At 33.7% G+C, this 144,179-nt stretch overlaps 6 protein-coding genes and 1 long non-coding RNA gene across 9 annotated transcripts in view; 5 read left to right on the plus strand and 2 right to left on the minus strand.

The window, feature by feature from the left end:
• Positions 1–1,441: 1,441 nt before the first annotated feature.
• On the plus strand, positions 1,442–6,578 carry Gpat4 (Glycerol-3-phosphate acyltransferase 4). 3 transcript variants are annotated; one of them, XM_075311356.1, is made up of 7 exons: positions 1,442–1,736; positions 1,829–2,113; positions 3,699–3,941; positions 4,064–4,300; positions 4,617–4,850; positions 5,352–5,608; positions 6,102–6,531. In XM_075311356.1, the coding sequence occupies exons 1-7, from the start codon at positions 1,584–1,586 to the stop codon at positions 6,397–6,399; spliced, it is 1,707 nt and encodes a 568-aa protein (XP_075167471.1). In that variant the 5' UTR covers positions 1,442–1,583; the 3' UTR covers positions 6,400–6,531. The 3 variants fall into 3 exon arrangements, with proteins under 3 accessions (XP_075167471.1, XP_075167469.1, XP_075167470.1); XM_075311354.1 differs by lacking the exon at positions 4,617–4,850 and having other exon boundaries at positions 6,102–6,578; XM_075311355.1 differs by lacking the exon at positions 4,064–4,300 and having other exon boundaries at positions 6,102–6,578.
• Positions 6,579–7,423: 845 nt separating this feature from the next.
• On the minus strand, positions 7,424–11,057 carry TER94 (Transitional endoplasmic reticulum ATPase TER94). The gene is made up of 6 exons (XM_075311357.1): positions 10,884–11,057; positions 10,260–10,362; positions 9,749–10,195; positions 8,057–9,646; positions 7,835–7,989; positions 7,424–7,775 (listed from the first exon to the last, which is right to left on the minus strand). Exons 1-6 carry the CDS (start codon positions 10,898–10,900, stop codon positions 7,682–7,684), a joined length of 2,406 nt encoding a protein of 801 aa, XP_075167472.1. The 5' UTR covers positions 10,901–11,057; the 3' UTR covers positions 7,424–7,681.
• Positions 11,058–15,236: 4,179 nt separating this feature from the next.
• LOC142239563 (uncharacterized) lies at positions 15,237–16,337 on the minus strand. Its single transcript, XR_012723075.1, has 2 exons — positions 16,059–16,337; positions 15,237–15,993 (listed from the first exon to the last, which is right to left on the minus strand). It is a non-coding gene; the product is annotated as an uncharacterized LOC142239563 (long non-coding RNA).
• Positions 16,338–35,696: 19,359 nt separating this feature from the next.
• Positions 35,697–37,960, plus strand: LOC142240181 (uncharacterized). Its single transcript, XM_075311881.1, has 2 exons — positions 35,697–37,374; positions 37,815–37,960. Exons 1-2 carry the CDS (start codon positions 35,697–35,699, stop codon positions 37,958–37,960), a joined length of 1,824 nt encoding a protein of 607 aa, XP_075167996.1.
• Positions 37,961–56,910: 18,950 nt separating this feature from the next.
• Positions 56,911–102,229, plus strand: LOC142239252 (uncharacterized). Its single transcript, XM_075311031.1, has 5 exons — positions 56,911–57,094; positions 57,704–57,836; positions 98,159–98,492; positions 98,553–101,439; positions 101,499–102,229. Exons 2-5 carry the CDS (start codon positions 57,813–57,815, stop codon positions 101,695–101,697), a joined length of 3,444 nt encoding a protein of 1,147 aa, XP_075167146.1. The 5' UTR covers positions 56,911–57,094; positions 57,704–57,812; the 3' UTR covers positions 101,698–102,229.
• A 3,552-nt stretch (positions 102,230–105,781) lies between these two features.
• LOC142239601 (putative gustatory receptor 2a) lies at positions 105,782–107,873 on the plus strand. Its single transcript, XM_075311394.1, has 4 exons — positions 105,782–106,016; positions 106,519–107,345; positions 107,405–107,566; positions 107,644–107,873. The coding sequence occupies exons 1-4, from the start codon at positions 105,785–105,787 to the stop codon at positions 107,731–107,733; spliced, it is 1,311 nt and encodes a 436-aa protein (XP_075167509.1). The 5' UTR covers positions 105,782–105,784; the 3' UTR covers positions 107,734–107,873.
• A 7,704-nt stretch (positions 107,874–115,577) lies between these two features.
• The window catches only part of LOC142238293 (uncharacterized), a 29,885-nt gene continuing 1,283 nt past the window's right edge, over positions 115,578–144,179 (plus strand). The window contains exons 1-5 of the mRNA XM_075309900.1: positions 115,578–116,564; positions 139,698–140,113; positions 141,990–142,210; positions 142,907–143,454; positions 143,694–144,179. The exon at positions 143,694–144,179 is cut by the window's right edge and continues 1,283 nt beyond it. Of these exons, the coding sequence (XP_075166015.1) occupies positions 116,369–116,564; positions 139,698–140,113; positions 141,990–142,210; positions 142,907–143,454; positions 143,694–144,025 (1,713 nt within the window). The 5' untranslated portion in view covers positions 115,578–116,368 and the 3' untranslated portion in view covers positions 144,026–144,179. The remainder of the gene's footprint in view (positions 116,565–139,697; positions 140,114–141,989; positions 142,211–142,906; positions 143,455–143,693) is intronic.

A 144,179-nucleotide genomic window follows, 5' to 3' on the forward strand; every position in this document is an offset into this window, starting at 1 on the left:
AAGCATGTTTTGGGGTTTGAAATGTTTTCCCTTTATAAGCACTTCAAAACGATTCGTTTTCGCCATAAAGCCTAGTACTAAGATCACGTTTTCGCACGAAAAACTGTTATACTCCATATAAACGTTAGTGCGGAATAAATGCGAAATCTTTGTTTTGAGCATTTTCCAACAAATATTTAAACAACCCTGGATTTTTCGCACGAAAAAATAGGCAGGCATATTATTTCGCATAAATAAGTTACCACCCCTGGGTTTGAGACCCTAGTTACGGAGATAGAAGAAGATATTCGATTTTCGCATAAACGAACTTAGTACTAAGCATAAGGCCGGTATGCACCTCTAGCGAAATTTTCGGTAGCAAAAATTTATTTAAGTCTACAAAAAAAAAAAAAAAAAACAGGGCTCTGTACACAAATTTTAAACCAGGTAATCGCTTTTAAAAATTGTTAATATATGTTCCAAATATTCCTCAAATAAATTGTTTATTATTTACAGACCTTTTAAAACTTTTACGCACACAATGATTGTAATAAATTAAATGTTTGCTGCCAAAATATGCTTTTGACAACCCTGTTATTTTCATTAGAGGTGCGTACCAGCTTACGAAATTGAACGCTACCGAAAATTTCGTTAGCAATGCATTTCTTATGGGAATGAAATTTTTCGCTAGAGGTACATACCGGCCTATACTAAAAAACAAGTTCAATACACAAGTTTTCCTCCAAAACACGTCAATTTTAGAATGTGAACCCACCTAATTTGGACCCCCGACCCCGACCCTATTCAAAATATATGTCAAAATATTAAAATAAGTTTCATAGAAAAAAGGAATTAACAAAGGCTTTAACAACATGGACATGTGAAAATAACGTAAAATGTTTTTCCCTTTGCGCTCGCGGTAATTATTTGGACATACGCTGCATATATGTGAATTTCTAGTTTCCATGGTAACTGTCAAAGGAAAACATCTCAACCCGGTGTGAACGGTGATATGTTTTGGAAAAACGAATGAGGAAAACGAGTCGGTGGGAACATAGCACAATGCGCTTTACAGACTATCAGTTATTCCGGACGGAATGTCGGAGTTGGTAAAGAATCTTACAGTGTGTCGGATCGATACGACTTGTCGCCGATGACTAAATAATCGGTAAATGTGTTATCGATCCCATAAACATGCAGCAGTATCGATTATGCCTCCGGACTTAACTTATAATGTGCACAATATATGGGATATGTTCGACACGAGCACTGTCGTCCGGAATAACTGATAGTCTGTAAAGCGCATTATGAACAATGCATGACGATAACGTGTAAAGTGTTGGAAGCGTTATTGAAGCGATTGTCAACACATTTATGACACGCAATTCTACCTTGCTAGCAAATACTGTTTACCAACACTGTTTTGTTGCGGTGGAAATATGGCATCCGTCTTTTTTGCATCATATGTTGGATCAAGCTCGGAAACATTTCATTCTAGACATGCCATTATTTGCAACAAGAGTGATTGTTAATTTGGGATCTGTTAAAATCTAAACAATAAAAAGAAGCAAAGATTAGTCGATTTGTATACAAAATATTGGAATATGTTTGGTTTCCCGGTTCAACTCCCATCGCTTGTTGACATTTTCTGGATTACTCCTTCATTGTTTGTTTTATTTCTAATATTACTTTCAGCTATAAATAAGAACATTGGAGTTCGAAGGTCATATGTACAACTATTGCTCAGGATATTCGAGGTAAGTAACAATACAATAGAGTTTAGCCGCATGTACGCTAGATGATGTGGATCATTAACACTTTTTGTCGCATTGCGTTTTGTTTTTGCTAGTATGGACGTGTTAGCATAGAAATTGCTCATAAAGAGCGCCATGGGTCATCGAAAATTGACGAAACCAAATCCAAAAATAATGTTAAGCCCATTATACAAAGAAATGAGGAATCTAGTCCCACTAACGAAACCACAGAAAAGTACGGAGATGGCGACTTGACCAACGCGGTGAAAGTCAATAGCAATGGCAACGGGAACACTCTCATCAACCGCGATAATGTTTTATTACCAACACCAAATGAAACGAATTTTAATAAGGAGAAGCTTACCGAGACCATAAAAGATGTAAGTAAATCACAGATATAACCTTCATATCTCAACTACATGATAATTGCAAGCTTTAGATATGGGATCAAAAGTTCATCAATTACATACGTTTCAAAGTTATGTTTATTCACTTTGTTTTTTTCCTATTGATGCATTACTAAAATGACTAATTTTGTGCGCAATTTTTAAATGCAAATGAAGAACCAGATAAGTACATTTTCGATACAACTTTGGACGGGTCTCATAAAATGTCCAATGATATCTTGAAGTATTTCAGTTATTGGTAAATTAGGTGTTTTGTTAAATTTTAGATAGATCGTTACCTTGCACTACTACTAAGGGGCAACAAACATACACATCACATATTAGTGACTATTGTCAGCAAGCTATTATTGCTGCTATCATCATTAACTGATAAAAAAAACAGTAAACCGTTATAGCCAAGACCAAATACCAGCCTTTGCGTTGGTTTGTTTCGAACATTTCGATATTTATAACACCGATCAATGGTCAAAAATAATTATGTATCTTTATCAAATTCAAACAACAACCACATTGTAGAAATGCTACGATATAAAGCGTTATCTTTCCTTGAAAAAAAAAAACTACCAAATAATAACAGAACCGTGTATTAGACCTCACGTAAGATTACTCTTTAATTACTAATTAAAAAAAATAAATGATTAATTTAGATAATCTGATTTTATTCGATCTTATTTGTATCAAATAGAAAATAAGTTTTCAAATTATTTGTTGAGAGTATCGTATCGTGAAATTTATCTTAAATATACTTTTTTTTTGCTTTGTTCATATGCAATCATGTTCTGCCTCTATAAATGAATTTTTGATTTTATATAATTCCGATGTATCGTACTTCTCTCAAATAAATGAGTGCAGTTGGATTATATTTCCATTTCAATGAGAGTTTCATAATCGAAACCGAATGAAGTTCATAACAATATAAATAATAATAATATTTTTATTACATGACTGTAATGCTCTGATATTAACAAATACTTTGATGTTTCCTAAGATTATGGACCCCACGCATTTTTAGACGTTCTTGAAATCATCTATTTTTACAAAATGCTTTGAGCCAAACATCAAAATTCTTTTAGAGTGGCGGTGATTCTGATTTCAGTTTTCATAACTAGATGAAAGAATAATGCCCTCAAGTTTCACTGAATTTGAATTCATTCAGAGATTTATGCGAACATGGATTAAAACAATTTTATGCCATCCTTCTTTTATATTAATCAATTTTCCCCATTCTTAATATTGTTCCATACGTCGTAAGCCATTATTTATAAAGAAGTTTTATTAGCCAACATATTGTATTTAACATCTAGAAAATCGTTTCTTTTTAACAATGTTGTAAGTTTTAAAATGCTTTTAACTATCTATCAAAAATGTCTGAGTTTAGTAGAAGATAACATGTACAATGTAGATCTCCGTCTTGGTTTTTATCTATATTACAAATAATATGTAAATTTGCACTCTTATGAGTATATTTTCATGTTTTTCCATATATCTGTACTTAAGCTTAAGTCATGTAACAAATCGAAGTGAACTTAAACTGAAATGCTTTTCATTACTATTTTAGGAGAATATCAGTTTTCACTTTGAAGGGTGCTTGGATTACATCAAAGCTGGCGTAGAAGCTATAATTGAAGATGAAGTTACATCCCGATTCGAGGCCGAACAATTGAAAAGCTGGAACTTGTTAACACGAACAAATCGTCAATATGAATTCATAAATTGGAAAATAACTTTAATATGGGTACTTGGGTTTGCTGTCCGGTATACAATTTTAATGCCTCTGCGAGTACTTGTTTGTTTCATAGGCGTAAGTATTAAAGGTCTTGAAGTCAACATGAAATGCCCCAAGTTGTTGCACACGTTTTAAATTTAGATACATCTTATTCTACGAATCGTAATTAATACAATTCTGTTACTATTACGAAATAGGTGGTATTTGCAGTCGTTTCAAACAGTATAGTCGCAATGATTCCTTTCAGAATAGTGCGCCGCTATTTTGCGGATATTGCCTTCAAAGTAACGTTCCGTTTGATTTGCTGCTCTTTGTCGGCAGTGATCAATTTCCATAATACACAATATAAACCAAAAACTACTGGTTTCTGTGTAGCGAATCACACCTCGCCACTTGACGTGGGCATAATGTCTACAGATTGCACATTTTCATTGGTGAGAAAATAGAAAGTTTGAAGTTTGATATGGGGTTTAAAATATGTGTTCACTTTGAATGTGGGAAATTAAAGTACATGTCCTGTACCGTAAATATAAGTTGTGCTTAGATCATATAATTGGTTGGTGTCTCTAGGACACCTAAATGCCAGAGGATCGATGTGTTTATTATTTCTAAAGCCTTTCGTTGTGTCTGTTTTTGTTACGATTACTTACGAAATGTTATTGTCCTCAATGTATTCATTAACGTGCTCATTTTGCATTTTCGTTTGTTGTTTCTCTGCATATCTCTTCCATTATCATTTGTTATAATCAGGTAGTATGGCTTACTATATGTACAGCGGTTGTGGGCTACATGCCAGAAGGTGAACGCAAACGGCGTGTGGTTGATGAAATATTAAGGCATTGCTTTTCAGTGTTGTCCAGCGCCATCTCAGCTGTTATTAACTATCATAATGAAGAAAACCGTCCCACCACTGGGATTTGTGTAGCAAACCACACCAGTCCCATAGATGTATTGGTATTAATGTGCGACAGCACCTATTCCTTGGTAAGTATGTGCATGTTCTTGCTTGCTTCTTCGTGTTCTCATAAAAAAATTGATTTAACTAACTGTATTTGGATATAGTATGTACGAAGTATTTTATTAGTAGAGTTGGATCAAATGTAATAACCAGTATATTCAGAATTAAAATCCTGTTTTTAATCATTGGTATACAAAATTTAAAACATTTTTAATATAAAAATAAATTAATTGATTTTAAAGTAGATTCGCGACTACCTTTAATTTAACTCTTCTAGTTACATGTGGTATGTTGGTCCCTGTGAAATTTTTTTGATATTTATAAAAACACAACAAGATGGTTCCTGTACTAGTGCGTGCAAGAAGTCATAAACAAAACAAAAATCGCAGGGACATTAGAAAAGTTTAGATTCCTATTGGCATGACAAAATCCATTTTATTTCCAAGTGTTTCGATCCAGCTCTATTTGCTTTTTCTACAAACGATTTTTGGTCAATTAATATAAACAACTCATATTCATTTAAATAGATTGGCCAACGTCATGGCGGATTCTTAGGTATACTCCAGCGGGCCTTAGCCAGGGCTTCCCCACATATATGGTTTGAAAGAGGCGAAGCTAAAGATAGACATGCTGTAGCGGAAAGACTAAAACAACACGTTTCAGATCCAAACAATCCTCCAATTCTTATATTCCCTGAGGGAACCTGTATCAACAATACTTCCGTAATGCAGTTTAAGAAGGGCAGCTTTGAAGTTGGTGGCGTTATCTATCCCGTAGCTATAAAGTAAGTATCCGTCCATGAACTTTGTTTTTTATCGTAATATAAGTAGAAGTTTTTTTTAATTTATTTAATGTTTCTGTAATCGTGACTGGAAGTCTTAATATTACACAATTATTTAGTTCCTTGTAACATATTTAAATATCCTGTAACAATTATGTAAACAATTACCAAACTGAAGGACCTATTACGCATTGGCGAAGAAATTTTAAATTATTAGAAAACGTATTACTATTGCCAAAATATCGAAATTTCACTTTAAGATTATGGTCCTGATCTGACATGAAAAACTGTTCTTAAAACAAATTTTTGAGCCTCGATTATTTTTGTTTTGATTTGTAGCGACACGATTAACTTCGGTTTTCATGGATATACTAGAATATACCAACTATATGTGTATGCAAAACGTTTCAGTATTTTATGAAAACAATTAATACAATTCTAGAATATTTAACGTTTTCTTACAATATTATACTAATATTTTAATTTCTTCGCATAGATATGATCCCAGATTTGGAGATGCATTCTGGAACAGCTCCAAATATTCCATGATCCAATACTTGTATATGATGATGACATCGTGGGCTATAGTATGTGACGTTTGGTATTTACCTCCTATGTATCGCCAACAAGGTGAATCGGCTATCGACTTTGCAAATCGGGTGAAAAGCGTAATTGCCAAACAAGGTGGTCTCGTAGATTTAGTTTGGGATGGACAATTGAAGAGAATGAAACCGAAGAAAGAATGGAAAGAAATGCAGCAAGTTGAATTTATAAAACGTCTGAAAGGAGATTAATTCCAGCAAACACGTATTTTTAGGAATATGGTTAGAATATGTTTCTAAAACACAACCCATAAACCAACCAACCAACTAAATAATTGTAATTTATTACGACATATACATACATTTTTCGAAGTAAATATTTAAGTGAAACAAAATAAATTAAAAACAAGTGAATTTTTAAGCGAAACAAAGTGTTTTTTTTTACAATTTTTTAATCATAATAAACGACTAGTATAGCCTGATTTATACATACATAATAGAAAACTTTTTTCTGTGCAATTTTTAGATTCTAATGCTCAATCTTCTCCCACTGTGCTGTTATCTCATGGTTCAGTTTCTTGTGATTCATAATATATTATCAATCATGAACGCAAACTAATCTAATGATAAACAATTTATAAGCCAACAAAATTTTAAATCGTATTTTCAAGTATTTCTATTGGAATATAACATTATCTAAGATCCATAAGTTAAATATCCATCCCTTTTTTTTGATATGCACCCCGATGCCACCGGGACATTGGAATACTTTTTTGCAGCAGTTTGTGTAAAACATGAAGACCATGGGGGATACATTAGGGGAAATCGAGTTATTTATGGCGAATGAAGCCATCGAGTTAACCCGCAACTGACCAATTTTGGTCAGCCGAAGCCGCCGCTTATTACATCGGCAGCGAACGACTGAAATGTAACCGCCAATTAACTAAAATGTCAATATTTGCGAATGCAAAATTGATAATTGTAATTAGCTGTGCAAATAATCTTAGTGAATATTAACGAGTAGATATAATCGCTCCACATCCGCCTAATCTAAGACAGACTTCAGATAAAAATCTAACAAAACTACTCCGAATAAAAATGAAATCTATACCATGTAAACGTAAATAATACTAGCGTTGTGCTGAAATATATTTTGAATTTATAAATCTTCTGCCCTACTGCGGTTCATTTGTAAACAGAACAATTTTTTTTTGTTTTGGAATGGGCTACGATGAAACTATACCAAAAACATTTTGAAGAAAAGAAACAAAATCGGTTTATTTAAAATGTTTATTTTATTTAGTTATCTTCATATATAATTATATTAAGAAGTTCTTTATAGAAATATCTTATGTGGGAGAATATGTTCTTATGAATTTCCACATACACAATGGGTGGAGCGACATCATTTCACCATGTGTGATTCTGGTATTATTGTTCAAATGATGTTTATATTGAATGTGGTTTGGATGTTTATTTTCTCTTGTTTGTAATAAATGTTTGCGTTTTATAAAAAAGAATTAAAACTAAAAATCTAACTGTATAAATCATCATCCCCATTGTCTCCTGGGGGATTCGCCGGTGCACTTGGTCCGGATCCTTGCGTATTACTGGAACCTCCAGGGAATCTGAAAACGAGAAATCGGTTTATTTCGAGAATAATAATTTGTAGATTCAATTATGCTACCTAAAGTTTTGTCCGAATCCTCTGGATTGTTGTAATGTTTGGGCAAACATTTCGTATTTTCGGATATCATTGTCTGATACGGAACGACGAGCAAAACGCATAGCCTCTTCGAAGTGAGCGCGAATAATTTCTGGAACTGGATCTTCCTCATCCATCTGGAAAATAAGATTATAAAGGCTAGTTATATTCTATTAAGGGATCTCCTAGAGATTATAAACTCACGTCCATGGCTGAAGTTTGGTTTTCACCACGTTCTTTTTCACGTTTAATCTCGGCTTCGATGGCTTGACGAATTGCCAATTTGCATGCACGTTGGCAAATTTCTGTTAAATCTGCACCTGAGAATCCCTGTGTGACTTTAGCAATATAAGATAGGTCGACATCCTTAGCCAAAGGTGATTTTCTAAGGTTAGCTTTGAGAATTGCTTCACGAGATTTATCATCGGGAAGTGGAATATAAATGAGTTGATCTAAGCGGCCAGGACGCAAGATTGCTGGATCAATAATGTCGGGACGATTCGTAGCACCAATAATGAAGACATTCTTTTTGGCACCCATGCCATCCATTTCAGTCAAAATTTGATTGATTACACGATCGGCTGCGCCACCTGCGTCACCGACGTTTCCACCACGGGCTTTGGCAATTGAATCCAATTCATCGAAGAACAAAACGCAAGGCGCAGCCGAGCGAGCTTTATCAAAAATGTCACGGACATTAGCTTCGGATTCGCCGAACCACATGGTCAAGAGTTCTGGGCCCTTAACGGATATGAAATTGGCTTGGCATTCATTGGCAATAGCCTTTGCCAAAAGAGTCTTACCGCAACCAGGAGGACCATAGAAGAGAACACCACGACTTGGTTGCATGCCAAATTTCAAGAATTTGTCAGGATGCTCAACTGGATATTGCACCAATTCTTGCAATTCCTTTTTAACATTCTCCAAGCCACCGATATCGGTCCATGTTGTATTGGGAATTTCCACAACAGTTTCACGCAGAGCCGATGGGCTCGACTTGGTCATAGCGTAGCGGAAGTTTTCCATTGTAACAGCTAAGGAGGCCAACACTTCAGCATCGATTTTGTCATCCTCCAGATCGATGAGATCCATCTTCTCACGAATTTGTTGCATGGCAGCCTCGGAACAGAGAGATGCCAAATCAGCTCCAACATGACCGTGAGTCTCAGAAGCGATCTGTTCCAGATCCACATCATCGGCCAATTTCATATTTTTTGTGTGAATGCGTAAAACTTCCAAACGACCTGTGGCATCAGGAATGCCAATATCAATTTCCCGATCGAAACGACCAAAACGTCTAAGGGCTGGATCGATTGAGTTTGGACGATTAGTTGCGGCCATAACAATTAGATGAGAACTTTTTTTCATGCCGTCCATAAGTGTTAGCAATTGGGAGACGATACGCCGTTCCACTTCGCCATGAGTTTTGTCACGTTTTGGCGCGATAGCATCGATTTCGTCAATGAAAATTATAGCTGGAGAATTCTTTTCTGCCTCTTCAAAGGCCTTGCGTAAATTTGACTCGGATTCACCGGCCAATTTCGACATAATTTCAGGTCCATTAATCAAAAAGAAGAAAGCCCCGGTTTCATTAGCAACTGCTCGCGCAATCAATGTCTTGCCAGTACCTGGTGGACCGTACATGAGAATACCACGTGGAGGCTTTACGCCAATAGCCTTGAAAAGAGAAGGATGGCGCAATGGAAGCTCCACCATTTCTTTAATCTGAGCCAACTGCTTCCTGCATCCACCAATATCGTCGTATCCGACAGTATTGAGGGATTCTTCCTCTTCCTTTTAAATAAAGAGGAACAAATTTAGTTATTGTAAGTATATCGATCAGCTCCGAAATTATTTGTAATAGTATGGACTAAAAACTATAGCATTTGCTTTTACCTCTCTTTTGATTGGATCACCATCACAAAATATAACCGTTTCTGGTGCGACAATACAGTATGGTTCTGGGTCAGTCAAAACCACCTTGAACTCAATAGGTCTCAAAGCAGCTCGTACAATAAATATGTCACCCATGTGAATGGGCCTATAAGCTTCCAAGAAGTATGGTTTCAAATAGATCTCAAATAGATTTCCGGTAATACCCTCGGTGGTATCATCGATTGGTAAAATACGAACTCGTTTGCCGTATTTCACTTCGGGACAAGGGTGAATCGAAACAACGTCCGAAAGATGAACACATAAATTGTTACGTACTACACGGTTCATTCGGATTTTACTGTCGGGACAGCTGTCATCCGAAAGCACAATGCACACAGTTTCCTTGCGGCGTTTTCCTTTCAATATGACCGTGTCTCCCCTAAACAATTGCAATTCGTCCATTTTTGCCTAATTAATAATTTTAATATCGGTCATTAGGGCAAACAATTGCAAATAGAGATCAATTACCAACCTGCGAAAGAGACACAACCGAGTTGTCATCGTTGGTAGCTTCATCGACAATTAAACGGTTTGGGCGATCCTTGCGCTTTAGGATAGCGGTAGCTAAATCCTCACTGCAAATAAAAAAATAATAATGTATTCAAGTATATCTCGCTTTAAATAATCCATTTCCCCAATTGTTTCATCATGGCGTTCCACTATTTCCACCACCACTAACATTCGCCATCTTTTTTCTCTTCAATAGTTATTACTACCTTTTTAACTTGGAAAACAACAAAAAAGTTCAGACATCGAACTAAAGTTTAATAAGATAAATTTTTCCAATTATGCTCGTTTTATTATATACATATATTCAGATTTGACCCATTTTTTAATTTAAGCAGTTCAATCAATTTGTGTCACTGCAATTAATTTAAGAATTGCTTAAGGTAACCTTGGAAATCATGTTTTTTAAAATTATTTTACATACACCGTAAAATTTTCTATCCATTACATTATCTTTTGTGTGCAATGACAACGCGAAAATTGAACCATTTTTGATGTCGCAGTCGCCTCGCACTCTAACCCCAGCTGCATTTAGTGAGTCGGCATTTTCTTTCGATTTTTATGTCTGAATTTCACTGCATTTACTAACCTCTTAGAATCAGCCATCGTTTACTTTAAGTTGTTAGTAGTTTCTACTTAATTTAATTAATGATTTTCTCCCGAATTATATTGCTTAAACAACACCAACAAATTTTTTTCAAGATTTCGCACTGCAACACTCGTATGAAAAGCTGACTCGATCTGACAGTGGTACCAACGTACAGCGACAAATATTTTGCGAATTTGACATTGTCATTACAGAGTTGAAAATATGTGGAACTAGAGTAAAACAACCCTGATAAAAACAACGAAATACAACTCGGCATGGATAGGTAGGTACATATTGTGCACTTTCAAAAGATAGAAGCACAAACCAAACATACCAATCCAAGGAACTGATTTGATATATTCCCTGCCAACATTTTTTGAATTTCACGGCACTTCAGAAAATCCCCACCACGTAGAAAACAGTCATATAAGAAAACTCTTCGCAAAAGCGCCGTCATTATTGAGAAGTTGTACCACGCCAAGTTACTACAAAAAAGTATCGCATGATTAGGTGCCTTTTTAGACAAATTTATAACGACGCCATTAAGAGCCCCTTCAAACTATCAGAAAAAGTGCATTTAAAGATAGTTGTAAAAGAATCATTGTGGTCAAGTAAAACACGATTGTTTAGATGTTTATTAATTTTATTAAATATTTATAAATTCTTACAAATATAACATTTACACGACTATCACATCACATTTAACATAATTTGTTGCATTAAACCGTATTCTCCCGAGTTATAAAATAATCATCCGATTATAATAATGTTTGATTCACTGCATATATACTAAAGGTAGCCTAACCTTTAGTATATATATGAAAAAAAAAAATTGTCATATCGGGTTTCCGGAAAATGGGTGTCGCAATTAAAGGCCGGTATGCACCTCAAGCGAAATTTTGGGTAGCAAAAATTTATTTAAGTCCACAACAAAAAAACAGGGCTGTGTACACAAATTTTAAACCAGCTAATCGCTTTTAAGAATTGTTAATATATGTTCCAAATATTCCTCAAAAAAATTGTTTATTATTTACAGACCTTTTAAAACTTTTACGCACACAATGATTGTAATAAATTAAATGTTTGCTGCCAAAATATGCTTTTGACAACCCTGTTATTTTCATTAGAGGTGCGTACCAGCTTACGAAATTGAACGCTACCGAAAATTTCGTTAGCATAAATAGCAATGCATTTCTTATGGGAATGATATTTTTCGCTAGAGGTGCATACCGGCCTTAACAAAGAATACCCCTGCCAACATTTTTTGAATTTGGGGGCGCTTCTGAGAATCCCCAATATGTCGAAAACAGTCGTATACGATATCCAAAACTCGGAAAAGCACCGTCACTATTGAGAAGTTGTACCACTCCAAGTTACTACAAAAAATTATCGCATGAGTGCACCTTCAAACAATCAGACAAAGTGCATTTTAAGGTAGTTGTAAAATAATCATTGTGGTCAAGTAAAACACGATTGTTTAGATGTTTTTTAATTTTATTAAACATTTATAAAATATAACATATATACCACTATCATATCACATTTAACATATTTTTATGCATTAATAAAAGATTGATGTTGAGTTACAAGTTGCAAGTTACATGTTGTAGCGTCTATCAGCCAGAGCTTTTATTCCCAATGGAGGCAGCGTGTCTGGAAAAATATTTGAATAACTATCACTTTATTCCATTTGGAAAGTCAAAAATTGTTCACCAATATACCTTTCACAATTCTAAGCGAAATAACTATGTTTTCAGCACTTCATTATCGTTTTTATTTAAATAAATTATAATGAGCTAGTTGCGCTTGGTGTTTCACGAAATATAAAATGGCTCTTATAACAATAGTGATGGCAAAATACTTTCATGTACATTTCATACTTTTTGATACGCTGGTCCCATCACAAGTTTTTTTCGGGTTTTTTGGGATCCCGAAATTTTCGGGATTCTTTAAATATTTTAAGTAATAACAATCTAAACTCCAACAAATTGACTAAACCAATCTACAGCGCCAAAAAATTGATTCGATTTTTGATGAAATTGTGCTTTTTATAACACCTCATGTACACTCATAGAAAAAAGTCTGCTAAAAACAGCAGTCGATGTTTGCTGTTATATTTTTGTACTGCAGGGCCTAATGAACAACAATTTATAAAATATTTAGGTTATAAATGTTTCCTCAAATCATTTTTAAGAACCAAAAGTAATTTTTGGTATATTTTTGCACAGTAAAGGCCGGTACTCTGTTCGGTTTTCGCGTTGAAACTCCATACAAAATTAAAAAATGCGAAAAACTAGCGAAATTTTTCCATTTGTGGTACTTTGTTTTTTTTTGAGTTGAAAAACTGACGTTTATAGCATGGCGCAATTTGCAATGTGAATTAAGAAATAATTTATTTATTAAAACTATTTGTGTGGGTTTATAACACAAACACGGATTATATTTTTGTTCCGAAACTATACAAAGGATCAAAGGAGTAGCAGATCAATTGCCTAAGGAAAATAAAATGTTTATTTTGTAATAACAAGCAGCAACCACCAACTTAATTCAATATCGCTCCTAATAAAATATCGCTCCAAGTTACCTAGGTTAGGTTAGGTTATGTGGCAGCCCGATATATCAGGCTCACTTAGACTATTCAGTCCATTGTGATACCACAGTGGTGAACTTCTCTCTTATCACTGAGTGCTGCCCGATTCCATGTTAAGCTCAATGACAAGGGACCTCCTTTTTATAGCCGAGTCCGAACGGCGTTCCACATTCTAGTGAAACCACTTAGAGAAGCTTTGAAACCCTCAGAAATGTCACCAGCATTACTGAGGTGGGATAATCCACCGCTGAAAAACTTTTTGGTGTTCGGTCGTAGTAGGAATCGAACCCACGACCTTGTGTATGCAAGGCGGGCATGCTAACCATTGCACCACGGTGGCTCCCTCTCCAAGTTACCTAAATAAACACCGCTTTCTATGTGCGAAATAATGGTTTCAATAAAAATTTTTCGCAAGAATGAACATAGTACCGGCCTTAATATACTTACAAGCTCCTAAATACGATCGGCAAACATTTTGTTTGCTGTTAGCCTCAATCCGATAAATATTCAGATTTTTGGTCTAATACTATAGATATTCATAAAATATTGTTTTAATTATGTTAGGATAGCTCCTAAGTTGAATTTTTTATTTGTTTTAGCCAAAATAAAACATGTTTTAGTGTAATCGAGCTTAAAAAATAGCAGGAAATGTTTGCTATTTCAGCAAACAGTGACTGTTGTCCCTTTTTCAGCAGACTTTCTGCTGTTTTAGCAGACTTTTCTGCTGTCCCTACTAACAAATTTCTTTGGGTGTATAATAAATTCTTACTCAAGGTATACCATAAATGCAAGGCATATTAATCCAGGTAAAGTCATGCAATCAGGTGACTAATATCGACATTCATCTTGTCAAAGGCTTTCTTTACGTTTAGTAGATTTGTTTATATTCTTTGTTTACATATATATTGCTTTTATTTACATTAAACTGAAACACTATGGTTCGAGTGTACGAATTGAGGCATGAAGGAATCTAAGAGATGCAATAGCAATAAATCATGGGTTCCCTATGAAGTTCAAAGAGCTTATTTGGAAAAGTCATCATATGTCTACGAGATGGATCAAATGGTTTTCTGGAATCCCAAACGGGTATAAAATAATGTATAACAATGTAACCACCAATAAAACAAAAACTTTCTCATAGGAACCGGTAAAACCTTATGTTCATCTTTGGAATGGCCGCAATCCCGAAAAGAAATGAAGATGCAAATACAACAAACAGCACCGCCACCAATTATTTTAAAAACAATCCTATTTAGGCGGAGCACCTGTAAATGATTGCTCGTGCAAAGCCCAAGGGTGGTAGCTAGGGTCTTCCTAAAATAATATATATATAATGGGTACTTGAGGTACCCATTCACAACTAACGCAAGCTATGTAAGAATTAAAGCGGACTTCTTACTCATTTACGAGAGCGGTGGTTTTGGGATCCAGAGATCAATTGTGTATATATCCCGAGGTATTGCGAGAACAGGGCAATTCAAATAAAACACAGATCGATTTGTCGATTGCGAGTCCAAAAAAGAACTTGTGCCTTTCATCATCGTGTGGAATCGCGCAAAGATGATCTGGATTTAATGGACATTGAAGACTTGGTTAAAGTACGTAAAAACTCAAAATGTGTCCATATTATGGAGCCAAAGAATTGATTGAAGATGCAGACAATGTATTTATGTCCTATAACTATTTATTGGACACATCTGCACGGAAAGCAAATAGAATTGAATTGAGCAATACCTCATAATATCGGAAAGATAAATAATAAATAATTTTTATGATTTTTTATAATTTTTAATGGATTCTAACGCTTGTCTGAAACGTTTGACCTCATATATTTTCAAAAATTCATAACTTTTTCAGATTGAATTTAGCATTTTTTTGACAAAATTTTAATAATTTGTACCATTTTATGAATTCTTAAACAGTTTTTAACCAATTTGAAACAAAAAATTTAACATTACCAATTAAAAATATGAAAAAAACATGTTATAAAAAATTGAATGAAAAGAACTTCCTGTGTAGTTAAAATGAAGAACATCATTGGGAGTACATCTTCTGGAAGATCTTTTAAAGTTGTGCCTTTGGAAGAACTTCCAAATTTTTTGATGGGTAACTCTGCACTTCTGCCACATAGGATCAGCAATAATTTTTTATGAAATAGCGTAATGCCTCATGCAAACGATCCATAAATTCTGTTCCTGGTGTAATACAATTGCTACCGAATCGTTCGTGTTCTCTCACTTCACCTAGGCTCTGCGCTAATCGTTCCAAAGTTCAGCTTCCTTGGCTGAACGAAAACGTCTACTACGCTGTTGATTCATTTTTGCACGAGGGGTCACGCCGTCAATGGCCATAAAGAATAATTTCTGTGGTTTAATTAGAAATTACAACTTGTCAATATAGTTGAATATGTCCTTCAACATATCCTCCTGTTATGTTGAGATGGATGTTTGTATCATCGGAATGGGAGCAATTGTGAATAATGCCATTCATATCCAAATAAAGATTATCAAAATCGGGAACCTAAATAGAATACACAAGAAGCTCATAATTATTTCCTCCAACTTGTTACATGTCACCACACTTACGCATTGTTCCCAGGCCAATTCACTGAGACAAGGATACCGTTCGCTTATGTAGCGGAAAAATTTCGCCCCATTTTTTGTTGTTGTTTTGTATTGATGTCTGCCTTAGGCATATATTTAACTTCAAATGCCTTTTTGTTCTTTGTTATAAACAATTGTTGGCTGAAAACAACACTACACATACACAAAATGTCAAGTTAAGTCATCTGCCATTTTAGTTTGACATTATAATTATCATGGGGGGTACACACGTTTGCTCGTGACTTTACCTTTAATTAATATGCCTTGCCATAAATGTTTATTAACTCAATTTGTCGGGTATGAAATCTAAGGGCCGTTTGCACTGAATGCAGACTCCAATTTATTAATAAATAAAGGCCGGTACTCTGTTCGGTTTTCGCGTTGAAACTCCATAAAAAACCAAAACATGCGAAAAACTAGCGAAATTTTTTCCATTTGTGGTACTTTGTTTTTTTTTCGAGTTGAAAAACTGACGTAACTCGCGTAGTCAATATTTTCATAACATGGCGCCATTTGCAATGTGAATTAAGAAATAATTTATTTATTAAACTGATTTTTGTGAATTTATAACACAAAAGTGGATCTGATTATTATTTAAAAATGTAATCTGATGATTGATAAAACAAAGTATAACATGGAGTTGTATTTCCATAATAAACTAGCAACAATATCTAGCCGCTCCCTACTATATGGTAGAATATAAATAATGTACATATATAACATGAAATGTAAACACAAATGTTAACAAAATAAAAGCTTTATTTGGTGAATTATAATTTACAATCGTTTCATTTGTACTGGGCATCGGGATAATAAACACAAAACATAATTTAAACAAAAGGAGGCACAGCAATTGATGTTCCAAAACAAGCATTAGCACTTCAACCAACATGTATAGTACCGAGGTAGCAATGAATGGAATCACAAGAATTAATTGCTATGTTCCAAAAAATAAAATGCAGCACTGTAAAATTAGTTGTTTAATTCCAAAGATATTTGTAAAATAACTTCGCCTGCTTCTTCTTTTTCAAATTATTTATTTTGTATGCGTGTGTGTGTAACACGAGCCACTAGTTGCGTATGTATATGTAATCATTTCGTGACAGTCTGCGATGTTGTCAATACATTTCGACGAAACAAACGCAAAAAAGTCCCAAAATGGCTGTTTTTTCCCTCAAAATATATTGTCAACACTATCATTTTTCAACGCGAAACAATGATTGAGTGGAACTTTTTTCGCACCAGCAAACAGAGTACCGGCCTTAAGTTAAAAAGCCAACAATTTAACAAATTGGAACAATTAACAACGGGAATTGGAACATTTAACAACGGGACCAACAATTCCCGGGATTTGGGATTAATCCCGGGTGACAGCCCTAGTTTCAATATATAGCATTTTCAATTCAAATGAAACCTTTTCCACATCAACTGAATCCTTTTTCAAATCAAAAGAAAACGAACAGTGTTTTTGGCGAACTTCTGACTACTTTGTAGCAATAAAAAGGTTTGGATCTTCAGGATCACAAAACTGGCGATGGGATACACCTTCATCGCATAAATAGACAGTGAGCATAAACATGCTTTTTTTTTAGAAAATTGATTTTTTTGTCAAGTCTATTCGTGTAGAAATTAAATGGAAATATTAACTTTATTCTAAAACTGTTCAGCAGTTTTTGGGATATTTCTAATAACGTTTTCTGTGGGTTTTGCTTTCATCGCCAATATGTTAAACCGGTAACAAACAGGTCCTTGGGAAGCTAACACAAACATATTGAGGAACGCTAAACGCAATATTTTACGCTACAACAGCATATAATAATCTTGTCGGCAAATGTCACCTCTTTTCATTTGCGCCGGTATGTGTTTAATAGCCCAAAATTTGTACTCACTAAAGCGATAGGCTTCTGTCGCGGATGTTGCTAAATGAATAAGACTACTCCTACCGAGGGTTTAATTGCCGGATCCCTACAGACTAGTCATATATAAAAGGTAAGTATAGCAATACGCGTATTTTTATCCACGATACTCTTTGCTATTGGGAAAATCGTAGATGACCACCATTTAATTGCTATTTCATTAATGTCTTTTTAATTTCATCGTCATATCAAACTTCAAAAGTCGCGTTTGAATTAGCCAAAATATACCACTTTCAAATAACTCCACTTTAAATGAGACTCTCCAATTTGCTTTACTCGCACACATTATTTTTCTCAAAACAAAAAGATGTACATCCATATATAATAATTATTGTTATTACTGCATTCATTTGCAAGAAAGTATACTTTCGATATTTATCTCTTTCCGACGTCAAAACTTTTCCATAATGGAACAGTGATACAAGTGAAGAGCCATTGCCACGATTGGACACCATTATTGTCAGCTACACATGCCGTGCACAGGTCACAGAGTCTCGGCTAGAGAAGATCATTAAGAATCACTTAGTGGATGATATTATTTTGGACACAAGCAATAAATGCCCATGTCGAACAACAAAAGAGAAGGTGGGTGGAAACGATTGGGTCACCAACCACTGTTTGAAGAGAAAATCGGTGTGAGTGTAGAAAATTGAAGAAAATAAAAATATTTATGTAATACATGGTATGACCATAAAATGACTCAAATGAGGGGAGTAGAATTAATGCCTATTCCGTTAATAGCTCAACAATTGTACAGGAGACTACAATTCGGCAATAAATCCGAGCATGATGAATTATTACAGAAAATAAAATCCAATATACACCCAAAAAAAGTGACTCCTTCTTTAAGTTAAAACAAGTAAGAAAAGTCGGGCGGGGCCGACTATATTATACCCTGCACCACTTTGTAGATCTAAATTTTCGATACCATATCACATCCGTCAAATGTGTTGGGGCTATATATGAAGGTTTGTCCCAAATACATACATTTAAATATCACTCGATCTGGAAGAATTTGATAGACTTCTACAAAATCTATAGACTCAAAATTTAAGTCGGCAAATGCACTAGGGTGGAACACAATGTTAGTAAAAAAATATGGGAAACGTTTAAATCTGAAGCAATTTTAAGGAAACTTCGAAAAAGTTTATTTATGATTTATCGCTCGATATATATGTATTAGAAGTTTAGGAAAATTAGAGTCATTTGTACAACTTTTCGACTAAGCAGTGGCTATTTTACAAGGAAAATGTTGGTATTTTTACCATTTTTGTCGAAATCAGAAAAACATATATATGGGAGCTATATCTAAATCTGAACCGATTTCAACCAAATTTGGCACGCATAGAAACAATGCAAATTCTACTCCCTGTGCAAAATTTCAACTAAATCGGAGTTCAAAATTGGCCTCTGTGGTCATATGAGTTTAAATCGGCCGAAAGCTATATATTGGAGCTATATCTAAATCTGAACCGATTTCAACCAAATTTGGCACGCATAGCTATAATGCTAATTCTACTCCCTGTGCAAAATTTCAACTAAATCGGAGCAAAAAATTAGCCTCTGTGGTCATATGAGTGTAAATCGGGCGAAAGCTATATATGGGAGCTATATCTAAATCTGAACCGATTTCAACAAAATTTGGCACGCATAGCTACAATGCTAATTCTACTCCCAGTGCAAAATTTCAACCAAATTGGGGTAAAACTCTGGCTTCTGGGGCCATATAAGTCCATATCGGGCGAAATATATAAAGGGTGATTCTTTTGAGGTTAGGATTTTCATGCATTAGTATTTGACAGATCACGTGGGATTTCAGACATGGTGTCAAAGAGAAAGATGCTCAGTATGCTTTGACATTTCATCATGAATAGACTTACTAACGAGCCACAACGTCGAATTTTCAGTGAATGGGCCCTAGAAAAGTTGGCAGAAATCCGCTTTTTTATCGACAAATTTTGTTCAGCGATGAGGCTCATTTCTGGTTGAATGGCTACGTAAATAAGCAAAATTGCCGCATTTGGAGTGAAGAGCAACCAGAAGCCGTTCAAGAACTGCCCATGCATCCCGAAAAATGCACTGTTTGGTGTGGTTTGTACGCTGGTGGAATCATTGGACCGTATTTTTTCAAAGATGCTGTTGGACGCAACGTTACGGTGAATGGCGATCGCTATCGTTCGATGCTAACAAACTTTTTGTTGCCAAAAATGGAAGAACTGAACTTGGTTGACATGTGGTTTCAACAAGATGGCGCTACATGCCACACAGCTCGTGATTCTATGGCCATTTTGAGGGAAAACTTCGGAGAACAATTCATCTCAAGAAATGGACCGGTAAGTTGGCCACCAAGATCATGCGATTTGACGCCTTTAGACTATTTTTTGTGGGGCTACGTCAAGTCTAAAGTCTACAGAAATAAGCCAGCAACTATTCCAGCTTTGGAAGACAACATTTCCGAAGAAATTCGGGCTATTCCGGCCGAAATGCTCGAAAAAGTTGCCCAAAATTGGACTTTCCGAATGGACCACCTAAGACGCAGCCGCGGTCAACATTTAAATGAAATTATCTTCAAAAAGTAAATGTCATGGACCAATCTAACGTTTCAAATAAAGAACCGATGAGATTATGCAAATTTTATGCGTTTTTTTTTTTTAAAAAAAGTTATCAAGCTCTTAACAAATCACCCTATATGGGAGCTATATCTAAATCTGAACCGATTTCTTCCAAAATCAATAGGGATCTATTCTGAGCCAAAACACATACTTGTGCCAAATTTGAAGTCGATTGGACTAAAACTGCGACCTAGACTTTGATTACAAAAATGTGTTCACGGACAGACGGACAGACGGACATCGCTATATCGACTCAGGAGCCCACCCTTAGCATTTTTGCCAAAGACACCATGTGTCTATCTCGTCTCCTTCTGGGTGTTGCAAACATATGCACTAACTTATAATACCCTGTTCCACAGTGTGGAGCAGGGTATAATGAACTAATTGTGAAGAAAATTGAACTTCGTATAGCGCCAAAGACATTTTTATTTTTTTGAACGATGTGATTTTCGTTGAAATTAGGTAGAATGCATTCCATATATTAGTTAACATTTTCCTATATTTATGTACCACTTTACTACAGAATGAAAAAAATTTAACTGAATTGAATTCATATATGGAATGATTTTATTGAACTTTTTTCGTTCATTGGGACAAATCTTAGATATTTATGGTAAACCTTTATACTTCAAACTTAGAACTGCTTACCTTCGTTTTTAAATACAATTTTATTTATTTATATAGTCAAAATTTATTTATATAGTCAAAATATATATATTCTAACAAGTATGTTTCCTTAAGTTTTGAAAGGATTGAATACTTCTTAGTACGAATTAACTAAAATATTTTTCTATGCCAAGTGTTATTCGTATGTATGATAAGCTTTCTATAATAAAGGAAGCCAGAATTATCATTTTGTAAGAAATTTTACTAAATTTGAGGAAACTTGGTTTTAGTTCATATTTTGTTTATTTTTACGAATGCTTTGTTGTCAGTGAATACAATTTTCTTGTTCAATAGTAAATTCTTATACCCAGCAAAGAAAACAGTATTAGTAAAATTCCATGCCTTATTCTAGTTAATGAACTATTCCTAATTGCTTTAAGTTTAGGATTTTTTTACTGAAGCAAGTAAATTTTATTATTTTAAACAAAAATTTAGCTTCATGGAAATAAATTGGCTAAACTAAATTGATGAACATTTTTTCCTTTAGTTCCGAAGGCACTTTTTTCTTGGTGTATAATAGCAGTTCGATGTACTAGAATTTTTGACTATGTCCTCAATAACTGAATTGTAAGCATAATTAAATAATTAACAAAACAGATTTGGGACTGAGTGTTGGGCAAGGCTTTTTGTGATTGTTGGTGAATTTCTCATTTATCGATAAGTAAATACCCAATTCTAGTCAACTGAGAGAAACACTGTGTTTTATGATGTGAGAAAATTGCAATGCTAAAATAACAACGTATGGGCAAAATAGTACGCCCAAAGAAATTTGTTAGTAGCGACAATAGTAAAGTCAGCTAAAACAGCAAGAAGCCTGCTGAAAAAGCGAACACAGTCACTGTTTGCTGAAATAGTAAACATTGTCTGCTATTTATTTACACACCCAAAAAAAGTGAACCCACCATGGAAGAAAATGTAGGTTTATTTTAGAAAATTTTAACTAAAATAGTTTTCTAATTGCAACATGTTACAAATAAGTTTATAATTTTTGTCAAATTGAAGAAAATTTATTAAAAATAATAATTTTTTTCTGGTATGTAAGAAAATTTCATATGTTGAAGGAAAAAATTGGATTTAAAAATTGTTAAAATGTCTTTAGCGCTGTACGAAGTTCAAGACAGGTAAAATTTTAGTAAAATTTACTCATTTGAGAGGCTTATGAACTCAATTTAAGCAAACTTCTGCCATTTTAGGAAAATATGAACTTATTTATTTTTTAGTAAAATTGTGCACTATATTTGTATACAACTTTTTTCTTATTTTTAGTTCACATCATTTAAGTTAGCAAAATATTATTCAAATAAGAAATATTTGCTCATATTGTGCAAAATCTAACTAAAATCAACTAATCTTCATGAACTAAAATAAAGTTCAGTTGGCATTAGAGCCCCTTTTTTCTGGGTGCACTTAAACGCGATTTAGATTGTACAGTAAAACTTCCCGGGGGTTACCACCAATTCACCACGGTCGCCTATATTTTGTCCAGTTATGGGAGGCTAATTTCGATGTATTAATATAGTTAAACGTCTCACGACAGTTACCCAAGACAGTTGAGAGGTGCCCTGTTATGGGTGCACCCGGAAGTATTCATAATACGAAAGTTATTGACGTTTGGAGAATAAAAATATTATTTTTGTAGGACTGACACTACCCGTCTTATTTATCAAATATTAACTCACTCCTCGCGACATTTGACTAATATGGCTAAGAATTGCTGCCCCATTTACCAGTGTATAGCCTAACATATTGAAAATCCAAAATATTAGTTCTTTGTTTTGTAGGTCAAGTACTTATCAGACAATTTTCTTATAGTTGACTCCGGACTTAAGCTTTTTCTTACTAGTAGTTCTTACCTCCTCTCTCCCTATACGTATGGGTGGAAGGAGTATATTCAAAGCGGTACCATTTGAAATTCTCATGGCAGTCTTTGTCTTTGTCATTGTATAATTGTCTTAATTGAGAGTCAACACTTATCTCAAGAAAAACTCCAAAATGTTTTGGAAACGTTTACACTTCACAAGGTTCGTATGCATCTATTGTGTTGTGCATTTGGTATGGGGCTATGGTACGCGATTGGACTGTTATTGTCGTATTCGCTTATTTATTGTGTAGGAAGGAAATGTATTTTGATTTAGTTTAGGGAAGTATTTGTATCGGTATGGTGGATGCATCATATGAACGTTCACATTGCATTTCATATCGAAAATGGTTTCGGTACTGTTGTAATTTACCAGGTGACAGCGATGTTGATACGCTTCCTTGGGTGACTAAATAATGACACATGCACACAATTTGTCTTAAATTTTTTTTGTAATTCATTTGTACCTTGTTGTCTGAGCATAATATATAATTCACATTTCTATTTTATGAGTAATGAAAATATGCCAAAAAATTGGAACACACTTAAATGTAGATCCCAGTTTTTGTAGATTTTTGTTATGAGATCGGATATTATGTGTGCAATATGAGATTGTGCCCCTGCTTGAACCAAATGGGTTTTGGGATGTTAAAAGAATTCCAAGGGCGCTATCACTGGGAGGGTAGTAAAAAATGGAGGCAATGTAGACGGGAGAACAGACAGGACAGGAGCTATTTAGCGGGTGACGGATCGATCGGTACATATAAAATGCGGTCGAACTGAATATTTATTTTATACAATTTTCGATTTTGTATGAGAATATTCTATTGAAAGAAAAAGTCCGCTGTTAAGTCTAGTACTGAGACCATATATGTATATGGGAACATAAACCTTTATATATAGCTCCCAACTCATTTGACGGATTTGATATGATATCGAAAATGTAGATCTACAAAGTGGTGCAGGGTATAATATAGTCGGCCCGCCCGACTTCACTCTTTCCTTACTTGTTTTCTGAATGCAGAAAACGTTCTGTTTGCGTACTTTTTGCATCTTGACTACAAAGCAAAAAAATCGTTCAAATATAGGACATGTTTTTCAACGCTTTATTTTAAAGACGTTTTTTACTTGAAACATTGCATAATTTCTACTGGAAAGTCGAGTATTAATTTGGAAAATAAAGATGTCGTTAACTCGTTTTTAAAGGACTATGATAGCATAAGCTGAATTTCTCAATTTTAATTAAAATTAATATTGTAGTAGTACGTTTGGGAGAAAATTATTTTTCTTTGCGTGTATTATTTAAAATAATTAAAATAGGATGTGTGCAGTATAGAATATAAGCGATAATAAAACTAAATTCGCAATTTAATTTAGCCAAGTATTAATGTGAATGAGGAAAACGATTCGTAGTTTGACCATAACTGATGGTTAATTTTAATATGGAATGTTGTAAAACGTTACCATTAACCATTTTAACACCCACTATAGGTTTTTACGACTAATTTGCAAATATTTTCGTAATTAAAGATGCTTTGTGAAGACTTAGGAACTAAAGTTAAAGCACATATTTTATGGGCTCATTCATTTAGTGGAAGGTCACAATGTGGTCAAACTTAATTTTTGGTATTTTTTTATGGCCACATAAAAACTCTAAGAAATGCGTTGACAGAAGTCATACTCTTTTTGGAATTTCTGTATCGCAGTCATCATCATGTGACGCATATGCAAATCAGAGGCAGGGATTGCTTAGCCCGCCCCAAGATTTCTTAACGGATTTCGAATTAGTTGTCATTGTGGTTCAATTGTGACCTAATAGACATAATTGCCAAACTAACCACTCTAACATCTCCGGATGGATAGATGGTGCAAATGTTCAGGCTATTATACAATGATCGCTGGACACCAGTTTTGGAAAACCATTGTAAGAAATGTTTAAATTTGTAAGTAAACAAAAATTCCACAATGCTAGGGACAAAAACAAATAAACAAAATTATTAATAACGGAGACATTAACCAACAATAGAGACCAATAAACGAAATTGAATTGTCTCATACGAGACTTTTGTTGCTTATAAAGCCATGTTTCCATAGATCGAACGCTCAATAGATAGGGATTTAGATTTCGTTGTCATATCCACTAAGTCATCAGCCAGACCATTGTTTTCGGCACCTGCTTCGGAGCACTGAGGGGGCCAAATCTTAATTATGCAAATGCCTCCTAATCCATGGTTGCATAATAGGCCCATCGAGCCAATGACAATCAGATCGATGGTGGGGTTTTATTGTTATTTTTATCTGTGACCTCCTCCCACCATTCACCACTAATGCTTAGTGCTGAAGCCAATAGAGCACTCAAAAGCGGAATTGCCCGCTGATGCCAAAGTATGATTAAGTTTGTTTTGTATATTTTCCGACACATCAATATTGACCAATTAAAAACTGAAACCATCACTCCGAACTCTAGGTCATTTTGATTAGAATAAAATAAATGGATTGGGTGCCATGTTTAAACACTTGTGCGAAAACATACATTAACATTAAATTATTAGGTTCTGCCGCGAATTTTGGGAAGTTGTTTTTTAATTTATACTCTATGGAGAGAAGTCTATAGAGAGAAGTTCACCACTGGGTGAGACACCGTGCTATAAAAGGGTGCTGTAAAAAGGAAGTCCCTTGTGACTCAGCACCAGTGTTGCCAGTATTTTTCTGGCTCTTGTCCCAAAATTATGATATTTTCGTCCCCAAAAATCCCCAATTTAAACTTAAATTCCTCACAAAAATCCCCAATACACTTTTGACAAGTTTTTTGAAAAAAAAAAACAAATAAAGCAAATGGCCCTGTTGTAGAAAATCAGCAATACTTTAAAAATTTTGTCAAATCCAGCAAGCTGCAATAAGATCAAGATTTCGAACCACAACACCAAGAGACTGATGATCGTCTTCCAAATGCTGGAGATATGAAAGTGGGATTTCGGTCACCTTGTATTTATGAACGAAAATTTACTTCTAAATATTCAAGTGGTAAAATTGGGCGGTAACACCCCAGCAAAAAAATTTGGAAGTTCTTCCAAAGGCACAACTTTAAAAGCACTCCCAATGATGTTCTTTATTCTAACTACACAGGAAGTTCTTTTAATTCAATTTTTTTAGAACTTGGGTTTTTCATACTTTTAATGGATAATTTTAAACTTTTTTGTTTCAAATAGGTGAAAAACAGAGAAAGAATTCATAAAATGGTACAAATCATTTAAATTTTGTCGACCAAAATGCTAAATCCAACTAAAAAAATTGTGCATTTTTTTAAATATTTGAGGTCAAACGTTTCCGACAAGCGTTAGAATCCATTAAAAATTGTAAAAAATTATAAAAATTATTTATTTGATAAACTATCACAGAATTTTTTAATTTACATCTAAAACATTGAATTCGGATCACACCTAAAGAAGTGATGTAAAGGCTGTTGAAATGGAGGACTTCCGTCCTATGACAAGCCCATGTTAAATTCATCGCTTCTGCGTCAATTTTGCACCACTTCCGGATCCAAAAAGAACATTTTCATTACTTTTTTTGCGACGCTTGCCAAAGTTGGTAGAATTCTACCACAAATGGTCGATTTTTTATTGTTTGATAGATTGGTAGTATTTTTGATGTTTTGGTACATTTTGTAAAGTGGTATTACATACATTTTCTAAAGAAATAAACTTCTGACAAAATTTTCTATATAGAAATACAATTTGACATACACATACATACTACACACAAATAAAATGTTGACAAAATTCCCTATAGAAATAAAATTTTGACAAAATATTCTATGGCAATAAAATTTTGAAAAAATTTTCTATAGAAATAAATTTTGACAAAATTTTCTATAGAAATAAAATTTTAACAAAATTTTCTATAGAAATAAAATTTTGAGAAAATTTTCTATAGAAATTAAATTTTGACAAAAATTTCCACATAGGAATAAAATTTTGACAAAATTTTCTAGATAGGAATAAAATTTTCTATAGAAATAAAAATTTGTTAAAAAAGATTATATCGATTTCTCGAAAAAATCCCCAAATTTATGGAAATTCCCCAACAAATCCCCAAGTCCCCAACTCAGAAATTTCGTCATCATTCACGAAAAAATATCCCCAATTTGGAGAAAAAAACCCAATAATGGCAACAACTTAATCACGCAAGAGTTTTGATTTTCATTTGAAAGTTACATTTTGAGTGTGTGTAAGAGTGAATAAAATAAGTAAAAAATGGAGAAAATGGTTAAATTTGGGTGGAATATGTCTCGTATGTAATTTCCATAAGAATTTGACTTATAAGACCCAAAGTGAATCATCTCCCCCCGCCAGATCGATACTAACGACTATGGAAATTCGAATCAGTCAGCGATGAAACATGTGTATGGTCAGGCTTGTGTAGATTGGTTTCTGACATTTTCTTTTCAATAACTTAATAGTATCAATTCTCTTCATCTTCTCGAAAAAATATTATAATAATAAAATATATAATTTGGACCTTAAACAGCCTGCATTTATATCAGACTAACATAAAAATAAAAAAATCCTTCGTCATTTACATTAATTGAATTGTTTGCGTAAACGAAATAGGGAGCGTGATCTATGTGATTCATGTGAATGCGATTAAAATCTTGGACATGCTTAACACAATTTCATTTTCAAACCACCATCAATTTTACTAATATTTCTATCGGAAATCTTTTTCAGTACAACCTAATAACTTATCTTCTCATCCATGTATCATTTAAAACATTCATATCCATTTACTTTTTGTCTATAGCCCCTAAGTGATTGATTATTAAATATTTTTCATCTTGTTTATTGAAATAAATTTGTACACTGATGTTTGAATTGAATCAATATCTAGCATCGAATGTCATTTGATACGCTCAATATTATTTTGTCACTTTTTTGTCAAACCGTATAATTTCATAAATCAATGTGAATCACTTCAGATGAATTCAGTTCAACAAAAGAACTATTTTATATGTATGATAAAATAATTAATTGAATATTTTATTCTTTTTATGGGGGAAATGTCAAGGATATATTATAGGTTTATATAAAAAGTTTAATTTTACCCTACATGAGTTTTTAATTGCATTTGCTTCAATCGCGGAAATTACAATATCAATAACTGATGTTTAATTGGTTTAACAAACATAATCGTCTTTTATTGCCAGGTTATATATCACACAAAAGTAAGGAAGAAAACAAAACCGATACTGTAAAACCCAGTACATTCTGTGAAGTCTCTTTTACAGGGAAATGGATCAGCCCCAGGACCGATACATGACTAGTCCCTAGTGTGTATGGACCAGTCCCAGTTCTGGTCAAAACGCCCTAGCAAAAAAATTGGAAGTTGTTCCACAAACATTTCTTTTAAAGTGCATCCCAGAATTCCCCATCGATTTTTTTCAACTTCCGATGCAGTCCTTTTGGACAAGTCCACAAACATTTCTTCATAATCGCATCTTGGGATCCCCCAACAATTTTTTTCTACTTCCGATGCAGTCCTTTTGGACAAGTATTAGAAAGTACACAATTAGGCTATTTTAAGTGCAAATTATTGTTTTGGGCAATTAAATTTCACAAAAAAAAAAGAAAATTAATAAAAAGTAAAAAAAAAGAAAATTAATAAAAAATTACAAAAATCGAATATTAATAAAAAAGTTAAAAAAAAATAAATTTCATCCCCGGAGCCGTTTGACTTTCTCGCTTCCATTGAAGTTCTTTTGAGAAGGGTTTGCAAATTACGAGAATTTTTAATTTTTTTTTGTTGATTTTCAATGGAAAAAATATATTTATACGAACATATATGCCGAAAATAACAAATATGAAGACGAATATAACATAAAATAATAATTTTTTTGAAAAATATTTGATAAAAAATTGCCGCTGGTGAGATTTGAACCTGCGTTTCTTATTTTTTCTTTCATATTAATAATGAACATCTCGAGAAGCAGTTATAATGTTATTCCTTGGTGTCGTATTAGGATCATATCACAAACATTTGAATTGACGTTTCGACGCTTTGTGTTCAATGGCGTTTATGGCTGAGTGCGCTAAGACGTTCGGTTATGGTGCCAACAAACCCAGGTTCAACCCTTGGTCGGAGCGAAAAAGTTTTCAAATTGCAAAATTTAGATAATAAGAAAATAACAGCGTAATAAAAAATATGGATGAAAAAAAGTGAAATTGGGTGAAAAAGATTTTTTTTCGCTTTTTAAATTTCTTCATTCAAATGAACTTCCAGGACACAACTTCCAACGCAATGCAAAGGATCCAAAAAGGGAGTACTTCCGTTCTATGAAAAACCCATGTAAAATTAATTGGAGATGATCCAAATTTGCACTACTTCCGGATCACAGATTGGGGATCCAAACTATTTTTTTTTCGAAGCTCTGTCTTTGTTGGGGTATGGAAGGGACCGGTCACTTTAATATGGGTTTTTCATTGGCTCATTCCAAAGGACACGTCCTGGGACGACTTAGTGGGGTTGCCTCATAGACTAGTCTGGGACAAACTATACACCAGAAAGGAAAACATTTGGAATACATCAAACAATAGATTATTCTGATAATTCTTTTTCAGAAAATATGTAGATTCAATAAAATTTTAAAATCAAAAGTGTATACAAACTGAAGCACTGGTACCAGTCCGGTGATAGGTCCGTTAGTAGCAATTTGCACAAATTTCCTGTTGGGAAGTTTTGTGTTACTAAATCTTCTTCCCTTCTAATGGACATTAATGGGTTAATTGATTAATGCTTGTTTAACAAATTAATTGCATAAATTTACTTAATCCTATGGGTGACATTTTTTGTTGCTGGTTAATATAAAAATTTCAAAGTTAAAAAAAACTCCATCGACAAGATTTTTGGATTGTATGTTAGACTACAACATTCTAATTCATGAACAATTTGTATTCTTAGAATGCAAATATTAAAAATAAATTGAAGATCCAATGAATTCAAGCTTACGCACTGCAAAATTAAAAAAAAAATGTTTCTCAACGTTGCCGTTATGCTGCAATGTTTTTGTTTTGACGGTGGATGGCAGTCATTGATGTGAACTCTGCCACACTGTGGTAAATTTCCCATTACCAGTGGGTTAATATTGAAATGCAGTCACATGTCGAAAGAATAAGACACATCAAGGTTACCACAACAGTTCAGTGGACCAGACACATCTTCATCAATATGTACAAGGCAAGTGTCTTCTTGACTGGTAAAATAGATGAAGTTTTGCTCTAGCCGTTGAGCATTTGATAAAAGAGAAAGGAAACCCATAGACAATCGAGAGTCTACGATGAGTTCATAAACTGGGGGGTATAGCAACTACAGGCAATCGAAATATAAATTACCGATCATCTAGATGGTGATGCTGCATATTTGAATGTTGTCTCATCTTGAATGTGCTGTCTATGAGTTTTGGCTTGCAACATATTTGTAATTGCAACATTTGTTATTCCAATTCCAAACATCCATGAATGTTACATTCGCTCTGGTGGTTAGATAAAAATGAATGAATGTCATAAGATAGAAAAGTATTTGATGCTTTTGATGTGTTCTAAATAGAATAGCGTGAAACTATTATAAATGCCCTTGGAAGTTGTAGGCTGATATATTCGAATTGAACAGAGTTTTTTTTGCAAAGTGTAAGCAGAACAACAAATAAGTATGAGCTAAACAAAGAATGAATTATAGAGAGGTACCCTAATTGTAAACTTATATACTCATCAATATGCACCTAATTCCAAAGAATCGGGCATCATTGATTCCAAGCCAAAAAAGCGGAGAATTAAAGACAGCATAAATCTAGGACACAGTTCTCTTTAATATTGAGTTTTGCGTACTTGTACGCTCACAAAAAATCGCTTCTGTAACATATACTCCCAAACATATTTTGCTTCAAGCATATACATTTTTGGGTATTGCCCAAACATTTATATGTTTGATCTCTTGCCCAAACATTTATATGTTTGATCTCTTCCAATATATAATATGTTTGAAAGCATATTGGTCTAATCAATATATGTTTGGGTAGTCTAAGTTCCAAACATTTTGTATTTTTGCATCCAAATTCAATAATGTTGTCTTCCAAAAAACAATATGTTATTATGTGACCATATAATATGCTTGGAAGCATTTTGCACCCAAAAATATTATATGCTTAAAAAAAATTCTCCAAAACAATATTGTGCTCAAAATTTTATTTATTTATTTATATATTTACAATCATAATGAATTATGAAAATAAACAGGTAATATAGGTGCTAACAACATAGGTTTTCGACCTGAATGCTCAAAATTTTGTTTCTGCCCAATTGTATATTCCCCGACATCTTTCTCACTTCCACGAGATTTTTTAGTTCTTAGCACCTTTTTCTGTAATACAAACATTGTAGAAGAAATTAATCAATTTTATGATTTTTTTTATTTTAATTTTACCTTTTGCCGGACGGGGACTCGAACAGCGGACCACACAGTTTGTAAGGATCAAAGAAGTAGCTGATCAATTGCCCAAGGAAAAATAAAATGTTAATTTTGTAATAACAAGCAACAACCACCAACGTAATTCAATATCGCTCCCTGTTAAATAGCGCTCCAAGCTACTAAACACATATATGTTAATAGGCTATTTCTAAATTAATATATGTTTGCATTCAAGCATATTATATTTACAAACATTTTATGTCCCAAACATAATATGTTCTAACATATTAACATATATGTCCCAAACATGTTATGCTAGTTTATGAACATTATATGCTTGCACTCAAAAATATTGTGTTTAAAAATTTGTGTTCCAAACATATAATGTTTATAGCCAAACATATGAAAAACAGTCTTTTTCAACCGTGTGATTATGGGAAACAAATTTATTTGTTTTTTCTTTTCAGTTTTTTTTTAATCTGATATCAATGTCCTTTAAATCGTGCTAACAACAATTTTGATTTCAAAATCCAGACTCGATTTCAAGTAGAAATTATCCTATGTTTCAAGTAAAAACGTCTTCAAAACAAAGTTTTAAAAAATATCTCTTTCTTTTAACGTTTTTTATTGTAGTCCAGATGAAAAAAGTTTTCAGAAGTATTAAAGCCAAGTTGACCTTAGTAAAACGAACATTTCTTTCATGTTCAGGTAACCAATTTTAAGTCGAATCAATTAACTGTAAGGACAAACCGACTTCATTACAAAGTTTATTGACAAAATTCGTATTCGTATTTTAAGGCCTTGGAATCTTTGGCCTCATGACAATATTTTTTTAGTGTGGATTTAAATTGTAGGGTAAGGTTTTGGGTGGGTATATGAAAAGCTTTGTACAATGAGGCGATTGGGATAAAATCAAATTACACTCAAAAAAAGTGAACCCTCTATTTCACTATAGCCAATTTAACATTATTTTAGTTAATGGAATTATTATGTTTGGAGAAAGTTTCCGTTTGCGTACTTTAGTTAAATGAACTAAAAAACGGGAAAAAGATTATATACAAATTTATATATAATGAATTCGTACTTCTCACAAAATATTTAATTATATCTTTAAATTTGTACATTTTACAATAAATGCGCCCATCTTGAACTTCGTATGGCACTAAAGAAATTCAACTTCAATTTTTTTGTTCAAACTACAAAATTTTCTTTAACAAGTGAAAAAATTAATTATGTGTAATACATTTTCTTGAATTTGTTGAAAAATATTTACTTATTTTTGTGATATTGGTGTGAGGTTAGGGCTTGTAATACTGTTTAGCAAAAATTCTATAAAAATAATCTAAATTTTCTAAAATTAATCAAAAATTTTCTTAATGGTGGGTTCAATGTATTTTCAGTGTAATATGATTTTATAAGTTTTACTATTTTAAAGGATAAACAAATGGCAAGAAAACATAATCCCCATGTTCCGATATTCGAAGTCGCAAGAATTTATTTTTTTATTTTTCTTATAACCAAACGTTCGAGATACACTGGCAACTCTTTACAGTAATAGGATCTTATCAGGATGGTTTTTAGCACATGGGTGGGTAAATTTGAAGAAAACCTCAATTCTTAAACGAAGTTTATCTTCAAAGTTGAATATATTCTGAATACCGTGTTATTTCGGTTTCAGTTTATCTTGGATGTTGGGTAAGCTCTACCAATTGATCTTGAAGTTCACTGGCCGAGCCTATTGATAGGTGATTGCATTTGAAAACGTTGCATAATTTTGTATAACGTTTTAACTGTGCCTCGGATGCTCACATTAAAGAGATCACCTTTGATGTTCGGGTAAGTGAGGCAATGTAACATTCGATGTGCAAATCATCTAAGGTAACTCACAGCAAGATACATTCAATCGATAATACACAATTATTTTGTTTTTCAGGTGAAATAAATGGAAATAAAACTCTGACTTACAGCTGACCTCCACTTCATTCGGAGGATGATAGTAAGAAGCGTTTGCATGGATGGATAGATGATGTCAGTCATATGAAATAGAAGTAATAGTCTCTGCTTTTCCATGAAATGTAATTATCGATAGCAATCATCTGTTGTCGTTAAACTCCTAGTATTGGGGGCATGGGTTAAGGCCATTGGAGGAGACGTTGATAATTTGAACTTTTGATATGAACATGATTTTCAAATGAAATGTGTCTGCTGTTGTTTTTTGAATTTAACTAAATGGACCAAAGTGTTTTAATGAAGGAAGTTTTGATTTATGTTTAATGGAAACGATCGGGAAATACACACCATGAGGCATTATTCGAACAATTGATGTAACCGAAGAGGAAGATATGAACACCCATTGCATTGACGAGTGAAGATTAAAAATGATTCACAAGTTGTATTGTCGTCAACACCATTAAAATTGCTCAATTACTCAAAAAGAGGAAAAATAATACCTTTGGCTAGCACATCTTTAATAGGTGATAGTTGCCTTGGCAAGCACCATCAGTCATTGCTTTTAATTGTTTTCCAACATTTGTCAACATTATATTGTCAACCATTTGGTTATCTGTCATGTGCCAGAGGTGAGGTTTTATTATCGACTATCAGTCACTCAATCACAAATACAAAATAAAATCGGTGATGATCCCAAAAAAAGATGTATATTGCCTCCAGAAAAGTGTACAATTTGTCTGGATCTGGGGCATTCGTAAACAATTGCCAATGGAGTCTTTTTTGCCAAAAATAATAAACTGATGTAAATGAAATTATCTGTTAACATCTACTAAATATTTTAATTAGAAATTGTATCTTTTGGATGAAGTAACTTAATGGGATGGAATATGGAGAATGACTTTTATTACTCTTTAAAATGTAAATGGTTTAATATTCCAAGGACTTTTTTGCTACCGCAACTCTCAAAGGTTTGGTGGGTATTGATATAATACTTTAGTATACCCAGATAAGGAATATGATCTCCTCAAATATGTTTCAAGAGCAAAATGTTATTTTTGGACCAAAATTTGAACATGTTACATACATGTTTGTCGCAACCATGTTATTTTCTCGGAAATTTATGTATCTGATTTTGGCAACCATGTATATGATTGGGGAGAAAACAACATTTTTGTGACAAATATGTTCCATGTTCCCTGTCCAAAAATAACATTTTGCTCTTGTAATATGTTTGGGATGATTATATTCCTTCTCTACCTGTATTCAATATTTTGACCACTTATCTGTTTGGTAGCTATTTGCTTGTATTTTACTAATAAAAGGACTTCTCGTCAAAAAATATGACTATTGTTATTTCGAATTTTTTATATACTCTCGGATTATATGCGTGCGAGACATACATAAGCTTACCAAATCTCACAACAAACAACTTTACTGCATGCTTCAGTGTCTGCGATAGGACATAGAATTTTGAGGATAACTTTGCATGAAAAAATGATGAGGAATATGTATGTATTTTATGTATTAAATACATAAAAGAAAAAGGTCTTTGTTGCGTGTGTTTCATTAAATTAAAATGAATTAATAAATTGTATTAAACTCAATATCGTTTTCGTATTATTTCGTAGTACCCCACTGTTTGTACATCAATACCTTTAATACCTCTTAAGTATTATTTTCAATACCATATTGGTATTTTAATAATACCGTATGGTACTTTCATGCTTTGCGTACCGTCTGCACCGTTCGGTATTGATATTGTACCATACGGGGTTGGCTAACTATCAATAACGTACGGTATATTTGATCCCGTAATAATTTTTCTATGGGTAATACAAAAAAATACAAAAAGAAAATAGGGCTAATTAAGCCTTCTTGAAAAGCGAAACATTTTACAATTGTTCTTCCATTATCGGCAATAGTTTGAATGCATTTGCTCACCAGATAATCTCAATTATATGGTCTCCATGTATTGTGGTATAGGAATCATTGAATGGGGTAAACACATGTTTTACAAGTGGTAAACTGTTCGACATCTTGTTTTGGTTAATTTTTAATGAGGGGCAATGAAATGAGGTAGGATAACTGTAGCTATACTTGGCTAGTTGAATCAGAATTTAAAGTCTAGTGTAGGACGAAGTACATTTATAGTAGAGCAATGGAAAACTCAAAGACTTCTCGGATGGTACTGGTATTGATCGCATATCTTTTGGTGGATATTGGAATGGGAGATATTAACGAGAATATAAAAAGCAACGAACTTACTCGATTACAGGGGGATATTTTGAAGCAGATGAGGAACATCAAGACTCTATTAAATTATGAATATATTATCATATGGCGGAATAAAGAATCTACTATGTCCAAAATTGGTTGTTGCTTCATAGATGATTTTATCCAAAGGATTGAATATCTACCTTTTATGATATTTGATAATGAAAGATCTGATGGAGATGAAATAATGAGTACCATACATTCCAAGAATGCGATTATGTTAAGCAGTTGGGCCAATGGGGCCAGTGTGTCTACCATCAAATTGACTGAGGTCGTACTGGGTCATTTAATTTGGGTCGATAACGATATGGAAGCGGCCAATGTTTGCCATCATTTTAAAGATGATATACAATTGAATAAGTTCATTATTGGAAGGAGTTTCATAAGCAACGATACACTTTACACTTGCAACATGACCAAGCTTATGACCATAGATTCTTCCACAATTAGGAAGCTACATCGTTATGGAATCAAAGATTTGCAAGGGTCGCAGATAGTGACGGAATCTGACCAATTGTTGCCACGTTCCATGTTGTATTATGATAAAGAGGGCAATCTACAGCTTGAAGGTTTGATGGGTAATTGTGTTGCAACTTTTGCTAAGAGATATAAGGCTACGCTATTTATAATCCCACCTCTGAAATTGGGACACACGCTGTACTATCAAGAGTTGGTGAATAAAACATCTGAAGGCCTTCTTGATATTTCAGCTAGCTTAGCTCCATATGAAAATAGCACAGAAAAATTGAGAAATGTTCATTATTCGTATCCTTTGGAGCTATTGGACTTGTGTTTTATGATACCATTGCCACGTCTAATGGCTGCCAATAAAATTTTCATGTATATCATCGATAAATATGTCATTGTGGTCATTCCAATACTGGTCTTTGCATACGGCTTGCTATTCACAATAGCAACACATCGGACAGCGAAAGGTCTCTCATTGGTCAATATACTGCTGAATGATAAGAGTATTCGAGTTCTTTTGGGTCAATCATTCGTTATGCCCAGGAAACCCAGCCTTTTTATGCAGTACATATCATTCCTCTTCTGTTACACCAGCATGATTATGTACACCACTTATGAGGCTTATCTACAGTCAAATCTAATACATCCACCTTTGGAACAAAGAGTCCAAACCTATAATGATATGAGGAAAGTAGGTTTAAAAGTAGCCACCAGTGTCCTCGGGCGGGACATGATCGAGTCTTCTCTTTATATCGAATACAGAGATCTTTTGGTTCCTCAAATATCTTATGATGCATTTATGAAATTACGCGATTCCATGGATACACGTTATGCCTACCCTGTGACTCATTCTCGGTGGAAAGTGTTTAGTGAGCAACAGCGTTTATTTCGTAGAAAATTATTTTACTATTCCGAAAACCAATGCATAAGAAGACAAACATTATTTGGAATTCCAATGCAACAAAAACTACCTTACAAAACGCTATTCGATCAGCACATAATGAACCTATGGGAAACGGGATTTATTCAATACTGGGTAGAAAATAGTTTCTACACCATGGTTCGCCTGAACTATTCCAAATTTGAGGATCTAAGTACCCCAGAGATATATGCTGACGCCATTGAACTGAATGATTTGAAATTGATATGGACTTGTTTTGCATGTCTTATGACGCTGTCATCATTGGTGTTTTTGGGGGAATTGTTGGTATTCTACAGAATTTCTAATAGATATTTTGATTTTCATTCCTAATATATTTATATGTGTTCTGTGATTACATGGGATGAACAAAATTAAGAGATACAAGCTATTACCAGGAGAAACGAGGAGAAATTATTGACTATGATGAAATTGAACTACAACTTTGTTCAATAAGAAATTCACATATTAAATTTATTCCCTTTTGGTTTGTATTATATATGTACGTAAATAATTGAACAATAGTATTACCTTATTGCGTTATAACTGTCTCTCTCATTCTCTTTTTCTCTTTCTTTTTGTTATTACTATTGTATTATAACATTTATTGCTTAGTAGTAACAACAAAAATACACAAGTTGGATGTTCTCATTTACATAGTGTATTTTATTACAACAACAACATCTATGAGAGCTATTTTATTTGTACTCTTTATCACTACCGTTAATTATGTTAAAAAATCAATTGCCTTGAATTTGTAGTGATGAAATGTGATTATTCTGTTCTGCTCGTTTGATCAATAAAGGTATTCAAACTTATGCCTCTTCTTGTTACTGGGGGGAAATACCGACGGGGAAATATATATAACATAAAACAATACAGATTTTTAACATAAAGTAGAGCACGGATCCCTCTTTACAGTTTATACACTGAAAGAAGTGTTTTCATTTCGGAGGAACGAAATTTTAGTCAAGTTTTTTTCGATTTTAAAAAAGTTTACTTAATCGTAAATAAAAAAATAGAGACGTTCGTTGAATCGCTTGTCACTTATTTTTGCTGTTAAAGAAAACACTTTTCAACAAAAGGAAATTTCATTACTCAAAAATTTTGTTTTGGAGGAAAATGTATTTTCTTTGGGTTTACGATATTTAAATATTGAATAATGAAAATTGATATTGATGCATTGTAAAATGGTTTATATTTTCATATTTGACATCGGAAAATACCTGCTATATGATCTAAATCGAAGGGTAAAATAATATGATTGTGAACTTTTTCACGGCAATCATACAATTTTTCATATAAGATTGTTGTTGTTTTTTTATTAATTGATGCTTTATATTTTCATATAATATTGTAATATCCGTTAGAGTAGTACATTGTAATTCGTTAAATTGGTCCTTTAAAGGCTTTGAATTGCTTATTAAATAAATAAAATTAAAAAAATATATATTTATTATGATAACGTCTGTAGTATGATCATTACCGAAGGTTGTATGATATCAAGGAGTTTTATAAAAAAAAAAAACAAACAAAAATAAATTTGTGTTGTTTTTGTATTGGAAATTCGTTAATATGGAAGCCCCAGTATAAACTGGGTGTTTATCTTTTCTGATTTGTACTATAAAATGGCTTCTCATGGGCCTAAACTGCAGAACATTTTAACTAAAAATGAAAAAAAAAAAATCATCTTCATCTTCTTGGTTTTCAAAATAGCCAACTACATGCAAAGAAACAAAAAAAAAAAACGTTTGGTAAACGTGTACCGAAAACTTTTTTCTTTTGTTGGAGTTTTTTTTAATTTCTTCGAAAATTTTAAACTTTTATCACCAAAAAATTCGTTTGTTACAAAAATTTTTTTTTTTCAATAAAAAAAAACTATCTTTGAACCAACAACACAGCCCATTTCGTTTATATCAAGCACTGTCTTTTCTGACTTTAAGTCTTTAATAAGACACATTTTACAGTTCATAGTAAAAATTTATGTATGTGATGTTGAACTTTTTTTTGGGAATCTTCCTAACATATCTGGAATATATGTGAAAAAAATTTTTGGTGTTCGGTCGAAGCAGGGATCGAACCCACGACCCTTGGCATGTAAGGCGGACGTAGCAACCACTGCTCTACGGTGGATAATTGTCTATTGATGGCAATACATGGATAATTATCTATTGATGACAATAACAGCTGCATAGCTCAGTTGATAGTGTGTTGGCTTGCATGGTCCGTGGTTTCATTTTCCGTCCAGGCGAAAGGTAATATTTAAAAAATTTATAAAATCGAATATGTATTACAGAAAAAGGTGCTAAGAACTAAAAAACCTCGTGGAAGTGAGAAAGATGTGAGGGAAAATGCAATTAGCCAAAAAAGATTGTTTTTTTTTTTTGAGTTAGTCTTTATGAAATAGTTTTTACATTCTGGAAATGAATAAACGTTTATCACAAAAAGTATATACTTTTTTTTCCAAAGAAACTTCCTTACAGCGAAAAGCAAATGAGAAACAAACTTTGTTTGTCTACAATTTCGTTTGGGAGGAAAGAATTATTTTTTGCGTGTAAGAGATCGGACTATATAACTGCTTGTGATTCTATAGGATTTACGGATTCAAGTTGGTTTCTATAGGCTCGAGAAATAACATTTTTCAGTCAGCGAAGCTCTATCATAGTGTATCAGCGTGGTCCAGTAAAGCTAAAGACAAAAAAAGGACGACGGGGGATCATTAAATATGGAATTTATAGGAATCACAGAATCGTAGCTTCTGTTGGGCATATATCAAACCCAGAACCGATATAGGTTCTAAGCAAAATGTACTCGTCGCCAGAAATGATTAGTCCATTTTTGAGGACTGTAGCGTGCTTACAACAGACAGAAATGTATCTGCATATTATCTTATATGATCCATAATGTTTCGATGCACCACAACTAAAATTGAAAAATACTATTAAACCTATTTTACAACGGATAAAGGCGGTGTGAAAGTATTTCAGAGAAATATAGAGGACGGACAGATAAGATCCAACCCTGACGTCATAGTGAATCAATTTTATATATATATATATATATATATATATATATATATATATATATATATATATATATATATATATATATATATATACATATATATATATATATATATATATATATATATATATATATATATATATATATATATATATATATATATATATATATATATATATATATATATATATATATATATATATATATATATATATATATATATATATATATATATATATATATATATATATATATATATATATATATATATATATATATATATATATATATATATATATATATATATATATATATATATATATATATATATATATATATATATATATATATATATATATATATATATATATATATATATATATATATATATATATATATATATATAGGTATGTATAATGTGAAATATACGACCGATAATTGAAGAAGGTACATATTGATGCAGAAAACTTGTTTTAGATTAAGGGCCTCTTCCGAAACTTTTTAACCCTTTCACTACGGATGTCCACTCAGGAGGACATTCGGAAACGACTCCAAACTCTATTTCCCTCTTAGTCTCGATTTATTTCTCGATGTTATTTTAAAGTAGAGGTTTTAATCTAAATCAGCTATAAATATTTTCCATATTGGCGAGCACTAAAATGCATTTTTGTAAACCTCTTTAACAATAAACGAAAAATACGAAATTTTGAGACCATTTTTCTACTGTATGTCTCCAGCAAAAGGACGTTCATACAAAAACTAGGTTTATTTCGGTAATGAAAGGGTTAGTATGGTGAAATATCAATTTACTAGGGTAAGAAAAAATTGCTAGTTTGGTGTATTCATTTTTTTATACCCTGCGCCACACTGTGGAACAGGGTATTATAAGGTAGTGCATATGTTTGCAACACCCAGAAGGAGACGAGATAGACACATGGTGTCTTTGGCAAAACTGTTCAGGGTGGGTTCTTGAGTCGATATAGCGATGTCCGTCTGTCCGTGAACACATTTTTGTAATCAAAGTCTAGGTCGCAATAGTCCAATCGACTTCAAATTTGGCACAAGTATGTGTTTTGGCTCAGAATAGATCCCTATTGATTTTGGAAGAAATCGGTTCAGATTTAGAAAGAGCTCCCATATATACATTTCGCCCGATATGGCCCCAGAAGCCAGAGTTTTACCCCAATTTGGTTGAAATTTTGCACAGAGAGTAGAATTAGTATTGTAGCTATGCGTGCCAAATTTGGTTGAAATCGGTTCAGATTTAGATATAGCTCCCATATATATGTTTTTCTGATTTCGACAAAAATGGTCAAAATTCCTACATTTTCCTTGTAAAATCGCCGCTGCTTAGTCGAAAAGTTGTAAAAATTACTTTAATTTTCCTCAACTTCTAATACATATATATCGTGCGATAAATCATACATAAACTTTTGCGAAGTTTCCTTAACATTGCTTCAGATTTAAATGTTTCCCATATTTTTTACTAACATTGTGTTCCACCCTAGTGCATTAGCCGACTTAAATTTTGAGTCTATAGATTTTGTAGAAGTCTATCAAAATCTGTCCAGATCGAGTGATATTTAAATGTATGCATTTGGGACAAACCTTTATATATAGCCCCCAACACATTTGACGGATGTGATATGGTATCGAAAATTTAGATCTACAAAGTGGTGCAGGGTATAATATAGTCGGCCCCGCCCGACTTTAGACTTTCCTTACTTGTTTAACAAATAAAAAGCAGTTTGAGATAATCAAACTGCTTGACAATGTTCTACCGAATACTGAAATGATGTCGAATTTCAAAGTTTGGTCCAAGCCGAGTACTTCGCCGGGGTCTAGTTCTAATTTATACCCAGCAAAAACTAGGTAACCACATCTCATTACAATTGACATTACCAGGAGTAAAGCTGTCATTACACGTTGCATTACATTGCGGCGAGTTATAATGACTAACTTGTAATGACAAAAATAAATACTTCTCGGTAATTTTCGAATTGTTATTCTCAAATTTTTAGGCAGTTGTAGTTAACGAATTAATAAAATAGAATAAATGATGGTACCATTAGGTATAATTATTCACATAATCCAGCACTTACATAAAAAATCAAAAAGAATATGTAATGTAACGGTAATTCTGAAAATTTTTTCTTAAGAAATTTTTGTCACAAATATTTCATAATAATTGTGTTTAATGACATTATCATATTATGTTTTAAATAAATGCTTTTTTATACCTCATTCACATTACACTTCCAAAATGCGCTTAAACTAAATTTCAAATGAAAAAGAGACTTAAAATCCACTTTTAGTAGATTTCGAACCTTATGTGAATTGGCTATTGCATATTTATAACGTAATTCACGAATCCAACTCCCTTAAACAACCTACATTTATTTCTATTTTAAGTGTGAAATTAATTTGCATCTTATTTAGATTATTTATTCGATTTTTTGTTTATACAATATTCGTTTCTAGTCAAGTAGTTCTTCTATTACAGCATCACTCGCCATATTTTGATCCATTGTAATCGGCGATAGAAATCAATATTTTCGAGATTTGGTTGCCTGAGACAATAAGTGGCTATTTTGCTAGCTTTGGTGTATCTACGAATAAGTCATTACATATTAGGGGATTATATGCTTTAAATGCACTACTTATTTTATGGCCTAAAGTATGCCTGGGGAGAAGTACTTTCCTTCTAGGACATGCCTATGTAAATGTAATCTGAAGCGATGCCAATTAATAAGTGGTTATTAATTTTTAAATAGGCTTACCTACAAGATTACCAGGTAATGAGAGTTTTTGCTGGGTAGATATGTAAAAAAATTACTAAGAAAAATATAGGCAATAAAAGTAAAGAAAATAAATAAAAAACAAAAATGAATAATAAAACTATATTCAGTTGAATGCAAATACTAAAAATAATTTCAGCAATTAAAAACACAATTAGAAACAATTAAAACGTCGGCATTCCGAGTTTTAAATTAAGCCTAATAATGAAGTGATCAAACGAACTATGGAAGTGTTGGCTTCTCATTCCATGAAAATATCTGTACTATGTCCGTCTACCTCTCCATTTGCGCTCAACTGCAAATTTGAAGATATTACTCATATTATATTACCGTGTCTTAGATATCTTAACAATCTACTTCCAATGTCGATCACCCCGTCAGTGGTAATACAATGATGATGCTGCACATCATCCGCTCATGTAAATGTTAAACAGATACTTTCAAGGATACTAAACCAATAATTGATCATTGTTAGGAGTTATTAACAAATTACTCCAATTTATCATTTTGCTGGTGGTATTGGCTGCTGCTCTTCGGGCTGATAATCGCCTAATTGGGGTTTATTTTATGTGGCCTTGTTCGATTTTTGTAGCACATACAGTGAAGAAGTTTTGCTTTTAATGATTTTCGTAATGCCGAAAATTCCATCCATCCAATGGAGATCATTAAGATCACCTATGCTATGCTAGTCAGTACTTTTAGACAGCAGATAGTAATAGACCCAGCAAAAACTCTCATTACCCGGTAATCTTGTATGTAAGCCTGTTTAAAAATTAATAACCACTTATTAATTGTCATCGCTACGGATTACATTTACATACGCATGTCCTAGGAGGAAAGTACTTCTCCCCAGGCATACCTTTGACCATGAAATAATTAGTGCTTTTAAAGCATATAATCACCTAATATGTAATCACTTATTCGTTGATATACCAAAGTTTACAAAATAACCTCTTATTATCTCAGGCAACCAAATCTCGAAAATATTGACTTCTCTAGCCGATTACAATGAATCAAAATATGGCGAGTAATGCTGTAATATGAACATTACTTGAATAGAAACGAATATTGTAGAAATAAACAAGTATATACGGCCGTAAGTTCGGCCAAGCCGAATCTTATGTACCCTCCACGATGGATTGCGTAGAAACTTCTACGAAAGACTGTCATCCACAATCGAATTACTTGGGTTGTGGTATCGTAAAACTTCTTAACATCGTTTTCTAAATTGTGAATTAGTCCATACGTGGTAGAGAGCCAGAATTGAAATATGGGGGTCGCTTATATGGGGGCTATATACAATTATGAACTTTATATGGACCAATTTTTTGTGATTGGGGATCGATTTATCTGAGGACCGATATGGACCGATATGGCATGGTTGTTAACGGCCATATACTAGCACAATGTACCAAATTTCATCTGACTCGGATGCAATTTGCTCCTCCATGAGGCTCCAAAACCCAATCTCGGGATCGAGGCTATATATGATTATGGACTGATATGGACCACTTTTGGCATACTACCACCACGTACCAAATTTCAACCAGATCGGATGAATTTTGTTTCTCCAAAAGGCACCGGAGGTCAAATCTGGGGATCGGTTTATATGGGGACTATATCTAATTATGGACTGATATGAACCAATTCCTGCATGGTTGTTGGATAACATATACTAACATCACGTACCAAATTTCAACCGAATCGGATGAATTTTGGTCTTCCAAGAGCCTCCGGAGGTCAAATCTGGTAACCGGTTTATATGGTTATATATATAATTATGGACCGATTTCGACCAATTTTTGCATGGTTATTAGAGACCATACACTAACACCATGTACCAAATTTCAGCCGGATCGGATGAAATTTGCTTCTCTTAGAGGCTCCGCAAGCCAATCTGAGGATCGGTTTATATGGAACTATATATAATTATGGACCGATGTGGACCAATTTTTACATGGTTGTTAGGTCATATGCTGACACCATGTACCAAATTTCAGCCGGATCGGATGAAATTTCCTTCTCTTAGAGTCCCCGCAAACCAAATTTGGGGGTTCGTTTATATGGGGGCTATACGTACTGAATAACAACACAACAACGTTTATATGGGGGCTATACGTAAAAGTGGGCCGATATGGCCCATTTACAATACCATCCGACCTACATATATATACTTTATGGGGTCTTAGAGCAATATTTCGATGTGTTACAAACAAAAGTTAATATACCCCCATCCTATGGTGGAGGGTATAATAAAAATGTAACAAATCATCTAAATAAGATTACAGGCAAATTATTTTCACAGTTAAAATATAAATAAATGTTGTCGTTTAAGGGAGTTAGATTCACATTATGTTCGAAATCTACTAAAAGTGAATTTTATATATCCTTTTTATAAGGCAAATGGCAGTTGAAGTCGATTTTGAAAGTGTGAAGTCGATTTTGAAAGTGTAATGTGAATGAGGTATAATAAAGCATTTATTTAAAATGGTAATATCATTAATTTAAAACACAATTATTATGAAATATTCGTGAAGAATATTCCTTAACGGAAAAAATCTTCAGAATTACCGTTACATAACATATTCTTTTTGAATTTTTTTTTTATTTTATTTATTTATAGTTGATACTTTTTTTAAGTAAATGCTCAATTATGTGAATAATTATACCTAATGGCACCGTCATTTATTATATTTTATTAAGTCATTAACGGCCAAATGCATTACATTTTGAGAATATCAATTCAAAAATTACCGAGAAGTATTTATTATTGCCATTACAAGTTAGTCATTATAACTCACCGCAATGTAATGCAATGTGTAATGACAGCTTTACTCCTGGTAATATAACTTGTAATGAGATGTGGTTACCTAGTTTTTGCTGGGGAGTGTCACGCCGGGCCTACAGTGTTGGTGGTGGTGGCGTTTAAACTCCCATGGAACTAGATAGGGATTGCGTGTATGCGGTCTCCAATTATCTTTTCACGTGCTTGCCCATCAACAAGCCGGCGTTAGCTGAGTCCATTGAGTAGCGGCTCGTTTGAAACCTGTGTTGATCGTGCAGTAAGTAGGGTTTCAAACATATTCATAATGCAATCGTTATAAGGTGACTTCGATTTGTGTTTCTCCGCTTTGAATTCCAAAAGGTTGAAGTGGAAAAATCGAGGAAACCTGCAGTGAATGTCATAATGTCGAAACATCTAAATAAATAATTGTAGATGAATTTGCTATGATACATATTTGACCGCAGGAGGAAGCACTTGTAATTATCTTTAAGGAATGATGGATTATGTAATGCAATTCTCAATACTTCCATACATCCATAATGGGAATCTTATTGTCGTTTGCTTTGAAAATATTTTAAAGGTAGTGATGTTGAATTGCTTATAATTTTTAAAGTTTTGGTAATGCTGAGTGTAATAAGAGTTTTGTTGGTAAAGCAATGGTGTCTGTCTATATATGTAATTTTTTATTTTTAAAATACCGGTAATGGTGTGACTAATGCTGGAAGAATGAAATGCACAATTAACTAGAAAAAATTCGAATTACCAAATTTAATTAAAAATCGGTGAACATGTACTATTCAATGGAAACCTTGTTTATTTTCCCAAGAATAACAGGTTGGCTGATAAGTCCCCGGTCTGATACCAGAGTTGGCCTGTCACAAACTGTGACTTTTGCGACATACATTTGCGACGGTATAATACGTATGTCGCAAAAGTCGTAAACCTACTGTAGAAAACCTAATTTTGAATAGAAGAAATCCTGAACATTTTTTAATTTAGTTTGACAGCATTCGCCGTGAGTTTCTGCAGAAATTTTTGAAAGTTTTCCCACGGTCAAGCCTATTTTCGTAGGTGGTATCGAAATTCCCGTTGGTGGGTGTGCAAAATACTTTGGGGTTATATTGGACAGGAGACTGAACTTAAAGCTAAGAAAGGACTGTACTCGTGCAAAATGCAATAGGGGAAATGTGGGGACTAAAACCGAAAATTGTGAACATTCCTAAGAATTGAAACTTCTTCGCACATACCATCATCTTGGATATCATCGAATTCGCTGCCTAGCTGATGCGACTAAAGTATTTTGAGTTTGCGACTTTTGTTACTTTTTCTACATTTACGATGCGTATGTGACGTTTACGACGTTTACAACTTTGCGACAGTCGCAAACCTAAAAAAACTTTGATACAGACCATCTCTGTCTGATACATAGATGACGTCGCTAGTATTAAATGCATATTATTTTTATAGTACCAACCTTCAAATGATTCGTGTCAAAATTTGGCGTCTGTAAATCAATTAGTTTGTGCGATAGAGCGTCTTTTGTGAAGCAACTTTTGTTATTGTGAAAAAAAAAAAATGGAAAAAAAGGAATTTCGTGTTTTGATAAAATACTGTTTTCTGAAGAGAAAAAATACGATGAAAGCAAAAACTTGGCTTGGTAATGAGTTTCCGGACTTTGCCCCAGGGAAATCAACAATAATTGATTGGTATGCAAAATTCAAGCGTGGTGAAATGAGCACGGAGGACGGTGAACGCAGTGGACGCCCGAAAGAGGTGGTTATCAACGAAAACATCAAAATGATTTTGAATGACCGTCAAATGAAGTTGATCGAGTAGCAGAGGCCTTAAAGATATCAAAGGAACGTGTTGGTCATATCATTCATCAATATTTTGATATGCGGAAGCTCTGTGCAAAATGGGTGTCGCGCGAGCTCACATTTGACCAAAAACAACAACGTGTTGATGATTCTGAGCGGTGTTTGCAGCTGTTAACTCGTAATACACCAGAGTTTTTCCGTCGATATGTGACAATGGATGAAACATGGCTCGATCACTACATTCCTGAGTCCAATCGAACTATGTTGAATAATAAAAACGATTTTTGACAAAAAAAATGTGTTTTTCTTTGTTAGACCGGGGACTTATCAGCCAACCTGTTATGGTACAGTACTTCTCTGCTGCAAAAACTAAATTTTAAACAAGTAGCAAACAATGTAGTAGATGTATATGGTGCGTGTTAGTATTCATCAAATTCTAATGTATGGAATCGAATCCGTCCGATGATGGTAAGTCGTTATTACCAAGCATATAATTTTTTGCCTCAACTACCCCCAGTTTTGGTGGGGGTAATCATCATATCGTCCTGAGTAATCACATTTGTTCTCCACACAAACGTAGGAATATCTTACAACACTATAATGCCTCTGAGGCAGTGACCATTTAAGATGATTGGAAAACGAAAGTAATTTTTATACCCAAAATTATATCCCGGGTGTCATCATTCGCGCTTAACATAATAATTTCAGAAATTGTGCAAATTACTTTTGACCAATTGGCATTGGTATCGAGCCCATCGCTAACAAGTTTAGTTTCGTTCACTTTTGTACTGGACACTTGAACTGCACCAGGCGAAAGAGATGCATTTGCGGTTACTGTTTCCCACAAAAATCTTTCCAAAGAAATGGCCTTAAAAATCGTGACTTTGCTTACAATTGCAAACACCCCAAAGACAATTTGAATGCAGATCACATTGTGGCCACTCAACTCCATAAAAACAAAAGCTTGAACAAAACAAAACAGACGCACTGCATAGAGCTCAATAAGCGCTTTTGAGACAGTAATAATGACAAACTCCATGCTGATGCAGGCCAACTAGTCATCCAGTAATTCATCCAAAAGGCCCAGAGTAATGCCAGCGACGTAGAGTGGAAGACTAGAGTCTGCAGATGATGCTAATAACGCTTTTAGCGAAAGTATTTTTTTCTTCTGCTCCATCTGAACTATTTGACTTATGCGATATGTTACGTTACTTTGTGCTTTTCCCCTCCCCACAGTTTTGAATTGGTTTCATCTATGGCCAATGTGATGATGGTTTTTGTGGTCAATCTTGTTTAGGCCCAAACTCGATTGATTTACTTCGGTGGCCAGATTCATGGATGATACCAATAACCGGGCGATGTCCATGGCAAGACGTACGCCGAAATTTGAATCAGGTTTGAGGCGGAACAATAAATTTTTCGCTACATTTCGTAGTCACACAAGCATTACCATCGCTGATCATAAACTGTCATAAGGTGCTTTAATTTCATTTGGACACTTTGAAATGCCAGATGTGTGCATTGATAGAGGAGGTACCTCTGTATGCGATTACATTATTAATGCAATATGGAAATTCCATAAATATCGCCAGTTCATTTTCGAATTTCATATGAAAAGTAAAATAAATGTATTTTAAGGGAATCGTTCACACTTGGATAATGCAGTTGGAAAGAATTTTCTAATATACGTACATTGTAACTAATGGTAGTGATAGTGGCCAAAAGTGTATAAGATCACTTTAATCTGTTATATTGTCACAAAACTAATTTATCTCTTTTCCGTGACTCTTTACTTTTGGGACAACAGAAAATCTCTTTCTCATTTAATTATTGTAATAAAATTATGCAGGGTCATAGTGTTTGAAATTTCCAATATCACCATTTGAATATTAGTTATGCGTTTTTTTAAGTTCATGAAAATATATGTACATGCTAACTGTAGAGATTATTACATGGTCATGAAGATCATTAGATTTGTTTCTTGTACCCATGTTAAGTGTATGACTAGACAGACGTGGCATGGGTACACTAATTTACTAACCTTTCAAATGTGGTCTTTGATGTTATGAAAAATAAAACTGAAGTGTAATATGTTGAGAAGTTTGACATCTTCATCAGATCTTTGTAGTACACAAACTACTTCGTCCAAGACATCACTAATTATTAGGACCAAGTTAAAAAAAATCTAAAAGTTTAAAAATACGTGAAAACATATTTGTTTGTACCTCTTCGGCGAATTATCTTAATATTTCTTTGTCATTTTGGTATTCTCCAACTATATATCCTTATCCTTATAGCTATTTTCCTGACAAAAAAATGCATGTTTATTTGAATTGAATGCCATGTTCGATTCACTCTGTAATTTGTGGTCACATGTCAGTATCATTGTAATTGCTTGAGTTATAATTACCCTTAACGTTTCTTTTTTAACAAACCTTTGCAATTATGGTTTGCGAAAACTATGGGGGAGTGGTATTGCGTTGACCGTGGTAAAACTCATATACATTCTAAATATGTGTATATTTATTGTGTATGTTTACTCTGAAAATACTTAGCCTTATTCGAAAATTCTTTTTTTTTTATTTTAATGACTTTGATATTGATTCCGAGCCAAGAATGTAAGGATACTTTTAATACACACAAAAAATTTGCTTCTGATTCAATCACGAAATTAATTCATCCAATTATTTTTTTAATTGAAATGTGTTCACTTACAGAAATTATAGTATCAATTAAAAAAAGGAATTGATCCAATTAAAAAATTTGTGATTGATTATTGTTTCAGTTAAAAAATTTGTTGAATTTTTTTTCTGTGTAGTTGATTCTCATTCACATTTTGGTTTAGTGTATTTGGTACAAAGAAACAGGGTTGATACAGTTGACACATTTGTAAATTTTTGATACTATTCGAGTAAAATGAGTACCGTGGTATACCCATGGCACATTTCGTACCTTTTTCAACCTTCTTCATTTGTACATTTTTGATACTATTCGAGTAAAATGAGTACCGTGGTATACCCATGGCACATTTCGTACCTTTTTCAACCTTCTGCAAGATCAGTTTAACCACACAGTCAATTGGAACATTTCTTTCATATCAAATAGAATATATGTGGTGGATGATTGTATATTCATTGAATGTAAAATAGAACAGTGAAAAGTACGTCTAAATGCGAATGAGACAGATTCTATGCCACGAATTGGTAGACATGGCCATCATGAGCTGAGTTAGCCAAGTCTTGAATGGCATAGTTCCATATTGAACTTTAGTTCTAACCTTCATGAAATTTGTTTTTTTTATGGTACAATTTTAGTTCTTTTTCATACGTAACACTCGATAAGCTTATTGGATCGCTTGAGCAATTTATAAATTACAGCATTATTTCAGGATGTACCCTAATATATCCATGACAAACTTTATGGCAAGCGGGCATGACAACCATTATAATGAATGAGAATGAATAAACACATTCAGTACAATTTCAAGAATGTGTTTATCCTCCCGAAGTTTTTAACTACAAAGTACCAAAACATATTGAAGTAAGAAGAAGTGCGTACATAAGCTAACTCAGCCAACTGTATTAAAAAAACACAATTCCTCGTCTTTGGAAAATAAAAAAGTTTGTATGAGTTGATGAAGGCAGAGTTTACTATGGAAAACCTCTTTTTCGGGAGGTTAGAGTTAATTCTCAGTGGGTTTGGTGAATTCACCGAATATATTCTGATAATTGGTTGATGGCTTCGTTGCAAATAGAGCCTGTCTTATTCAATTTGATAAATATACTTTTCATCTTTTGATTAAGCAGTTTGGTCAACATATGTTTTTAAGATGAAAATCTTGAAGAATAAAACAACAATTACAAAAGAAAAATACTGAATACCAAAACCTTTCAAAAACATATTAACCTTTATCTAAAATTGTAATTCTACGTCTGCATTTAGAGGAGGCAACACAAACTTTTTAATGTGCCATAATATTTCATATTTGGCATTTTTTGGAGTAAAGTAATTACAATATTGTGAAACTAAATAGCTACTTTAAACAAAATTCTATTGTAATGTTTTTTAACTTGAAGTTTTAGTTTATGTTTAAGGGATTTACGGCCATTTTCATGCAGCTCCGCTAGGTTTTAACTGGCAGTTAAAAGAAAGTAAATTGCAAATATCTTTCCTCCGGTTAACTTTAACTGAAAAAATTTCAGCAGATAAATTCCTAACTGACATATGGAATATATAAACTTGATGACAGATAGTTCCATAGAAGGGTTTAAAAGTTCGTTAGCTAACTTAGCACTAACGGAGATTCATGAAAATGGGGATTAATGCTATTGAAAATTATATTTAAGACAATTGGAGTTGAGTTCAACAGCATTTTTTTGGTCATTTAAATGGAACAAAATCTTTTCTATGATGCTTCGTCAAATAAAAAAATCTCCATATCGTAGAAATAAAAAATCTAGTATTGGAATGACTCAATACATTCTATATTAACATACTAATGTGCTCCAAATATTTCATATTGAAGATTATTTTGTATATCGACTTAATGTTTAAAATTCCACACTGGAGGACCAATTTTTATAACATATTTGAACACATTCTGTCCGTATGCTATAAAAACAAGTTTCAATCATTGCAAAAATGATACACCCTCCCTTAGCAATATTTAAAATTTCGAAATATTGATTTCATTATTCACAATATTTTTATGATTTTTGTTTATGACCAACACGTAATAAATATTGAATAAACGAACTATTGTGGCCCACATAAAATATATATAATTCAATTTTCGAATAAAAAAAATTAGAATAACGTAGCCATCAATTTCGCAATGTCGATATTTTATTGCGATTGATTTAAGATTAAGATGATGTTTTTCATATCTAAATTTTAGTCAGTTTGCACAAATTACAGTTTTTGATGGTCAAGTATTCAAGCCGTGATGTGCCTAAGTTGAGCTCCATGACTTAAATAACTCAAATAAAAATGAAATTGGAGTAATTTAAAAAATGTTAAGATTTGGGTTGATTGACAACTATAAGAGTAGATATTAATATTTTACAAAAGAGTTTTACAATTGGAAATATATTTATTTTGAAATTATATGAAGGTGGGTCTTTGCGTTACAGGTCTATATGCGTAGGATAAATTATTGTGAACAGAGTTCATAGCGTTGACCATAACGTACGATAAGCATATATTAACATAAGTCATTTTACTAAAACGTCATTGATGCTATATTGATGTGTAAAATAAAATTAAAAAATTATATTAGCTTTCAAAATATTTATATTCTTTAAAATTGTGTAAAAAAATGTTAAATGTAAATATTTTTATACTCTATTAAAAGAACAAACGTTTTCTACAACATTCGTGAAATTAACTAAAAATGTGTAATATTTGCGATCTTATTAGTACACTGAAAAAATCTTACCTACACTGAAAAAAATGTTGTCCTAATTTTTACATTTTAGATCGCGCAATTTACACAATATTAAGGACAAATTTCTTTAAATAAAGAAATTTTAATTAAAAGAAAGTTTATAATCATTGCTTTAATATTTTTCTTCTTTAATACCCTGTTTCTGTATGTCGAACAAGAGTATTTCAAATGAAAACAAGTATATACGGCCGTAAGTTCGGCCAGGCCGAAGCTTATGTACCCTCCATCATGGATTGCGTAGAAACTTCTTCTAAACACTGTCATCCACAATCGAATTACTTAAGTTGCGGTAACGCTTGCCGATGGCAAGGTATCTTAAAACCTTCTAACACCATCTTCTAAATTGTATGTAAGTCCATACGTGGTATATATTAAATCAAACAAGTATATACGGCCGTAAGTTCGGCCAGGCCGAAGCTTATGTACCCTCCATCATGGATTGCGTAGAAACTTCTTCCAAACACTGTCATCCACAATCGAATTACTTAAGTTGCGGTAACGCTTGCCGATGGCAAGGTATCTTAAAACCTTCTAACACCATCTTCTAAATTGTATGTAAGTCCATACGTGGTATATATTAAATCAAAAAAGATCGATCCAATACGTATATAATTCAGTTTGACTAAGTAGACATAAAATTTGACAAAATTTTCTACAGAAATAAAATTTTAACAAAATTTTCTATAGAAATAAAATTTTCACTAAATTTTCTATAGAAATAAAAATGTTGACAAAATTTTCTATAGAAAGAAAATTTTGACAAAAATTTCTACAGAAATAAAATTTTAACAACATTTTCTATAGAAATAAACATTTGACAAAATTTTCTATAGAAATAAAATCTTGGTAGATTATTTTTGGCTCGAGTGGCAACCATGATTATGAACCGAATAAAATTTGAACAAAATTTTCTATAGAAATAAAATTTTGACAAAATTTTCTATAGAAATAAAATTTTAACAATGATGAAAATTTTATTATGAACCGAATAAAATTTTAACAAAATTTTCTCTAGAAATAAAATGTTGAAAAAATTTTCTATAGAAATAAAATTTTGACAAAATTTTCTTTAGAAATAAAATTTTGACAAAATTTTCTATAGAAATAAAATTTTGATAGATTATTTTTGGCTCTAGTGGCAACCATGATTATGAACCGATATGGACCAATTTTTGTGTGATTGGACCAATTTTGGTATGGTTGTTAGCGACCATATACTAACACCACGTTCCAAATTTTAACCGGATCGGATGATTTTGCTCCTCCAAGAGGCTCCGGAGGTCAAATCTGGAGAACGTTTTATATGGGGGCTATATATAATTATAGACCGATATGGACCAATTGTGACACGGTTGTTAAAGATCACATACTAACACCGTGTTCCAAATTACAACCGGATTGGATGAAATTTGCTTCTCTTGGAGACTTCCCAAGCCAAATCTGGGGATCGGTTTATATGGGCGCCATATATAATTATGGACCGATGTGGACCAATTTTTGCATGGTTGTTAGAGACCATATACCAATACCATGTACCAAATTTCAGCCGGATCGGATGCAATGTGCTTCTCTTTGAGGCTTCGCAAGCCAAATCTGGAGATCGGTTTATATGGGGGCTATATATAATTATGGACCGATGTGGACCAATTTTTGCATGGTTGTTAGAGACCATATACCAAATTTCAGCCGGATCGGATGAAATTTGCTTCTCTTTGAGGCTCCGCAAGCCAAATCTGGGGATCGGTTTATATGTGGGCTATATATAATTATGGACCGATGTGGACCAATTTTTGTATGATTGTTAGAGACCATATACCAACATCATGTACCAAATTTCAGCCGGATCGGATGAAATTTTCTTCTCTTTGAGGCTCCGCAAGCCAAACCTGGGGATCGGTTTATATGGGGGCTATATATAATTATGGAACGATGTGGACCAATTTTTGCATGGTTGTTAGAGACCATATACCAACACCATGTATCAAATTTCAGGCGGATCGGATGAAATTTGCTCCTCTTTTAGACTCCGCAAACCAAATCTGGGGATCGGTTTATTGGGGGCTATATATAATTATGGACCGATGTGAACCAATTTTCGCATGATTGTTAGAGACCATATACAAACACCATATACCAAATTTCAGCCTGATCGGATGTAATATGCCTCTGTTAGAGGCTCCACAAGCCAAATCTGAGGGTCCCTTTATATGGGGGCTATACGTAAAAGTGGACCGATATGGCCCATTTTCAATACCATCCGACCTACATCAATAACAACTACTTGTGCCAAGTTTCAAGTCGATAGCTTGTTTCGTTCGGAAGTTAGCGTGATTTCAACAGACGGACGGACGGACGGACGGACATGCTTAGATCGATTCAGAATTTCACCACGACCCAGAATATATATACTTTATGGGGTCTTACAGCAATATTTCGATGTGTTACAAACGGAATGACAAAGTTAATATACCCCCATCCTATGATGGAGGGTATAAAATATATATATATATATATATATATATATATATATATATATATATATATATATATATATATATATTTGGGTTTCTCTATGTCGACAGGCAAGTCACTTCATATTTTGTTGTCGAGTAACAAACGAACATATACAATAAGTGTCAAGAAAAAAGTAAAATAATTTTGGAATTCGAATCAATTCTCAAGCCAAAAATTTGAAAATACTCATTTTTGATAATCAATGTACTCTCATACAAACGATATGAACTTTCAAAAATAGAGAAACTCAAATTGATTCGAATTCGAGTGACTGCTTTTCAGTCGACTGGGTTGTCGTTCGACATACAGCAACAGGGTATAAATTAAAAATTTTTGAAATTTGCGTCTTTCTGCTAAAGTTGAAGTAAGGAAGATTTTCCTTAAAATAAAGAAAAAACATTTTTGATTTAAAGAAATAATCTTTAAATTAACTGAGATATTGCAACTTTACATTGAAGATAAAATAGCTTCAAATATAGGCTAAGACTTAATTTAATTTATTTATATTAAAAATTCTGCATATTTGGTTTAAAGTTTTTTTTTTTGAAATTGTGAAAATCTTTATTACAGTAAAGTATGTGTTATAATTTGGATTTTTTAACTGATATTTATTTGGACATGAATAGCAAAAAGAATATAAAAATTCGATAAATCAGATTATTACCAAAAGTTTAATTTTATATAGCCTAGATTTAAAGACACATAACTCTCTAAAACTGTTGTGAAGTCAAGACGATATCATTAATTTTTAAGACCTTTTTCGGAAAATATTAGAGCCAAGTTTATTTTAGTTCAACGAAATTTTCTTTGATGTAATGGTACCCATTTGAAAGTCAAATCACCTAACTCTAAAGACAAAACACCTTCAATGAAAAGTTTATCGACTTTTGAACAAGTAAAAACTCTTCGTATTAGAGAAATGCGTCTTCTTTCATACGCAAAAAATGGCATGCGTAGTTTAAGAAAATTAAATTTTTTCTGTGTAGAAAGGAGTTGACAAAGATGTTGTTCAGAACAAAGGATAAACAAATAAATCCTCTTGCTTTTCACACTGGGGTGGTGAGTATGTTTTATGGCTGTGGATTTTGCAATAAAACAATAGGCCCATCACAACCAACCATCGAACCAAGCAAGTTGTTGCTTTTGTCGCCTCAAACAAGTTGTTGCTTCTTCAAATCTGATATTTTCTTGTTTTTTAGTTTTGTTGTCAACACCACACCAAACCACTCCAAGACTATCACTCTACTCTACAACATAGCCAACAACCTGGGCCAGTCAGTCCATCAGCCAGCCAGCCAGCCAGCTTTTGCATTTCCATTTCGATTTTTGTTTTTTCGTTTCGTTTCAAGTCGTCTGCCTTAGTGTACTGCTGTGTGATAACTCTTGGCCGGTTGCTCTTGGCTTAAATGTTGGCTTGACGGAAATTTTGGTTTTAATAAATTTAGTTTGAATTCAGCTTCACTATCATACGGTCGCGTTTCTTCCTTTCCGATATCACCCAGACGAGAAAGGTGTGCAAAACATAAAATATCTTTGTACCTCTTGTGGTACTTTTGAATTAGCGAACAATTGGAAGTGGGCGCGAAAGTTACTTTCAATCGAGTGAGAGAGTGTGTTTGTGTGTGTTTTTGATTTTTTTGTTGAAATTTTTACAAAAATTTTATATGCCACCATCATTTGATAGTTGGTTTGTCATTCGCCGCACTACATCTTAAATGAGATATTTACAATTTACATACAATTGAAAAAAAAAACTACGAAAAATAAGAAAAAGCGAATACATAGAAAAGAAAAAATATACACAATAATATTTAAAAAAAAGAGAAATTAAAAACAAAACAACTTTGAAGGATACTGGTAGCTGTTGTCGTTATTGGTGACTTCTGTATTAGCAAGTGAATATCGAAGTATTGGCAACACCAGCAGGAACTACATGCAATACTCGTTGCACATGCGCAACTGAATAGTGTTCGATCTCTAAACACACACTCCTCACTTCTTTTATTCCTGTCTGTGTAGCCAGTCTGGTCGCCAAAATTGGCCCCGGTTTTGGCCAAGTGTCTGTCCAATTCATAAAAATAATCGATTTTGAAATTTGTTTTTCTTGTTGTTATTCTTAGCTGTGAAAGGAAATAAATTAACGTGAAAGGAGTGCATTGCAGTTGAGTTGTCACATTTTAAGATAGTTAGCATACGGACGCGGAAGTGAGTCTTGGATCAAGATACACAATGAGGATTATACATTTGTTGTTGGTAAGTATTAACAAAAAAAAAAAGACAAAGCTAATTTATATGAACGGGGGAGGGCATTTTCAGTAGATTTGGCAAATAAACTTAAACAATGCCTAACTATTTTGGAAACTTGATGCTAGCTATGTGGTGTAGGTGGATGGTAGCCAATATAATTTGGCGTTGGGTCTCTTGGTTAGTAGGCTCGGGATATTCTCATGCTGAGAGATGGGCAATTAAGATACCATATCCGAACCATTCCATTTCTTTCATTCATTCATTTATTTTAAGAGTGTTTGAATTCAATAGTCAAGTTGTTGGTGGAGAGAGTTTCAACCATTAGTAATTTAAATTGGCTACCATTACCTGATATTAGGAATATACGAACAAATAGCAAAGGGCTTTTAGGAATATATTACTCTTCATATCATTACTGTTGAATTTTCTTTTGTATCTTCAATTGAAACATTGAAAAAAAACATCAAGTTTACAAATTTCGTCAGTGTGTTATATATTTGGCAAAATGATTTCGAACCAGCAGTAAATCTGTTTCATTTGTTAGAATTTCTTTCCTGAGAAAAATTCAATGGTAAAGTAACATCAAAATACTTAAATAAATTACACAAAAAAAATCTTTTTCAGAATCGAAATTATTTTAACAAGTCTCATGGCATTGCAATCTACTACACAGAAAAAATTCCATTTTTAAATTGATGCTAAAACTAGCTGCTGTATATTACAAACAATTGTTTTATTTTAGAGCGTTTTGAAATTTTTTACGGAATTTTCCCCAGCCTTAAGAAATTTTCTTTATTCCAAGCATGTCTTACAAATTTTATGAACTAAACAGGAGCATAAATTTCGAAGACCTTACAAAAACTTTTTGTCCATATAAATCTCAAAAATAGTAAGAAAGAAACATAGCGGGGTTAATATGGTACTAATTTGGATGCAATGATTTTTTCTTTAATTTTGGTTCATTTATACTTTTATGAGAAAGAAGAATCTCGTAATTAGTAGTTCATAAATATTACAAACAATTGTTTTATTTTAGAGCGTTTTGAAAATTTTTACGGAATTTTCCCCAGCCTTAAGAAATTTTCTTTATTCCAAGCATGTCTTACAAATTTTATGAACTAAACAGGAGCATAAATTTCGAAGACCTTACAAAAACTTTTTGTCCATATAAATCTCAAAAATAGTAAGAAAGAAACATAGCGGGGTTAATATGGTACTAATTTGGATGCAATGATTTTTTCTTTAATTTTGGTTCATTTATACTTTTATGAGAAAGAAGAATCTCGTAATTAGTAGTTCATAAATAAAACAAGTATATACGGCCGTAAGTTCGGCCAGGCCGAAGCTTATGTACCCTCCATCATGGATTGCGTAGAAACTTCATCTAAACACTGCCATCCACAATCGAATTACTTAAGTTGCGGTAACGCTTGCCCATGGCAAGGTATCTTAAAACCTCCTAACACCATCTTCTAAATTGTATGTAAGTCCATACGTGGTATATATTAAATCAAAAAAGATCGATCCAATACGTATATAATTCGGTTTGACAAAGTAGACATAAAATTTTGAAAAAATTTTCTACAGAAATAAAATTTTAACAAAATTTTCTATAGAAAAAAAATTTTCACAAAATTTTCTACAGAAATAAACATTTTGACAAAATTTTCTATAGAAAGAAAATTTTGACAAAAATTTCTAGAGAAGTAAAATTTTAACAAAATTTTCTATAGAAATAAACTTTTGACAAAATTTTCTATAGAAACAAAATCTTGGTAGATTATTTTTGGCTCGAGTGGCAACCATGATTATGAACCGAATAAAATTTGAACAAAATTTTCTATAGAAATAAAATTTTGACAATGATGAAAATTTTATTATGAACCGAATATAATTTTAACAAAATTTTCTCTAGAAATAAAATTTTGACAAAATTTTCTATATAAAAAAAATTTCGGTAGATTATTTTTGGCTCTAGTGGCAACCATGATTATGAACCGATATATGGGGGCTATATATAATTATGGACCGATATGGACCAATTCTGGCACGGTTGTTAAAGATCACATACTAACACCGTGTTCCAAATTACAACCGGATTGGATGAAATTTGCTTCTCTTGGAGACTTCCCAAGCCAAATCTGGGGATCGGTTTATATGGGCGCCATATATAATTATGGACCGATGTGGACCAATTTTTGCGCGGTTGTTAGAGACCATATACCAATACCATGTACCAAATTTCAGCCGGATCGGATGCAATTTGCTCCTCTTTGAGGCTTCGCAAGCCAAATCTGGAGATCGGTTTATATGGGGTCTATATATAATTATGGACCGATGTGGACCAATTTTTGCACGGTTGTTAGAGACCATATACCAACATCATGTACCAAATTTCAGCCGGATCGGATGAAATTTGCTTCTCTTTTAGGCTCCGCAAGCCAAATCTGGGGATCGGTTTATATGGGGGCTATATATAATTATGGACCGATGTGAACCAATTTTTGCATGGTTGTTAGAGACCATATACCAACATCATGTACCAAATTTCAGCCGGATCGGATGAAATTTGCTTCTCTTTTAGGCTCCGCAAGCCAAATCTGGGGATCGGTTTATATGGGGGCTATATATAATTATGGACCGATGTGAACCAATTTTTGCATGGTTGTTAGAGACCATATACCAACACTATGTACCAAATTTCAGCCGGATCGGATGAAATTTGATTCTCTTTTAGGGTCCGCAAGCCAAATCTGGAGATCGGTTTATATGGGGGCTATATATAATTATGGACCGATGTGGACCAATTTTTGCATGGTTGTTAGACACCATATACCAACACCATATACCAAATTTCAGCCGGATCGGATGAAATATGCTTCTGTTAGAGGCTCCACAAGCCAAATCTGAGGGTCCCTTTATATGGGGGATATACGTAAAAGTGGACCGATATGGCCCATTTTCAATACCATCTGACCTACATCGATAACAACTACTTGTGCCAAGTTTCAAGTCGATAGCTTGTTTCGTTCGGAAGTTAGCGTGATTTTAACAGACGGACGGACGGACGGACATGCTTAGATCGACTCAGAATTTCACCACGACCCAGAATATATATACTTTATGGGGTCTTAGAGCAATATTTCGATGTGTTACAAACGGAATGACAACGTTAATATACCCCCATCCTATGATGGAGGGTATAAAAATGAGATTTCCATAATATGGAAAATAGGAATTCAATTTAGTTAAATTTTCTCACACTGTAAAACAGTTTACTTTTTTTTGTACATTAGATCTATTTTGGAGTATAGCTATAAGCCTGGAGCCATTTTTTCAGCTGTACAAAATGGTACAAAATATTAATTTTTAGTTGAAAAAAGTGCTAAATCTATTCTAGAGAAATTTCGGTTTTTAGTGTATTTGAGCTTAAAACATGGCAGACTAGAATGTATTGAAAATCATAAAAAATACAACAATTATTTATTTGCTTAATTATCACAGACATTTTCAATTCACATTCAAAACACTTAATTAGCGTCACACCTTTATAATGAATTGGTTGGTGAAATGGGGGACATCCGTCATATGGCAAATCCATGTTAAACTCATCGCTTCTGTGCCATGATCCACATCGGATCCAAAAAGAACATTTTCGATACTTTTTTGGCGACGCTTTTTTGCTGGGTATATAGTCCCATACACGCAAAAAATAATTCTTTCCTCCCAAACGAAATTTTAGACAAACAAAGTTCGTTTCTCATTTGCTTTTCGCTGTAAGGAAGTGTATTTGGAAGAAAAGTATATACTTTTTGTGATAAAGGTTTATTCTTTTCCAGGATGTAAAAACAATTTCATAAAGACTAACTCAAAAAAAAACATTGTTTTCTTGCTAATTGCATTTTCCCTCACATCTTTCTCACATCCACGAGGTTTTTAAGTTCTTAACATCTTTTCCTGTAATACCAACAATGTAGAAGAAATTATACGATTTTATAAATTTTTAAATTTTTTTTTACCTTTCGCCTGGACGGAGAATCGAACCGCGGACCATGTACTTGTACCTGTTATGGTCATCAATAGATAATTATCCATATAAGTTATATTTATATAGCATAGCTTGCGGCGCCCAAGAACCGAATAAACAAAGTTTATTTAACAGAAACAAACATTTAGTTCGGCACCGTGGAGCAGCGGTTGCTACGTCCGACTTGCATGCCAAGGGTCGTGGGTTCGATCCCTGCTTCGACCAACGTTTTTTTTTACATATATTCCAGATATGTTCGGAAGATTCCGAAAAAATGTTCAACATTACATTGTACTATATTAAATTTTGAACTGTCAAATGTGTCTTATTAAAGACCTAAAGTCAGAAAAGAAAAGTGTTTGATATAAGCGAAATGGACTGTGCTGTTGTTTCAAAAATAACTTTTTTTATTGAAAAAATAAAAATTTTGTAACAAACGAATTTTTTTTGGTGATAAAAGTTTAAAATTTTCGAAGCAAAACTCTAACAAAAGAAAACCGTTTTCGGTACACGTTTTCCAAACGTTTTTTGTTTCTTTGCGTGTACAACACTTTGAATATTATTTGACAATTTTATTCAATTCGTTAAATTTTAACACTATAGTAACTAGAGGTCTGCATCGAATAACTTTTCACTACATGTATGCAATTCGCTGTCGAATATAGTACATACACTGTCTTTCTCTCAGAGCGCAAGTAGTGAAGTGAAGATAACACTTGCTTGTCAAATACCACCAAGTACTTATCCGAAACACTATGTGTTCCGAAAAAAAGGAACAATAAAAATGTAAGTACTTGAGAAAAAGTACAACATGGATTCTCTTCACTTCACGTGGTACCACAAGTATTTCTCAGTTATGTGCGAAGCAAAACTTTCCATTATTATTAATCATAGATATGTATGTATGTCACATATTTCATATATTTATGTATGTCACACACTTACCTTAACGTTTGCCGTTCTTTATATCAATCCGAAAACATATATTATGGAGAGTAACTGTTTTCTTGTATTTCTGAAACTGCACGTGGTACATGGAGTACTCTATGAAGTTTTGTTCTCGCAACATACTCGACGTGATCACTCTGAGTACACTTCAATAAGATAGAAAGAGGAATATGTGTTTGTTGGTAGTGAAGACATCAGAGCAGCAACAAGAAGTTACTCGTGGCTTTTGGTGTTCATTAAAATGTGTACCAATGTTTTGCGACTCTCTCAAATAGATGTACTCATTTAGCAAGTACACGTGTACTCTGCATTTACAAATGGAATTGTGCAGACCTCTATTAGTAACATTATGCTCTAGAAACATGTTTGAGGTTATCACATTCCTTCTCTAGATGTAAGAAAATTTGTATTTTAGCTAATTTTAAATTTATTACAGAGATTCATAAAAAATTATCACTAGAGAATTTCTAAAGAAAAAACTAATGGAGGGGGGGTCTCATTAAGATCGACAGTTTTTCATCAAGAGTAGTAAATGTGTTTGCTACACTGAAAAAGGGTTTTCTTTATTGAGGATCGACATTTTAGACGAACAATGTTTTATTTTGGTGCAAAACAATATCAAAACAAATAAATAATATTTAGGACAATCCTTAAATCATTTATCGTGGCTAGTTGGGCTCTAAGAAGATTCTAAAAAAAATAATAAAGGGGAATTCCCCTTATTTAAAATTTCGTTCTATTTCTATTTTATTTTAAATTTTTCCTTATCTTCATCTTTACAACTCAACTTACGATATATTTATTTCAAAGTTTTACTGAAAGAAGAGATTTCTTTTCTTTTTTTTCAGAAAAACAAAGTTTTTTAGTCCGTAATCAATTTTTGTTAAAAACAACTAAAAGAGATTAGAATAAATCGTTTGTTATAAGTTCGAAAAAGAAAATGTTCGTTTTTCCATAATTTCGCTTTAGAAAAAAAGAAGTTTTTCTTTGTGTGCAGTGTGTTTGTTCTTTTTTCGCGGTTAAAAATTTGCATTAATAAGTGTCACACAAATTACGACGAAACCCTGTACTCCTGCGAAATTTCGACAACAATATAGGGAAGTATTAATTGAAATACAAAAACCAAGTTCATTAAAAAAATATAATACTTGGATAAAAACATTCTTCGAACAAAATTGTGAAAATTAAAATTATGCAATATTATATTTGATTTGTTTTTTTTTTTCTATATCTTTTCTTTCCAAGGTTTCGGTGATGACACCTTTTTATTAATTATATCAAATATCAAGGTACAAAATACGAAATTTCTTTAAATTAAATTTGACCATATACGATTGAATTTGTGAACCAATTATCAATGATGCACTTTAATAAAATGGCAATCGAACATCTGTCTGATATTAATTGAGTTTCTATTATGGTGTTTTCTTCAGAAGAAAAAAAAAATAAAACCGCCAACTCACATCAAAATGTTGTGAACAATAAGTTAGCATATTTCGATTTTGAATTTGTTTTTAACCTTGGTGTTGTAACAAATTAGTTAAAAACTTCATTAATTTAATTCATTAGGAAAAATTTCGTGATAGGGAATCTTTGAGGCTTGCTAAATAAAAATTCCTTGACGTTTCTTAAAAGAGCATATTGAAATGATGACTGCAACATCATCAAAGACATACTAGTGAAGGTTATTTATTTTATACGGCTCAAGTGTTGAGATAAATATTTGCACAGAGAGCCAGACGTCAATCAGGTTGATATCAAAATCATCGTATCTGTTTTTTTTGTTTGTTTGTTGGTTGGTTGGCTCTTCATTTTTCTTTGGGCAATTTAATTGGTCTATATAATGGCTTAGTTGTTTGTTTATTTGTTCCCCAATAGATATCAATTCAAAGTTTTAACAAAAGATAATGATGATGGTCCATATGGAATCGATGTACTTTCAATTAACCTTCAATTTCTAGCGATTAGTTTGATATTTTGATAATTTTTCTTCCAATCCAATTTTGTTTATTTTTATTGTGTTTCTGGCCATTTTTTGCGATTTAGACCAATCACTTGCCACAAAAAAAATCAGAAAGTAATAAATACAAAATCAAAATATACTACATACAATGTTAACAACTCAATGGACAAAGTGTCCATTGAAATCTTCACATAAGCCTGTGAAGAGACAAAAGATGATGATCACAGAATTTTTTGTTACATTGACATTTGGAAAAAAGGCAAAAGTCAATGGTTTGAAGGCATTGTCGCATGAGCATACGAGTGAATGGAGTTTGACATTACATTCAAATAGTGGACACACAAAAGCGTGAGATACAAAGCTATTGGAACATAAATTGTTTCATTACAAATTAATAGTTAATGGCAAAAATTAATAGATGCGAATATTGATCGAAAAAGGCATGGGTGACTTTAAGTTATTATCTGGTATTGGAGATATTCTCTTAGATTAAATGACTTCTAGCCTTAAAAAATATTTTGAAAATCTATAATATTCATTTAGAATCAAATGTTACTTACAGTTGAAATTTTTAGAAAAAATTCATGGGAAAAATATTACTGCAAACTTTAATTTCGATTTGTTTTAATTGTAATTTATTACAAAAAGAAGAGCACTGAAAACTCACAGTTTTCTCGCTGTGCATCATCCATATTGCTGACGCATACACTTTCATTATCAATAAAAGTGCATTATAGCACCCAAACAAAGCAACAATATATTATGAAGTTGCTAAGGATGTCCTTTCATTACACTGAAAAAAATTAACATAAGCACTAAGATTTCATGTCCCTACACTGAGAAAAAAGCATGCCCGGTTCCAAAGATTTTGTCTTTACTTTAAAAATTTTGATATTGATTCCGAGCCAAAGAAGCAAAGAATACAAGTAAGGATACTTTTAAGACACAATTCTCTTTTAAATTTGGGTTTTGTGTACTTGCTTCTAGGAAGCAAATTTTAATTTTTCACTTTCTGAGCTATTTTTCTTCATATGCTATCAAAGTCCTTTAAAAACGAGCTAACGACAACTTTATTTTCTAATTTAAGACTCAACTTCCAGTAGAAATTATGCTATGTTTCAAGTAAAAAACGTCTTTAAAATAAAGTGTTTAAAAACATGTCCTATATTTGAACGAATTTTTGTTTTGTAGTCAAGATGCAAAAAGACAACAAATTTAAAGACAATTTCATTAAATTTAAAGAATTTTTCTTATTTATTAAAGTCAAGTTGACCTTAGCCCAAACATTTTTTCTTTCATATTATGATACAAATTTTTAAGTGAAATCACTTAATTGTAAGGACAATACGACTTCATTGAAAAGTTTAACGACTTTTGGACAAGGAAAAAAACTTTACATTAGAGAAATGCGTCTTCTATGCTAAGCAAAATTTGCATTCGTATTTTAAAGACATGAAATCTTTGACCTCACGACAATATTTTTTTCAGTGTAGTATATTAATGCCATTTTTGCGTAGCATAGAGAAAAAGTCCATAACACTGAACGGGTTTTGTCCTTAGAGTTAGGCTTCGATTTTAAAATCGTTATTATTACGTAAAATAATATTCCGTTGAACGTGTAGTATTATATATATCGTCCTCAAATTTCAAGTACTCGAAATCTAAATTCAAAAGGGAATTGCAACTTAAAGGTATCGTTAGTTTAATTCCTCGCTTCTTTGCCTTGCTGTCCATACGAAAATAATGAATATAAAGACAAAATCTTTGGATCTGGGTAAGGCTTTTTTTCTGTGTAGGTTTTGTAATGAGAAAAGTTGATATTTCAACACAGTGGTGAATTTCTCTCTTATGACTTAGTGATGCCCGATTCTATGTTGTTTAAGGTCATTACTGAAGTCGATTAAATAGATCAACCTCAAAAGTCGATTTGAATCGATTTTAGAAAAACCCCAACATCGATTTGACTCGATTTCCACACAAATAAAATAACGTGCTCCTGGGAAGGAATATGATCACCCCAAACATGTTTCAAGATATTATTTTTGGGTGATGATGAATGTTTGTAGCAAACATGCTATTTTCTTGAAAATGATATATCTTAGTTGCCGAGTAAACAACATTTTTGCGACAAAATATAATTGTAATATATAAATATATATAATAATTGTATAATAATATAATAATTGTATAATTAGACAAAATGGTACATGTAACATTATACATCTTTGGGGTGATCACATTCCTTCTCTATGTGTGGGCAGTGTCCGGTTGCAGGATCTAACGACGATGCAGAACGGAGATGGAATAACAGGCATCCAAGTGAAAATAAATAAATTTTACTCTACACGCAAAAAAATAATTCTTTCTTCCCAAACGAAATTTTAGACAAACAAAGATCGTTTCTCATATGCATTTCGCTGTAAGGAAGTTTATTTGGAAGAAAAGTGTATACTTTTTGTGATAAACGTTTATTCTTTTCCAGGACAATTTCATAAAGAAAAAAAAAAACAATATATTCTAGCTAATTGCATTTTCCCTCACATCTTTCTCACTTCTACGAGGTTTTTTATTTCTTAGCACCTTTTTCTGCAATACAAACAAATTATTCAAGTTTTAAATTTTTTAAATGCTACATTTCGCCTGGACGGAGAATCGAACCGAGGACCATACAGTTTGTAATCCAACACACTATCCACTGGGCTACGTAGCTGTTATAGTCATCAATAGAAAATTATCGTTATAAGTTATATTTATATAGCATAGCTTGCGGCGCCCACGAGTCGATTAAACAAATTTTATTTAACAGAAACATACATTTATATCGGCACCTTGGGGCAGTGGTTTGTACGTCTGTCTTCCATACCAAGGGTCCTGGGTTCGACCCCTGCTTCGATCGAACACCAAAAAGTTTTTTTTTTTTACATATATTGCAGATATGTTCGGACGATTCCGAAAAAGTGTTCAGCATTACATACTACTGTATTAAATTTTTACTATGAAACTGTAAAGTGCGACTTATTAAAGACTTTTTTATTGCAAAAATTTGTAACAAACGAATTTTTTTGGTGATAAAAGTTTTAAATTTTCGAAGAAATTCAAAAAAAGAGTACTACTCTGATACATAAATTATTTTTTAATCAGACAGTGAGGCCAAATATTTGTAGGACAACCGACGTATACCTAGATGACAATTTTATGTTTTTCGAATGCGTAAACCATTTTTATTTTATCAAATTTTTTTGCAATTTCTCAAGGTCGCCTTTAGGTAACATAAAATTCTCATTCATTGGTATATATTAATTACGTATAAACAAATTCCCATACATATTTTATTTTCTTTCTCCATATGTATAGGTAGTTTATTTATTAACTTGTAGTAGTACATGAAAAGTGCTCAACTGCATTGACTATGTGAAGAAATGTAGCCCCAATATGTTGATAAATAAACCGCATGAAGGGTATGCAAAAGGTGTGCCTACCTCAAACTGAATTTCTATTTTGATTCATTTATTTTTATTTTTACTTTTTTGTTTGTCCGATGTATTAATCCAACAGAATTAATATTCTTGTCACATGCAAACTGCCCATTTGTAAAGTGCGAGCATACGTGTAAGCCATGTTTCTTTACGTATTCACATAGCCTTCAAAGGCAATGAGTAGAAAGTTGGGAATATCAAAATAAAACCGATTTCAAACTAGGCAAAGAAACGATGGGCTTGTGCCATTTTTCCGCATTTCGCCGTATAAAATGCGACTAACACAGGAAATACAATGGGACGAACACAAGAAAATTTCCCAATTTCTCTATACAAAATAGAAATTTATTTTTAATTATACTTTACTACAAACACAAATGATTAAAAGAAATTCTTGTAATGAGATAATGGACAAATCAGTGTATTAATAGGGATGTCGTTGTTCTATTTGAAGAAAAATAAATACATATATATTTAGAAAGCCGGTATGGACTTTGATTTTACCAAGCATTAGCTAAAAATAAGGAAGTCGTGTAGTAGTTCTATTAAACCAAGTGTATAATTAAGTCATTAAAAATAAATTTTAATTTGATTTTTATATCTAATTTATACAAATTGGATGCAATAAGAACGCGATAGATTTTATATTAAGCGAATCTATGAAATATTTCATACTCTTGTATGCTGTAGGTTTCGCAAATAATAAAAATGAATTTCTTCGCCATTAAATGATTTATGTGTCATGCACTTCCATGATTTATTTGCATACCACACCATAATTTTACACTTGCATGCGATAGGCTTCACCATTTTGTATTTAAATATTGACTTACTACCTCCTTTTCACATGAGAGTCATGGTTTCGGTTTGCATTCACTACTCGTTAAACGTACATATTTGCCAAAATCTACCATCACGAAATCCCAATAAATTAACAATTGCCATTTTCTTGAAATTAGCGATGATTCAAGTTAATGAACAAGTGTTTGTGGTAAACAGCAAAATGAAGTACGTATAAACCAGGGGGAATGTTGATTTTATGTTCATTGTGTCAGAGGCTAATGCATCTATGTTTTCACATAAAGCGTTGACATTTGCCCTATTTAAGTTTAATTTTGATTTTGTTGTATGATGGATTTCCGTTACATGGTATTAAACAATAATGCTTTAAAGCGATACGTGTCAAAAATCATGATTGGTAAGATGCAAATTCGTCCACAAACCAAGGAGTACGAAATAGTAGAATTTCGTCAAGCTGATTTTAGTACCAGATATTATGGGAAATTTTTCAATAAATAGTGTAATAGCAATGATAATCATCCGGCTTGTGATCATCGTTGACTCCTTTTTAGAATGTGAAAACAATTTATTAAAGACTATTTTTTCTGACTAATTATATCTTTCTCACTTGTACCTGATTTATTAAGTTTTCAGCACTTTTTTGTAATACAAACAATGAAGGGCAAATATTCGATTTTTAAAAAATGTAGTTTTCGTTCAGAGAGAGAGAGAGAGAATTGATCGTGTTTGTAAGTAGGTAAACACAATATCCACCATGTAGCCACGGTTGCCACAGTTGGTACAATTCTACCAAAAATGGTAGATCTCTTGATGTTTTGGTAGATTTTGCAATATATTCCTTTCCAACTAAGAGGTACTTCAATTTTATATACAAATACAATTTTGACGAAATTTTCAATAGGAATACAATTTTGACAATAAAAAAATTAAAAATAAGATTTCTAAATTTGGTATATATTTTTTTTTCAAATTTTGTTAGATTATTTTTGTCATGAGTGGCATGCCATGTAGCTCTTATTGTCATCAGCACATAAACTTCGATATAGCCATCAGCGCACAAGCAACCCATACTGTCAAACAGTTATATTTATAGAGCAGATAGTTAGAGTCACATAAGTCGATTTAAAGCCACTTTATTTAAAGAAAACACACATACAAAGTACAACTTTTGGAAACAGAACTAATGTAATTTTAAGCATATTCCAAATATGTTCGCAAGAGGATGTCTGGCATTGCATCAAGGGCCGATGTTGATTTTGAATAAAACACAAACTATTTATGAAATTATTGTAATTTTATTTTATTATGATATATTGGTATTACTCAATTATGTATGGAACAAAATATCGGCCAAATGGGCGCCGCGACCTCGGTGGCACACCTTCATCCGATGGTCCAAATTTTCGATGACGCTGAGGCATAATGGAGGTTCTATGCTGTTAATGTGCCGAATTATCTCATCCTTTAGCTCTTGAATTGTTGCTGGCTTATCGACGTACACCTTTTCTTTCAAATAACCCCAAAGAAAAAAGTCCAACGGTGTCAAATCACATGATCTTGGCGGCCAATTGACATCGGCATTACGTGAGATAACACACGCAAAAAAATAATTCTTTCCTCCCAAACGAAATTTTAGACAAACAAAGTTCGTTTCTCATTTGCTTTTCGCTGTAAGGAAGTGTATTTGGAAGAAAAGTAAAGGGTGATTTGTTAAGAGCTTGATAACTTTTTTTAAAAAAAAAACGCATAAAATTTGCAAAATCTCATCGGTTCTTTATTTGAAACGTTAGATTGGTCCATGACATTTACTTTTTGAAGATAATTTCATTTAAATGTTGACCGCGGCTGCGTCTTAGGTGGTCCATTCGGAAAGTCCAATTTTGGGCAACTTTTTCGAGCATTTCGGCCGGAATAGCCCGAATTTCTTCGGAAATGTTGTCTTCCAAAGCTGGAATAGTTGCTGGCTTATTTCTGTAGACTTTAGACTTGACGTAGCCCCACAAAAAATAGTCTAAAGGCGTCAAATCGCATGATCTTGGTGGCCAACTTACCGGTCCATTTCTTGAGATGAATTGTTCTCCGAAGTTTTCCCTCAAAATGGCCATGAATCGCGAGCTGTGTGGCATGTAGCGCCATCTTGTTGAAACCACATGTCAACCAAGTTCAGTTCTTCCATTTTTGGCAACAAAAAGTTTGTTAGCATCGAACGATAGCGATCGCCATTCACCGTAACGTTGCGTCCAACAGCATCTTTGAAAAAATACGGTCCAATGATTCCACCAGCGTACAAACCACACCAAACAGTGCATTTTTCGGGATGCATGGGCAGTTCTTGAACGGCTTCTGGTTGCTCTTCACTCCAAATGCGGCAATTTTGCTTATTTACGTAGCCATTCAACCAGAAATGAGCCTCATCGCTGAACAAAATTTGTCGATAAAAAAGCGGATTTTCTGCCAACTTTTCTAGGGCCCATTCACTGAAAATTCGACGTTGTGGCAGATCGTTCGGCTTCAGTTCTTGCACGAGCTGTATTTTATACGGTTTTACACCAAGATCTTTGCGTAAAATCTTCCATGTGGTCGAATAACACAAACCCAATTGCTGCGAACGGCGACGAATCGACATTTCACGGTCTTCAGCAACACTCTCAGAAACAGACGCAATATTCTCTTCTGTACGCATTCGTGTGGTTGGTTTAATGTCCAATAAAGTAAACTGAGTGCGAAACTTGGTCACAATCGCATTAATTGTTTGCTCACTTGGTCGATTATGTAGACCATAAATCGGACGTAAAGCGCGAAACACATTTCGAACCGAACACTGATTTTGGTAATAAAATTCAATGATTTGCAAGCGTTGCTCGTTAGTAAGTCTATTCATGATGAAATGTCAAAGCATACTGAGCATCTTTCTCTTTGACACCATGTCTGAAATCCCACGTGATCTGTCAAATACTAATGCATGAAAATCCTAACCTCAAAAGAATCACCCTTTATATACTTTTTGTGATAAACGTTTATTCTTTTCCAGAATGTAAAAACAATTTCATAAAGACAAACTCAAAAAAAAAAAAAACATTGTTTTCTTGCTAATTGCATTTTCCCTCACATCTTTTCCACATCCACGAGGTTTTTTAGTTCTTAACACCTTTTTCTGCAATACCAACAATGTAGAAGAAATTATACGATTTTATAAATTTATTTTTTTTTACCTTTCGCCTGGACGGAGAATCGAACCGCGGACCATGCACTTTGTATGCCAACACACTAACCTCTGAGCTATGTACCTGTTATGGTCATCGATAAATAATTATCCATATACGTTATATTTATATAGCATAACTTGCGGCGCCCACGAACCGAATAAACAAAGTTTATTTAACAGAAACAAACATTTAGTTTGGCACCGTGGAGCAGTGGTTGCCACGTCCGACTTGCATGCCAAGGGTCGTGGGTTCGATCCCTGCTTCGACCAAAGTTTTTTTTTTTTTACATATATTTCAGATACGTTCGGAAGATTCCGAAAAAATGTTCAACATTACATTGTAGTATATTAAATTTTGAACTGTAAAATGTGTATTATTAAAGACCTAAAGTCAGAAAAGAACAGTGTTTGATATAAACGAAATTGACTGTGTTGTTGTTTCAAAAATAACTTTTTTTATTGAAAAAGTAAAAATTTTGTAACAAACGAATTTTTTTGGTGATAAAAGTTTAAAATTTTCGAAGCAATTCAAAAAACTCTAACAAAAGAAAAACGTTTTCGGTACAAACGTTTTTTTTCCTTTGCGTGCACGGCCATTGAATTTGTTGCGCAAAAGAGCCATTGTTTCGTTAGCTGTGTGGCAAGTGGCACCGTCCTGCTGAAACCACATATCGTACACATCCATATCTTCCAATTCGTTATCATCTCACGATAGCGAACACCATTCACAGTAGCTGCCTGACCGACCTCATTTTGGAACAAATACGGCCCGATGATGCCGCCAGCCCATAAACCGCATCAAACAGTCACTCTTTGTGGGTGCATTGGTTTTTCGAAAATCACTCTTGGATTCTCATTCGCCCAAATGCGGCAATTCTGTTTATTGACGAATCCATTGAGGTGAAAATGTGCCTCATCACTGAAGATGAGTTTCTTCGAAAATTGATCATCCACTGTTGCCATTTCTTGGAACCATTTAACACGTTGTTGGATTATGTATCTCTCCATGGTTCAAATTGAGTAGGTCTGAAATAAAATTCGGAAAAAAGCTTGGCGTTTAGGTGTGGTTCACATTCAACATCGGCCCTTACAATTTAACCACCCTTTATTATATTAAATTTCTACTATGGAACCTCAAAATGTGTAATCTTATTATTTGATTTTATTCTGTTACGAACTATCGTATTATCCATATTTACAAAAAACACTTTTGCGACTCTAGAGAATGTCAGGTAGGCTAGCTGTGTATATTGCTTATGATATAATAAACAGCGAATAATTGGCGCCATGGCCGACGACGAATTTTTTTATGAAATTTTGTTAGACAAGAACTTTTTTTTCTTGTGTAAGCATAAGATTTTGTTTTGGAACAATCTGGTTGGTTCAACAGAAGAAAATAATCGAGAAGGTTCAGCGGTTAAAACTAGAAGTGCCCATATGTAATAGGCACGTTTAGTTAATGTGGTATCACAATGAACTGAATATTAGTCTAATTGAGCCTGAAACTAAATCGGGCTGCCACTTTAACCTAACCTAACCTAAGCATAAGAATGTGGTCAAAATAAGAAATTAAGTAAAAATATTAATCGATCCAGCTTTCACTATAATTTTTTTTAAGTTTCACCTTTGGAAACTGCGAAAACCAAAAACAAAATAGACATAAGAGACGGACAGTTATCACTGGTGATATTCTTCCAATTAAACGCCAAGAAAATAGTATTAGAAAATAATTCAGATAAAATGAGGATAAAGTCTTTAGTTATTCACAAGTTCATAATATTATTTGTGAGTTTTTCATTGATAAATTTTGCAAAATAAGAAAGTGGAATGAGTTTCTTAAAAAATGAAACGTTAATCTTCATTTTTATTTATATACAAAATGTGTAACATCTTGTGAAGATCTAATTAATTTTGAATAATTTTCGAAATGTTTTGGTCTTATTTGAAAAATACACAATACTTTATTGATTTCTTGCACTGTTATGTAATGTACCATTAATTATATAACGGTTAGTGGACACTAAATATGTTGTAATAGTTTACCGTTTTATACCTATTAAATTGTTTCAGTTTTGTTTTTTTTTCTCGAATGCTAAGTAAAAGTAAACGATTAGCCTGAGAAACTTTCATTATTACTTTTATTTTTTTGGGGGAAGTTTCATTTGTTTCTCTCAAAAACAATTTCATGTGCGATAATTCGATGTAGTTCACCCAGACTTTGCCACTCGTAAATCAAATAACTTTGAACGTCTTTTAGCAGAAGATAGTTTGCAGCGGAAGCAATTTTACGTTTGAGCGCGCTTCGCAAATGACTGGATGGTTAGTTATTTAATTAATCATTCATGCTTGTGCCCATGCGCATTGGTTCAACAGAACGGGGGAATTGAAGCCTCTTAAATGGACTTGACAAATGCGCTATTGGAAAATGGATAATTAGAACCTTAATTTTGAGGAAAGAATATGCGTTTTGACATACATCTCTTTATAAGGTGGATTTAACGATGATGGATTTATGATAGGCATTATTGCTTATTGCATAAAATATAAATGCCATGAAGCCATACCGCATTTCGTATTGCAGTTTTGCGGAGAAGCGAACAATTATTTTTAAGGTATGAGAAATATTACGTACCTATGCAAACATCATAATCTTCACTTGAAAAAAGACCTTTCACTTTTTTCTGTGTTGCTATGATGGCATCTCGTTTGTGGTTGTAACGAACCAGAGACAGATGAGGCCAGACGAGATTTTCTTGGATGCATTGCAAATTGAAAGTGACAGTGAAGAACAGTGGGACTGAAATGGCAAATGATCGACTAAATGTTGTACTGGATGGTGTATACTCGTAGACTCTGGTAAAATAAATATGCGTGAATCATTGTTTGGGTAATATTGACTACATTGCTTTAAAAAAAGAAATTTTATTATTATCACATATGTGGCGTAAAGACGACTTGATCTTGTTCACCTTGACAAACTGCAAGTGGCCTTAGACATGTTGGAGGGCTGATAATATATATATGCGAGAAAAGGAATGATCATCCGAAGGAATGATCATCACGAATAATCGTGTGTATTTGGGCAAGTTTATGACGTAGGTAATTTGAAATCAACTTGACGAGAATACGATCTGAGGTTTTAATGCTAAGATTCCAATTATGGCAGTATCCTCTACTCTCCTACTTATTTTTAGTAGCAATTTTTAAAGAATATTGCTTTGTTAAAGAATGCTTAGTCTGCAAGGAACTTCATGTTTCCAATGATTATTTTAACAAATAAATATAATGTAGTAAATTCTAGAAACGACAATGAACCTCTTAAGAAGGGTTCTTATATAAAAAATTACTGCGATGTTTCACTTGGCTGAAATGTATATGCTAACAACGTGCAGCTGAATATTTCATGCAATATAGCCTTTTAATATTTGTTTCTATTTTTGCAATTCTTGGAATCCGGATGATAAGCATGATTGCCATTGCTCAACTCTGCCCTTTTAGAAAACCAAAACTTCTTCTCAATTCATTTCATGCTAATTTTTTCACTATTCAATACATTATATGAAAATTATTTAGTTTTTATAGAAAAATGCCTTCCGACTACTATCGTTTCTTAAGCGGAAGGCAAAAGTTCAACCAAATCGATTAACCCTAGCAAAATAGTCATAACAAATATGCAAATAAAATACCCCAATGCCATTCATTCATTGATGACCCTTAAAAGTTGTTTGTTAAAAAAGTTATAATCTATGTTACCCGCTTAAATATGAAGACTAATTTATTTTATATTTATTCACCTCAGTGTGTATTTGCGTTTTAATAATGATAATATACACTATGATTTTATGTTCCGGCATTTAAAGCAAAATATATAAAAGTTATTAATCGTTTATATTTCTTCTAGAAATGTTGGAACCTTATGTTATTTAACGTATCACCTCAGAAAGCTGGAAAGTCTTCCCGAGAACTCTATATTTATTTTAACTCAGTTTATTTCCGTGATCGAAGTAATGCCTACCATACGGCTGAGGCTTCTTATACTGAAAAACATTTTGTTTGCGAAAGATTTTGTTTTAATACTAATGATTTTCTTAAAATAAATCCTTGGAAGACATTTTTTATCCTCTCTTTTTCGTTTTTCAATTTACTCTGTTCGCTTTAGTGCTACCAATCCTTGTTTTGTTTAACTACAAGTCCGATATCTTTAATTTTAAATTAATTAAAAATTTATTCTCGAACTCATATTAAAAGCAAATAAATTAAAAACATAAATATTTTGGCAAAATATTCCAGGAATTAAAGTATATATGCAAAAATATTTCACCTAAGTAGTTGAAGGTTATGTTAAACAAAATCATCTAAGCTAAAGACTTAAGACTTGTTTCAGATTTTCTTTTATGAAATATACCAATTTTTGGATCGAATATTCTAACGACGAAATTAATTCATCTAAAAGTTTATGGACTTTTTGTCAATAAACAAACCTGATGTTCGCATTTTAAGGACAAAAAATGTTTGTAAATATATGTTTTTCAGTGTAGTTAAAAACTCGAGTTAGTCCCTAGCATTTTAAAAGTCTACACTAAACATTTAGCAATTGCAATTTTAAACAACTGAAATGAGTGAAAGAGGGCGAAACTATGTTAGATTACTTTCTGGTTTTTGCATTTTTTTCTCCATGTTAGTAAAGCCACTAATTACACTCAAAATGTATACTTGATGAAAATCAACTTTTCTTATGTATTTTGAGCTGCTGAATTCGAAGAAAATGTTTAAAAATTTTTTATGGAACAGTTTTTGAGATATCCCGTTATTTTTAAATGTTCACTCTTTTTCACTAAACACAATATATCTCGAGTTAGAAATGTCCGATTATAACCTTGTTGGTACTTCAATGAAAGGTAATAAGATGACGAATAATCGTGTGTAATTGGATATGTGATAAGTTCCCAGCAAAAACTAGGTAACCACATCTCATTACAATTGACATTACCAGGAGTAAAGCTGTCATTACACGTTGCATTACATTGCGACGAGTTATAATGACTAACTTGTAATGACAAAAATAAATACTTCTCGGTAATTTTCGAATTGTTATTCTCAAATTTTTAGGCAGTTGTAGTTAATATAATTATTCACATAATCGAGCACTTACATAAAAAATCAAAAAGAATATGTAATGTAAAGGTAATTCTGAAGATTTTTCCGTTTAGAATTTTTTATCACAAATATTTCATAATAATTGTGTTTAATGACATTATCATATTATGTTTTAAATAAATGCTTTCTTATACCTCATTGACATTAAACTTCCAAAATGCGCTTAAACTAAATTTCAAATGCCATTTGCCTTATAAAAAAGAGACTTAAAATCCACTTTTAGTAGATTTCGAACCTTATGTGAATTGGCTATTGGATATATTATAACGTAATTCACGAATCCAACTCCCTTAAACAACCTGCATTTATTTCTATTTTAAGTGTGAAATTAATTTGAGTGTAATCTTATTTAGATTATTTATTAGATTTTTTGTTTATTTATACAATATTCTATTTCTATTCAAGTAGTGCTCCTATTACAGCACAACTCGTCATATTTTGATCCATTGTAATCGCCGATAGAAATCAATATTTTCGAGATTTGGTTGCCTGAGACAATAAGTGGCTATTTTGCAAACTTTGGTGTATCTACGAATAAGTCATTACATATTAGGTGATTATATGCTTTAAATGCACTACTTATTTTATGGCCGAAAGTATGCCTGGGGAGAAGTACTTTCCTCCTAGGACATGCGTACACTGTTAGAAAAATATGTTTTTCATATGTTCCGATATAAACAAAATGTGTTTCGGGCACAATTTTTAAACACAATACATTTAAGTACAAACATGTAATGTTCCTAAACTAACACAAAATGTTTGGGACACATATGTTAATATGTTAGAATATATTATGTTTGGGGCATGAATACTTCATAAAAATAATATGTGTGAATGTAAACATATATAAATTTACAAATTTCAAGTAAACATATATATGTTGGGATACTTTATTCAGAGAGCGACAGAGAGAGAGAGAGTTAGTATAGAGAAAGAAATAGAGATGGAAACCGGGAGGGTTGAATAAAAAGATATCAACATAACACAGCGAGAGAATGAAATGAGAGCAATTTCTGTGAAACCGCTTGTATGTTGTTTCGGAAAACTGTTTCATGATAAGGCCAAAAATTTAATATGCTTAAGTCTAAATATTATTTAATTTGAATATTAGAATGAATATTCGGAACCAACAGAATAGACATTTGAAAAAAACAGCATATTTGTATTACAGAAAAAGATGCGAAGAACTCAAAAATTTCGTGGAAGTGAAAATTATGTGAGGGAATGAGCACAATCTTCTTTGGGGACTTCTCCCAAGCATATACTATTTTTGGACTCAAAATGCTTCCAAACATATAATATGCTCACATAAAACGAACATATTAATGTTTCGGCAGTATCCAATAATATATGTGCTTCCTGCAAAATATGTTTGGAACATATGTTAGAGAAGCGATTTTTTTTGAGGGTGTATGTAAATGTAATCCGAAGCGATGCCAATTAATAAGTGGTTATTAATTTTTAATTAGGGTTACCTACAAGATTACCGGGTAATGAGAGTTTTTGCTGGGTTATGTGGTTCAAACCACATTTCGACAAAAAGTTTGAAACTCTAATTCCCAACAGTGAGGCGTGGTGTACACAAACCCCGGGGAATAAAAGATATATAGATTTCTATACTGATGGCTCCAAATTGAATGGACAAGTGGGGTTCGGAGTACATTCTAAATATCTGCAAATTCGAATAGCGAAAAGATTACCTAATCACTGTAGTGTTTTTCAGGTTGAAATATTGGCAATAAGAGGGGTGATGAATTGGCTGAGAAGTAATATTCCAACAAATATTGGCATTAATATATACTCAGACAGTCAACCTGCAATAAAATCCTTGGACTCTGTGTTTCTTAACTCGAAAACGGCCATAGACTGCCGCAAATCTCTCAACGAGATGGCTGAGCAGTACAATATTCACCTAATATGAGTGCCTGGCCATAGGAACATACTGGGGAACTGCGAAGCAGATGTGTTAGCAAGGCTAGGAACTACCTTACATATTTCAGGGGAACTAGAATCTGTTGGTATGCCTCTGGCCACCTGCAAGCTCTTACTGCGTGAGAAGGCTGTTATGATGGCCAATATTCGATGGGAGAATTGCAAAGGTTGTAACGACACCAAGCAAATATGGCCCCATTTAAACTTAAACCGCACACTAGATATGCTAATTTTCTCAAGGCGTCAGATAGCACTCCTGATATCTGCTATAACGGGTCGCTGCCTGATAGGCGAATTTGCAAAAACTATAGGTGCGAAGTATAATGACTATTGTATAAGCTGTCATGATGTGGAGGAAAAGGAACCAATTAAATACCTCTTGTGTGAGTGTCCTGCTTTTTGTGAAAGGCGTAAGCGAATTTTAGGAGCATATAGCTTACTGGCGGACCTGGAAAACGTTAACTTAAGCAGTTTGTTAATGTTTTTGGAGCAATCTGGTTGGTTCGACAAAAGTAAGTAATAGAGAAGGTTCAGTGGTTAAGACTATGTAATAGGTACTTTTAGTTAAATGTGGTATCACAATGGACTGAATAGTCTAAGTGAGCCTGAAATTTAATCGGGCTGCCACTTTAACCTAACCTAACCTATCACAGATCCAATTACACACGATTATTCTTCATCTTATTACCTTTCATTTAACTACCAACAACGTTATAATCGGACATTTCTAACTCGAGATATATTGTGTTTAGTGAAAAAAAGAGCGAAATTTTAAAAATAAAGGGAAATCTCAAAAACTGTTCCATATTTTTTTTAAATTTTTTTCGAATTCAGCAGCTCAAAATACATAAGAAAAGTTGATTTTCGGCTAGTGTACATGAATTTTTTTTATTTTTGTAAACTAGTGTTATTGATTCTATCGTTATGTCACCGTAATAACATACGTCGAATTGTAACGGAGGAATAACGTTACGTTACCACATGTTCTCCATATGTAAAAGGCCACATAATTTCCCCTCATTAATATTGATGAGAATACCAATACCAATTCATTTGAAATGAAGATGACCTTAAATATGTAACATTCACCAGTCTATGGAAAATTGTGTCATATAAAGAAGAAGAAGAAGAAGAAGAAGAGACAGGCAACCAATCATGCATCAATAAAACCACTGTTGATCTGCACTTCAGGCAAATATGCAGCTCTTATCAACTGCTTGCATTTTTTAGTTATTGCAATGGCCTATGGTGGGGCCCGAAGTGCACTGCTTGTGGTTGCTCGAATAGTTTGTCTTACAACTTTTGTTGTGGCCAAATGGCAGATAACCAAAATACCTGATGATGCTGCCGATAGCGATAATGACGATGATCATCGTTATGAGCTGGCTATAACTAACCGCTATAGCTGCTAATATGCCTTTGTCGATGACATTGTGAAATATTTCGGTACCAAGAAACAGAAGATGCTCCACACTTTAAACAACGCTCGCTCAATCTTTGTTTATGGCCATTATGAGCTGTTGAGGGGTTTTATGCTGGTCACAGAGTATTGGTCATCATCATACCAGAAGAAATAAAGATATGTCCAAATATGTATGCCACTGTGCTCGAGTGTGCTGATTAACACCGAAAATTTACATAATGTCTACTTTTAATTAAATTCAACAACAATTTCAGTTTTTGGACAAAAACAAAGCAACAACAACAAAATGACAACACCACTACTACTACACTACATTTGCTTTTTATTGAACGTGTGTGTGGGGTATTTGGTGAACCCAATCTGAATCAGTATCTAAAGGAGAAGAAGATACATAGCAGAAGCTGCAATTTGTTTTCTTTTTGTTATTGTTTTTTCTCTTGAATGTTTTTCTGTTTCTGTTGCTATTTTTTATGATTTTTACTGTTGTCGTTGAAATGTTGACCTTGTCTCACTAAAATTGTATAATAATGACGATGCGAACACCGCTTTAACTGCATTATGGATATCCACCACACCACTCGGCTGCGTAGTATTTTGACAAGGCATAACGAATTAAAAATTCATTCAATCCAAATTGAATACAATACAAAATTGTGTCCCCATCAAAATATCAATATCAATGGAGCAGGCAAATCTACTGCTGCCATGGAGTCCATTATGGTTGTATGGACATTTTTGGATTATGGTTACTCGATCAAGTGCCGGTCAGACCACTTTTACTTTTCTTCAATGAACGAATGAATGCAAGATGAGTCGCTTCTTGCAGCCACCTTGTGATGGGACATATTGCATGTTATTTTTGGGGTCATTCGTAACTAGAAAAATGATAATACTATGCAACAAAATTCCATGCAGTTACATATTTAAATAAGCGCACTATTCCAATGGCCAGTTCTTATACTGCGATTAGTACTTCTCCAGAGGATAAACCATCGCTTAGTCAAATTTCTGTATGACGTCAGCAATTTTATCAACACGAAAAACAAAAGGAATATGAACACCTCAAATATATTTCAAGAGCAGACGGTTAGTTTTGAACGGTGTTTGTTGCAACCATATTATTTTCTCAAAAATTATATATCTGATTTCGGCAAACATGTTTACATTGTTTTTTCTGTTGTGATTTATAAATTCTAATTATTCTGATGCGTTTAATATGTCTGGTTCAAAGAACTCTGCGACTACAATATGAAGTATCGAGAGAGTAGGCTGGAGAGTCGAGTAGGTTTAGCAAGGAAATAGAGTAGATGGCCGTGTGGTGAACCTTGATTGCTGATGGTACACACACGCCATCCATTCTCCTATAAATTTTGGAAAAGTTGAGGATATTGTCTGATCTTAATTGGGTTTTCTTGCGAATTCACACGCCTTTCGTACTTTGCTTGGTGGTCAGGGTCCAAGAACAAGGTTATCATTGTACCTTTTCACTGATGTAGTTCTGATTCCGCTACAATATCGGTATGAATTTAGTTCAAATCTGTTTATAATACTGCCAACAGAAAGCTAGTTCCCGCTCTAGTTATTGAAGATCAGCTCTGATTTTCTCTGGAGGTGGGTGCCTACTATCCACATGATTTCGATAACTACAGCAAAATCAATTCTAAGCGTAATTTTCGGCTCCACACCCAGAAAAAAGGGGCTCTAATGTCAACTGAACTTTATTTTAGTTCATGAAGATTAGTTGATTTTAGTTAAATTTTGCACAATATGAGTAAATGTTCCTTATTTGAATAATTTTTTGCTAACTTTAATGACGTGAACTAAAAATAAGAAAAAAAGTTGTATACAAATATAGTGCACAATTTTACTAAAAAATAAAATAGTTCATATTTTCCTAATATGACAGAAGTTTGCTTAAATTGAGTTCATAAGTCTCTCAAATGAGTAAATTTTACTGAAATTGTACATGTCTCGAACTTCGTACAGCGCTAAAGACATTTTAACAATTTTTGAATCCAATTTTTTTCCAACATATGAAATTTTCTTAAACAACAGAAAAAAAATAATTATTTTTAAAAAATTTTCTTCAATTTGACAAAAAGTATTAACTTATTTGTAACATGTTGTAATTAGAAAACTATTTTAGTTAAAATTTTCTAAAATAAACGTACATTTTCTTCAACGGTGGGGTCACTCTTTTTGGGTGCACAGATGAATTTGACTCTTTAAAATCCCCTTCTAAAGTAAATAGAAGGTGGTGAATGATAGGTTTTGCAATGCCAAATATTTTACCCAACTCTGTGGAACACTTTGTTTAACATTAGAAGACCTATCGCACCTTTTCGGATCAATTTTCGGATTTCTCATTAACTGTACTTCCAAAGTTTATATGTTTTAGAATAAAGCAAATATAGCCAAATAAAAATTTTTATCTTCAAAACAAAAAAAAAAAAAAAAACAAAATTTATCTCAATAAAAAAAACTTAATTTTTATAAAATCCGACAAAAATGATTTTGTCGAGAGATCACATAATATATTGACCATATCTCACTAAAAATATATTTTACCAACTTTTGTTACAATATAAATTCCATCATCTCTAGAAATCACTACTATATACCATTTGTGAATAACATATGTGATTGACATGTTTCATAGTGTAATCGAAATAAGATTTCAATAATCGTATCGAGATTGTATCGATTTACAAGCTCGCAGAGCCAAAATATCTGTAGCTCAGTATTAAGATCACTTTATTTGGCTATGTGAATGGGTGTGTGCATGTGTATGTTGGGAAACTGACCACACTCACTCCAGTGTTTCTTGTTTTTGGCAATCGAATTCGGTTAAGGTGGCCTAAGCTTTCGTTTTTATATGAAATCACCCTTAAGTCGTTGCCAAGACTCTTTGGCAGATGTTATCCGCTTTGTTTTTGCTGTTTTCTCTTCATCCATTGTTTATCCAAAAACAAAAACTTATTTGTTAGTGGTGCGTGTGTGTGAGCTTACATTGGTTTTGGGTCGTGCGATGACATTTAGCATTTCCGCTTTTTTGTCGATTAGTATCACGTTGGTATGCGGTCTCTATTTTCAATGTCCATAAAATATAGTTTATATCCTCAGGTTAATTTATGCGTAATGGGTACGGAGACCTGCTCCACACAGAGTCTGAAAGTAGGTAATTGCAACTTACAAACCATCAAAAAAGAAATACCTTTCTTTTCGGGCAAATGGTGTCGAGTGATGGTGCATAATTTGTTAACAGCATGGCTTTTGACCTGTGTTGGTATGGCTCCACATATTTGTTATATGTTAACATCAAGCATGTGTGTCTATATACGTCACTCACATATTACATCTTTTTTCTTGGCCAGATGGTGTTCAGTAAGCCAAATAAGACGCCTATCTGCCACCCCCAGCCACAGAATTGTTGTTTTGGGACACATCAGGTTTGTTGCTTAAGTCTTTCGTTTTGGGTCAGTTAAAGCGCGCCAAGCAGACGCAAGCCGCTAAACTAATCATGGGTTACTATTTCACTATTGTTACCAAGACGATGGGGCGTATGTTTTCGATTTTGAGGTTACATAATCATCAAATTAACAGGATTGCAAAGGAAACCAACATGTTTCCTGTCATTACAAACAGCTCTCCCGTATTGCCATATTCCCCCAGTGACCCAACTACTACATCTGACAATTTGCGGTACAATTTTCGGTATTGGCTAGTGAAAAGAGAGAAAAAACGAAAATGCTTTTCTTTTAATAATATTTATAAACAATTATTTTGGCTGGAGGCTGGGAGAAGTAGTTGGTTGTTTGTTGGAGCTTTGGCTTAGTTGTTATTAATTGTTCAACAAACCCAAACCACTATTCTTCAATTTAATTATCCATAATTTGTTTGTGTTGCTTAGCAAAAATCTGTCTGCAAATGTGTTTCTTTTCATTTTTGTCTTCGGTTTTTGCTGTGCTCCCAACATTTAGACAAAGTGTTAAATGCCACTTTTGTTATGCAATGAAGTGAAAACATCTTTGGGGTGAATGCTGAAAACTTCATCTCATGTAGCTCGTTTGGCTAAATATTCATCTGCCAACAATAAGTTGTGGAAAATTAAAAAAAAAAAAAAATAAAAACAAGACGCAACAAATCTTGTTTGAAATAGTAAATATATGTGCTATGCTATTTACTTACAAGCCTTCTTCAGTAAGTGGTTAATCCAAAGGCAGAGGCATCTTTTTTGGGACAGATGCTAGTTGTACACCGTTTATTACGTAATTCGCACATAAAGTCCATCCCGGACTGATGTGCAGCATACACATGGAGGTGGCAACGATGAATCAAGTTTTTCCATTCTTTTGTATCTTCTCCTCTTGCAAGGCCATTCACTTCAAGTTTCCTACATGAATGCGGCAACATAAACAACTCACCTCTGAAATAAGCTCCATCGATGTAATGAAAAAGACGTACATCATCAAGCTTAGTGCGAAAGTAGTTATTTAGGTTAAGGAATTAATCCTCTAGGTGATTATGATGATCAAAACTGAAGTTTTGCTTAAAATCTTATTTTGCAAAAATACCATATATATAATGATGGGAAGTATCATCTCACAATGCACAGTGACCCAAAGACACCAACTTCCTTGCTTGAAAGTAAGGAAAGTCTAAAGTCGAGCGGGGCCGACTGTATTATACACTTTGTAGATTCACATTTTGTCCCAAATACATACATTAAAATCTGACTCGATCTGGACAAAATTTGTTAGACTTCTACAAAATCAGTTGAATTAAAATTTAAGTCGGCTAATGCCCTGGGGTGGAACACAATTTTGGTAAAACAATATGGGACACATTTAAATTTGAAGCAATTTTTAGGGAACTTCGCAAAAGTGCAGTTATGATTTATCGGTCGATAGATATGTATTAGAAGTATAGAAAAATTTAAGTGTTTTTTCTATGTTTTAGACTTAGCAGGGGCGATTTTACAAGGGGAATATTGGTACACAGAAAAAAAATTTCGTATTAAACTTATTTTTATTGAAAAAAATATTTGTTTGTAGTAAAATTTTATTATTTTTTGCGAAATTTTCCACAGCCCAACGAAAATTTCGTGTTTTTAAGTATGTCTCAAACATTTTAAGAACTAAACGTGAGTATAAAGTTCAATGACTGTACACATAAGTTCAATATGAACTAAAGCAAATGAAAATTTTTGTACGATTCCCAAAAATAGTAAGAATGAACTACTGTATGGTTAAAATGGTCATGATTTGGCGCCAATGATTTTCTTTTTAATTTTAGTTAATTCCTTCTTCTATGAGAGGGTGTAATTTCGAGAACTGCAGTTAAAAAGTACAAGGGGGCATTAAATTTTCCTGGTTTTAACAACGCTTTGTGGAAATCTCAAAATGTGGAGTAAAATTTAGTTCAATTTTCGTACGATTTAGTATATTCTTCCTATAAAACAGTGTACTTTTTTTCGGTGTATTTTTGCCATTTTTTCCGAAATCAGAAAAACATATACATGGGAGCTTTATCTAAATCTGAACCGATTGCTACCAAATATGACATGAATAGCTACAATGTTACTACTACTCCCTGTGCAAAATATCAGCAATTCGATTGCAAATTTGACCTCTCAGGTCATATGAGTGTAAATCGGGCTAGGATATATATGGGAGCTATATCTAAGTTAGGTTAGGTTAGTTGGCAGCCCGATGTATCAGGCTCACTTAGACTATTCAGTCCATTGTGAACTTCTCTCTTATCACTGAGTGCTGTCCGATTCTATGTTAAGCTCAATGACAAGGGATCTCATTTTTATAGCCGAGTCCGAACTGCGTTCCACATTGCAGTGAACCCCCTTAGAAAAGCTTTGAAACACTCAGAAATGTCACCAGCATTACTGAGGTGGGATAATCCACCGCTGAAAAACTTTTTGGTGTTCGTCGAAGCAGGAATCGAACCCACGACCTCATGTATGCCACGCTGGCATGTTAACCATTGCACCACGGTGGCTCCCACTCACAGTGTGGTACAGGGTATAAAACTACAAAAATATCTGGTCATGAATAGAACAATTGTCTATGTACATTGAAGATTTTCTCTGGAAAAAAGGCATTTTATACATTCTGAATATATGTAAGTTTGTGATTCGGATTGGGTTTAGTCACAGTGGTAGCCCGTTACTTCAGACTAATTTAGTCTATACACACTTTTCACATTACGTATAAAACCACTTAGAATAGCTTTGAAAGACTCAGAAATGTCCCCAGTATTATTGTGCTCAAACAAATAAATCCAAATATATTTTTCGAACGCATAGGGTCTTGAAGACCGTCAGATTTTGAATAGATGGGATTAAAAGTATGAATACAACAATATCATGTAAAGAACTTCTTGCTTGTTTGACTGCATGATTTACCATGGCATAGGTTGGCCGGTGTTTTTTTTTATCTTGATAAACTACCAATAATGGCCGAATTTTCCCTCGCTTTTATCTAATCATACAAGTACTACAAGCATATTGTAGACATATTACATTTCCTTAGTAAATACATGTTATATTGTATTTATCTAACATTTTATGACTACCAGCGGATCGAGTTCCTTACATTCCAAGTCATTGTTTGATATCATAATGCAGTGGGGACAGACACAATGGATCCATTGCATTTTGTTCTCAGGTTATAATTTTCATAAATGGTAGCCGTTTTTTATTTGGATTTCTTACTCTGAGGTCTATTGTCTAGCTATCTCATTTGGAGTTTTGATGCTAATTTGCCAGTTGTCAGTTTTGATTCGCATACCAGTTGCAAATATGATATTGCTCTGTTTTATAATGAAGTCTGAAAGGCCTCCTATTACAAGGTGGTAATTATGCGAACAGTTTGTTTTTCCGCCTCAAAGGTGAGTATAGTTGTGAAACCTTTTAAGAGGTATTGATAGGAATGTATGATGATGAATTCCGATTCAATGGAATGTCAAAAAAAACTATGTGGGAGTTTTCCAAAAAATTAAAGGATATCATTTTCCACAAAACGCCCCATTGAAGATGATGAACGCATTGACCCAGATCACGCTAATTTGGAATGCATGCCACTTTATGGTTGGCATACATTTTTGTTCGATCCACGAATTGAAGGTATGGCATCACTCACTTTACCATGCAAGCTTATAAAACTACCATAGTTCATCCTCTGAAGATTAACTCCAGTATTGTAGCATCGTCTGCATTTTACATTCGGAATACACCAATGAAGTTCGCATGTTACTCCTAACATTGAACAGTCACAGTTAAATATATTTCACGCCCATTTTCTCAAAATTACAAAAAAACTAGTGCAGGTGAATGAATCTATGGAAATCCAATTAAGTGTCATGAGAGCGAGTGTCTGGGTTTTGCCCCAGTGATTGTCATGCATTGTCATGACACCTTCTTCTTCTTCACAACGAATTAGCTTCTCAGTGGGCATCATAGATGGCATTGCAAACCCATTTTGCAATGCGAATAGCAATAATGAATTCAGTCTAGATATGGATTTGTGTTAATCAGCAGGTGTTAAAAGAGTTTATGGGGCTGATGGTGGGACACATGACATAATTTCATTTAACTACGGCTGCCGCCTGGATGGCATTGTTTTGTCAACTTGTGTTGTGTCATTATTAGTTGGATGCTATTGCTGCTTGGGTTTGGGGCTTTTCACACAACTATTTCGTGGATCGAGGAACCATGTGCGTCGATGCCATTATCACATTCAACTTGATATTGTCTTGTTGCTCGAGAGAAGATTTGTAATAAGATCACATCTGTCTGTCCACTCATTAGTCCGGATGGCTGGCTGTCTTCAAGTGCTATGCGAGTAGTTAGACTGACGATGACTGGGCACATTATTTCCATATGAATTATATAAGACAATGGTAACAAGCATGCAAAGATTTCGATAATAATCAAAACCATACACTTCTCCTTTCTGTAAACAGATGGATATTTGCATAGACAACTCTGTGGTTATTATTGTTTGAGATGAATCCATCATGATTCGATTTCATTACTGTCAAAATCTGAGTGTTTTGCCCCAAACGTTTTGGGATGAGTGATGACAATTCAAATGCCCGCATTTCATCACATTACTTATAATGACTTAGTAATTTGTGACCGAGTTCATGTAATCGTATATAATTTTGCTAATGGATCTAAAGTTCAGGGCTATTTAAAATAGCTTCAATATCCGAATGGATCTTTGGATAATTGGAGATTTTGTATGTTGTTCTTGAATTTTCTTGTTATGCAATTTAAAAATATATAATATTAATAATTAATTATAGTAAGGAAAGATGGAAACAGGTAATCTACCATACATCACTGACACTGTAAATCAAGTCAAATCTATAAATAAGTAGCAAGTCAATACAATCCAAAGTGCGATCGAATCGAATCTTATATGAATTATACGAAGTACAATGAATAACAAAGCGTACACCCAGAAAAAAGTGACCACTTCTTTAAGTTAAAATGAACTCATTGTGAAGAAAGTTGAACTTCGTATAGCGCCAAAGACATTTTTATTTGTTTGAACGATGTGATTTTCGTAGAAATTAGGTATAATGCATTCCATATATTAGTTAACATTTTCCTATATTTATGTACCACTATACTACAGAATGAAAAAAATTAACTGATTTGAATTCATTTATGGATTGATTTTATTGAAATTTTTTCATTCATTTGGACAAATCTTACATATTTGTGGTAAAACTTTTACTTCATAATTAGAACTGCTTGCCTTCGTTTTTAAATACAATTTTATTTGTTTATATAAGCAATTTTATCTTCAATAAAAGACATGTTTTATTAATATATTGAATATATTTATTATGAATCAACAGCATCGACTGTCCTAGAAATATTAGTTTATTATTCCACTATCTCCAATTTCCATGTGATATTATCAATTGCAAAACGCACTTTTTCATCTTCTTCTTGTACTTTTCACTTTTAATAAGTTGCTTCCTAACGATTTTGTCCTCCTTTTACAATTTCAATACCTACAAATATAAAAAATGATAAAACATTTTTGTTACAAAAGGTTAGCGTCACTGAATATTACCTGATATTTGAAGATTCCAAAATGAAGACAATTGAAAGGGTTGTTATTCTGCTGGTGTTTTCTTCCTTTATACACCATCACGACATTGATAGATTTATTTTCAAAAAACGAAAAATTTTCTCACTAATTTAAAATAACAAATATTGTATATATTTTATTTGCTATTTATTATATTATTTTACCATATTATATTTTAACAATCTCTCCGTATACCACAACAACGCGATTCCAACTAAAAAAACAAACCACGCGCAAACATATCGATTACACCCACGCGCAAACACATCGATTACGATGACAGGTATCGATTACAGGTAGACAATAGAAATATAGGAAAATTTCCTATATTCTAACAAGTTTGTTTCCTTAAGTTTTGAAAGGATTGCACACTTCTTAGTACGAATGAACTAAAATAAGCCAAGTGTAGTGTTCGTATATATGAAAAAGTTTCTATTATAAAGGAAGTCGCACTTATCATTTTATAAGAAATTTTACTAATTTCGAGGAAACTTGGTTTTAGTTCGTTTTTTGTTTATTTTTACGAATGCTTTGTTATCGGTGAATAAAATTTTCTTGTTCAGTAGGAAATTCTTATACCCAGCGAAGAAAACAGTATGAGTAAAATTCCATGCCTTATTCTAGTTAATGAACTATTCCTAACTGCTTACAGTTTATGATTTTTTTTACTGAAACGAGTAAATTTTATTATTTCTCACAAAAATTTACCTTAACGGAAATAAAATGGATAAACTATGTTGATGAAAAATTTTTCCTTTAGTTTCGAAGTCACTTTTTTCTGGGTGTACCCACTCCTAAAATGTTTGACTTTAATTTGGTATTGATTCCGAACCAAAGAAACTAGGCATTACTTTAAGAATATATTGAAGATGCAATTCACTCGACTTCATGTAACACTTAGGTCATGTTTTAAGTAAAATTCATCTTTAAATGATGGTTTGGAAGCTGTCTCCAATTCTTAAATTTAAACGGGCATCACACATTGAGGAGAGAGAAGTTCACCATTTGTGGTATTACAATGAACTAAATAATCTAAGTGAAACTGAAATAACGTGCCTCTACTATTTCTAACCTAACCGAACTTAAAGCCTAGTTGGCCTCAGTTCAAACATCTTTTCTTCTCTATAATGGTACGCATTTTAAGTTCGAATTTCTTAACTCAAAAAATGTCACGAAACGCATCCTCTAAAAATCGTTACACTGAAAGAAGAGTTTTCTTTTCTAAGGAACAAAGTTTTGGACAAGCAAAGTTTTATTTTGACGCTAAATAATGTGTTCAAAGGCATATAAAAACAATAAGAGGCAATCCTTGAATCGCATATCATAAATTTGGGTTTGTTTGGCCTAAAAGCAAATACTTTATAAGAAAGGGGAATTTCGTCCAAAAATTTCGTTCCTGAGGAAAGTATTTTTCTTTGAGTGTAGAACTAGATAAAAGAACCAAATGCACACTTCTTCCAGTATCACTCTGTGATTGGCACGTATGGGTTTATCTTCTTTTTCGGTACACATAAGACAATAGACTGAGGTTCCAATGTGATGGTTTGTTTTTTCAACCCAGACTCTTCGCACAAGAACTTTATTTAGTGTGAAGGAAAACTGTAACAAGGTTGTTGGTCTAAAATTTCGTCTCCCAGAAAATACATTAAGTTTTTGCGTGTAGCCTCCTGTCTGGAAAATATCAGCTGGTATTTATTTCTAGTAAACATAATTTGTTTGAAGTTTGTTTTGCAGTCTGCTTATGTTTAAGACATGTTTTTGAATACCATGGGTTCATATAAAAGATAATGTTCGAGTGGCTTCTGGTGAACACTTTTATTTTTCAATAGCTAAGAAATGGCTTAAATTCACAAAGTATTTTTGTTTTTATTTGTGCATCATGTCAATGATTATCGATTATTGTTTTTATTAACACATGCTGCAAATCTTAAAGATAAACATACAAATAAAAGACCTGATGCTTTCTCTTCTCATGCGAAAGCTTTAATTATTATATTAGTTGTATTGTGTTTGATTTTTTATTCGTTCGACACCTGCGACAATGATAATAATTTTCGAAATCAAAGAAGTATTTTTAAGAAAATCTTTGTAGCTTTCCAGGGTTGGAGGTATCTACTGAAATCATGTGTAGAAAATGTATGACTTAATTTTTTTTGTGATTCATTATGAAGACCAATGAAAATTAGCATTTAGAATCTCAGTGATTAAAATGAATTGAATTGTTTAGTTTTAGTTGGCTTAATTGTAACTTACGTGAGTTGCAAAGAAATTATTTTGTTTTAGTTTATTTGTAAATTTTTTTAAAAAACTTTCCCCAGGCCAATGAAATTTTTTTATTCCAAGTATATCTCACAAATTTTTTGAACTAAGGGTAGGTATATATTTCAAAATAAGTTCAAGTTAACTAAAGCAGAAGAAACGACAAGGTGGTTAATATGGTAATGTTTTGACTAGAGTGATCAAAAAACCGGTTTTTTAAAGTCGGTTTTTCTCGGTTCTAAAAAAACGGATAATTTTTTAAACCGGTAGGCGGTGTTTTAAAAAATAAATAACCGGCATAACCGGTCCAACCGAACCAAAGGTAGCAAAAACGCTTAATTTAATATAAATGAAAGAAAAATATTTTAATGTTAAATTAAATTCCTTGGCTGTAATTGCTGTAACAATACCGTGGATAAAAATTAAATGTTGGATTTTTTAGTTTTTGGTTTGTAAATATTTCTTTAATGTTGTATTAAACATGATATTGAAGAGCCCCGAAAACTAAAATGGCTTTCGAAGAATCATTTTGCTGTTTTTTCAAAATATTAACAAACAGAGCTCATTTTCTACAGAAAAATACACCAAATTAAGTCGAATAATAATAACGTAAGTCATACCACAGATTTTGTTGAAAAAATATACGTTCCTAATTGAACAAATTGCTTATATTTCATTTAGACTGAGACTTCTTTAGAAAACCATCATACTTATTTTATTTGACAGCTTGGGCGAATACTATGTGTTTAGAAAAGAGTTGGAATTTTGCAGAAAATACTTTCGGGAAGTTTTCTTTTTTAAGTTTACATTGAAAATAAATAAACGAAAACCGGTTTTTGATATTAAACACACCGGTTCTACCGGTCCACCGAAAATGGGATTTTATACAAAACTGACAATCGGTGCAAAACGAAAAACCGGTCGACCGGTTTTGATAACTCTAGTTTTGACGCCAATGACTTTTTACTTTACGTTTAGTTCATTTTTGATTGTAACAGGTTGGCTGATAAGTCCCCGGTCTGACACATAGATGGCGTCGCTAGTATTAAATGCATATTATTTTTATATAGTACCAACCTTCAAATGATTCGTGTCAAAATTTGACGTCTGTAAGTCAATTAGTTTGTGAGATAGAGCGTCTTTTGTGAAGCAACTTTCGTTATTGTAAAAAAAATGGAAAAAAAGGAATTTCGCGTTTTGATAAAATACTGTTTTCTGAAGGGAAAAAATACGGTGGAAGCAAAAACTTGTCTTGATAATGAGTTTCCGGACTCTGCCCCAGGAAAATCAACAATAATTGATTGGTATGCAAAATTCAAGCGTGGTGAAATGAGCACGGAGGACGGTGAACGCAGTGGACGCCCGAAAGAGGTGGTTACCGACGAAAACATCAAAAAAATCCACAAAATGATTTTGAATGACCGTAAAATGAAGTTGATCGAGATAGCAGAGGCCTTAAAGATATCAAAGGAACGTGTTGGTCATATCATTCATCAATATTTGGATATGCGGAAGCTCTGTGCAAAATGGGTGCCGCGCGAGCTCACATTTGACCAAAAACAACAACGTGTTGATGATTCTGAGCGGTGTTTGCAGCTGTTAACTCGTAATACACCCGAGTTTTTCCGTCGATATGTGACAATGGATGAAACATGGCTCCATCACTACACTCCAGAGTCCAATCGACAGTCGGCTGAGTGGACAACGACCGGTGAACCGTCTCCGAAGCGTGGAAAGACTCAAAAGTCCGCTGACAAAGTAATGGCCTCTGTTTTTTTTGGGATGCGCATGGAATAATTTTTATCGATTATCTTGAGAGGGGAAAAACCATCAACAGTGACTATTATATGGCGTTATTGGAGCGTTTGAAGGTCGAAATCGCAGCAAAACGGCCCCATATGAAGAAGAAAAAAGTGATGTTCCACCAAGATGACGCACCGTGCCACAAGTCAATGAGAACGATGGCAAAAATTCATGAATTGGGCTTCGAATTGCTTCCCCACCGTATTCTCCAGATCTGGCCCCCAGCGACTTTTTCTTGTTCTCAGACCTCAAAAGGATGCTCGCAGGGAAAGAATTTGGCTGCAATGAAGAGGTGATCGCCGAAACTGATGCCTATTTTGAGGCAAAACAGAAGGAGTACTACCAAAATGGTATCAAAAAATTGGAAGGTCGTTATAATCGTTGTATCGCTCTTCAAGGGAACTATGTTGAATAATAAAAACGAATTTTGACAAAAAAATGTGTTTTTCTTTGTTAGGCCGGGGACTTATCAGCCAACCTGTTACTAAGTTAAAAATCCAAAACTATCAGTAATTGTTTGTGAACTATGAAATATACACAAAAAAAAAAAACGCTTCTGTAACAAATACCCCAAATACATTTTGCTTCAAGCATAATGCAAGTATTTTCAGGATTGATCCAAACAAACATAATATATATAATAAACATATTATGTTTCACCTTAGGCATACACTGGTAGAAAAAAATTTTTAATGAAATTTTCTTTGTGTGGATATATTTTTAAGGTGCTAATTGGTTACTTCCATTATTTTACTTGCAGCATATTCTGTTGGACTCTCTTTCTAAACACATACATGTTTAAACATGTTATGCTAGTTTATGAGTATTATATGCTTGTATTTAAAAATAATGTTTTAAAAAATTTGAGTTCCAAACATATAATTTTTACACCCAAACATATGGAGAACAGTGTTTTTCGTCCGTGCATATCCCCCTTAAAACAGTTTACTTTGTTTTCTATGTACAATTTCTGCAATTGAGACTGTTACAATTTCGTTTCGGAAATCATTTTTATAAATGTTCTCTTTATGAAATTTTATAAGAAATAGTTAATATTTGTATGAAAGCTACAAAACAATATTTATGTAAAAGAAAGAGAACGCAGAAAGTACGCAAAAGCTGATGATATTAGAAAAACTTCCATTTTTTTGTTGGGTTATTATGAATGTTCACAATTTTGCTCCAAATTAAGCCATCTATGCACATTTTCTTATTTGGTTTATCTACATGGGTGCATTTCTAATTGTAAGACGAATATAAATATTATATGTTTTTAATTTCTGAAATATTATGCTAAGCTCGTATGTAAATTTTTTTGGCATATGACCATGATACCATTTGCCATGAATTATTCTTCAGCCCATATGAAGTGAATTGTTGCTTTCGCTTCCATGGGATGAATTTAATCTTAGTTCAATGTTAACTTTCGAAAAGGTATAGCCATACAATATAAATCCACTGCATATTAACTACTGTGTGGACCTTCTTGTGTGATGGGAACACTGTTTAAAAATCAAAACACATTTTCACTGTCGGCAACAATTATTAATAGTTGGGGTTATGGTGTAAATGTTGGACATGAATAATAATCCAAATGTTATTGTAGTCTGACCAACAAATATACTTATGGAGATTACAAAAGATACATGGTGGATATGAGATACACCTGGCTTTCTTCGATCTCAATCTCAAGTAAGATGTGTTCGTTGTAGTTTGACGCATGCAAATAAGATGGGTTGAACTGCTTTATGAGATTCCATTAACGCGTATTTTCATAGATGATCTATTAGCAGATGGGAGTTATCTTCAATGATACAAAATCGTTCAGGGAATCACTAACAAACCCCTAAAATTTCCCTATGCAAGGAATGCCATTTAAGTAAAACGTTAACTCCTCAAATTGAAATGACCATGTTCACAGATTAAGCCAAATGTTGGAAGTGTAAAAAAGAAACATAGCTCACATTTGTGCCAATCAAACTACATCGTTTGTGATTTAATGGAAATTAATTTGCTCAATTGGTCTTTCGGTTAAAATGACCTGCATTTAAGTTGAGAGCCAGCTCAACTGATGTCTTTGAATTGTGCCATCCCAGATGGAGGATGGAATGGTGTTGATAAGGCTTGTTAGTTAGATTAGCTATTGCGATTAAAGTGTCAAATGCCAGCTTGGAAGGGATGCGGTGTAGAGTATGCGATACTGACCTTCAACGAATTCTATGATTAATGAAGTCTCAGTTTATCATTAAATGGAATGTCTATCACAGAGGGGGTATGGACCATAGTTCATGTCAATATGATAATTGAATGTATCATAAGATAATATCTTTTGATGGCTGTAGGGGAGATTATTACAACATAATTTGTTTGCTATTTTAACCCATTTACGCCGGCTCCCTTATTAGTGGGAGAAAAATGTTGAAACTTAGTGGAGGATGCCATAATGTCACTTATATTCCGCGCACAAAAATTCAGCCCCCTACCTCTACCCCTTGTTCGTGCAGGGGGTGGTGCGTTTTCGCACCCGTCGGCGTTAGTGAGTACAATTTCAGTACTAGAAAATGTTTTAATAAATTAATAGCAATGTACAGGAAAATACATGAATTAAGGTGGAGTTTTAAAAAAATTTACTCAAAAATTAGATGATAATATTAAAAAATAGTGAAGTAATGCATGTTCCAAAGGTTGCACGTTATTTATAGTTTCCGGCATGATAGTCTGAGAACCATTTTGGTTGCACTGCCACTTTGCACTTGGCACAGTAGTAAATGGTATGCGAGGCACAGTGGCGACAGCGAATGCGTTTTTTTCTTTCTCAATGTTGTGGCAAACATTATCCAGTTTTAATCGTTTTAGAGCTGGTGTGTCTTGAGTTTCTGGACCACGATGATATGCCACTGTCTCAATTTGCAGCAACGAACCCGTCACAATGTTGCGGAATTCGAATTGTCCCATCTTCTTGAATTCCTTCTTGGAGGCATCCTTATTTGTCGGCGCAAAACAGCTTCCAAGCATTGATCATTGCAGCATCAAGACCGTTTGTGAGTAATGACCAATACCATTTTTTACCACGGAGGAAAATCCTGTAGTTGTTCATTGCGTTGTCGAAAAGATCAACGCCTCCCATTCGTTTGTTATACTGCTGAATGGTGACTGGTTGCTCAACCATTGCACGTTCAACGTGCATTTCGACGTAACCACAAATTTCGGGCATACTTGCTAAGGCACTATTGTTTTGTTAGGTCCAGGATCATCACAGAACATTTGGTCGTCCGGAACATCTTCGGTATCTGTCATGGTGTCCACATCATTCGCAGGCAAAACGGTTACATTAATGGCCAAAGCGTTCGACAACTATTTTTGTGGCTCGCTTTCATCATCAGACAATTCGTTCTCAATTAATTCTTCCAGTTCACGAACTGATAATCTTGTCCTTTTCGAAGTAACTCTTGAACACTTTGCCATAATTAAAACTGAACTCACGAAGAGGCACAATTAGAATATAAATCTCAATCACAACTCAATAACAATTATCACTGATTATGGCATTCACTTGTTTGACTATGATTTGTACGATTAACTGTAATATATATATACATATATATCTGTATGTATGTATGTATGTATGTATATGTAATATATACGTATGTAATCTCTTTAGATCATTTTTAAGCGAAATGATGCATTAAAGAGATCGTGACAAAGAGCAGACGGTGTAACAGCTATTTTGATTGGGAGCGCTTCATTAGGGTTCGCACATATGGTTAACCGAAAATAATTTTCTTAGTAAAAGAGCCCCATTAGCGCCGACGGGTGCGAAAACGCACAACACGTATATATGCAAAGACGTTTATATGTACAATTTTGAAAATTTTATGAGTTAAATATAGGGCAGAGGGCTACCGATCCATAGCAATATATATTTAAAAAAATATTTTTTTCTATATGTTTTCTTTGTATAATAGGGTTATTTTTTGCATGTGCGAAAACCTGCACATGGCAATGCGTTTATCATCATGTAGGTGACGTCTGATGAAAAAACAGCCCAAGTCAAATAAATAGACCCATCCATCTACTATCTATACCAAGAAACAGAAAAGCGATGTCGAATTTGAAACCGTTTCTATGCATGCTCAAAAATACCTCTATTTTTGGTGCGTTTTCGCACCCGTCGGCGTTAATGGGTTAATAATTCATATTTTTTCATTTCAGTTGATTGGGATTTTAATATCCCTTACAGCAGCTACTGCTTCGAGCAAAAATGATAAATCCAAAAAAAGTGCAGAGAAGGTGGTAGCTTCCGTTGAAACTGAGAAAAAAGAAAAAGCTGCTATATCCACTACTACTGAGTCATCTACCACCGCACGTAGTGCAAAGGCATTAAAACAAAGCAAGCCTGGAGAAAATCGTGGCAAACGTACCCTTTATGATTTCGGCAATGCTGGGTACTTATATCCCCAAGTGGCAGCCAGAAGAGGAGGATACAGTCCCGATCCCAGAACTGCCTATGCTACGCAGCCCGGTTATTTCAATGGCAATGGTATTGGTAAGTTGGTACAAAAAATTTCATCTCAAATTGATGGTGACCATGATTTCATTTCTCTAGGCCAATATCCCACTGACTATAACTACAATTATGGACCATATCCCCAATATATCGAAGCCCCTGAGCCAATTATTGAAATCATTATCAAAGATGCCAATGAAACACTACCTAGTCCTCAGCCAACGGTTATTAAGACTAAAAAGAAGAAGGAGAAGGTTCATGTGTTCTATGTCAATTACAAAAAGGATGAGAACAACAAACTCCATTTGGAAAGTCCCATAGCTTCATTGAATAATGACGATACCGAAGAGGAGGAGGAAGAAGAGGAAGTTATTGAATATCCCGTTACCCCATTACCCCCTGTCAAGACTACAACACTGAGAACTATTATTCATCCAGATTCAGAGAAATATCATGGAAACAGTGGAATTCATGTTACCTTTGGCACCGAAGATAAATCCCAGAGGGGTCACATCCTACAAGAACATGATGCAGAAAGTGTACAACGTCAGGTAGTTGCCGTACCTGTTCCACAGACTGGTGTAAAGACACAGTTTGTCGGTAATGCGAGACAAGACTTCCCAGGACATGCTCGTTCTCCATACACCAATAGTTTCTTCCAATCTTCGGCAAATTCGCAATACCAGAATACGCAACAGCAGCTGCCCAATCAACATGCATCGACCTTCTTCAGGCCACCGACATATCAGCAGAAACCGCAGTCGCAACTGAAGTCTCCCTTCGGAGCTCAGACCTCTCCCCAACCACAACATTATCATCATCCACAACAGCAGGTACAGAAACAACACCAGCATCAACATCAACCACATCCTCAGCCCCAATCTCAATCTCAACCTCAACAGCAACAACCACCACAAAATAAACCTTTGAGCCATATTCAACAACATATCCATCACCAATTGCAACAACAGTCCCAATATTATGTCAATCACAACCAATTGTATCAACAACAACAACAAGCTCATGCAAATAGTCAGAATGGTCAATACTACAACACATTGCCACAAAAACCTACCCAGGCTCCCAACAAACAGGTTGTCTTTCCCACAGCTCCTCCAAAAACTCAAGATTTACCCAATAGACAAGCGCCTCAACCCTATCAACCTATAAAGTTCCGACCAACTCCAGCCCCCGCCGCCCTGCCCAATAAACCCACAGCAATTGCTGCAAAATTGGAGAATTCTCATTACAATTCCAAGCCCTTCCAGTTCCAGAGACAACCTCAGTTCATACAACAACCTACTTTCACGGTACAATCTCCCACAATCCCTCCGCCTCAATATTACAAGCAACCATCCCAAACTCAGTATCAGCAACATCAAACTGTGAATCATGCTCAAACCTCCAACTATCAAACCAATTCGAACTACTACACTCAAAATAAGAGCCAACAACCCCAATCTTCCCAACAATATCAGAACAAATATCAGACACATGCGACATCTGGTGGCTCATCATCGCCGGACTTGAGTTGGTTGGACATTAAACCCTCGAAAGAAACCCAGTTGTTCAAATCGATTCCTAAGTTCGAGCAACACATAACGGAGACCATACCCAACAACTATCAGCCATCGCAATATCAATCTCAGAACCAAGTTATCCACGATATACCCGCTCCCAACTTAGCCCCTCATCAACAGCAGAATCAGTACATCAATACCCAAGGCAATGCTTATAGCAACTATAATCAACAGTCGCAGTCGCAGTCACAGTCTCAATCTCATTCCCACAATCAGGCTCAAACTCAAGTTCAATCTCAAATTCATACACAAGGCCAAGCCAATCCTCAACCCCAGTTCAGCAACTTTGTTACAACCTCAACGAATTATGTACAACACCAAGTTCCGTCCTCCACACCACCACCACAATATGTCGAGTCCACTGATGGTCAGAAGATAATGGTTGTAACCCCTATGCCACCTAATGTCTATCAGCAATATCAAGCTGCCCATTATCCTACATCCCAGGGAACTCAGCAACAACAATCTGCTCAGGTCATCACAAGTATCCATCAATCGCAGGATCAATATAATCAATACTTCCAACAGCCTAGACAAGGATCGGGATCAGTTAATGCTCAAAGTGAAAGCAGTATTGGGGCTTCTGCTTCAAGCAATACCCAATTCGGAGTGTCAACATATCACTCTGATGTCTTCAAGGAGCTGGAACAACGCAAAACCCAAGAGACACAACAATCTCAAAATGCTTACATCCCTCCCAAGGAAGATACGAATAGGGTAGGATCCACAACTACTCCCAGTCCCAAAGCCTTGTCACAATTGCCCGCTGAAGTTCCAGATGATTTGAGGCAACAGTTGCTCTCATCCGGTATCTTAAGTAATGCCGATATTTCCGTCTTGGACTATGACAAAGAAGGAGATATTGCCTTAGAAAATCTACCCGCTGAACATTTGCAACATTTCTATGGTGCTGGTGGAGGTGCTCAAATCTCTGAATCCAAAAAAGTTTTGTCCGTAGTCAAACCAAATGGTGATAAGGTCTCTTTGGATGCCAAAGACCTAGAGCGTGTTAAGGAGACAAGCTCAGTGCCGCATGCTAAACAAACCGATACCAAGGTGGTACGTTTCGATGGCCAAGAATCCGAATCTTTGGGATCCACTACTTCTACAGAGCGCCAGTACAACAGATATCTGCCATTGAAAATCAATGCTGCTAACTTCCCCAAACCCGATGTAGAAGAACTTAAGTCGAAATCCCTGCAAAGTGTTGTAGTCTTAGCCCCCGTGGATACACCGGCCGGTAGCGATGGTACCCTACTTGAGGACTCCAAAGAAGTGAAATTCCTAGGAGGTGATTTAATCAAAGTCTTGGTGAAGAAACCAACCACAGAAAACTTCAAAAGATGGCTGGAGAAAGAGTCAAGGACAGATGTTGAATTACAATCAGTGGTTTTACTAGTAGCGAAGTGAGTATAATTCTAACTCTTTTGAAGAACCTTTCATTGATATTTTCCTTTACCCTTAGGTCTTCTGATTCATCAACAGAACAAGAAATCTATATGTACGACATAGCGACAGGTGAGGTGAATCGACTGAATGGAGAACTTTCTAGTAAATTTGTCAATGTTGCGGAGGAAAATGCCAGCACAGAAGATTTGGAGCATGGTTCCACATTGGATCCCACATTCCTTGAATCCATGATGCAGAAAATCCCTTCAAGCTAAACTACTCGACTGCTATTCCTACTCCTCCCACACACACAACTTCCATGAAATGCATTCACAAAAATGTCACAAACCAAGTGCCACACACGAAGTAAAAGCATTCTATGAAGCGCCATGTTTTTCTCATTTTTAGGCAAAATTTCTCCAAGTGTATACAATTTTAGGTTTACCCCCAAAAGTCCTTTTTCTCAGTGGTAAGGATGGATTATGCTGACTTGTCAATGTTCTAACAAAAAAAGGAAAAACTCAATGACAGAAGCTTTGATATAAAATTTTTGTGTGTCAACCTTGGAAAATTTTGCATGAACAGTTTTGTAAACAAAAATTAAATACTGTCCCTCTTTTCCTTTGGATTCCACCCTTTTTTAAGCTGGAGTTTTTGTTTATAAAACTGTTTGTTGAGCCCTATTAATGTTAGTTAATTGTTATTAATCTATATTATTATTTGATTTGTAAATACTGAACATTTTTTATATAATTACAAAACATATTTACTATGTCTAAATTACTTACTATTTTTAGTAAATAAACATTTTTTATAAAAAAAAAATAAAAATTAATAAGAACCCGTGTTTAGTGTAAAGATCCTGGTACTGTGTTTTAAGGATGAAAATGAACCTAAAAATTTGATGAAACCAAAATACAAGCAAAAATTTTAATTACCAAATGATCTTGGAGCTATATTGCTGTTAAATGGATACGTGGTAGCAGTGTTGCCAGTATTTTTCGGGCTCTTGTCCCCAAAATAAGACGCTTTCAACCCAAAAAATCCCCAATTGAATTTAAAATTCCCCACAAAAATCCCCAATACAGTTTTTGGCAAGTTTTTTGAAAATAGGAATAGGCTCTGCTGTAAAAAATCCGTCATAATCCAAAAATTTTAAAAATATGCAATTTTTGTCATATGTTACCAGTTTGCGAGTTACAATAAAAATAAGATTTCAAAATCCAAAAAATGAGACGGGTGCTCAAAATATTTCTGATACAATTCCTCATCAGAATTAATTATTGGTATAAAGAGTCAAATCCAAATCAGTGATGTATGCAGATGAGGGGCCAACACTGCGACCCACGTCCTTATGAAATAATTTCACAATCGTAAACAATTTCTTAAAAACAAAGTAAATTGTAAAGTAGCTCTTGGAATAGATTTTTTTTCATATTTTGAAGATTCTCTGTACTTCTTTAAGCCCCTTTTTAGGCATGTAGAAGTAAAAAATTTCATACAAACCATAACTCAAAACCTGGTTTATTATACTGACCAGAATACCTCACAAAAATCCCCAAATTTGTGTAAATTCCCCACCAAATCCCCAATTCCCCAACTCAAAAATTTTGTCCCCATTCACGAAAAAATATCCCCGATTTGGGGAAAAATCCCCAATACTGGCAACACTGCGTGGTAGTATTTCTGATAATCCGAAACCAGTCATGGTCTGGCATTATTCTCAAGCATACGTTATTGCTGAAGGTATAGCGCAAATGCTCTTAGTAAGCTTCTTGTACCTCAACTACTTACCCTGGATAGTGTTCAATTTAAATTAATACTGGGAACTGAGCGCCAAAATCATTTCTATTTTTGTTTACTCTCTGCATTACAGGTTTGTGGCTTAGCTAAATGAAAATCTCACAGACAAAGCTCAAATTCGAAAGCTAATTTATACACCATAAGCTTTGACATTTGTAATATAAAGATTTTATATCTTTTATTGAGGGACAATGGTCCGGTATGTAGATGGCACTTACAGCTAATTTTGAGGATATTTGAAAAATTGAAAAAGTCGACATTTGATTTTTCAAAATCAATATGTCGAGTTTTTCAATTTGTTGTCCCACTTACAAGCGGGTATCGCAAACGTTGTTTTTGTTATAGTTTTTTGAATGTCTTCGAAAAGTTCAAACCTTTATCCGTAACAAATTTCTTTTTTTACAAATTTGTTTTTCAATAAAAAATTCTTTTTACTCCAAAATCACCGTCCGTTTCGATTATATAAATATATGCAATGTTATTTATTTCCGTTTCCTAAAGTTGCGTGTAAGAAAGGAACCAATTAAAGTCGTTTATTTTCTTTAAATATAGTTGTTTTACAAAGACATGTGCGCGCCCAACAATGGGGTATATAAATAGAACTGCTTGACGTATATGCTTGATTTGTGCGCTGATGGCGATAACTATCTGTTGATAACAATAAGAGCTATATGGTCCAGTGGATAGCGTGTTCGTTGTTCAATTCTCCGTCGGGGCGAAACTTAAAATTTGAAAATTGTTTAAAATTGAATAATTTTTTCTATATTGCTTATATTACAGAAGTAGAAAAAAAAACGTAGAAGTGAGAAATATATCAGGGTGCATTAAAATAAAAAATCCAAAAATGTTAAAAAATCAACGTTTATCACAAAATGTCTATGCATTCCTTCCAAACAAACGTCATTAAAACGAAAAACCAAAGGTAAACGATATTTGTTTATCTAAAATTTCGTTTGGGGCGAATGGAATATTTATTAGCGTATATGATAAAGTTAAAGCATATTCAGAAAAATGTTTGAAAAATATGTGAATATTTAAACGCTATGAAATGAATATCTTAAAAAAATTGTTTGCATCTCCAAATATTTCAAATGTTTACCCAATGTAGTGCGAAAAGTATCAAATAATAACTGCTGTTTACCTATACTTTGGATACTATAATTGTAATATGTAATTATGGTCGATGTAATAATTTATCAGTCATCAGTGCTTACTAAATATAGTACATCAATGCTACGATTTCTTAGACTCCCCAAATGGTTGGCAAAGCCAGCACTTGTATTAATTAAATTTATATCAATGTTAATATTGAAACAATTATGTTAAATAAACGATAGACACGTGATGAGCAAACAATTCGTACATTCAAATATACGTTATACATTATAAATATAGGGTTTCTAGTACAGCTGGGGAAAAGCTCTGGAATAAAATAAAGATTTCATTTTCTATGAGGTATTTCATTTAGTCTGTTATGGAAACCAAAAAACTTCAACATGTATCAAAAAACTGAATCAAGCAGTCAAAAAAGCTATTTTAAAATACATTTATATGAGTAAATTTATATTGGACAAATTTTACCCACGAATACAATATGCGGTATTTTTTTAAGTACAGGATAAGGGTTAAGGTTAATTAGCTAGAGAATATGAATCCTTTCTGTTCCTAAAATAACTTTTTCATGATTTTATAAAAATGTTAAAATGCTGGACTTTTACTTGTCCTAACCCTCGGACATACACATGATTCTGGCCAGACCTTTTTCGATTCTAATTGTAATTAAAATACATTTATAATATAGCTAGAGACTTGAAACTTCAGACACCCTCCTAAAATTTTATTACCTATCGATGTGTGGAAAAATCAGGACGAAAAATCTAATACAAGGATAGTTATAAGGATTTGTTGGTGTAAACATCACATTCGTAACACATGTGGTCTGGCCAGACCCACATATAGTTTATTCAAGAATGATGTACTTTACCTATTTTAATGTACAAGCAGATTGTCCAGTAAATAAAAATACAATTAGACATATAAGATTCGAAGAGTAAATACGAAAAGGGATAGAATCTATCCTATTGGTCATCGTATTTTGTAAATCTCTCATAATTTCACTCTCATTCTCACAAAAACCGTTTGAGAAAATAAGAACAAAGAACCAAAAATGAAAAATCAAAAGCAAAAACCATTTGAGAAAATCATAGCAAAGAACCAATAGATATAGAAAATATATCTTAATGGTATGAAAATACGACAGTAATAATGTAATAATATCAAACTTATAAATGGCGTTTCCTTATCCTTTCAATAGCTTTCGACTATCGATTTTGGAACTCAAATTACGATCCTAAATTATTACACTTATGCATGAAACTGTGAACCCTTATTTAATTCTTCAATGACAAATTTCCTTGACCTTGCACCTCCCGAGCTAACCTGTTGATTTATTTACGGCGCATGTCCCCACTTGACAAAATGCTAATTGGGTGCAAGTGCTTTATGCCTGGTCACATTTGATTAGTTATTAAACTAATAGCGAAACTGATAGTTTGAGGCATGGGCAAATATAAACTGAAGGAAGTTTTTGAAAAAATCCGTAAATCTTTTTGTGGACATTTCAATGGCAACGATTTTGGATTTGTTGTATATCCTTTTTTAAAAATCTTTAAAATTTTCGGTTTTATGCCAATTAATTTGGACCCAAATGGATTTTTAAACGAGAAAATTCGAATTGAATGGGATAAATGGGCTATATGCTGGTCTTGGTTGGGATCCATAATATATGTGGGTAAGTAAGCATAAGGTTTAATTTTTATTTGAACAACCAAAATATCAGTATATTAATATGGGCACATTATAATCTTACACGTTTTCTTCCTGACAAAGTATTTGCTCCTCGAAACCAAATTGGGTTTTAGATTTCTCACCGATTGAGGTCTTATCTTTTCAACAGTGGTCGTCCTTCAGCCACTTCTGGTGGCCTCATGCGTCTAATATTAATTTTATATAATTTTACTACAAGAAAATTATTTTCTACTTGGATCCCAAGGATGAGGACTTGGATTTAAAGATTTCTGATTCCGGGCCAAAGATGTGGCTTCTTTAAAAAAAATTATTATGGAAGCTATTCTACTTGTAAATCTTTTTTTTTTGTAGAGACGAGCTTGAAATATTCAATAATTTGGGTTCAAAAGTCCATTTTTCCTTTATGAGATGGGGTCGGCAAATTACAAAAACGTACTATCCGGGCTATTATTTGTTTCTTTGATAAATAATTTCTCAATTTTCAGTTGGTTTTATTTTCGGAATCCATCATATCAGTTCAACGAAACGTCTGGAAGAGTTACATGAAACAATGGTAATTGCTTATTTTACCAATTGGGCCCAACTACTATTTCTCTTCCTACTGGGTGGATATGCGGTACTGAATACATGGCTGAATCTGCAGCAATTACATGGATTGCTTTCATGGATATCTCAAATTGATGGCCAACTAGAACATGTTACCGGAAGAGAAGTAAACTATTTGCAAATGAGGAAAAGTATGTTTGTACAATTAATTGTGGTTATTTTGGTGAGTGCCTCACTCTCCATGGCCAATTGCGTCGTAATATATTTGGGTCCCGAATTTCCAAATGTAATGTCAACATGTTTTTGGTTTGTATGCTTCTTCCCAATATTATTGTTGACCTTAAAAGAGTTCCAGTTCTATAATTTGATGTTCATATTAAAATCAAAATTCGATTTGATCAATAATGAAATCTCTCGATATATTAGAAGAAATCCCCACTTTACTATGGTAAAACCCCTTAGTGATCTAGAGGGCTTGGCAAAACCCCAGTGCTCTGTAGAGACTTTGAAGCAATTGCTACAGATTTATGCCAATTTAGCTGACTGTGTGGAACTCTTATTGAACATTTTCGCTTGGCACTTGCTCTTCTTAACGACTGCTTCGTTTGGAGTGATAACAATTCAAGGATATAATCTTTTTGCTGCTTTAGTGGCACATAAAATTGCAATCGATGCCTATCAGTTGATAGTGGTTATCTGCTGGATTTTCGTGCAAATAGCTGTTGTTGGAATTAATGTCAGTGCTTGCTCAAAGACAGAATATACGGTGAGTTATCTCTTTTGAATTGGACACTAAATCTTTAATGTCAAATGTTTTTGCCGCAGATGTCCCTTACGGGTACTCTTTTGCATAGAATTGGTTCGGAGAGTATTGGCATGTCTAACTTATATACCATTCTTCAATTATTCTCCATGGAAGTGATGCAACGAAAGAACTGTTTTACTGCTGCTGGATTTTTCAATATGGACTACAAATTGATAACATCGGTATTATACACAGAATAATTTTGAAATTGACTGAACTCCCATTATCGCTCAATAAAAGCCCTTGTTTTTCCTTTCAGATTGTGGCTGCGGTAACTACGTATTTATTGATAATTATTCAATTTCATACCAGTATGGATAAAAATTCTATTCCAAGCAGAGGATGGTAAAAGATTTATGATGTACGAGAATGTATAGGAAATGTCTCAATATTGATATTCAGGAATTTGTATTTATTAATTTTCAATTAGTATATCCTATTATGTATTTTTACGTTACACCTAATAAATGTATGTATATTCAAATAAAATGTATGGTGTTATAATTATAGAGTTAAATAAACGAAACGCGAACCGCAAACATTTGAAAAGAAATGGAAAGTGTTTTGAATTCAACACTATTTTCAACAAATGTATTTCTTGCGTTTATTTCTTCTAGCAAACGTGGGTTTATGTCTACGCTGATACAAATTTCGTAGAAAGCTCTAATTTGAAAGCTCTTAGTCACTTAGTCCCACCACAGACAAGAAATTACCACCACAGCTCTAATGAGTTCGTATTAATATTTACGATATAAAAGGTTCAAATATTTTGTTTTTTTTTTGGAGAGAATCTTATAACGCCATAATATCATTTGATCTCGGAAGATATTTCTATTGTTCAACTTGATTTGATTAAGGTCTACTTTGTTTTAATAATTATGAAAAATTCTTCAAAATTACTGAAATCGTCATTAAATATGTTGAATTTCGGTACACTCAAAAAAAGGGGACACCTATAATTCACTAAAGCCGATTTATATCTATTTTAGTTCAAGAAATTATTACGTTTTAAGAAAGTTTCCAGGACTTAATAATTTTTTACGTATGTTAATTAAATTAACTAAAATAGAGGAAACAAAATTTACGGCACTAAATATATTTTTGTAATTTTGAACTCCATTTTTATACCATTCACCACTAATGTGGTACAGGGTATAAAAAGTTTGTGCATTTGTATGTAACGCCAAGAAATAGTGGATATAGTCCCATATTTTACTATACCGATCGGCTTAGAATTAATTCTGAGTCGATTTAGCAATGTCCGTCTGTCTGTCCGTCCGTCTGCCTGTATATGTAATTTTGTGCACAAAGTACAGCTCGCAATTTAAGCCCGATCGTCCTCAAATTTGGCATAGGGCCGCTATTGGTTTTGGAAAAAGTCGGTTCAGATTTAGATATAGCTGCCGTATATATTTATCCCCGATTTGGTCATAGTTAGCGTGTTTATCAACCGATTTTCTTGAAATACCGTATATCCAAATATTTTATAAATCTCGAAAATCTTGCAAAATATCAGCCAAATCGGTTCAGATTTAGATATAGCTCCCAAAATTTACTACCGATCTTCGTGAAATTTTGCACAGTGGGTAGAATTGACATTCTACCAATGCTTGGTAAATGTGATTGAAATCGGTTCAAATTTAGATATAGCTCCCATATATATCATTCGTCCGATTTGAACTTATATGACCACAAAAGCCAGAGTTTTGCCGTGATTTGCTTGAAATTTTGCACAAGGAGTACGTTTAGTAGTATCGGTAATTGTGCCAAATTTGGTTGAAATCGGTTCAGATTTAGATATGGCTCCCATATATATCTTCCGTCCGATTTGCACTCATATGACCAGGGGGCCAAAGTTATACTCCCATTTACGTGAAATTTCGCATAGATAGCAGAATTATTATTCTAACTATACATGTCAAATTTAATCAAAATCGGTTCAGATTATATATAGCTCCCATATATACGTACACCAGAGTTGGGGAAATATGGTAGACTGTTACACATTTTATACCCATTTTCAATAGAAGTTTCCTCCAATTAACTGGGTAGCGTTAGCCGACTTAAATTTTAATTTTAGAGATTTTGTAGAAGTAAAAAAATTGTCTCCTTTATATAGCTTCCAGCAAATGTCAAGTAGTTGAGATGGTAACACAAATTTTGGCCTACATAGGGGTGAAGGGTATATTATAGTCGGCCCCGCCCGACTTTAGACTTTACTTACTTGTTTTCTTTCAAACTATGAAATTTTCTTTAGTATGTGAAAAATAATAATTAATAATAATTTTGTCTAATATTTTTTTTGTTTGAATTTTCGAAAATTATATACTTATTTTTGTGAAATCGACGTGTCAACTATCAAATTTGTTTGACTAAAGTCCACTTGGCTGTAATAATTCTGAAAAATTCTTCAAAATTAATGAAATCGTCATTAAATATGTTGAATTTCGGGGACACCTATAATTCACTAAAGCCAATTTATATCTATTTTAGTTCAAGGAGTTATTACGTTTTAAGAAAGTTTGCAGGACTTAATAATTTTTTACGTACGTTAATTAAATTAACTAAAATATAGGAAAAAATTATACGGCACTAAAGACATTTTTGTAATTGTGAACTCCATTTTTGTTTCTTTCAAACTACGAAATTTTCTTTAATAAGTGAAAAATAATAAATTTTCTTTTGTTTTTTTTTTGTCGAAAATTATTTACTTATTTTTGTGAAATCAACGTGTAGTAAATATTTCTAATACAGTTTAGTTTCAATTTTCTACAATATTGGCGGTGAGTCGCCAAATTGAAATTTAAATGGAGTATGGTATGATGTGGAATCCTTCCCTCATTTCAACAATTTTTTGTACTATTTAGTTAAATTAATTAAAAACGAGAAACAAATTTACCCACGAAATACACGAAGTTCGTATTTCCTAGAAAATGGTTCGAAATAACTTAAAATATGAGGCTAGAGACATTTTTGCAATTTTTAACTACAATTATTTCCGTCAAAATACGATTTTAAAACGGATATCTTTACATAAAAAAAAATTGTGTTGGTTTTAATAAATTTGACTCACTTCTTAGGTATCGCGGTATAGTTTAAAGCCTGAATACAGAAACTTTCGTTATAGTAAACACTTTTCTTAATGATTTTGATACCACATGAAAAAACGAATAAATTCAAATTTCTTTCTCAGTATCAAGTAAGTAAAACTAAAATTTAACCCTCCGTCATACACATGTTTCGATAGTCACATTCGTAACACATGAGGCCTGGCCAGACCCATTATGTATTTTAATGTATTTATATGGAAAATATGCTATTTTGTTGATATTATTACATTATCACTGTCGTATTTTCCGTCCTGATTTTTTCACACATCGATAGGTAATAAAATTTTAGGAGGGTACCAGAAGATTCAGGTCTCTAGCTATATTATAAATGTATTTTAATTACAATTAGAATCGAAAAAGGTCTGGCCAGACTCATGTGTCTGTCCGAGGGTTAAAAGATAATTGCGTCTTAAATGCAACTTTAGTGTAATTTTTCTCCTCTTTGTGATGCATTAAAAACCAGTGAACTCACGAGGACACTAAAGTCAATTAAACTTTATTTGAGTTGATATTAATTATTGTTTTAGTTTATATTTTGTTTGAATTTGATTTTAGTTTAAATTGCCCCAATATTAGAAAGTTTCATTCACTTTAATATATTTTTTTGCGTACCTTAGCTAAATGAATTAAAAAAGCGAAACAAATTATACACAAACGAAGCATAAAGATTTCCTAAATTCATATTTTCCACAAACAGTTCAGAATATCTTAAAAATCCTAATTTGCAATGCGCCCTTCTTGAATTTTGTATGGCTCTAAAAACACATTTGTAATTACTAACTGTATTGTTTTCCTTCTAAAAATTTCCTTAACATAGTAGAACTGTGTCTAAAATATTTTCCTGAATTTTAATTTTTGCGATATCGGCAATTATAATACAGTTTGGTTAAAAATTTCTATAATTAACGTAAATTTTTCTAACTGATGGATTACCCTTTTTTAGTCTGATACATTATTGAAACCCTATGTAAGGACTTATGGGAAGTCATTGCGAATTTTTCTGAGTGTACTGATACAATTTATATAAAAAAAAAAACATGTAGTAAGAAGTTTGTCAAAATTATCATAACACCCTCTTAATCCTGTGTAGTATGACCGTGCGTATAATTGTGCGTCCGTCTGTCTATAACTTTGTCCATTTACTGGTTAATTTGTATGACTTGTTTTGTAGAAGCAACATTTATTCAACGGGAGGCTATTTTTAGACTCGATCACGTTTGAGTTTTGTAAATAAAATAAAGCCAAACAAGACAAAGTCTACAATTGCAAATACGGCTTAACTGCAATTGCCGCCAACTCTGCCGCGTCCGTCTGTCGGTTTGTCACAAAAACGGCACCAAGAAAAACCGGCATTGAGTTCAGCTGGACCACTAAAAATGATAAATTATGAAAAAAGAGTTTTTTTTTTCTCGACGATGAACTGTAAAGGCCGAATGCTGGATTCTGAGGCTGAAGTACTTAATAAAATTTAAGGTTAATTCATAGTGTTTGATTCGGGCGAGCAAAAAACAACATCGAAGAAGATTTCACCACTGTTACACTATATTGCAAATTTTCATTCGATTAATCGAGAAGTTTTTGGACATAAAGTATTCAAGTTTTTAGCATAAAAAATATAGCAAAACCATTTGATAATATCTCTGAATGAGGGTGACACCATTAAAAGAAATTGATTTCAATACATCAGCCCTGAATGCATGAGCATTTTCAAATAACTACTGCGTCTCATCTAATCAAGTAAAATGGGTTTTTATTTTGGCAAAAAGCAAAATATTCAAAACAAAAAAGAACAAAATAACCATTTGACGCCAAGTTGTAGAAAAACAGAATGAATTATTAGTGGCCATTTATAAGCGCAAAAGAATTTGCAAAAAAAAAAATCAGTCCATATTTAAATACTAACTGCCAAATTGAAATAAGTGCTAATACGTGGTGAGTATTATAAAAATGATTAAGGTGAATAATCATCGAACAAGAGGAATATTAACACACGGTTAGGATTTTTCACTGCAGTTAAATTACTGTCATTGCCGCATCCTGTTTTAGTTTATTAAGCGTTCAAATCTTAAAATGTCTCTATTTGAATATTGAAGAATAATGGTCTGTGAAATTGCGAAGTTCTGAAGGAGATGCAGAATGGGATATTAAAATGCAGCATCTTTACACATAAAAAATGCAGTAAAGCCTCAAAGAAGTGGTTACGCACGGTCGCCTAGATTTTGTCCACATTTGGCAGGTGTCCACTTACGAGGATGTGATAATGCAGCAAACGTCTCACGATAATTTTCCATTTTTAAGAGCACGGAAAAATAAGTGAACCCACCAAGAAGAAAGATTTTGGTTAATTTCAGATTATCACGCCGATATCACAAAAATAAGTAAATATTTTTTGACAAATTCAAGAAAATTTGTTAGACATAATTAATTTCTTTCACTTGTTAAAAAAATGTTTTGTAGTTTGAAGGAAAAAATTGGAGGTAAAAATTGCAAGAAAATCTTTAGTGCCATACGAAGTTCAAGATGGGCGCATTTGTAGTAAAATGTACACATTTAAAGAAATAATGAACTATTTTGTGAGAAGTACGAATTTAGTAAATCTTTATGCTTCATATGATTATAATTATTCGAGTAAAGGAAACTTTCTCCAAACATAATAATTCCATGAACTAAAATTTGCTTTAGTGAAATAGAGGGTTCACTTTTTTGAATTTCCAAATGTATATACAGAAAGGACCTAGGTCATGGAAATAGATATATTAATTCAATAACCATCTGATCAGTTCTTGTCATTAACTGATCATCTACAGTTTCAGCCATATGAATATATGAACGCTATACTAGATATCCGTCCATAAATCTGAAAAGAAAATTTTGGGAAATTAAAATTTTAGCTGCGTTGTAAATCAACAAACTTTTCCAATTCCTTTTTGATCTTCACTGATAAGGCAACGTTGCCAAATTTGATGTTAATGCAAATTCAAATGTGAATGGACCAAAAAAAAGTGGGTTAAATTGTTAAAATGTCACCCAGAGCACCTTTTGTTTACTTGTAATGAATCACGTTTCAATTTTGACTCTTACAGAGTAACACACCTAGTTTAAGTGATCAAATTGTAAGGATAAAAAAATCAAAATGAGAACAACTCAAAATCTATCAAATAGGAATCTGATACTTGATCATTGTTACCTACATAAGCATGTCTCTTCGTTCACCATTATATGTTAGACAGTAACAGAGAGTCGATTGGTTTAAGAGACTGTAGTTGTGAGAAGGTTGGAGATTTCGCTTTGGAGAGATACATAAAATGTATGAGTCGTTGCTTGACAAAATAAACTAATTTTTGTTGCATAAGGATATGTTCACACTGGGTAAATATTTGCCCAAAATGAGTGTCAAACATTTTCCTGGAGCACTTTTGAAATATCTGAATGCCGTTTTGGAATATACTCCTATTGAGATGGAATATATTCAATAAAAATGGTTGCTGGTTCGACTGTGGCGACGAATTCTTTTTTGTCTTCTGTCAAATATTTGCCCAGTGTGACCGTAAGAAAAATTTGACAAAGCTTTTAAAACCACTTTAAGAAATTTTTTTGTACAAATTAGGGCTGTCATTCGGGATCGATTTTTCAAAATATTGAATCCCGGGATTTTTCCCGGATTTTTCCGGGATCCCGAAATTTTTGGTAATCTTTACATATTATAAGTAATAGCAATCTACAGCGCCAAAAATTGTTGTACATTAAACCAATTTAGTTTAAATCAGTTTTATTAGCAAAAACCAACAAAAGAACATAAGAGTAATTTAAAAAGCAATTTGAAATTACTATCACTCTTAACGAACACTTAGTCCAACTCAACATTGTGAAGAAAACAAAAATATTATGACAAAAGTTAATAAAAAAAGCCATTTCATATCGCTATCTTACTCAGCAAAACATTTTAAGGATTAGGTTAGATTAGGCGTATTTTTCGTATACTTGAGATAATTATTTTGTACTTCGTCGATTTAAATAAATATATTAAGGCATCCATATTTGTATCATATAAACGCGATCTTGTCATATTTTCGACGGACCCTTTATCATTGCTTTTTATTTTATGTGACACGAATTCCATTTCTTAGATTTTTGATGAAATTATGCCGTTTAGTATACCTCATGTATAATAAATTCTTACTCAAGGTGTACCATAAATGTTTATTAACTAAATTTGTCGGGTATGAAATCTAAGGGCCGTATTCACTGAATGAATACTCCAATTTATTAATAAACATTCATAAAAAGCCACAATTTTAACAAATTATCCCGGGAAAATTTTTAACAAATTATCCCCGAAAAATCCCGGGATTCAAAATAAAAAATTCCGTGATCCGGGACGGGATTTATCCCGGGTGACAGCCCTAGTACAAATGTATCTTAGAAATGCCGGCTATCTAATCGAAAAGGATCACATATCAAGAGTACAAGTTCATGCTTTATCTGTACGAAACCTCTTCGTAATTGTCCGAGGACCTCTTCGTAATTGTGGTAAGCAAACAATTCTAAAAAATCCTACAAGGTGTATACATACATATGTGCAAACATTTTATCCTTTCGGCTTGAGCTACGGCTTTGAGTTCTCCAAAGCTCAATGTGCATCGGAAACATAATGGTCGGATAAGTATTTTGCTTCAAATTACAACGGAAACACTATCATTGTACCAGTCATAGCACATACGAGGGTTGTCCAATAAGTATAAGTATAATATTTTTGTCTGCCCTCAAAAAGGGCAATATGAAAAGGTTTAATTCAGTTTATTAATTATGTTACTTGAACTAAAAAATATAGACAGTATTACCAAAAGTGTATTGACGGATGTTGCGATATTCGAAGATATTTTTGCCTTTAACTGTTCTACTTTGGATCGAAATGTCTCATATAAACGATGGGAGTAGTTTTTGCGAATATGTACATATGATTGGTATTACTCTCATTCTCGAATAAATGTTTTGAGCTCAACTCAGCCCAGAATGGCAGCAACAACAAACACACTTAGATCGGCTTTCAAAATCGTGTTGAGATCATTACAGTGTAGCAGCACACGGCCAGAAGACTGCCATCAAAACCCAAGACTGCGCCATCTCATTGTACCTCTGTTTGCTTGCGTATAGTCGATTGCTTTGGCCATATGCTTTTTTGCCGTTGTTAACCAGAGTTTAAGATCAGTTTACTGTGAGACTCGAACGCAGACGGTTTGTGTGTGCGGATATCTGCCAGTGGGATGAGAGTAGTGCAATAAAACAAATACAACAATAAAATCGCCACAGCAACAAATTAACGAACGCACAAAACTCGAAATGAGCGTTTTATATTTTTTAATATTCTTACTGTTAATTACTTAGTAGCTTTGCTGTGCAAACGAAAACAAACAACAATAACAACACTAAACGGATTTCGGTGCGGTCAATGTGATGAGAATGTGCATAAATTTGAAACGCTTCGACATCTTTTAGCAGAACTTCTGGAAAGTCAGCCATCTAGCCCCCAGAGAGTTGTGTTACGTGTCTGTCGTCTGCCGTAATATCATACCATCAATCGATATACATACAAACAATCGGTGTTTTTTCGTATTGTTATTGTGTGTGAGAGTATGTTTTAGCTCCTTCAAAATTACTGAAAGAAAATAAAAAAAAAATATTAAAGCTCGCTCCAAAAGTGTAAAAAGTTAAAATAAAAGAAAATGTTTTTAAATAATCGCCAGTGTGTATGAGAAAAAATTAGTTTCACCAAACAAAAACAAATACGCAACACAAATTTTCGAAGAAGTCTGAAACGAGTTGCAATTGTTTTGGCTCAGCTGCAACAAGGCGGGCACAAGAAGGAAATTCAAAATGGTTACAAACCAAGCCAGCTACAGCTGCAACAACAATACCAAAAATTATAACCATCATGCCAAATATAGACAACATAACGGCGCCGCTGCGACCGCCTACAATAAACCAACGACATTCACATTAAGTCTGATAATCGGTATTTGCTGTATGTTTGGTAGTGTAACATCGATACCGGGTGCTGCAGTCTACACAAGTATGTAACATAAAATAATAACAACACAAATTCAACAACTTATCACAGGTTTGAGGATATATAGCAGTACTGTGTTAAGGTAGTGTTGGGGGGAGGGATTTTTGAGAGATCCCTGAATTGTAATCATGAGGTGACATTCGACATTGATCCGGTATATATTGTACGATACTCCATCGTCAATCGGCCGTAAAATATTTAATTACAATAACAATGATCAAAACAGCCCAACAGGTTTTCTCTCTCTCTCTCTGTATTTCCCCAAGTGACCGCAATTGACCGTTAGCTGGCAAATGTTGTTTACGAGTTGCATATCGGGTATCACGGGAGCAAGCACATGAATAATGTAACAATGCATGCTCGTTTGCAGGGGTGTCTACCATAGCCGTCAATCACATTGTTGCCAATACCTACACGTTGCATTGTTTTGCTCATTGATACGGGGTGGGGATGCTTGTTGTCAGCAGCGTTTGTTGTGTGTGTGTGTTTTTTTCATATCGTCTAATAAAACAATCATTTATTAAGTTAATATCGTTCATGCCACTTACCTACCTATTCGTCAAATGATAAGTGATGAATCAATCAGCAGAAGTGAGCGACGTTTGCTATTTTTAGATAATCCCCCCAATACGGATGGCGACATGTGTGAATTAAATTAAAAAGCCACGCTAGACTTTCTAGTATTAATCTCTTCATCTCCTATGAAAAAAGCATAAAAATGGGTGTTGGAGGTTAGCTTGAAGTTGTCAAAAAGAAAAAAAAACTACATGCCAAACAGCACGTACGTTTTTCTCTCAAATATAAGCGTATTTGAAAGTCTATTTAATTTAAAGTAAATTCTATAAAAACGTTATAAGATTGTATTTTCATGAATAGTTTTTTTTTTTCTTTTTTAAAGAGATGTGAACTAACTTTAATTAAGTGAGTGAAATTTCACTATACTCACCATGAAATCATTCTCACGCATGATATTTATATACATGTATATATAATTATATATTCTCATTCATGAAATTTATATTTATACGAAAAAGTCTAAATAATTTATTTTTAGTTCATGAATATTATTTATTTTCATTAAAATAATTTAACTACAATTATTTTAATGAAAAGAAATGCCAAATACAAATTTAAACATGTTTCAATCCGGACGAGTGGATATTTCCATAGTCTTCTGTATAGAGCTGGTTGGGAAAATGTCTCAATTTGGGTCGTATATACTCGAAAAAATTAGCCTACCAGAAATATTGATTTAAAGCCCCATAAAATATATACCGATCGACTCAGAACTACCACCTGAGTCGGTTTAGCTTTTGGTATCCGTCCGTCTGTCCTTGTACTTGTTGTTCGCAGTATGTACCTTTTTTTAATTTTTTATAATTTAATTATTTAAAGAACAAAAAAATTTTAAGAATAGAAAATGATCTAGATGTCTAATGCAGTTACAATCCAAATTAAAATAGTTTTTAATTTAAAATAGCTTCATATCACTTTTAACATGTCAATACTTATGTGTCTCACTGTATATAGGAACTATCCCATTCCAAACTTTATTTGTTAAAATTAATTACTTTCCGCTTTCATAACCACAACTAAGTACATAAGGGTCAGACCGATGTTTATATTCCTCCATATACTGAATAAAAGCTAACCCAAAATCTATGGATCATAAATGTGTTGTTTCTAACATAAAATTGTACCATTTTTATACCCTAAACCACATAGCGGTCAGGGTATAATAAGTTTGATCTGCCAAAAAATGTGCCTACCAGAAATATTGATTTTAGACCCCATAAAATATATACCGATCGACTCAGAATCACCTCCTGAGTCGATCTAGCGCTTGGTGTCCGTCCGTCCGTCTGTCCATTTATTTGTTGTTCACAGGATTCCGGTCGCAATTATTAACCGATTTTGATGGTACAGGGAGTTTTTTGGACACAAGGACGAACGCTATTGAATTTGGAAGAAATCGGATCAAATTTAGAAATAGCTTCCATATATATGTATCGCCCGATTTCGACAAATGGGGTCACGTTGCGCTTTTTTTCATCGCCCTTCAAGTCTGCAAAATTTCATCCAAATCGGTTCAGATTTAGATATAGCTCTCATATATATGTATCGCTCGATTTTCTCGAATTTGGCCACAAAACCCTTATTTACCAACCGATCTTACTCAAAGTTAGCTAAATGTAATCTTCTATAGCACTAACTAGATGTGCAAAAACTCATCGAAATCGGTTCAGATTTGGCTATAGCTCCCATATATATGTACCGCCCGATTTTTCTAAATTTGGACATAAAACCCTTATGTATCAACCGATAGTACTCAAAGTTGGCCAAATGTAATTTTCTATAGCACTTACTGTATGTGCAAACTTTCATCGAAATCGGTTCAGATTGAGATATAGCTCCCATATATATGTATAGCCCGATTTTCCTAAATTTGGCCACAGAACCCTTATTTATTAACCGATCTTACTCAAAGTTAGCTAGATCCAGTCCTCTATAGGGCTAGCGGTATGTGCAAAATTTCATCGAAATCGGTTCAAATGTAGATATAGCTCCCATATATGTATCGCCCGATTTTGAAAAATTTACCCCTAATAACCTTATGTTTGACCATAGAGGCCTCATTTCTTAATTGATCTTACTCTATTTGTGCACAAGGTAACCTTTTGTGGTAGTAATCAAACCCGCAAAATATTATGCAAATTGGTTCAGATTTACATATAGCTTCCATATATATGCATCGCCCGATTTTCCCAAATTTGGCCATAATACTTTTATTTATTAACCAATGTTACTCAAATTTCAAATTTTGATGTACTAGCCGATCGTATTTATACGTACTTGGAGCTCTTACATAAGAATTGATCGATTTTTACAAATTTGGATTTATTACTCACACGAATTGAGCGATGTTCTCTTTTTTAATAATGGGCTCAATACGAGTATTAGTGGCATACTAACCCCGTAGGTGCAATATCAACTACAGCCAGTGTTGCTAGAAGTAGGGGAAATTCCCTATATGTAGTTTTTTTCTAATATTTAGTGTCTTTTAAGACGTAGAGAGAGCCCCAATGTAGGGACAGTTTCACTCAACACAATTTGTAATCATTTTTACATTTTGGTGGCTCTAGAGGAGGAAATTAGAAGCCGGCAAGGCTTGATCTTTAACAATGTGTGGTAACAACAATTACCACTCGTGCCAAAAAAAAAATCTAACAAAATTTGAAGATTACCACAAATCTACCAAACAAATATTTCTATAGAAAATTTTGTTAAAACTTTATTCCTGTAGAAAATTTTGTCAACATTTTATTTCTATAGAAAATTTTGTCAAAGTTGTATTTCTATGTTATAGAATTTTTTTTTCAAAATATTATTTCTATGAAAAATTTCCTCAAAATTTTATTTCTATAGAATTTATTATCAAAATTTTATTTCCATAGAAAATTTTCTCAAAAAAAATTGTTTATATAAACTTTTTCCAAAATTTTATTTCTATAGAGATTTAACAAAACAAAATCTATTTTTGGTAGAATTCTACCAACTGTGGCAACCGTGGTGGTAATACAAATTTATTTTCTAGGTTATTTGCGCTGCATTTTCATGCTTTAAGATAATAAAGTACTTAGAACCATTTTTGTTTTGTAAAATTTGTTTAAATTTAACGAAAATATTGTAGGGAAAATTGTTTGGGAATGTATGGGAAAGTAGGGAACTTTTTTTGTCCTTGTAGGGTAAACCGAACATTTTCCCTGGCAACACTGACTATGAGCTATAGTCAGATTGAGACAAAGCACCCATAAACATGTACCCCCTAATTTTCTTAAATATGCAACTGCGGTTTATCTCCCAGACCTATATCAATGTTACCCCACAAATGCTTATGATTATTAATTCAGTAAGTGTGGTTTAGGTATGATTTAGTCGGCCCCGCCCGACTTTCTACTTTACTTACTTGTTTATTTAGTAAAAGTTATTTTTTGATAGTATCTAAAAATTTTGCTTCCGTTTTCTTTATAATATAATTTTTGTATGAGTATATTCCAGCGAAGTATACTCAAAATAATTAGATGGTCCATATAAATCTTTGTTTTGTTTGCCATACATTCAATTTTCTTTAGATTTGCTATTGTTTGTGTTTTAAAACATAAAAATTTGACAAAATCTGTATTGAAACTGACTTGTTGAAGACATAATGAATAATTCAAATTGTACCAAAAAGCTGATTATAGTACCATTGTACTTTTGGCATTCGGAATGTACCAAATCTAGTACAAGTGTACCAACTATTACATCTCCGTTTCATCCGCTTCCGTTTGCTTCCGTTTTCTTTATAATATAATTTTTGTATGAGTATATTCCAGCGAAGTATACTCAAAATAATTAGATGGTCCATATAAATCTTTGTTTTGTTTGCCATACATTCAATTTTCTTTAGATTTGCTATTGTTTGTGCTTTAAAACATAAAAATTTGACAAAATCTTTATTGAAACTGACTTGTTGAAGACATAATGAATAATTCAAATTGTACCAAAAAGCTGATTATAGTACCATTGTACTTTTGGCATTCGGAATGTACCAAATCTAGTACAAGTGTACCAACTATTACATCTCCGTTTCATAGTTTATGAAAAAAATTCTCTTACTCAAATTTGTCAAAAAGATATTTCATATTAAGCCTAGTAATCCAATATTAAAGACTACGCTGGGGAGGATATGTAAACTGCTGCCATGTTGCAAAGTGAGAAATATATTCCATTATACTCATGGCTAACTGCGTATCTCAGTGTATTCTGTTGTCAGTTATCTGTGAAATTTGGGAATATCATTATAGGGAATACCATTATGAAATTTGGGAATATCAGGTAGGTGTAAAGTGTCAGACACATCTAGACCATATTATCAAATTCACTGAATGTGTACATCGTTCTTCTCTTCTTTCTCAAGAATCTTCTTAACGAGTGTGTCAATCAGTATGGAGACGAGACAAATTATGTAGTGGTAGTTTGTAAATTGGGATCCACCAATGTATTCATATGCAATATAATGAAGTATTTTCCTAGTACAGTACATATGTATCATTTGGAACGAAATATATTTTATCGTACAATTAGTCCAGGTGAGACTGCATTGTAACTATAAAAGTTTTTACCTGTGTTTGAAACGACAACAGAAAATTTTTAATTTCACAATTTATGCATTCAGTAGAGCGATGCTACTTTTCTCTATTCAACAATTTCTATTTAGCCCACTTTTTTCGTTGATTGTTTTCTTGGTCTTCCTAATTACACCACATTTTTTGTAAAGTTTTCTTTTATACTATTTTTGTTTCTTTTTTTAAGAAGATCCACTTGAAAAACAATGGCATTACCTCATCGTTAGCAGTTAAGTAAATTTTCTTTTACTTTTCCCGTTGGGTGGCAGTCGTGCATTAAGCCAACATGTGAAAAAGAGAGAGAGAGAGCACCTCTAAATGCGAATGGGTTATGCATTGAAACTCTCAAAGTGGCAATCTGCAACTTAGTTTTCTTTTTTTTCGGTAATAGTTTGCCATTATTTAAAATCCATGGTGTATAGTTGGGAAAAGACTTCACCAAAGTATTATTCAATTTAACCATATAGAAGCGTTTTCACCGAGGAATGAAATTTATTCGGTATTGTAAATTGTTGTGAACGATAGTAGAATAAGTTCAGTACTTTTTAAACGACTGCACTAAAAAAAATATACTGGATTGAAAGCAAATAGTACGTTGTCAGTTTCTAGGATACCAAATTTGCAATATTAAGGACATATTGCATTGGTATAAAGATATTATACATGAATTCAATATTACAGACTTAGTTTTAAAATACAACATTTGACATTGGTTAATCGACTTTGAATCTTTTGAACCAAAGCTATAATTCTATTCTAAAAATAACATTTTTTAAACATACTATATAATTGTTGTCGATACAAAGAAACTAACATTTCAAAGACACAATTCATTTTGCAATAATAAAAAAAAAAAAAATAAAAAACAAAATATTTTTTTCACCAAATGTGTTTAAATTTTTGTTGTCAAACGATTTTTTACATCATTGAATTATATGCACATGTTTATTTATGATCTATTCCAATGTACTTGGATGGATGATCGAACAAGCAAACGAATGAATGAACGATGATTATTCATTGGAACTGGCGCAAGACCTTGTTCTGGTAGAGTTTTTCTATTTTCATTGTAACGAACGAATGCGCCCCCATCATGGAAACCGTTTTCCATGTGAGTAGAGATAGACCCAACCTGCAACTTACCATCATTGTTAAGTACACAAATTGTGGATCTAGGGAGGGAATTTGTGTGAATGTGTGTGTAGATGTACTGTAAACCTACATCGTTGACCCTCATTATATTTGAAAATTATTAGTCGCACAAAATAAAATTTGTAAGCGCAACTTCAGTTTGAACGTCAAGCAATTTTATGGGCTATTTGCTATTGTTTTATAGCATAAAGTGGGAATAACAATGACAAATTTTATTATTGTAGGAGCGAACATGTTGGTAATTAATTTCCAATCACAGTTTATTTAATTTACAGGCACATTTAATTACACCTACCCCAAGTTATTTTCAAACTGAAAAAGTTAAACTCATGAATGGTGTAGTATTTGTGTAAAGTATTGCATGACCTGCCGCATATAAGTATCTTTCAACGAATAATTCAATATTATTTAAAAGATCATTAGAACTAAGTAACCGGTTTTGGTATGGTGGTATTCTGCAATTGAAAAAAAAAAATAATCTCTTGATAAGAATGCTAAGTAAACCAAAGACAAGGTCATACAGACAATGTATTAAAAACATTTTTCTTTTGGTATAATACTATTTTAATTCAAATAAAATTTAAAAAAATGATTTTAAGAAAGTTTTAAAATTGGATTCAATTGGAGTTGCCTACCTAAAATGCGTTTTTTCTATTATAGAAACCGAGATCTTATCTCGAAATAAATACCTATTTATTCTACGATTCCTTAAGCATTATGCTCCCTTCCTTCAACCCCCCTCCCCACAAAACTGTCTATAACACTTGTTGACAGCAAACAGGTCTAGCTAGCAATCTCCGCTGGACTTTGAATAAAGTACGAAAAGTTTCGGCTTTAAAATTTATTGGCACAATTCGCACTTATATTAAAATTCCTACAAACAAGGTTCGTTAAAAATGGCATACAATAAATAATTAAGGAGACAACATACTTTTTAGTGCAAAAACTGCTAACAATTCTTAAAATCTCGTGGCCTTCTAAAACTGCACAATTAGGCAATTGTATCTACCAAGCAAGGACTAAAAAATGGCGCATTAAAAACCACGCTTCTTGACAAGATATACTGTTTCGTTAAAAATAGTTGACAATTAAAACAATCATTCTTTAAACATGCACAATTAATTGTTAACAAATAGAGATGCCAAAATAGACTAAAATCCTTATGGGGTCTCTGTATGTGGCGGCAACATTCCCCCCGCAGTATGACAAAGCATCCTTTCATTGTCAGACTTCTTTTCTGACGACACATCCAAAATCGCTAACTTATTTACTGGTCTCTCCATTATTCCGTTGCTGGTAATAATCTTGGCACTGCGAACTTGTCCGTCCTTAGCCAATCGCGTTTCCACGACTTTACCACGAATCCAGACATTTCGTGGAAGCGAAGGATCAACAACGATCACCAAATCCCCCTGACATAATGGTTTACGTCTTTCATGCCACTTCGTTCTGCAAGTTAATGTCGGCAAATACTCCGAAATCCACCTTTTCCAAAAAATATTTGCATATTGTTGCGAAACACGCCAATTGTGCTTAAGTGCTACACCGCTATCGTTACAGAGAGACATCGGCTTTAGTCCACTTGAACTCCCAAGGAGAAAATGATTTGGTGTAATAGCCTCACTGGTGACGTCATCAAGTGGAACGTAAGAGAGTGGTCTAGAATTTATCACATTCTCGACTTCGATAAGCATGCTACGTAAAAGCTCATCACTAGGAGATCTGGATGGCATCATATTGTACAGCACTGTCTTCACCGAGCGTACTAGTCGCTCCCAAGCACCACCCATGTGAGGGGCACCAGGAGGGTTGAAGTTCCACTTGCAGGTTGATGAAGTAAAAGCTTTGACTAATTCATCTTTGTTAACGTCGGCTAATGCTTCACGAAGTTCTCGTTCGGCTCCAATGAAATTAGTTCCATTATCGCTATAGAACTCGCGAGGTATCCCTCGTCTAGACATAAAGTTTCTTATTGCGAGAATACACGAATCAGTTGTTAAAGAATGAGCAACTTCTATGTGGACAGCACGGATTGTCAGACAAGTAAACAAGCATCCATAACGTTTTTCCCTATGCCTGTTAACTACCACCCAGATTGGTCCAAAAAAATCTACTCCGCTGAACGTGAATGGTGCTTCAAACGTAGCTAGGCGTGCCCGAGGTAATTTTGCCATTTCTGGTGGCTGCGGAGTAGCTCTATTGATTTTACATGCCTGACAATTTTTAACTGCGGCCTTATAAAGTGTTCGTAATCTGGCTATTGCATATTTCTGCCGAATTTCATTCACCGCAGTTTCATGGTTCATATGAAAAAATTTTTTGTGGAAGTATAAAATAATAAGATTTGTAATGTAACTTTCCTTTGGCAGTATTATCGGCCGTTTGTTATCATCTGGAATGTTTGCGTTATCGATACGACTGTTAATACGCAAAACTCCGTCATCTAAATAGGGTGATTTTGAAAAAATTTCACTTCCTTTTGAAATAGAATTCTGAGTCACGAGACAGGAAATCTCGGCAGAATATTTTTCTTTCTGGGCCTGACGATATAGTAAATTTTCGGCTTTCATCAATTCACTTTGTGTTAACTCGCCCTTCTCCTTAATAGAGCTTCTACAATTTTGCAAAAAACGAACTACGTATGCAGCTGATCTTTTTAATCTTTCCCACCTTGAGAATCTTTGCACATCAAAAGGGGGACAATACTTCGCCAAAGTCATCGAATGGTGTACACTCTCTTCCTGGGTGGACTCGGGAATAATTTCTGGATTTGGCCAACTTCCTTCCGGCTGATTCAAAAACTCTGGTCCCTTAAACCATCTATGAGATTTGGTTATATTTGGAAGTTTACCCCATCGAGTGGCATCGTCAGCTACATTTTGCTTTGTGGAAATCCAATTCCATTCTCTTATGTTCGATAGATCTAAGATCTCAGTGACTCTAAAGGCCACAAACTGGTGGTAGTTTCGATGATCGGACTTCAGCCAACTCAATACGGTCTTAGAATCTGACCAATAAAATTTACGGTCGATTTTTATTTTATGGTTTTTAGCTATATAATCAGCAAAACGAGCACCAATAAGTGCAGCCATAAGCTCCAATCTTGGGACAGAGATTATTTTTAATGGCGCTACCTTTGTCTTTGAGCCTATGATAGAACAAACTATAGTCGAGTCCTTCATCAATCTAAAATAACAAACCGCAGCATAACCATCCCGACTCGCATCCACAAATGTATGCAACTGAACTTCGACATCACTATAGTTCATAAAATACTGCAAGTAGCATCGAGGAATTTTAAGATTCTGCATATCTGGCAATATTTTTATCCATTGCGTCCACTTGACCATTAAACTGTCAGGGATTTCCATATCCCAATCTATTTTTGAACGCCAAACCTCCTGTAGTAATATTTTCACATACATAATAATATGTCCGATAAGACCCAGAGGGTCATATATTGCCATAATAGTTCGTAAAATCTTTCTCTTCGTGGGCTTTTTGCATTCAGCAACTACGTTTGTTTCTCTAAGCCAATCAGAAATTTTAAAAGTTATAGAGTCACCATTATGCTCCCAAAATATTCCCAATACTTTTTCCACCTGTTTTCCTTCGCCTATATTCAAACACTTTTCTTTTTCCTCCCCATTTTGATGCAACGAATTCATTACAACATGGCTGTTTGATATCCAATTCCTAATATTGAATCCCGCCTTTTCGTGTATATAAGTCACATCTGCAATTAGATTGACGGCCTGTTCTGGAGTATCAACGGATATAAGTAAATCATCCACATAATGGTTCTCTTTGATACATTTTGAAGCAATTGGGAAATCTTGTTCATAGCTAGTAGCATTCAAGTTTTTTATATACTGTGAAATGCTAGGAGCACAAGTGGCTCCGAATATCATGACGTCCATAACGTAAATATCTGGATCTCTTTCTTGATTGCAATCCCGCCATAGGAAGCGTTGAACATTTTGGTCTTCAGGTCTTATGTACACTTGGTGAAACATTTCCTCAATGTCACCACATACGGCCACTGACTTCTCCCGAAAAGAGAACAAAATTGCTGGCAATGACGTCAACAGATCAGGCCCTTTCAATAAAAACGAGTTCAAAGATAGTCCATTAGTTTTCGCTGCTGCATCCCAGACGACACGGGATTTGCCTGGTTTGTTTTTATTGAAAACCGCAAAGATCGGAAGATACCAAACCCTAGTGTTATGTTGATGAACTTCATCAGGTGTTAATTTTCGAATGTAACCCTTTGATAAATACATTTGAATTTTGTCGTGGAAGATTTTTTGCAAATCCGCATTTTCCCGCAATTTTCTTTCGAGGCAACGTAAACGTCTTAAGCACATATTATAACTATCTGGTAGTTCCACTAAGTCATACTTCCATAACAGAGGAACTTCATAATGGCCATTGGATTTCTTTTTTGTATATTTTTGCAATAGATCCAAAGCCCGCTTATCATTTTCGGCCACAAGTGGATCGCAGACCCTTACACCTATACTCTCTAGCGCAAAAAAACCTTTCACCATCCTATCTAAGTCATCCATTTCTTTTGAACAATCACAGATATGCAAATTTAAATATCTATTTGTGTTTGACTCACCACCATAGCTGCCATACACCACCCATCCTAGCCTCGTACGTGCTGCTACCGGTTCTTCTTCTCCGCCTTCATAAATTTTTTGTGGGACACATAGGTTACAGTTGTTAAGCCCAATTAGAATTTTCGGTACAGCGTTTTTGTAACTTGTAACTGGAAGTTTACGCAAATGCTGGTATCTTTGCGCCAAGAAGTCGTATTCAAGTGATTGCGTGGGCAGGTTCAAATTATCCACTGTACATACTTCAAGAGATAGACGCTGCATATTTTGCCCTGAAATTTCGATATTCATTTTTTTAGAATTCTTTTCTGTTCTCTCTATACCACCAGTCCAAAGAAGGCACAAGGGGTTGCATACTCCCTTTAAATCCAATTCTTTTTGAATTGACTCATCCATTAGGCTAATGGAAGAGCCTTCATCAATGAATGCAAACGTCTCGACGTATTTATTTTCACCATACACTCTAACAGGAATAATTTTAAATAAAATTTTGCTCGCTTGGGCACTATGAGAGTTTACCACACTTTTATTACTATTTGATTCAATACCATCGTTGTTTGACATTTCATTTTCTTCATTATCTCTTATGTTTTTGTACCTATGTAGAGACGGATGATGAAAATAGTCACACCCTTCCACCCCACATTTAATTCGCTTTCTGCACTCTCCTTTATGCTTTCGTAGGCAAAATTTGCAGAGATTATGTTCTCGCACAACTCTCCACTTATCTCCACGATCTAGTTTACGATATGCATCACAACGATCAACCGATTCACACTTGTTGTTACAAATGATGCATTCTCGTCCCTCTCCGTGAGAGTGGACGTAAGCTTTGTTATTATTACTTTGATTATAACTTCTACTCTCACCGACGTTGTTGTTGCCATATGTAGTGGAGTGGTCAACTGTTATACTGCTTGCTGTAATACCTAGGTTAAACATCCATTTGTCAAATTCGGACAAATTGGGTTTTTTGTTTTCGTTTGCTAAACGCATTCTTTGTGTGGCCCACTGCATTTGATATGACGAGGGCAATTTGGACAACAATTCATGGATGAGTGAAGAATTATTTATTTCATCGGTTAGTTTGCTGGCGTGAATAGTAGAAACTAGACTGCGGACATTTACGGCAAATGTGGTAAGTGTATTTAAGTTATTTTCACTAACTTTTGGGGTCATTTTTATACGATGTTTTATTGAATTTATAATCTTTTCAGGCTGACCGAAAAGCATTTTTAAAATGTCCATCACTGTGTTTACATTTGAAGGGTGAACAAGCATTTGTTGAACACTTTGCAAAGCGCTGCCCTTCAGTGACTTTTGTAAGCGGACTAAATTTTCGGCATCCGTAAGCCCGCATTCTTGAGTAGACCAGTGGAAAATGGAGGAGAATATGGGCCATTCTTCTGGCTGTCCTGAGAATGGTGGAAGCTCTTTCGGAATCGATTGTCGAGAAATAATTTGATTATGCGATAAATTGTTGAGTGTATCACAACCACATTGTGTATTCCCATTTATATTTCGTGATGTGGATGGAAGACAGTTCATTGTTGATGATATAGGATGTGATGTGTTGTTTACCGGATTAAAATTATTTGAAGAAGACGCAATTGGATACGTGTACGTTGGCCTGTAAGTGGAATCCATTTGGTATTGTTCATTACTGTCGAATGTTACGTAGCACTGGCGGTGCGCTGAATGGCTATCAGGAACGGGGCAGGAAGTATTTGCCTGTGGATTGGAAGAAGTTGGTTGTGCTATGGGTGCTGTTCGTTGGTATGTATTAGATATGTTGTTTTCCTGAATCGATGCGGGCATATGTGTACTTAGAGAATTCGTAACACCTGAAGGAATATCTAAATAAAGGGTCTCTTCTGGCGGGAACAGCTCCTGCTGATCTGTGTTGTTATTTGTTGCAGATTGTGGGATTGGTTGGTCTATGCTAGAGTCATCAGTTGCGTTTTGAGTATTGTTGTTGGGCGATTGATCATTTTCGCCGTGTTCAGGCATATTTTCTAGCCAGTTTCGTACAGACTGAGACCTACATGAGGACTCATCTGATATACTATCTGCTTGTTCTTCGAGCAGTTGATACTTCTTTTCTAGGTATTGTTTATTTAGTAACGCTTCCTTTTCTAACCGCTTTTGTTCCATTACTCGTTCTTCTTCCAAACGTTGAAGTTGTAGTTCAATTCTGGACGAACGGGAACGGTGAGAACGTTGAGAATTGTGGCTGTGAACACTGTGGGCAGAAGTTGGCTTTGAGCGGCAGCACTTTTGGCATTTTACGACATTTTCGTTTGATGAAACGTCGCGCGTTTGGTAAAATGGTTTGGTACAAACCGAGCATATTACCATTCGTTCGTCAGGGGGTTTAGGACACAAGGAGGAGGTCCGATCGTTTGGTTGATTCTCTAGGTCAGTGGAATTCATGTCTACTTACTGCGATTGGCAAATTGGAGACAGGGAAACCGTGACAATGTATTTTGTCCAAAGAAACTAAAAAGAATTTTAAGAATGTTGACAGCAAACAGGTCTAGCTAGCAATCTCCGCTGGACTTTGAATAAAGTACGAAAAGTTTCGGCTTTAAAATTTATTGGCACAATTCGCACTTATATTAAAATTCCTACAAACAAGGTTCGTTAAAAATGGCATACAATAAATAATTAAGGAGACAACATACTTTTTAGTGCAAAAACTGCTAACAATTCTTAAAATCTCGTGGCCTTCTAAAACTGCACAATTAGGCAATTGTATCTACCAAGCAAGGACTAAAAAATGGCGCATTAAAAACCACGCTTCTTGACAAGATATACTGTTTCGTTAAAAATAGTTGACAATTAAAACAATCATTCTTTAAACATGCACAATTAATTGTTAACAAATAGAGATGCCAAAATAGACTAAAATCCTTATGGGGTCTCTGTATGTGGCGGCAACAACACTGTTATTATTATTATTTCTATTTATGTTTTTTTAATTACATTTATGTTTCGATGTATGTGGTTATATACACATTGGATAAATCTTCTTGTACTTTAAATATAAGAGTCTGTTATATTTATTGTACATTTTTTTTTTTGAAATAAAGTAAATCAAATAGGAAATTTATGGGCCTGTCAAACAATTTCAAAATTTTGAATATAGATATACGCATCGAAACTTCGAAATCGGGTCATAAATTTTCAGTTTGGCAATACGAAAAAAATTCACAAAAAATATAATTTTGTCGGCTCCGGTTAATCTCTCTATTGTTGATGTTAACAAAAAAGTAAAGAGGAGCAAAATATTAATATGCTTTATAATGAGTTTCACCCACACATTCGAAACTTAGAACCTTAAGAACTAAAATAGTCTATTTTAGTTTTATTTAAACATGAACCAACGAAACTTGAAATCCAATATAAAATGTTAGTCATACCTCTTAGACAATTACAAAAAAAAATAGAAAAGACATGTGAATCATGATTCATGAATATTTTTAAATTCAATATTTTTCAAAAACCTGCTAGCGAACTATACCGGCTAGCATTGATTATCATAACCAAAAGTAGTTTTTTTTTTTGAAAATGTTTGCTTTGTCAATTAACAGATAGCCTGTCATAAAAAAAGAACTCCCTTACTATCTAAGCATAACAATGTTTTTGTACATTCAAGATTTATATCTTACCCTATATATAATGCTGAAACTTTTTAGGCTAATTAACAAAATAAATTGCTAATATTTAGAGCATAGCTGCTATTTAAGAGTAAATCCGTTTTTTCGGTTTCCGCTGCTTATCCCACTAATGGTCATACCACAAAGAAACTAAAGAATACCGAATATGAGGGGGAAAATAGAAAGTTGAGGTGATTTTGAGCATAAAGTCAAAGTTTAATTTACGCTTTTTCCTTGAGTGGAAATCAGTGAAATTGGCTAGGAAAAAACTTTGCCAAAGCCCATTGTGGCTTTGGTTTTTCAGCAAGCACATTAAGTTCACTTTTTCATAATTATGATCATTATTAATATTTTGCTGATATAGAAATATAAACAAACCCATTAAAATGCTAAAATGTTAAAATCTAAATAATATACAGCATCAACAACTTCGAAAAGTAAAAACAAACTCGTTTCATTCACATTTGATTTGGCCCCAAATGCCCAAAAGTGCCCGACTTGAGGTAGCAGTGCACAGGCAAAGGTAACTCTACTTAAAAAGCCCCATCATGTGATGCTGTTATTGATTAAACGAACAAGATTTTTGTGGAAGCATGTGATTATGTCTTAGAAGTGCTTAAGAATTATTGGAATTCACATGGAGGTATTTTAATATTTATTCATTGGCCGGTATTTGCAAGTCAGATTGTCTCTAATATTAATGGATTTTGAAAAACGCTTTTTTCCAAATTTGTCACACGTGCCCCCAAATTAAACATTCGTCATTCAGATTTTAAAGTGCTATCTGTCAATCAACAATTTGTCAATTGCAAATAAAATAGATGATGTGTTAAATGAGTTTTGAGATAATTCATAATTTCACAACAGACTAACCAAACAGAGTTACCTTTTTAGAGATTTGCATTTAGAATTGATCATATAAATATCAATTCAGTGTCAATTTGACGTTTTACTCTTCTCCGCGTAGTAGGGATGAATCCTAAACAACTGTGACCATCAACTTTCTAGCCGATGGAAACTAGCTCGAATTGCTTTTAAAAAAGCGTCATATATTTTTTGAAATAGTCTTATACTGCGTTCGCACTAAACACGAAATCCTCGTAAACGATCTGGATCTCAGTAGATTTGCAATAGGCAAATATCAGCTGGCTCGTAGAGGATTTCAACAAAATCACTTTCAAAATCCCCTTACTGCCTTGTACAACTGTGGTTTTAGTACTAAAAATGCGCTTTTTGCAACCCTGCCCCAATTTTCCTTGTACATGAATGTGTGTGTGCGTGTGCACATACTGGTTTGTGTTTGTATTGATATATTTATAAACAGCTGTTAAATCCTCAAATCTACGAAATCTCGTTATTTTGCCAGTCCGAACACTTGAGATTTGTAAAGAGATTTTGGTTCTAAATAGCGAGATTTCGTGTTTAGTGCGAACGTAGTATTACGGTCGCGTTTGATGTCCGATGTGAAAGTCGACAAATAATGTTCTAACAGCTTTCTCATGTCCAACATTTCGTTCATGATATGATCCACGTGATCTTTTATCCTTTCGGTTAGGTTTCAATTTCGATCATATAAAGAAATGAAACACCGTGCCACCATACTGCTGTAATGTTAGGTCACCTCTCACACAAAGGGTCGTAGCTTCTACCACAATTTCCGACGACATAAAACAGTTCGATGAGAATGTTTTCAATGTTCTCTGAATTGTTTCACATACTGAACACTTTTCTTTAGGTTGTTATATGGACTCGTCCATCTTTGAGCTCGATGTATCTGACAAAAACTAAAATGTGTCAAACTTTACCTCAATAACATGACTTTTAGTTAATGTTATATAGAGAATAATAAAATGTTTAATATAAAATTAATTTTAACATTAACCATTTAGCAATCAATACTAAATCTAAAATATTCGAAGATTTAAAATTTTTTAAAAATTGACTATATCTTCTGGACTATAGCGCAGTTGCTATTGAATTTGTAGAAATTGGTTATATAATTAACTTTCTCCTGTCTGCCGTGTAAGAAAATATGCACCTGTTCCCATGTATTTACATGCATTATTGTGCTAAAATTCTGTTTTTTTATTCACCTTGGCGATATATGGAGAAAACAATGAAGGAAAACAATTGCAATCTATTGACCCCAATAACAGATCGCACATAATTTCGTTAAAAGAAAGGTGATAATAGTTAAGGCAATAAATGCCGGATGTTGATTGAATTTTGTTTTCACATTCGTGTGAATTTTAGAGTTAGACCCATTGCCGCCCCAATTATTCATGCGCTTTCAACTTTGTACGATTCTCAATAATTTTAAATTAAATAACTTTTATTTGTTTATTCAATGTCCTATTAACAGTGCTACTATTTTAGCGGTAGCAACAAAAGTAAGATGTAAAAAAATAGTTTATCTTTCTATAGTTTATCTTTTAAAATTATAATAAGGTATTTGGTATCTATTCAATTCTAATTGTTGAGTTATGTAAAAATTATAATACCATTACCGATTTGTTTTGTTTTATTTGATCGAATGTTCGTATTCGTTTGCGCTGTGCATCATCTGTAGGCCAAAAGTCACGAAGGGTTAACTTAAATTAATAAAATACACTTTGCTCAATTGATCGTACAACCACATTGACACATTTTCCATTACGGTCGTTTGGCTAAAGCTATAGCGTCGTAAACTATCTATTACACTTGGAAAATATTCTAGGCTGTTCAATTAAATAACTTAATAATTGTAAAGCAAATCTTTGGAGTTTTTTTTATTAAAGCTAATATCAGTATTATTTTTTAATAGTTGGACAATGGTTGTTCAATGGTTTTTTTATTCTGTGTTTGTTTATTTGTTTTTAATATGAATGATGAATAGAATAAACCTTGGGGCCACCGTGGTGCAGTGGTTAACATGCTCGCCTTGCATACACAAGGTCGTAGGTTCGATTCCTGATTCGACCGAACACCAAAAAGTTTTTCAGCGGTGGATTATCCCACCTCAGTAATGCTGGTGACATTTCTGAGGGTTTCAAAACTTCTCTAAGTGGTTTCATTGCAATGTGGAACGCCGTTCGGACTCGGCTATAAAAAGGAGGTCCCTTGTCATTGAGCTTAACATGGAATCGGGCAGCAGTGATAAGAGAGATGTTCGCCAATGTGGTATTACAATGGACTGAATAGTCTAAGTGAGCCTGATACATCGGGCTGCCACCTAACCTAACCTAACCTAGAATAAACCTTGAGCAACCAGCTATTACAAAAAAAAAATATTGCAAATTTCAGGCACATCGCATGAAAATTACAAAAGCTATATAAAGAAAGAAGAAAGATAATCGTGGCACCAACGTATATAAAGTTTAGAATGTAAATAAAATGGAAAAATCGCCAAATATTGATGATGCCCTCAAACATCGCAATTAGGTGATGGGGCTATATCAAAAATGTAACTACCATTAGAATTTGACATGCCTACAGATAAGAAAAAATCGAATAGCTTTGTTATTGAAAGATGACATGTGATTACAACAGAAAGGAGGATGGATTTTTTTCTCACTGCATTTAGACATATATGACGATAAAAAGTATATTAAATCACACATACTATGTGTCTAGTTGAATACTGAATTTGGGTAGAACGTTAAGGGTCTATGTAATATTAGAATTCAATAGAATGACCTCTAACCATAGTATTTTTGCTTTAATAATAGATGAAAATATTTAGCGTTAAACGAAAGTTTTCTATAAATAGACTTCAACAGGTTGTTAAACTTGAATATTGTCATGCCAAAAGTAGAAACTTGACATATTAATATGTTTAAATTAAGAGTTCCATGTATAGAAAAACACAAAGAATTTCTTGTATCTTTAACTTTTAGACATTTGATATCATTCTTTATTAGTCTGCAATTACTGGTATTATTGAAAAATAGCTAAATACAATTAAGTAATATAATAATACATAATTATTATAATTCTTAAGGCTAGAATAATATCTTGTACATAATTTGGACAAATTGTTTACACCCAGTAAATTGTTCGATATTACGTTTAGCTCAAGTGCCTACCTATACACTAATAGAAAAAATTACGTTCCACAGGCATGAACGAACGGTGACAAAATGAAACGGAAACGTTCACAATAAATCAAAACGGAATGTCCACAATTTCGTCCACGTGCGTTCACGATTTCATGAACGGCATACGTTTTTCTTTGGCCGTGGAAAGTCTTAAAATAATCGTTAGACCTTATTATGACAACTCTACGGTGGTGCAAAGTTCTAAGGCGTACTCGTATGGTGCAGAAAACACAGGTTCGAGTCACGGTAGCGGAAACCTTTTTAAATTTTGTTTATAAATTCGTAACCATAACGTTTTCAGATCATGAACGCTGGTTTTTGTTTCGATAACGCATGGTGCCATTTCATCGTTGTCATATTGACACCGCCTGACACCACATGTGTGTTGATTCACTTCCATGAACGAATCGTTTTGAGCACGGCGTGCATGATTTTTTCTATGAGTGTAGTCATGTTATAACGGCGAGTCACATTTCGGCTAAAAATATTGATCAGTTTTAGGTATTTTGTGGTTATTTCCGACTCACCTAGACTATTCAGTCCATTGTGATACCACAACTAGTGAACTTCTCTCTTATCAATGAATGGTGCCGGATTCTATATATTGAAAGACACACCAATGTCACCAGTATTATTGAGGAGGGATAATCCACTGCTGAAAAACTTTATGGTGTTTGGTTGAAACTGGGATGACCTTTTCTGCAAGGCAGCACCATTGCCCCATCAATAACTGCATCGATATGAGTACTTCGGTCTTGAATTCTAGACTGAGTACAAGTACATTAACCTATAGTCTGTGCCCAATTAAAAGTGTGCTATAAATCTTCTTATTGACAATAACATAATTTACTTTCATTATTATTACTAAATTTGAATCGAAGGAAGGTTTTATGCTAATTGAAGGTAGTGCACTCCCTATTGGTTGACGTATTTCGCTAAGTGCGAAAGTACCAGTATGATAACTGAAATATCCAAACGACACGAGCTCTAAATTTGTTATGGGAGCATTGTATTTTTAACATCAAAACATTGTCAAATTAACATAACTGCGTTGTTAATAAAATTAAGTTAACACGTAATATATGTTTGGAATTTGCTAATAAAATTTTAAATAGGTCGAACAAATATGGATTCTGGGGAGATTCTTATTTATGTAATTTATAGAAAGATTTCGTCATTCTGTCTTGAATTCAGTTTAAAGCTAAAAGTTAGGATTTGTAAAATTTCCATAAAAATCAGAATTTTAGTTATTTTATGAATCTATAAATTTTGTTTAAAAAAATTCCAAAATATCGGTTCATTCAATTTATCTGACACACCCCTACAGAATTTTATGTATCCCTAACAGCAATACCTAGTTTATATTCAACGTGATTTTATTTTTAATTGATTTTGTTTTTGCTATAATTAAACGAAAATAATGCAAAGAAAAAAATGAAAAACGTCACATCATTTATTCAACTGATGTCTGGTGGTCCCCTTTTTGGTGGTACCCACTGCCTATAACCCATCTCTTTGTGACCCGATATGAATTTAAAATATTTCGATAGTTTTCTGTTTCGCAGTATATTTTTTTGGTGGATGTGGGAATTGTGTATCTGCTGCGTTTAGTTTGCGAAACGTGATTTTTTAGATTTGAATGAACTCCATGATTACTTGCCGGATATTCAGATATCAATAATTGTGTAAAACTACAAAACTACCGATCACATTGCGGACCGGCAAATGACCGGTTAGTTTGAGAATAAATTATCCACTTTACATTTGATGTGATGTCGATAGTGTTGAGTTTGTAAAATCAGTTAGTAGTTACATTTTTGTTATGTCACGTGTGAAAATGTTGAAATTGATTCGCGTGACGTATTTCATGAAGATTAAAACAGTTTTTGTTTTTTGAGAAATAATGAGAAATTTACATGGCAGCATCTACCATGGTCATATGGCTGAAATTCTTCTAAAGACATTAGCTCACAATGGCATTATTTGTGGTGTAGTGAGAGTTGTTTTTTGGGCTATTGACATTTGTTTTAAACTTGGGGTATTTTATGGCTTGAATTAAAGAAATTAAACATACAAAAATTACACCTACGGAAAATTCTAAACCTAAAGAAATTTGTTAGTGGACCTACAAAACAGCAAAAAGCCTACGGAGTTTGATTGACCTTCAGATTAAGCAGCTTACATAAGGGTGGTGTATGTAACCTTAATAGTGTGACTTGACATATACACTCAAAAAATGTTGTTAGTCATAACAGTTTGCTAACAAACAAATATATACAGCACTAAGTTCGGCCGGGCCGAATCTTAAATACCCACCACCATGAACCAAACATTAGGGTTTCTTTTGAAATTTCAGGAGGGCTTGAGGACTTGAGGACACTTCCCGAAGATAAATTTAAAGATTTCACCTATGAGGACTATATCAGATTCTGGATTTATAAGAACCATTTTTGTTTGAGGTTTAGAGGAATCATTAACATCTCTTGTAAGTGTGCAAGAAAATTATAAAATAACGTCTTGATTTGAAATCTTAAATCTGTAGAAGTAAAATCTGGAAATTTTACATTGAGTTTCAAGCAATTTTCATGATCAGTGCGCCTTCTTCTACACCCTCAAGAAATGAAGTCGGTCTATATGGAGACATTACCAAATGGAACTTAATCCGATACACGTTTTTGTGAGCCTAAAATACCAGAATATTTACAATTTCGGGCAAATCAGATAAAAACTACGATTTCTAGAAACCCAAGGAGTTAAATCGGAAGATCGTTCTTATGGGGGCTATACTAAAATATGGACCGATACTCACCGTTTTCGGCACACCTCTTTATGACCCGAAAATACCTCTAGATTTCCAATTTCAGGCAAATAGGATAAAAACTTCGGTTTCTAGAAGCCCAAGAAGTAAAATCGGGAAATCGGTCTATATGGGGGCTATACCAAAATATGGCCCGATACTCACCATTTTCAGCACACCTCTTTATGGCCCTAAAATACCTTTAGATTTCCAATTTCAGACAAATTGGATAAAAACTACGGTTTCTATAAGCCCAAAACCCCAAATAGGGAGGTAGTTTTATATGGGGACCATACCAAAACATGGACCGATACTCACAATTTTTGGAACACGTATTTGTGGTCCTACAATACCTCTAGATTTCCAATTTCAGGCAAATTGAATAAAAACTGCGGTTTCTATAAGCCCAAAACCCCAAATCGGGAGATCGGTCTATATGCCATACCAAAATATGGACCGATACTCACAATTTTTGGCACACGTATTTGTGGTCCTACAATACCTCTAGATTTCCAATTTCAGGTAAATTGAATAAAAACTGCGGTTTCTATAAGCCCAAGAAGTAAAATCGGGAGATCGGTCTATATGGGGGCTATACCAAAACATGGACCGATACTCACCATTTTTGGCACACTTCTTTATGGTCATAAAATACCTCTAGATTTCAAATTTGAGGCAAATTGGATAAAAACTACGATTTCTATAAGCCCAAGACGCCAAATCGGGAGGTCGGTTTATATGGGGACTATATCAAAACATGGACCGATATAGCCCATCTTCGAACTTGACCTGCCTGCAGACAAAAGACGAGTTTGTGCAAAATTTCAGCACGATTGCTTCAAGAAGACTGTAACGTGATTACAACAGACAGACAGACAGACAGACGGATAGACGGACATCGTTATATCGTCTTAGAATTTCTCCCTGATCAAGAATGTATATACTTTATATAGTCGGAAATCGATATTTCGATGTGCTACAAACGGAATGACAAACTTATTATACCCCCGTCACCATTCTATGGTGGTGGGTATAAAAACTGCTGTTTAGATTTTGTTTGTTGAAAAAGGGGAAAGCTGTCAATGTAACAAACATACATTAGTTGAAACGCAAACGTGTTTCTTTGCTGAAAAAGCAAATAAATATTTCTAAATTAGCAAACTCGTCTGCTAAATGTTTTTAACCAACATAATTGCTGAAATAATAAACTGCATTAGTTGAAACAGTTGCATTTTTGTTCTATAACAAGGGCTACTTGTTTACAAAAGTTTTTTGCATAATCAAGAACTACTAATTGTTTTTTGATGTTAAAGTTTTCTAGAGGTCTATGCGACTGTTTCGGGCTTACTACCACACTAATTCTCTTATCGGATAGATCGAAGTGAATTTATAATTTTATTCGGATTTTCAGGAAATTTTAGACTTTTCAGCAGTTGTCTGCTGTTCCACAATAGCATATTTTTGTCTGTTTGAGAAACAGCAGTCATTGTTTGCTATGAACAGCAGTAATAATGAGTGTAATAAAATTGTTAGCTGATTCTGCATTGATTTGTATATTTATATTAAATTTACATCTCAAGAATCTAGCCGGAAAAAAATATTTTTTTTAAATCTATCTTTAAAATCTTGAATGTCAACCGATCTTCTTTTTCTCTATTACAGATGTTGACTTTCGTTCCAATCCCACCTTTGAGCCCATATGTAACCTGCAAGAGGAACATTTCGTTGAGAGCGACGGTAAAGAATCTAGTCTCATATTGGAGTTCAATACAGCCAGTGCAAATGCTCATAAACAATCATGCACAAGGATTCTAAGTGCTCCACCCAACTATGGTTTTATTATAAGATTAATTTTACCTAAAATAAGGCATCCCACATCTCAACACATTAGCACTCATCATCATCATCAGCAGCAGCAGCAACAACGGTCGGCAGTGCCGATTATAGCTCAAGATCGATCGCAAAGAGCTGCAACAAAAAGTTCGGCCAGTAGCAGAAAAAACAACATGCCCACAGTGTCAGACAAGTTGAATGCATCGACGATATTGAAAGTGGGGCGTAGTTGTCCATTAAGTATTGTAAGTATTGAAAGATTCTAATATTTAATTAAAAGTGATGCAATATCGTAGTGTGTATTAAATGCATTTTAGTCTGTTGCCCAGTTATAGTTTGCATATATATACCCAGAGATCAAATACTACATAGTTGTAAGAAGGCATTAATTATACTTATAATTAATCCTTCAATTTAAACACAAATCCTTAAATTTTTGTTGGTGTTCATTTTCTATATTATACAATTAAACTAGGCATCACTAGGCGAACACATTGTCTCCCGAAGATTATAATCGCCTATGCTCCCATAATAGGAATTGCATATGGAATTGTGAATCATACATCCCTTATCGTTATTTGGGGTTAGGGTGTACAAAATTATGAGTATATTTTTGCCTGAAATTAGCATAATTTTGTTAGTGATGCGATGAAAGCAACCTTAACCATCGACATTAAAGTTTTAATTATGAAAACAGCCTCTTTATTTAAATTCCGTCACAGTGATGATTTCTCATTGCTTGGTTACACATGGAAAAACATACATATGCTATAACAGAATAATTTTCTATTCATTTCTAAGATGATGTTGTAGAAACTTTTTACACTCTCAGTGAGTGACCTCTATTTTCTATTTTCGTAGACATCATCGTAGTTTGATTCACAGCAGAATCTATTGTATGCAAATCAATGAAACAGATTTCTTCCCTAATCATTTACATATAATACAAAGAAATACTGGCATACAACATGTGCATTAGGGTGTTTCAAAGAATATTTTTTACACGTGTGAAATTTTTCCTAACGATTGAAAAAGTTGAGTGTATTCTTGTATAAAATGTTTTAATAGTTCTCGAACACAGAAAAAATAATCTTTCCTCCGAAACTAAATTGCAGACCAATTTATTGGTAAACTTTTCTGTTTGAAGCCATATAAATCTTTGTGTATTGCTCCTGTTGCCATGGTTGTCTCCAACCCAACTTTGATTAGCCTGAAAGAAATAATTTTAATAACAAAAAAACTTTATTGGTCTAAAATTGGTCTAAATTTGTTTTCTAGAAAAGCAATGAGTTTTTTGCATTTTGATTCTATTCCAACATTGAATTGATTTCTTTTAAATTTCGTATCGTATATAAATATTATGCACATATTATATATAGCCTGTCACTTTACATAGTTGAAGTTTTTTTTTATAGTTTTTGGGGCTTAAATTATTCTTTAGAAGCAAATAAAATGTTAAGAAACAATCGTTGCAACGCTTGTCATATATTTGTATAATGATACTTTATAACAAAAATGGAATTTGATTTGTCTAAAATTAAGTATTTTTGTTTTGGATGTCTATCAGTTTAGCTTCTAATTTTGTATCATGAGGTTCTATTTTCTTTAGGAAACATTTTAAAGATACTTACCATATCAAAAATCCGATACGGTCGAACATTTCTCCATTGCTACTTGTTTACTTGTTAAATCACCCTCACAACCATTGGGCACACCCTATTCTACAGGCTTGAATGTTGTGAATTTGTATTGCAAACAAAATACATTCATTGCTGTATCTCCTGTCAAGGGTGAAGAGGATTGCCAAGGGGATATCTGACCAGGTTGTTGTTAATGGATATTTGATTTGAATGATATTTTAAATAATTTATACCACGTATCAAATGCAACATTGATTTGCGCATTTCGATAAACCAACTCTTTTTGGTTTCCATATGCAATAGCTTGCTATAAATAAACACATTTTTTATACATACATATTTATAGCATATTAAGTATGCAAATGGATATATGTATATCTATTTTTTTGTATACTACTCGTATCTATACGAAATTTGTTTTAGACATATATTTGATAAATTTGATAAATTCAATTTACGTGTATTTCTATTTTTTCTTCAGTTTAGTTCACATGACCCCCACACCCCACAGTGGCGACTGGATCCATGTCAGCTGGAGGATACTGCACCCGAAATGGATGACCCTGTTCGACTGCTTCGTGGACGTGTGCGTATTGTATGGGACCATAATAACCAGATATTGAATAGTAAGCTTATGGTAACTGTGCTGGGAAAGGGTGACCAATGCAAGGGTGAAAACAAGCATCAGTGCTTAAAAATCGGGTAAGAACAAATGCTTATTTACAGTGTAAACCTCTTAGAAGCCAATACCCAGCATCGCCTAAAATTTTTGTCCTTAATTAGGAAATTTCCGCTTTTCAGAGCTTGCAAGTTTGAGAGATTCCACTGTAATAACCTCTTAGAAGTCAATGCCAACCATCGCCTAAAATTGTTGTCCTTATTTAGGAAATGTTAAGGTTAGGTTAGGTTAGCCACCGTGGTGCAATGGTTAGCATGCCCGCCTTGCATACACAAGGTCGTGGGTTCGATTCCTGCTTCGACCGAACACCAAAAAGTTTTTCAGCGGTGGATTATCCCACCTCAGTAATGCTGGTGACATTTCTGAGGGTTTCAAAGCTTCTCTAAGTGGTTTTACTGCAATGTGGAACGCCGTTCGGACTCGGCTATAAAAAGGAGGTCCCTTGTCATTGAGCTTAACATGGAATCGGGCAGCACTCAGTGATAAGAGAGAAGTTCACCAATGTGGTATCACAATGGACTGAATAGTCTAAGTGAGCCTGATACATCGGGCTGCCACCTAACCTAAGGAAATGTTTGCTGTGCAAGTTTGAGAGGCTCCACTGTTGGAACACTCAAAGGCGGATGAAATGGCTGTTATCTATTTTATTAAACTATTAATCTAGATTGATAATTATTAGCAAGCAGTCTAATTTAGTTGGATTTTTTTTTTATTTCCAGAGACGAACCAATTCTGTGTATTTCCAAAGATTTAATTTGCGATGGCATACGCCACTGTCCCCTCAGTAATGAATATGATAGTGATGAAGATTATGCCATGTGCTGGAGACACAGTCGTTCGGATGAGCCTGTGCCACCCGTTATGGAATCAGATATATTCGAGCATTTTGCCTTAGAGGTATTTCGGAATTTATTTGCATTTGATGTACCCACTGTTGCTAAGGGAGCTAGACCAACAGGGGAGGAGCTGCCACCATCTGGCGAAAAACCCACAGGATATAATTCCACATCAGTACAAACGGTTCAATTAGATGATTCAAACGAGATTGTGGACGAGGAGTTGACTAGCGATGAAGATGGAGGTGGAAAAAATTCTACTAAAGGCCTAGGCAAATCGGACAATGCTACAAGTTTTTTGGGCAGTCATCATAGACGAAATGGTACTAGATCGGGCTTAAATTCTGATCTATCCAAATATGGACCCTGGGGCTATTTGATGCTGGGCATGTTACTATGTGGAGGGGCCCTCTTAATATGTGGCCTATGGGGTAAGTGTATGGTTTTGTGGAAACTCCAAGATAAAGTTCACATTTTTATTTTTTTCCATTTAAATTTCATCGACAATCGACCTTCTTTCTTTCTCTTTCCTAAAAATTCCTAAAATTCACAAATTCACTTTGGATTCCTCGTCTTGCCTTCTCCCTTCCCTTGTTTTATTTTTATTTTTTGTCATTAGTTATCTGTTGTCGCTATAGCTATCACATTGAAACCATCCATTCACTTTCAGCTTCTGCATCGCAGCATGCAGCCAACAATGAACGTGAATCCGCCCTGCAGAGTGCAAATGCGGCCAATGCAGCAGCAGCAGGCATGGGTCAAGACAATCACTCATCACCAACATCTCCTCCAAACTATGAAGAATTGGATCCTCCTCCCGCCTATTCGGTGTTGTTTCCCAATCAAAAAGCCGCCTCAAGTAACACTCTCAACTCCATGGATATTCAACAGAACTCTACATCACAGCAACTATCTCCCTCAGCAGCTCCCAGTAGTAGATCAACAGCGAGAACATATGCGGAGAGGGCAGTGTCGTCAACTGCCATAGCTCATAATAACTGACGCGTGCAATAAGCACTTTCTAGGATACAAATTTGTACACTGCAAAATATACACACACAAACACATCTGCAGCTTCAAAAACAGCTTCAATATTCTGGGACTTTGAGTGTTGGAGAAGGGGGTGCTTTCTTAAAGTATCTTGCTCTCTCGCCAA

The sequence above is a fragment of the Haematobia irritans genome, chromosome 5, assembly GCF_050003625.1.
Source record: "Haematobia irritans isolate KBUSLIRL chromosome 5, ASM5000362v1, whole genome shotgun sequence".
NCBI lineage: Eukaryota > Metazoa > Arthropoda > Insecta > Diptera > Muscidae > Haematobia > Haematobia irritans.

Bases quoted from the DNA above. Each gene is read 5' to 3' on its own strand.
- Gpat4 (XM_075311356.1), top strand. From the start codon at position 1,584: ATGTTTGGTTTCCCGGTTCAACTCCCATCGCTTGTTGACATTTTCTGG. The intron at 2,114-3,698 runs GTAAGTAAATCA...TTACTATTTTAG, and splicing joins TTACCGAGACCATAAAAGAT to GAGAATATCAGTTTTCACTT. The intron at 4,301-4,616 runs GTGAGAAAATAG...TGTTATAATCAG, and splicing joins CAGATTGCACATTTTCATTG to GTAGTATGGCTTACTATATG.
- TER94 (XM_075311357.1), bottom strand. The intron at 10,196-10,259 runs GTTGGTAATTGA...ATTATTAATTAG, and splicing joins CGGTTGTGTCTCTTTCGCAG to GCAAAAATGGACGAATTGCA. The intron at 7,990-8,056 runs GTGAGTTTATAA...CTTATTTTCCAG, and splicing joins ACCAAACTTCAGCCATGGAC to ATGGATGAGGAAGATCCAGT.
- LOC142240181 (XM_075311881.1), top strand. From the start codon at position 35,697: ATGGAAAACTCAAAGACTTCTCGGATGGTACTGGTATTGATCGCATAT. The intron at 37,375-37,814 runs GTACCCCAGAGA...TTTATTGCTTAG, and splicing joins TTCCAAATTTGAGGATCTAA to TAGTAACAACAAAAATACAC.
- LOC142239252 (XM_075311031.1), top strand. From the start codon at position 57,813: ATGAGGATTATACATTTGTTGTTG. The intron at 98,493-98,552 runs GTAAGTTGGTAC...TCATTTCTCTAG, and splicing joins TTTCAATGGCAATGGTATTG to GCCAATATCCCACTGACTAT. The intron at 101,440-101,498 runs GTGAGTATAATT...CTTTACCCTTAG, and splicing joins GTGGTTTTACTAGTAGCGAA to GTCTTCTGATTCATCAACAG.
- LOC142239601 (XM_075311394.1), top strand. From the start codon at position 105,785: ATGGGCAAATATAAACTGAAGGAAGTTTTTGAAAAAATCCGTAAATCT. The intron at 106,017-106,518 runs GTAAGTAAGCAT...CTCAATTTTCAG, and splicing joins GGGATCCATAATATATGTGG to TTGGTTTTATTTTCGGAATC. The intron at 107,567-107,643 runs GTATTATACACA...TTTTCCTTTCAG, and splicing joins ACTACAAATTGATAACATCG to ATTGTGGCTGCGGTAACTAC.